This window comes from Anticarsia gemmatalis, chromosome 12 (assembly GCF_050436995.1).
Source record: "Anticarsia gemmatalis isolate Benzon Research Colony breed Stoneville strain chromosome 12, ilAntGemm2 primary, whole genome shotgun sequence".
Taxonomy (NCBI): domain Eukaryota; kingdom Metazoa; phylum Arthropoda; class Insecta; order Lepidoptera; family Erebidae; genus Anticarsia; species Anticarsia gemmatalis.
Window position 1 is genome coordinate 6,771,980 of NC_134756.1, and position 119,416 is coordinate 6,891,395.

Sequence of the window (119,416 nt, forward strand, 5' to 3'; positions counted from 1 at the left end):
AATGCTGTAATTATCAATCATAAAAAAAACTATAAAGGCTCTTCAAAGCCTTCTTCATCCTTATTTAGATTTATGAATAATGACTTCACGTAGGCATGGCTTACTGATACCCACAAAAAATATTAAGCGTTGGTATCATTATTATCCTTTGTATTATGTAATTAATACCTTCTATAACAGTAAGTTAAAACTAATAGCTATAAACGAGGTCTTAGCTATCAAACTTATTCATAAGTTAGGCTTTTATACTTGTATTAATAGACATTAATAAGTTTGCGATATAGCTATTGTACGTAGATTATAATAGTACAGCTAAAGGCAAATCAGTATTTTATATTAGCATCAAGTTTTATCTACCATGTGAAGAAAAATAGCCGACTTGCAGTACAGCATTCCTCGGCAGGCGACCGCCCGAAGTATCGGTCGAGCCACAGCGTTCAGTCTCAGTTCGAAAGTAGACTCACGGCAGTGTGGACGCCCTCGCGTTAAACAAACGCGCACACGCGCTCTCCGAATACGGTGGAAATTTAAAATCAGAATTGAAATTCAATTTTTTTATAAATATTTTTAATAAGTGGCCAGTGTTGTGGTTTCTCACTAATTGGATTTAAATCGGCCTGTTCACCTGACACCCGAATTGGATTCCGAATACCGAAACTCGGACCTATTGGATTGTTTTTTTGTGTGAGTACATCATTATTCATTCATTATAGGGATAATTGGTTTAACAGGGCTAGATTTAATGACCGGCGTTTCAGATTTCTAAAAGGATTGTAATTACATTTTTGTTGGAGGATATCTAGTTCGCACGCATCCGCAATTTTATCCATTTTAGAAACTTCATTCAGAATTTACATGATGATTGCCTGTATTCAGTAATATTTTTCTTCAATTTAATTCTATCAAGTATTTGAATGTGATAGTTCAATTTATAGTATTTTCAAGTGACAAATGTTTTTGCTAATGTATAAGTTTCTTATCAATTCGGCATAGTTTTAAAAGACCAGTAAACGAAACTTGTGAGAAGTAAGTAGTTATTTAACAAATTAACTTTAAATCAGTACAGACAGTCAAATAAAAACTAACATCGATGACAGTGACAAGAAAAAATATAAACAAACTAACAACAATACAAACTTTTTGCTTTAAACATTTTAATCATCTATCTTGACTTACTTATTTAATGATTTTTTGTTTTTTTCAATTACTTAGAACAATATTTTTCAGCTTCAGTTAGGTACTGAAAACGGATGCACACAATGTATGTAGGATATCAATTCTGCAATATTTCCGCCGCAGCGTTCCTAAAGTATATTAGCGTGTTTCCCTTTAGATCTTATAAATATACCGTCGGTCCGGCTGCCCTAGAATCTACATCATCTGACAAATTGACCAATTAAATCAAATGTTTCAAGCCATAAAATAAAAAGAAAACATTTCCACTGATAAAAATAAATTCCAGCAATAATCGTAACCATTTATTTTGCAGCATCGCTATCTTTGTTTATAGATTCTCGATGAAATCAAATGATTTCGCTCGTAATTTTAAACATCGTAAAGATTTATTCAAACATCGGAGCTAGACATTTTCACTCGCACACTCTTAGTTGATTTGCATCGGAATCGAATGTTTGCCGAGTCGATTTCACGCGGTGACTCCGGATGCCAATCGTCCTAGATGCGGTTTACATACACAAGTGCGAAAACACAAATGACATGAAACAATCTAATTTTACAGCGTATGTGGTGCCAAGTCTGAAGTTAGTACAGTTAGCTTCAAAAATATGTACAAACTGAATCATTTTCAAACGTCCTTTTTCAAAGAAAATATCAATTTAATTATTTCTATTGATCAACAAACAGTACACAATAATTGTCAAATTACTTCAAAATTAATATAACAGTAGTAATTTCTTTATTTTCAGTGTTAGAAATGCGACCTTTTATATATATTTCTGACGCCGACGATACACTGTGTGGCTCTATAAATCTCAAGTTAACATCTGTACATCTGCACCATTGGAGATTAAAGTCGGTGCGTCGTAATCCTGTTTCGCTACTTGTAACTTGTAACAGCACTTTGTTCTATTTTATTGCAAACTGGATACAGCTGGCTGTCCAATAAAGAAAGACTCCTTGTTAAGATTATTTTTTTTGGTTGCTCTACTATTATTGCAAATTCGCTACAGTAGTTACTGAGATTAGCGCGTTCAAACAAACAAACAAACAAACTCTTCAGCTTATAATATTAGTATAGGTTAATAAGTAACCAAAACTTATGTTTGTATCTTAAAGTAGATGCTATGAAACCTTTACTACTGAGTAATTGTTTAACTTTTACTCATTGCCTTTTAAGATAGAGTTCTAAATATCTGAATAGGCATTCAGGCCATTCATCGAATGAATAAGATATCTAGTACCTAATTGTTTTAGTCACGTCTGAAGAACTTGCTTTCACATCGAAATCATACACCTGGTTTAATACAAAGCATTTCAAATATCGTTGTCACACTTGGGTTCAAAATAATCGTCATTCTAAAGAGCTATAAATCTTTCCGAGTACCGTTACGGTACTGGCTCGTTTCGCGCGGCGCTATCAAATTCACATGCCATCCAGTGTACAAACATCCGCTGGTTATTCACGCTCTATTAGAATAGTATGTAAAGACGCATCTCGTCATACGACCCGTTATTCCGGAATTTGGGAGCAAACCTTTTTAGAACATATGACTTGTACATTGCTGGGTTGTAGGAAGACTGTTTTCATCCTGAATACTAATAGAGACGACCATAGCCAGTTGCGCTCACCGGTCGGTAAACGATCTGTGGGTTAGGCAACCATTGGCGCGGTCACTCTATAGATGGGTGACCGCATAGTTGTATTTGAACTGGGCGTCCTCGTGTGAACGTGCCTCGGAGGGCACGTTAAAAGTCGGTCCCGGTTGTTGTCTACTAAGATAACAGTAGTTAAGCCACGTCAAACGCCTATTGGTCGGCTTGAACAACTTTAACACTAGGTTGACCACTAACAATACGACAAACAAACAATATTGAATACTTTTCTTAGCTAATAAAATATGAACATTTAAGAAGTTCTTAGGAATCATAAATTAAGTTAAGTTTCTTTTGACACACATAGATAACTAAATTATGTCATTTCGATAAAAAAACAATTACTAGATTTACTGTAAATGACACTAATTATATATTACGTTACTATATTAGTAAGACTAAATATTGTTAAGTAATATGGTGTGTAATAGCGCGTGCGTAAGCCTATTAGTACGTCGAACAAACCTTACTATACCTGCCTTACTTACCTGCTTTAATTATTCATTATTGTTCCACGCGGTACATTTTTCGTACTAACTCCTAGGCTTAGTCACGAATTTGTGATCACGATTTGAATGTAATTTGTACTGAAGCAGAATAACAATGATGACCTGTATTTTGCGCGTTTCTATGAAAACTCCTGGAGGGAACATATATATTTATAATAGCCCCGATTTACGCCTGGATTAAACAGTAGGTACTGTTTTTATACACGTTTTAGTTTAAATTTTTTTTTTTATTCCTTTATTTCAGGCAACTGAGGTCCATAGTAATACCAAAATACCTTTGTCGTGCATTGTCTAACTGCCTTTACAGTAACAGTATACACTAGAACTCACCAAAAACTTTTGTATGTTCCACCAATCCGTGATGTAAAGTGACTATTGGCACCAAAACATTTGTCCCGCCATGGGACAGCGGAATAGAATCCTGTCCGTTGTTCCGTCACAGGATAACTCAATGGAACTAGTAGGACAGATCAACTATAGCCTGTTGGCTTCATGGATGTTTATTGGCAAATAAATCTGATGTACTCCCCAATAAACATCTCAAGCCTCATCTTAGTATAAAATTTCAATCTGCAACTTTCATACAACAACAGTATAAACTACATCTGTTCTGAAACTATATGTAAACATAATAAAAACTGTCGACATGGCTTGCTATTGTTTCTGTAATAATAACCCTTTAGTCAGAGCGTTATGTAATAACTATTTCAGATTATGATAGCATCTAAGACTCATGCGTTTTTTAGACGACCGGCCAGAAGAAAATCATCTTTGAGAACGAAATACTTATGTTGATGAAGACAATGGAATAGATTTCGGAAAAACCAAATAGTACCTGCGAAAAAAATTACCATTAATTCTTTGTCGGTTTGTATTATGGCTTAAAGTTTAGTAGGTAATAATGAAGTCGCTTAAAAACATGGGATTTGTTATGGATACCTAATATTCGTGTATTTTTTGGTATTTTAAATGTCACAAAACAAGACTTAGTAATAAAGACTACTCGATTCATATTCATGAGAGTAATATTCCGTACAAGATAAACGTCAATTTAAGGAGTGCCAAAATGTGGTAATCGTCGCTTATTTTTAATTTTAGTTTTTTTTTAACATTTAAGTACGACTCTAAAACGATTAGAGCCATATTACACACAACGCTTTTAAAACTCTACCTTAAATGCAATTTAAGCGTAACCGAACAAATCCTGTCTATATTTATTGGTAATAAATACCTAAAAACCGGTAAAATAGGGACATTTCCCTATTGAAAAGTGAAATTAATAAAAGCACCCTTTTTGTAAGATACACATCTTCCACATTTTATTTGCCGCATCCTTCCGCTCCATATCATTTACATGATATTAAAATGTGAGAGTTTAGATTCAAACATAATAAATTTTGTTGAAATTTTGCACACGGATAATTTACCACCTGGATTAACACGATGGAGAATACTTTTTACCCCGGATATCCTTCACGAGGACAAAGTCGCGTTGTTTTATCATATATACGTTATTCCCTTCTAATCGCTAAATTACAATTCAATAACATTATTATTCATTTATATTAAATCCATTGACAACCATTGATCTAACCACGATTTGTTATTAGCTACCGACTCGATTACATCATTACGGTTATAATCGATATTACAAGCGTAATTTAACGATTTTATGCAACATCGCGGTGGATCCGATGATGACGGTGAAATTGTTTATTAATAGATAAGGTTGAATGTTTAGTATTTATTTAGAAAAATATTATTTTGTTTCTTGTTTACTGTTGTTTTGGTTTTTACAATAACAAATGTGGTGTGTAGGTATGTGTAGGTTTTAAATAGTTAGTTAGAAGAGTTATACAACTAAAATTCAGATAACTTTTCTTCGCCATAAATCCGCTATATCTGTGTAGAATGTTATAAGAGAAAATTAAAAGTAGCTTGTATATAAAATCGGCAGCAAAGTTGTAAGTAAATCTTGTAGTATTCATGAGCATTGACCAGCATAAAAACGATTTACAACACTCCAGTACTTTCATAGAAACCTTTCACAAACCGGCACTAATCGCAAACACTTACGCCGGCTGTCATCACTCCGTCAAGTTAATGTTTAAGAATTTCAATCAAGTTTTCCCATTTCACTAGTAAGAAAGTTGTCATGCATACATACATACATATGTTGCGTGAGACAGATCGATTTATTACCGGATAAGCATGGAAACATATAAAATCATTTCCATAATCATCAATAAAAGATCAGTCATAGGGAAACTGTTGTATCTATGCATATTAATACATAAGTGCATAATATTTGCATTCTCTATTTATATATTCAAATTAAACGGTGATATGGCTCAGTATCAGTTTATATTACTATGCGTGCGGTAAATTTTCTGTCCTAACGATGTCTCGCCTACAAACGTGATTACTATTTGCATAACGCTAAAGCAATTTGTTATGTTGTACCTAGAACTGTGTTTTTATATCTGCAAGCCTGTTTGAATATCAGAAAATACCTTCTCTCTCCCAAATTATTGAAATATTCAACAGTGTTAGAGAAAGTGTATGGATGTCAATGAGGCAAGGAAAGTTTGTAAGGATAGTACCAACTGTACCAAGTGGAGTTCTTTGGTCTCCGCCTACCCCTATGGGAAAAAAGCGTGATATTATGTTTGTATGTTAGTGAAGATATATCCATGAATATAGTTTGATAAAAAAATCCCACATAAGTAGTGATTAATATTCTTAGAATTTCTTCAAGCATTTATTTTCAACTAGTTCACTTTCCAAGATTAGCTAGGCCAACATGTTTGGCGACTATTTGTACCATCGAAACGGTTTCACAGCCATATTCGCACAAACGATTACACAGTACGGTCATATGTGAATCCGTCTCGCAAATCACGATGTGGGCATAATACATGTCAGCTAATCTGCCGTCCTACATTCTAATACTGTTCAGTGAAGTACCGTTCCTCACCATAATCGTCTACATTTCTCGGCCTTTAACTTTTTTGTCTGTCTTGTCTAAGTAATCCTATAAAGAAAATGCGATGAGATAGCCGCTCAGATTGTACATTTTTGTCTCGATGAAAGTATCAAAGCTGTTTTTATAATAAGGAAATTGTTGATCATAATTTAATGGTGAATTCCAGTGTGACATTTTAATTTAGAAAATCATGGTCGTGTTCAAGAATTTAATAATGATAATCTTGTTAAAAATAATTAATATAAAAAAGTTTATTACATTTTTGAATAAATATCCGTTTTAATTACAGTATAGATAATTATCTCCGCAAAGTTTAGTTCGATATGCCTGTCCTGCACGTTTTCACATGAAGTTATGCGGAACGCTAAAAGCGTGAACGTATGCGATACATCATGAACACAGCAAGATTGTTTGACAATGCACACGAATGTCGTTTTCTTTACGTGTTAATAGATTAAGGCAGTTGCACGAAAATTTGTTTGCTTTCGAGGAATTTCACGGAAGCTTAATTCACCTTCACTGAAAATTCGTTGCTCATTTATTTCGTAGACTTGGACCGTTACACACTTAACTTTAATTAACATTGAATTACTAATAATAAGGTGAAAAGTGTCGCTAGTTTTGGACTCCTAGTTTAAAGTGGTGAAAGACTGGTTATAATACAGTAACCATACTATTACAACCGCTTGTGACAAATTGTTTTAGAAACTGTGTTGTGCTGGTTTGTATTTCATTTTCGTTTGTGACTTAGCGGAAAGAGGCATGTATGTTAAGATTTAGGCTGTAGATGATAATATTTCACACTGGTTTTCACGATTTTCAACGCTATTATCCAAACAATAAGATTCATAATAGGCTGTGTGCTCCATTTTCTACTTACATACAAATCGTGTCACAGTTTAGTTTATTGTAAAGGCTTTTTGTTGTAAGTACAAGTGTGTTACGCTAAGTGTGTTATGTTCACTATGTTCAGCGTTCATTAACTCCTTGCAACTGAAACTTTGTGATGTCATACTAAGTAATGCATCGAGGTTAACGTGAATTAGCGTAGGCTCGATTTAACCCCGTTTTGTAATAATATACGTGGGTACTGGGTACATGCCTCGGGTCACAATAATAAGCACTTAAACGTATACAGCATGTGCTTAGATTGTGACTTCCCACATACTCAATTCCAATGTGTAGTAAAATATCATAGAACTTTTCCCAATATTTCCTTATTTATTTTAATTTAATTTAATACTTTATACAAAATGGCATGTTAGCGTCGTCATTAAATCAATGTATTTAAAATCTAATTAATCCTTTTGCCACAGTAGGGACTTAACTATACAAGCGGCAGACTTTAAGCACGTCTTAAGCCGTTTAGTGATGAAATCACAGGAAATAACGTCTTATTCTGATTTTATAAGCATTAATGAAGGTGTAAAAGAGACAGGAAATCATGAACGACAATCGAGATGTAGATAAGATTGTTAATGTCGAAGAAGAAGATAAAAGATGTTGCTTTATGTAAATGAGTGGGCGATTAACAGTAAGTCTTGTAATTTGCAGTGGACAACGCTTTTAAGACACTTAGTTTCAAAACGTTTTGTAATTTTTCAGGAATCAAACAAAATCTTGAGCAACAAGGTTTTGTTTTTAATATTTGCTTGAGCTTTATTTTTTTTTAACTGAAACTAATACATATATATTTTTACTACGTACTTCAAACAAGTAATTAGTACTTACTTATGACATCATGCGCAGGAGTCCGAAAAACAGAATTCGCATCTTAATATAGTGTAGCTTCGAAAAAAAACAAAGGCTTTTGAGCAATACATCATTTACCGTATCACTGGAGCAAAGTCACTAAGATCGATAAAAAACTATGAACAATGACGTGAGTCAGATCTGCAGAAGTCATTGACCTCTAGTTATTACGTCTATTCACTTCAGTTACGAAACTTGTTGATAAAATCTTAAACCGTTTATTGTCACTTTATTTTTCGTAAGTTTATAAGGTGACTGAAAGTAGACGCTAAAAATCTGGGGGCACGGAAGTGCCCCCGCAAGTCGAGCAAAAAAAAAGCGGCACGGCCGTAACATCCTTTTCTCGAAGCAATTCGGGCTATTTTTGACACCCCTATAATTTCGTAGTGTATAAAACAAGAAGCCTGGATTTTCAGCAACTAATCAGTCATTGTATAATCACGGTATATTTAAAATTTCAGTCAATTTGAACCAGTAGTTTAAGAATGACAACTTGTTAAAATTTTGAATTTTGTCACTCACTGATTCACTGACTCACTGACTCACCGATCATCAAAAGTCTAAGGTACTTCTAGCAGACTTAGAAGCTTAAAATTTAGAATACAAATAGGGTTTAGTGTCTTAATCATGGGAAAAATTCAATATTTTCTAATTTCGGTCAAGTTTTCTAAATACATTAACTGCAACAATAACTTTGTAATCCCATATAAATGTATAAGATTACAAGGTTACATTTGCAGTTAATGAATTAAATTATTATTTCTGTAGAAAATAAAATAAATAGGTGTAAACATGTATCTACTATATGAGACATAACGGGAGGGGGTATAGGGTGGGTAAGGGTGTTTAGCCCATGAAACTGAACAACATTCCCATAGGAAAATATGTTGAATTATGAAAAAAATACGACTTTCCATACAAATTGGACTTATGTTTGCTCTATTCGCTCTACAAAAAGAAGTGAGATGCCATCAAAAACATTCTGTAAAAACCTCAAGTCTCGCCGTAAAAAGTTGTAAGATCTATATAATACCATGTCGATTAATCTATTTAGTCTCTACTTAAAGGACCTTCTGTCTTAAGTTATTACGTATGTTATTATCATGCCAATTTAAAAAAAAATACCTTTAAAACAAATAGATCGACTTGGTCATCGCAAGAAAACACAAATTCGCCATTAAAATTTCAGGAGCATTAACTTCTCGTCGTGCTGTGTAGTGTGAAACATACTAATAATCAAATCATGCGATGGCCAGGTCGGTATATTTGTTTTAGAGGTATTTTTTTTAAATTGGCATGATAATAACATACGTAATAACTTAAGACAGAAGGTCCTTTAAGTAGGGACTAAATAGATTAATCGACTTGGTATTATATAGATCTTACAACTTTTTACGGCGAGACTTGAGGTTTTTACAGAATGTTTTTGATGGCATTATATTGTTACCAACTATAATAATATGAAAAATTTAAATGAAATACATTTACTATAATGAAAATAGAAAATCAAAAATGAAATGAAAATCAAAAGTTTTATTAAAATACACAAACAAAAATGAAAACATTATTTATTACTTTTACCTTACAACAATTGAGATGTTGCTTATTACTATGGTAATACAATTAGTAACATTCTGTGGTCCCGTCACTAGGCAACATGTATCGTGGGGAAACAATACTTTCAGTCAGAACATGAAACTATACATTGCTAGAGATAAATATCATATGATTTACAAATACCTACTTCAAATTAGCTAATCTGAACACACGCATCAGATGTAGTCACGGCAGTTAAATTACCAGCAAATTTTGTAATACATACAAGATAACTGAATATTACACCTCAGTTAACACAGAATACATAAACTACATTTTGATTATTTTATTTTAAACTTTACTACTACACACTAGGCCTCAAAATTGCTTGAACGCGAAGACGTTAAAATCTATGGTTGAAAATGTTGAAATAACAAGCTTCTTGCGTTTTGCTTATAATACCAATAAATTACACAACGGGGAGTGTAGTGTGCAGAAAAAATATTTTCAATTCAACCCAGACCTACTTTAAAACGAATTTATTTTAAAGACTTCATAGAAAAGCAGGTTAACGTAATTCTAAACATAATATAGATTTCTAAAACATGTCTGCCTCAAGTCGATTAACATTCTGAAGACTGTGGGAGTTTATTACTTTCGGTTTAAAATTTGAGAACGTTTTAGAAAGGACTCATTACCAAAATATGAATTTCAACCTTCTTCGACTAAAAGATAAATCATTAAGAAACGTGTTGCCTTTTTTGAAACAGTTGCCTAAGGTTCTTTACGTAAAACAACCGTTAATACACCACACTGAAACGAATTTATCAACGTGCATAGATAATTCCGCGCTTTTACCCGAATATGGCGGACAAAACAACCAAAAGTGTTAAGAAATAATCATCTAGGGAAAGTAGAACTTAATGCATAATGTAAAAAATCACTTTCCGAACGATCTTTAACAAATTTCATTTATGCGATGTGAAATCTATAATTGGAAGATGTTTGACCTACAACACTCTTTCAAACCAGACATTCATATATTTTTCGGTTTGAAATATTTATTAGTTTGTTATCCAAATGATTTTTCCTTATCCTCCTAAATTCAGCATATTTTAATATAAAACTACTCGATTACTGATTCAAACCAAAAACTTGAGTAATGTAACTACACTCTCTAATTTCAAATTGGATCACAAACAGTCTAAAAAGTTGACAACTAGACAACTTATACTCTAAAAAAGAAATCAGGTAACCCAGCCAGTATTCTTAGTGCTTACTAGTGACTGGCACAAAGTTAGCACTTAAATGAAAAGTAGAAACAATTTACGCGACTAAGTTAAACTTAAAAGAATTGAAGAACTCTATTCACGTTCTTACTCTTCATTTCAGAATATTTTAAAAGTATGCACTTCGTAGATCGGCAACTTTACTAGTATTTGCAGACTTGCAATTCAGATACCTTCTTATTTGAATAAATAAAAGGTAATGTTGCATAATAGCAGATCTGAAACCTCAAACAGCAAATCTATATGCAATGTTCAAACTCACTTAGCAAGTGTAAACGTAAAACCGCAGGGCAACGTGGTTTGGCAATTTAATAGACATGCTACTGCCATCTCTTGTGACTTTACGATAGCTACGGCATAGTACGGGTACTCATAGGTACTTTGTCTTTGGACAGCTGTGACACCGTTTAAGTATTGTCAGGAAGTGATTGAAAGTTACAAGTGTTTAGCGATTGTATTTTACTTTTAATTCAGGTCGCACATATCTAAAGAATAAATTAGCAGTTTATTGTAGAATCTCTGGCCATCGTTACATTGTTATTATCGTAAAACCATGAATATTCAAATTAAATTTTATGTTACATCGTTAGAATGCAGAGGTATTTTGTCAATGATAAAGTCATTAAAAATAATGCCTAAGGACTAACAATACGGGTATTTTATTGTCTGTCATATAATTTCCTAAGAATAAAATTGTTTGTATCTTTGTATGATTGTTTCACCTTTAATCCTACCGACTCCGTGGCCTTAGGCTTTTTTGGTTCTACGATATCCATTATATCTTTTTTGTATCTTTAATCGAGTTATAATGAATATTTAATGGTATAGTATTTCTTCCATCGCAAAAAATATTAAGTCCAGTTGTTCTAAAGGTATTTTTTTCAAAGCAAATGTGTTATTATGCCTAACGAATAATTATACTGGTAGATTGTTTTTGACAATTTCTCTTTCCAAATAATATAATTAACTAGCTGACCCGCGCAACTTTACTTGCGTCACATAAGAGAGAATGGGTCAAAATTTTCCCCGTTTTTGTATCATTTTTTACTGGTACTCTGCTCCTACTCGTCGCAGCGTGATGATATATAGCCTATAGCCTTCCTCGGTAAATGGACTATCTAACACTGAAAGAATTTTTCAAATCGGACCAGTAGTTTCTGAGATTAGCGCGTTCAAACAAACAAACAAACAAACAAACAAACTCTTCAGCTTTATAATATTAGTATAGATTAGTATAGATGTCGACTTTACCTTACAGTAATTAACATTAAGTTGGATAGTAAATAACCACTCACTTTTACTTTACAAATCATTGTCATTGTATTGCAAAAAAGTTTTTAAATTATGTTTTAGATGATGTATTGGATTCATAAATCTGTCTTCATACGACAAGCTAATTGTTATTTCAGATTCTATTTATAAAACCAATATCAATCAAATTTTAAGTGACTAATTTAAATATATTAGAAAGCGATAGTAGCTAAGTAATATCTAGAACGTCTGAACAGTTCGACCGATTGAAATAAAACTTAGAAGTACAATTATAGATAATCAAAATCAAATCATTTGTTAGTTTAGGTCGCATGTTGATACTTACGAAAGTTGTAATAATTATTGAATCTACAACTGTAGTCCAACGACTCAGTAGAGAGCCTTGTATGCAAAGTTCGCGGCTGGCGGAGGTACACTAAATTGAGAATTTAGAACATCAGTAACACTAACATTTATGTATGTAGCTGACTGTGGTCTTTATGATACTTCTATTTTAAAGTTGTCTGTCTATAGCTAAGGGATTATGTATATTCCCGAGAACAACAGCAACAAAAAAAAACTTGTTTCCAAGTGAGAGTATTTTGACAGTGTTTTAATAATAGTTTCCCTCGCTTCGCTTTTAACTTGTACTGATCAAGTAAACCGCGTGTCAAATGTGTCTGTCCGGCTATTTGTCGTGCATCGGTTGACAATAAGCACACGTAAGTCGCTAAGTACTGCCTCTAGTAGCGGCACTTCGATTTCACCAAGTTGGCGTTCAAATCCCTTAATTGTATTGTCGTGTTTAACGCGGGTAGAGTCATTGACTTGCACGTGTTCGGAATATGAAACACGATTGGGTATTTGAATTGTACCAACAGCGGTTTGTGGTTTGTATCTGTTCCTTACATGTGAATCTTGTGTTGTTGATTTAATTGTTTGCGTCGTATTATCATACCTTCTGACATTCTAAGTACCTAATTAAAATATTATTGTGGTTTCCTCAAGGTGAGTCCAAGCCTCAGTATGAGTTTTTCTAAACAAAACAACGGTCGTAAAAATACTCTAAAATCCCGAGTTTTACTTTTACTACTTCGTGCGAGGTCAAAATCCCTCATTGCAGCATGCTCTACTAAAAAGATAATGATAATATGAAAATTATGACTTTAAACGGAAGTCGATTGTTATTAGTTATTATTAAGTTCGGCACAATCAGTTCTTAAGAAATCATTATTTAGCAACCACATTATTTACGTCGCAGACGATTGCGTGTTAAAAATTTGCTACTTCCACGCTAAGGTGAAAATGGTGTTACTTTTGTTACTGTAATTATACAATAATTATAATATATTTGAAATAATTATTTTGATGACTATGAGAACATTTTAACAATGGGTAGTAAACTAAATAGTAACATTTTAAATGTCAACGTAGGTCAAAAGTTCGTAACAAAAGCACGTTGATGAAAATGTGAATGAACTAAAGATGCTGAGCGGTGCGCGGGCGCAGGCGTGCGAAAGAGATCACTTGCGCGATAAGTGCCAAGGCCAGATTATCTTTTTGTTACAAACCACACCTGGATTAAGGGGTCTTTGAAGTGTAATAATATGTAAATTATATACTTAGGGTCATTTCTCAAGGTTGAACGCAAGTACACGATTAAAACTCTTTATAAGCGATGCGGTTCTAATTTTTTCTGAACATATTTTAAAGCTACCGGTTTGGTTAAAAAACAAAGAAATACGAAATAGTAAAAACAAACTGACTGTAGTCCAATTTAATACTAGGTTATCCGATGCAAAATAATAATACTCGGTACAAAACAGTAGAAGGCCAAAACAAAATGACAAATATTCACAAAATACGGTATTTTTTAAACAAGTGAGAGACAGAGCAGTGTCCAAAAAACTGAACAATGAAACAGATATAAGAAATTCATATCTATTTCAAAGCGAAATTTTATTACAAATGAAAAAGAATACAATTTCCTTGTAACGGACACTGTAACTTGAGACATCGGTGACTTTCCGTAAGAAACGCATGAGTGGCATCAGTACTTTCTTAAACCTTCTGAAAAACCAAAGTAAATATTAAATGGCTTATAAGTAGGGCTTTTGGATACGAACCGGTCTTGGGACCAAATACAGATGCGCGTGCAATTGCAGTGGTCCAATTCGCCGTATTTCTGCAGCTGCTTTTGGTAGTATACAATTTAAGGATAAGGAAAGGTTTGAGAAAATATATATGGAAGTTCTGGCTTACAAACTCGTTTAGTCAAAAACCTAACGTTCTCTTTCCACTTGGTCGTACACTGACACAGTAATAGATACCGTATGTGCAAATAACAAAAGGCGCTAACGATCCTAAACGGTCTCAGATACTTAATAGAATTTCGCTACCTCCCTTCTCCTTGGCAAAACCATTTGTTCAAATGATGAATTGAAAGATAGCATTAATAGTTTTATATCATTGAAATAACTGTTTCGCTTCTGTAGGCGGAATTGTTTAAAAATACAGTTGGAGACAATCGTTACCGGTTTGTTCACATAAATCAGGATCGTATACTGATATGGTTTTGTTTTACAACGTAACATAGACATTCGACTGCTGATGAGAAATCAAGAAGTGCCCTTTCTTCTTCCCACTTCTTGATTTTATGATTAAGTAAAAATTTTGCTAGGCAAACTTTGCTACCGAATACCGAACCATGTATTTTGCTAGTTAAGTGTATCAAACCACTAAACAACAAAAACACAGTTAACCAAATCCAACAAATAAAAACGGCTACTTATGAGGTGTAACCAATCCGTAATGCCGAAGAACTTCCTCGAAAAGGTGATTTATTAACCTACCACGACCGCAAAAAACTTTATCAAACAGAGCATTGGCAATTTCCTCGAGCGTTTTAACAGTTGATTTGTAAAGCGATCGAGTCAAGAAAGCGGAAAGGTCTTGCAAGTGGGTGTAAGTCGGTGTAGCGAACGTGAGGTTATTGCTATGTAAGACGTGACGGGCTGACGAGCCGACGACTTATGTCGGTACTCCCGAGAGTAACCGCTATTTAGGTAAGGAGGCCACTGTTTATTTACATTGTAGGTAGTTACATGATGAGTAGGGTTACTATTTTGTACAGATACATTCCAAATTTGACGTAATAGAGTCAAGTTCGGTCCCTCGAGAGTTCCTTTGCGGTAAATATTTATGTAATGAGCTGATACTTTATTCGAGTCTATGTGTTCTCTGTTTACAATTTCCTTTATTGAACACAAGTAACCATATTTGTCAGCAGAATTTTGTGCCGGTTCATTTAATATTTTTAGGTTGATAATATTTTTACGAGCCAATTCATTCAGAAAGTATAGCTATCGCTAGTATAGGAAAGAATGCTAATAAGTGCTCGTATGTCCATCAAAATCCAAACGTTTGGTGATAGTAAAAACGTTGACGTGTGAACGTCAGTTTTGATTTATTTTGCCGCTCTGTTGAAACATTCTCAGTTCAGCCAACATTTTTGTACATACGACGGCAGAATATGAATTTGTTATTCAGAATTTTGTTCAACATGAACATTACACCACGTAGTTGCGAAATTGAACAAGCAGTTACGAAATTACTTTCCTATTCTATTACTTAAACACTTACATGTATGCAAAGAACGTGCCTGAGATTTTCCTTTAAGGATTTCACAAAGCTAGCTACAAAGAAACAGCTAAGTAGACACTGAATGCAAGTAGATAAACACAAACGATTTGTATTGGAAAAGGTCTGGCGAGACGTCGGACTCCGTGTCTCGTCTTTCAAGTTTAGGTGTGAAAACAAATCTGTAAAAGGGTTTGTTGTAAACCGTTACCACATAAAATCAACCATAATTAACAGTTCCTAGAAGATCTCTTGGTCGCGCTATGGTCTTAAGTATTTTACAACTTTGTAATGGATCGCATTTTATTTTGAAAATTAGGTATGTAGGTACGTCTTTAAAAAAACCTCATTATTTTCGAGGAAAGCGCCATTATATTTTAAGAATTGGAATCCATTATTAAATACTCCGTAGTTCGGCATAAACTGTAATGATTACTTGGAAGTTATCATAACATTGCGGCAAACTTCAGTACAACATTCTTACATCATATTGTCAAAGTAGACACTGCTTCTCTAGAAGTCATCTTCCAACGTTTGTTTGTTCTGTAAAGTCTGTAGTCTGTACTCAATATAATTACTATTCCGAGTCAATAAAGTTCGTCGACCAGACCGAACGTGTCCGTATGACCAACACGAGTAACAATTATACTAATAACGAGCTTGTATAATAACACACCTGGATTCCGCACTCACGGGACGTTCTTGCTCAGATAAACATGGATTTATACACGCGACTTATTCATAAACCGCTCTATTTAGTCCATTTGCTTGCGGCTATGATTGCTTCTATAAAACGTATAAAAAGTTGAAACCATATTACATTTTTGACCGACTTCAAAAAAAGGAATAGGAGCTCAATTCGTTTGTAAATTGTATTTTGATTTTTTTTTAATTTATAAGTAATAATGGAGTTCAAAGATCTTATAAAAACGTATATGGCCAAGATTTACTATGTATGTTTTTTCCTTATTTAGTAAGGGGATTCTCCATTTTGAAGGATATGAGCCCAGAAAGCGCCTTAATTTTGGTCATATTCAGCTGTGAAAAGTTATTTGATCAGACAGGTTCCACCTAAAACTGGTTATTCTAAATCTGCGCAAAATACACCATATAAAGTCAAAAGACCTTGAAACTCAAAACAAATAAAAGAACCCTTACCAAAAAACGTTCCCATAAGCAAATAGAGGGGTCGTAGTACAATAAGGCGCACTTTCTCTCATAGAAGGGTGGAATTGTATAACCGTAGTTCTAAATGATTATGGGTAATCACTCGGCAAATGAAAGCCGGTGCCGTGCCGCGGTAAAAGCGCAAGATACCTAACTTTTGTCTTCCGCTAGTAATTACGTATAATGTCTACATTACCGCTGTAGTAAATTGGTAATAGTTTAATGATGTTTAATGTACCGTTGACAACACAAGTTACTGAACTGAAGATATAAACGTTTTGAATTTTCTTTCTTAATTTCCAAACTAGACCAACAGAGTATTCTCTTCGCCTTAAAAATGTACGTTGTGTAGTGCGGACAGCCACAAAAATAGCTAGGAATATGCAAACACTAAAAGAAAGTTGATTTCACTGAGTCAGTCAAAAAAATACTTAATGAATAACAACTTAATATTTTTCGAAAATCAACAAATAGTTTCACCAAACTTCCGTATTTGGTAAAAGAAATATTTAAGAATGTACAAACCTATTCAGTTCGTTTCGTTGTTGCCTGTACGTCGTAACTTAATTTGAACAACATCGTTAAGTTTGCGACTATCGAGTAAAGAGGAATTTTAACGAGTCAAATTACGTTGCAAATGTTGTAACAATTTGATTATACAGTTTGGGTGGTCAGAATTTATTCAAAGATAAAATACTTATTAAAACCATGTACTATGACGTCAGACTAGTTAATTGTGCCAATGTTTTTGTGTTTTTTTCATCACATTAAAAAGAGCGGGCTTTTTGACTCTACCGATCGTTCCCAATATTATTAGCTCAGATATGGAATGGGTAATGATAGTTTAGGCACTAAATTAAGCTATTTTTTTTGCCTTAGCATATTAAAAGCTAATTTAATCCGCAGATATTAAATTAGTGACATTAACTGATAATCTCAGCATATGCTAGGCGTTTTTAAACAACGGAACTCCATGTAAGCAAAATATTTAAATCACTACAAACTATGTGTCTAAAACCGTACATTCACTTTTAATTAACGAAAAGGCCGACCTCTATCAACGATGTAAAGGTTTTCCTACCACAAATAGTTACGAACATTCATTAAAATAGCTGCGTTGCGGAAACACTCGAGGAAATGCATTGAACTACGATTATTCAACACTAGTCCTATCGCGTGGTATTGCCCGTGTACTTGTCATGTATGGAATGAAGAAAAAAACAACTAGTACAAACGTATGTTAAATGTAAATACGAAAGGTACTCTATTTGTTACGCTTTCTCGACTAAACGGCTGAAACAATTTACATGAAATTTGGTGGAAGTGAAACACTATACCACGAGAAAGGACTTGCGTTAAAGTCTGTCTGACAAAAGTCTGGTAAAACAGGTTTATAAACAAAAATCAGCGCACCACAAAATCACAAAGAAACATTTAGTAACCTTATATTATACATAAATACCGCACTTGTATCCCATGGGGCAAACAAATTTTGAAGTTACCCTTCATAATTCTCTCAATTGACTAAAAAGCTGGTATTATGTGTATTCCCTTGCCTCTTTATTCATACCCGTTTAATAATAATGTGATAGCTATTGAAAAGTTAATCCCCTTTTTGTGTTCTAAATAAGGGAAAGAGTCAAAACACATAGCGACAACCGTGTATTTACATTAAAGAAGCGTATCAAAAATAAAGTATAAGTATTAAAAAAAATACACTAAAGATGACACGTGGCAGTAGGACGGCATATCAAAATTATTATTTGGCCTCTGCCTACTCGTATAGGAAAAAGGCGTAATTTTTTGTATGTATGTATGTATCGAATTTATTGAGAACGCAATACATAAAAAGGTTTTGCAGTGTCCTCCATTTAACGGTTCATACTCGTATGTAGCGGCAAATAAAAAACATATTCTAATGGCCTTATTTTATTCTTACACTTAACACATTTCATGTTAGTAGAAACATTAGAAGCTTTATAATGTCATATTACTAAAATACACGGGAGTTAACGCAAACAGGAATTTTACCGCCAAATGCCCAGCGCCGCTCAAGCTGACCATTAAACACTACAAAAAAGTAAATATTTTCCTCTCTTAATATGCCGATACATTTTTGTTACCGCTTGCAAATTGCATCTTTTCCATTCTTTACTCAATAGAGCACAAATCGTTTCATTAATTTCCACATGAATGAGTAACAAACACACTTCACAATTCGCGAGTGAGTATAAAATCAGCGCTTTTACATGCTCGTTAGCGTGTCACATTAATTTCCTTAGTAAATCGGTGTTGATTGAGTTTTTATTGCCAAGGCCTTACCCTTGTGTGTACAACTGTACATGGCTGTTTAAATTAAAGTGCAAATATTTAATAGAGTTATTGATATTAGAATGTAATTGACTGCCTCAATTACATTCTAATAATAGGTTTAATATCTAGGTTTTTTATTGAAGTTGGCGTTAAGTTTGTTCCGATTAATTTTAGCGAGTGAGATTTGACAAAAAATATAGTTTTCCGGCTATTTTTATCACAAAAATTCTAAGGCTTCCTTACTGAAGCGGCTGCAAAACATAAGAACAAAGTAAAAATAATCGTGAGATTGAGCGCAATGCTCTCCCACTATATCGACATCCAGCTACATATCGAGAAGGTTTGTATGAAAATCTTATCAGCATCGTATTCTTGCAGTTCATTTTAAATGTTATATCTGTCTCCCGCTACTCTTTCGCTATTGGTTTATTGAAACAATGTGAAAAAACGTCAGAAATAATAAATGTTTAGATTTCATTCCTTATTCGATTACCAATCTCAGTCTCACGGTAGGTGATCGATAGATGAAACCAGCTATAAACGATCTAAATGATAAAGATCTCGTATGTCTATAGCGGTAACTGACATGTAACACTTATAAAACAAGGTAAACCTGATTCGGTAATAAATAATTAAAAGATATCAATGCATGTATCGATGTACGATAGGAAAGCGATTACTTAATATAGCCATCGAATGGTTTCCTTTGACCATAAAGATAGGTTGAATAGTGTGGCTTACACTCCTACTTCTTATATGGGAAGTCTTACGCATACCAGCCAAACAAAGGAGGGCTATATTTCCGACATTCTACTAGGTAAATTAATATAGCAATGGAACATTCTGAGTGTATACGTTATTACTTTGAAATTGAGTGAACCGGCTTTGATTCATTGATGGCGCAATTTTTAAATCATTTAAATAATTCTTATCTTCTAGCGTAATGTATTAGCTCATTACTGATTTTCTGCTTAATGTCATTTAATAAGAATAATTCGAAGCTTATTTCCCGATCACGCCAACGATTCAAAGTAACCCATCTTTATACATTCAAGTTACCCGCTCAATGGTTTTCGAAAAGTGTTTACGGAAGTATGGTATCTATCAAAGGAATACTAAAACTAACAAAAATTATAACCAATGTAGTAATGCCGTAAGATTCAATTTGCACATCGAGCAAGTCTATTACTTTTTGCAGAACTTGGTGTAAATTGGATGACATAATATAATTTGGTAACAGAAGGTACAGTTGCAGTTGGCAACACTATATAATTATGCAACTGCTTCAGTTGAAAAAAAAGATAAAATCACTGGCTGATAAAAAATCGCGAACGTGCCTACTGTCGTAAGTCTGACATGAAAATTATTAGCCACTTTACACTGCTTCTGAAAATCTAAAGGAAAGTTTTCAGTAAGGCTTGCAACACACATATTCAGTATCACGATTTCACGATTCTCTACAATTGAAACTATCGAGTATCGAGAGTTCGACATTTAAAATGTACTGCCAGAATAGTTTCTACGATGCCCGCTAGAGGCACTGAACCGATTGTCATACAAAATTAATCGATAGCTAGCCGGTTGTCGGTAGTCGATAGTAGTAGAAAACCGAGGTACGGTTGGGCAATTTTTATCAAACAACAAACCCACTTGACTCACTTGTTCGGCTTGTGCCGATCAGATTTATCTACACATATTCTTTTTGCCACCCGGCTAGGCCGATTAATTTCGAACGGAATATGTGCGATGCAAGCCTAACATTAAATAATCGAATACCGATAGTGTCATTATTTATTGACTTACAAGCACGATGAAATCACGGATTAATTTAATCCATGTTTTGTCACCCTCGATTTGCTTTAGAACTATTTATCGATGAGAGTAAAAACACTGTATATTTGTGTATAACTAATCCGAGCTCATGCAACGACTATTAATGAGACCGTATATTCGCATCTTATGTAAATTACTTTGTTTTTGTAGTAAGTAATTATATTTTGACGAAGGCGCCTACATAGATGTACGATGAATCATATTTTGGGTGGATCTTGATTTAGTTAACGTGGGCTTAAAGTTGTGGTGTGTTGCTTAACAACGCTCATTATCTCCTATTTCAGTATGTAACACCTTTCACTAGCAGTATTTATGTGGGTAAATCCTAATGTTTATTATAAATAAATTGTAATTAGAAAAGTACTCTTAAATCTAATATTAGAACTACCTTATATATTTCTTTGTAATAACATTTTAATCTATTGTTATCAAAACAGAATGTAAATAGGAAATAAAAAAAACATTAATTAACATAACAAACCTTAATGAAACCGGCTAAAACCTACTTTATAAGTGAAAGAATATTAATAAAATCGGCAGTCGAATTAACATCAACCAGAAGTTAGTTGATTTCATACCAATACATTTTCCGGTATAACGGCTAAATATTATTAAAATAAAAGCTTTTAAAATTTGACCGCGATTATCACACTAAACGAGCCTATTAAATAACAATTCACAAGTATTAAGGTTATATAAAAAATCAACTAGTGTTCTCTGACATAGATTACGCAGTCATTACGTGAATTTAGCTATTTACTTTCTTAATACATAACAATTATAACCACATTATGTTTTTCAAAGTCATTGTCATGCACAACTACTATTTATCGGCAATTTTATCAGTGTTTTTGACTGTCTCTATGGCGCGTTGTGTCCGACTGCTAAACACGAGTTTAATTCCCGGGTCGGTCAAAGTACTATGTCTTATATCAGTATGTTTCTCAAAAGTAGCCCGGAGTTTGATAACGTTCCCGGTATGTGGCAATAGACTCGCTCCCTATTACATGTAACTTACACTGTTAATCACGAAATGCAGGTTTGTTATACCCCTGTCTACAACTTCATCTACGGGTACAAAAATCGTGATATTATGTAAAAATATTTTACGAGGAGTTCATAAATATGAGAGCTACACATAAACCACAATGATGTATGAAATGCTCGGTAAAGACCAGTGGCTAGTCGCGATACGTGACTGTAATGAATAGTGTAGCCGGGGTAAAGCCGAGGGAGCCTCGTTGAATAACTATGAAGTTATTTATATAGAGCTTCCTCTTTACCTTTACAGTCATGCTTACTTAATCACTTGATGCTATTATGTCAGTGTGTGATGGTCTGATGTTCGTAAGCCACGTAATAGAAATGTTTGTGTGATTTACTCGTAGCTGCTTTGATTGTACTATGTTTCTGTCCACTTTTGGGAAAATCTTTGCGACTCATTTTCACATATGATTTAAAATGTTATAATTAAAAGTGAGTTGGATTATCATACTTATGATTGCCTACAAATAGCTTTACTTAGTTAAAGACAGGAAGGAAGGCAACGAGGCCTTTGCCCTGCAGTGGGACAGAATGGACTAATACTATCAAAATCAGAGTAACAAAGGTCTCTCTCTCTTTACAATAGAGACAGGTTTATGGGTACTCAACTCACTTACAATAAAAGAGTAAAGTATTATAATGGCCGATTAATTCAATTTTAAACTTTATTTAAATCTAGTTATTAACATACAATGATATCTCAAGTGCAACCGTGACATTCAACGGGACGTTGCTTTGTATTCTAAAGACTCACAGACATCATAATAAAGTTGTTAAAGTTCCGGTATTAAAAGATAGTGGCTATTTATAAACTTGACTGTTATTTGGTTTTTGTTCTATACCTAATTGTGTTTCTTGTTTCCAAGATAATGGTATATGTATCCAATGAAAATATTCATATGGTAATTGCAAAGCTTGAGACGGAACGTATCTCGTTAAATATTGAATACTAGCTTCTACCCGCGACTTCGTCCGCGTAAATCCATTTCCTGGAGTAAAAAGTATACTATGTGTAAATCTAAGTTATAAACTAAATATGTGTACAAAACGTGAAAATCCGTTTAGTAGTTTTTACTTTTTAAGTGAAAGAGTAACAATCATACTTACATACAAATTTCCTCTTTACAATATTAGTATAGGAGTACGTTTTATTTACATTTGTCGATCTGTATTCCGAATCTGAGAATATACGCATGAAGAAACTCCCACACTGAGAATGACTCATATTTCATGAACTTTATAAACACACAATAACGATCACAAAATATAATAGACGGCAACAAATCCGAAACAACTATTTTCTAGATCTTGCAAATACGTATGCGAAGTGGCAAATACAAGATTTTTGATATAGCGGCCTTACTGTATACAAAAAGCGATGTGTATTTGATCCTATTCTTGTTTTGACTCCCTAAACTACGCCACAGACCGCTTGTGTTTGTGAAACCAATTTAGCACACCCGGTACTATGCTTATGCTACGTTTAATACGCTATATGTGCAAGTGAAGTTTTACACCCTCTAATCAAATTAATTGAGGAAAGTGTAGGCTTAAGTGTTCACGTTTATGATAGCTATTAATAATAATGTCTTGACTTAGTATCTTAGACTTCCTGGAGTCTAACAAGACTTGAGCAATTTTCTTTCGTTAAATACATTTGTAAATTTAGGATAACTACAAATTTCCGCTGTAACAGTTAAAGATTTGTTGAAGTTTCTTTATTTTTGTGTTATTATTTTTAATAAATAATTTTGTTTTTTTTTTTGCAGGTAAGTTGAGAATTGATATCTGTCGATATTTGAGCTATTTGTTACCGTAAGTACTATATCAATACCGATATATACCATTGATTTAAATAATTAAACGTAAAAGGTGAAGAGTTGGTTTCTATGTACACATGAAACGCAGACCTCATTATGGGAACGAAGTTAATCGAAGTTGTATTAAAGTTCACCAATTTGGAAATACTTTAGTTATTACTAGGTAAGAACTCGTGAACACTTCGTTTTCAATGACGCCTGTAGTGCGATGATGAGTTTTTTAATGCAAAAATGTGGGACGACAGCTTAATCTTACGATAAAAGTAGTTTAATTTTCATGTAAATTCATATTATGATTATGCATTGCTGAAATATTATCATGCTAACCGTCCATAGATCAGCTTGAAACACGAATAATCATAGCACGTGTGGAAGAAAAGCGACACTTTAATCGCTATTGGCGATACATCTATCAATTTCTTTATAAAAATTGCGATGAGATGCATGAAAGTGTGGTACTTTACACGTGATGTTATTATTTATCGCTTGATCTTATAATTTTCACGCTTAAGATTTACGACGGATTAAAAATCCTGTATGACAAGATGTATGGATGTAAATATAGCCAAGGAAGTTTGTAAGGATTGTACCAAGTAGTGTTTTCTGGTATCTGCCTACCTATATGGGAAGAATGCGTGATTTTTCATGTATGAATGTATGTAACACTCTATTATAAATCAGAAATCAGAAATTTTTATTTGTGATACATAATACAGACTTAACGAATGTCTCCTTAAATTTATCCTATTCCTTGTTTTCTTATATCTAAGTGATAAAGGAAAAGAAAAATGTAGACAGATCTCAAAGGAGATCCTCATCTTTTGCTTTCTATTGCAGGTGAAAGAATAAATATAAACGAATCGGTATTTAAGTACTTAGGTACTAAGTAAGTAGTAAGAAGTGAAAGAATTTATCTAAACAGTTTGGTAATTACGAAGTAAACCCAACAACTTGTTACTTCTTTATAATAGAAGATAGGTCTATAAACTACCTAGTGCCTGGATATCAATAAACAAACTGTGATACTATAATTCAGGTACTATTGGTTGTAACCGGAGTGTGCCGTGATCTCATCAGGTACGAGCGATGACCTTGACTGCACAGTTACGCTCGGAAGGTCACTCCAACGATTTAACTAGACATTCTTTAACATAATACCGTCAAGTGGTTTTCATTAAAGATTATTTGTTTGTCAATTGATCTACCTTCCTTATTACGACAGTTTTTACTCTCTGCAAATAAACAGTAATTTTCTTTGATAGCTACATCTAGTAATTGATAGTTTAATTATGTTGTACACAAAGCCACTACGAAAATCTGTAAAATTTCTATCTGTTTTAACTTAGATATTTATATAGAGATGATAAAAATTCCAAACACGCGATGGTTTCTTTTACAATTCACCTATATTCATAACAATTGTTATAGTTTTCTAATATATGATCACTTTTTGTACCTACAATAATAAGTTTTTCATCCTGTTTATTTAATCCTAACTTGTCTTTTCTGGATTATAGAAAAGGTGTTGTTTCACAGAAACAATTTCGATTTCAGTTCAATTTCGTACTAAAATAGACCTTTGCATACCAATTTACTTTAGTCCGACACTGACCGAATTGTACAAGTAAACACAACTCAGGAATGTTTTGAATAACTCGTTTACACAAACAAATCAAGTCGAACTAAACTACCTCTAAATCTGAGCCGACATTGAACGTGTCATGTTCATTAACAGCCGGCGACAATTACACTTCATCAAGTATTAATGTGAGTAGGTGCTGATAGTGGCTTGGGTGGGCTTGCTGGTCAACTATACTACTAATATAAGTAAATTATTTGTTATGAATTCCTCAGTGATTGCACGCAGTTAGAATGTTAAGATTGTAGTCCTCCGTGCCTCGCAAAGCACGTAAAAGCCGACGGTCTTGCTTCTGACCTCTCATTGATCGTGTCGGTTATCCGCCCTACAGGGGTATGAGTGATGAAATAGAGTGAAGCTGTGTATTTCGGATGATGTGTTATTCGGGAAATTTCACTTCACCCCAGGGATAATAGTTGAAAGATCACGGAAGTCTGACAGCGTGGGTGTAACCCACACGCAGATTTAGAAAATCTTAAATTGGATTGGCTGTAGGAAAGCATCACACTCTACAAGTCCACATTCTTCAAGTTCGAGCAGGTGATTACTGTAATTAGTTACCCAAACCAGAGAAATAACTGTCTGATTTGGTCTGGCCCTAAATTTAACACGAATTATCTTATAACACTGCCCCAATGCTCGGATTTTGCGATGTCATGCGCTTAAATATACTTAACATTCACAGAGTAAAATAAAACAATAACTAACTTCGAAACAAAATATTCTCGTATAATTAAGTAGGCAACAGATTGACGCCGAATTGTGTTGTAGTAATAATGTTTGCGTGTTTTGTATAGTTGCGAAACAGAACAAAGCCGACAAAGGTGTATTATTTCCTTCAATTATCTCACTGCTGTTGGTTTAAGCACATACATTTGGTAATAATTGGCATAACTAGCGACTAAGAACAATAGAATAGATTTATTCGGTATTCTGTTTATTGAATAACTTTAACTAAATGGCAAACGGACAATTTAAAGCCAAGTTAAGTACGAATTGTATTATATTCTTGTCATTTTCAATAATTAATTGAATTCGTATTGTTTACACATTCTTCATTAGTTACAACAGTTATTAGATAGGAATTTTGCCCTCTTTGAACTTGGTTTGAACATAACTAGCCATAAAATATAGTCACCAGCTACTTACTCCTAACAATATTAAACCTATTAATATGTACTATCGGGTATTTATATCTAACATTCACTCAGTTTAACTGTCATCAAATTATAATCATTGTGAAAAATATACGGAAACCAGAGTTTAATAATTAACCTGCATCATATTATTTAGTATCTCTGATTCAAAATCCAAAATGCACCTTGTAAGTAACACAATAATGAGCAATATTAATGTTATATACGCTAGGAAGGAATCCAAAGCCTTCAAAGGTCAATAGCACTAGAAAACAAACCAGTTCAATGACAAGGGAAACAACTTATTTCCCCTATAAATCTACCACTTTCAACAATTCTAGGTCCAAAGGAAACAATTACTTACGAACAACAATTGTATCTACATCGAGTTTTCTAAACGAGTTCTCTAGTCAATCATTCCAAGTATTTCCTTTGGCTAATTAGTGTTTGCCATAAATCAATATTATATGTACTTATATTGAACTCTTCCGTTATTGACTGATGGACACCGTACAGCCAAAACTACTGAGCGTAGAAAGTTGAAATTTGGTATGAAGATTCCTTAGGAAGTGTAGAGCAGGACGAAAGGCTCGTTCCCACTTTGTCGTGACGACAGATAATCGTGTAGTTTTAAGCGTCGTGGCTTATATGTTTAAACAGCGGTGTTCACATAAAGAACGACACGATTTCGATCGTAATGACGTAGTGGGAACGCACCCTAAGGTGTTTTTTACAGGGAGGAATTTTTATTCTGAATTCCACGCATGCGAATCCAAGAGCGGAAACCTAGTTATTTCTAGTAATAATCTCGTTAAACGAACGGATACGATTTGAATCTAATTGCTCATGCGATGAACGCGTTACGTAATGTGCGATACATACATTACATACATAATTTTAGTACATTTAAAAACATGAAATAAAAACATTTACACAAGATATAAACTTTATTTATGTATAAACGTTAAGATTAGGATCTACGTAATATGTTTTAGATCTTTTGCAACCTGTTTTGTTGATTATACAGATATATTTTTAATCATTATGTTTATTACTTTTAAATGCTAACCTGATATAGAGTAAACAAGTTTCGTTCGTTAACTTGGTTTTTCTTCTATGTAATTGGAACCAGACTTTACCATTACACATAGGGACTACAAGTTAGAATTATGATTTCCAGATGTTATAGTTTCTTGAAAAAAATAATTGATATTGATATGCCCCAACCGGGAATCCTACCTAGCACCTTCACTCACATCATATTAGACCCATTGCATTACTGGACCCGGACCTATGGAACAACTGAGGGTACGGCTGGTGGCAGTGTGGGTTTGTAATGACTCTCATCCCGTTACAGAGTGGACCACTCAAGCAATTGGTACTTTCCATATAAAAAAAATAACCCTACACTGCAACACTTTATTGTCTTGTTAACTACTTAAAACATCGCATCTTAAGTAATACATTTCATAACAAAAATCAACATGTTATTATCAGTAGTAACAGTAAAAACCAATTAGCAGGTGTTCGCCGTCGGTATTATTTCATTACCGCGCGAGATGGTACTTCCTGCCTCATAATTGCACATGTAACCTAGTTGTGGCACTGTTTGTGTGTCGTACGTGTGGTCGGCACACGAACACAACTGTCTGTGTAGCAGTTTATTTACTTACTATGTATTTGCGGATTGTTGGACAGATATTTCAAGTCGAAGGTTATATAGAATACGCATTGTTTTATGTATTTAGTTTTGTTGATTGAACTTTCTAACTATTTCATATAGTTTCCTTTTTTAAACTGATATACTCGTCTTTTTATCCGTGGCATAATTTCTGTCTAGAGGGTTAAAGTAACTATTACAATTGTCAAACCTCAGATATGAGGGTTTGGTCTAAGTAATACGAGATTCTGTTCTTTTGATTCACCTTAATTTGATTGGTGTCCTGTGTCATACACTGTTGATCTAAAACCTAACACGAAGTAACCTTCCAACCTATAACTGCAGTACAATATCAATTTTCAATTACAATTCAAGCAAGCAAATATCGATTGCCCTGGAATAGATTCAATAAGGCTGTATATTTTCATATCACTCAATCATTTTCCCCTTGCACTTATTGATAAGCAACGACCTTCTCAATGCGTTGGCATGAAGTCGGCCTCGAGGCACATCGAATAGTAATGTGCATGATACGTTTCCATTACAGTGTACGGCACGTCAATATCAACAGCTTTCTAGACTTTGCATTGGTAATTACATCTTTGTAATTTGAATTGCAAAAATGTTGAGATGCTGAGAGCTAAGCATGCTTGGGTAACAAAATGCGTGGTTTACGATTTGTTTATTCTTGTTTGCAAAGATTAGTGAAAACTTCCACGTTAGGTTAATGTGGTTAAACTTAAGCACTTACTAAATCCGCGGTAATATGGATACAACAATATAACTTCTTAATTAATGAATAGATTGGAGAGATAAGAAGATTAAAGAAATGAAGGTCCTCAAAAGTGCAATGTTAATGAGTTAACTGAAAAACTATGCGGTATTGGTATAATGGAGTTGCGTAAACGATTTGTTTGTAAACACTGAGCGTCCGACAAAGACAATTGACCCACTTCAATCGAACCTACTTGTTCAACTATTCATTTGCCAACGTCAAGGTGACAGGCAACTTTGAACTTTATGTCCGTACATTACGGAAGCTATTTGTAACACGGCTGGTTAGGAATGTGTTGCACTAAATTATTGAAGTGGAGAAAGTAACACTCTAATCTGGGTGTCAGGATTGTTTGATGAATTTTTTATCTGACAGGACAATCCACTTGGATTTTCTTGACAAATATGCCTTCATTTTATAGTAAAGGGTGGACAAGATAATCTTTAACATTTTACGTCTTAAAATGTGAACTTTCCAATTAATGTGTTATACAAAGATACTATGTGTGTATTTGCTTTACAACATATTTCCGTAACTTGAAAAGAGAAGTGTTATTCGGACAAAATATATTGAATAACCGCTGTAGTCAAGTATACTTAGTTTTTTCAAACAACTTGTGGTCATAGTAATCAATCAGAAGCAAGGACATCAACTTGTAGTCATAATTGAGCTTTGCATCTAGTATTGCTTCATTTAAATTACATGACACATATTTTGAGGAGATTTCAATTGGAAATAAAAAGTACCTACTATAGTTGGGCCATTTCAAACGTGCGAACTACTTCATGCCACAACATCGGGGCCTAAGCCACTTCAAAGGCCTTCGGGTGGCTTGAACAACTTTGACATATGGTGTCAAAGTTGTTCAAGCCGCCCGAAGGCCTTTAACCATACAATAAGAAGAAGATCGGGGTCTCCCGCTCGGACCTGCACACAGTCCTATTCCTGTCATTCTTTTAATTATGTCATAGTTCGCACGTTTGTAATCGCCCAACTATAGTACTTATTCCTTCGCAAAATTTCACATTCCCGTACTTACTAAAATGACAGGTTATACGAAACAGAAGCTGTCAGTCTCGGAGTGTACCAATATATGTTTTTTTCGTATTGGAAGCCAATTAGCTCGAGCTGAACCTTCGGCTGTGTTGTAACGATGGAATGTGATCATGATTTACGACTGTGTGTTGGCATTTTGCTTTACGACTGCTTACAGAACAACTGGTTTGGAAAATGTTTTAAACGGTCGGTTGTTGGGCCAATTTTACACGATGAATAGAGAAATAAAGATAAATATATATTTGTACAAACTTGTTTGGAATGAGAAAACTTAAACTTAACGAAGTAATGCAAGGAAGAAGGGAAAACGCAGTGATATTGGAGCTTAAAACTCATGACTTGTAGTATTTTAGTGCGCACTCAAAGTTTATAAGAGTCTTCCTTTGAAGAGGGGTCATCTTTCGTTTATGTAAGAGCTGAAGTTCGAGCACAGTATGGTATAGAAAAGACTATATTATTATTCATCAAAGATCATGACGAACCACGCCTTTAAAATGGTCCATTTCCTTTAAAATCTTACTAAATAAACAAAATAACTTTAAAGCTATGATTGTTTCACATTCCTCTACAAAATATCACGTACACTGCACGCTACTGACATTACCCGACAGTTTAACCATAGGCCTCCAATAATAAACAAGATACACTATCATTTGCAAGACTTAGCGCACAAGCTTGCGATGCGAAATCAGTCTTTATTGCTAAGGAAAATAGGAAGTTTTGATAAGCAATATTGCTTGGCAGTCATTTTTTTAATGGTGACGGGGACGGTTGCGTGACGAGGTTGTTACAATGTTGACAGCCGACTTGTTCGACAACACTTTTCTATTAGGGGGACTTAGAAGCGCATTGTACACAAATTAAATTATATTTAATGAACTACAATTGAAATATAATGGTAGCTAAAGAGGTGAGAAAGTTATAAATAAGGTTCTTTAGTATACATTAATGTATTCTTCCTATAGGCGTAGGCAGAGACTAGAGAACACCACTTGATACGATTCTTTCAATCTTCCTTTACTTTATTCCCATAAAAACATATTGTCATACAGGACCGCCAAGTACTACGAACGTTTTTTAATATAATATTATTAAAAAAAAATGTGAACCGGTTTTTAACTAAAGGTTGTTTAGCGTGCATGCAATACGACCTGTTACAAACTACGTGATAATTAGATGCCGAAATAACAAAGTAAAAAAGTAATAACTTCACCTGACAGCTCTAATAAGGTGTTCCATTTCGTTTGTAATACATAATTGTGGGTAATCACGATTGTACTTAAAAACTAGATTAAAGACGTGAAATAAAAACTTTACACTAGTCAATAAGTTTGAAGAATGTTCTCACCTGCACAAATGACAATACTACAACATCTAAGTAATTATCTGTAAAAAAAAAAGTGTTTGTAATGAAACAATACGTTGTTCGAAAAACTTTGAAGTATTGTACACAATCGAAGCCTGTTTGAAAAGCTGTGTACATATGAGAACTTGAAGGCGGACATAACTTATGGAAGATGGTCAACTTTTAAACGGTACTTTCGTTCATATATTCAGATGTCCTTGTTTTTACTTACCAGCGAAAACTTTAAGTCAGTAACCGTAGAATGGGGTTACTTTAGGAAAATTTGGGGTGAATTTGATTATAGAAATAAGTAAATTGTTCGCATAAATAGCTAGCGACGAGATCGGTTTTCTGGTTCTTGGTACTAAATATCGTTATGAATATAATTATAGCATTTCAAATAGAGTGCTGACCTTTAACATGCCTATTTTTTTCCATTTTAAAGTAACCCCTGTATTCAAAAGTAACCCCGTTCTACCGAATCAGGAAATACATCCTTTAAAATAAATTTGATTTTTTTTTGTTCTAATTGCATATGTTTATGTTATTTAACCGTGTACTGTGAAAAATCTGAAAAGTAATTATCAATTAATCATCTTGTCATAAAAGTAAACTCACTCGCATGTTACAATTATTTTTTAACTTATATTGGACTTAAAATAACCTTCCACATCATACTAAAGCAAGAACACCTAATAAAGATAAACTACTAACAAGAGTTCATACGGGTCACTTGGCTCTTTATCAAACCGCACGACGTGTACCCTTGCTATTAAACCCCGGAATGTAATAACACTACAATATCCCTTAAGTGGGTAGCGTAGATATAAACTGTATACAGTGCCGCGATTCTCTACCACTATTGACTACTGTCAACCAGCTACCTGTCAAAAAAAATTGCATGACAATCGGCTCAGCGCCTCTAGCGGGCGTCGCAGAAACTATATTGGAAGTACATTTTAAATGTCAAACTCTCGATGCTCGATGGTTCCAATTGTAGAGAATCGTGCTACAGAATAAGCGTCTTTTTTTCGTAATATAAGCATCACCACAGTTTTACCAGGTCGAACATCATGTGTGTAGCTTAAATCTGCTTACAATATCACCTGCGGCATGCTTGTTCGCGTGATAGGCGCTTTAAAAGGTGTGATACAAGACAAACACAAGGGACCTTGGCTCCATATTTATAATTGCACGTTACATTGTCTCACGAACTATTTCATGGTACGCCGATAGAATCTTTGATCAACTGACAAGGCACACCCATAACTGTAACAAGTTTTATACTGTTCCGTGATTTACATTTAAAATTCCTTCGCTGATTACATCGTTTATGTACATCACGATAAGAAACAGTTTCAAAATATTTATAGTTTTATTCAAGAAGTTTATACTGGACATGATTAACAAATGAAGTAGCGTATTACGGGTTTTTGATGTATCGTATCTTATGTTACATTTGGACCAATTCTGTTTTACCTGAAGCTATATCTCGCCAAATCAGTGCGTCATGAACTCTATATTCTAGAGTCATACGTAAGTTACACATTTATGTTGCAACTCGTTCTTAATAATATTCCCTTTCATAAATGGTATTCTGTATCCATATTGGCGAGACTTATATAAATCCTATTTCCTTATTATTTGTCGCCGTAACTATATTGGTACGGCCAAAAGGTCGTAAGAACCCAACGGTATTTTCTACATGTTCCGTTATTATTTCCTTCGCAATAACAGCTTATTATATATCTTTTGATTGCTCTCTCGTGAGCTGTTTCATCTCCGCCCCGGGCATATTTTTTGTATCAATATTGTATCCGCTAGTATATGTAGGAAAATGTCTATACTTGCCGTGAGAACGTATGTTTCTCTTTATGTAATAACATTTGTAATATTTACATGAAGTCTAAGCCGATTGGTAGGAATCGATGCCGTGTAATCGGATTCGTGGTACAAAAGGTCTTGTAGTCGAAAGCCGATTTGTCGCGTACCAATATGTTCATGGAAAGCATGTTTCTAAGCCCTGCTTCCAATAAAGAAACTGTTGAAAAGGTCAATTATAATAACAGTTATTGAACATTTATTTCGACAATGATTTTATGGCCGCGGCAATAACGTTTTTAATCGCTGACGGTATTATTTAATTACCCAGTAGTGGCATTAAGGTGTTTCGATTTGAAGCTACGAATTACCATAAATGTTTTAATAATAGGTACCCTTGGTAAGTAATAATTGATAAGACACCTTTTGATTGTATGAGGGGGTTTATATTTTTATAGAACTAAATATTTTCATGTGAAAAATACACACATTAGCATTTACACTCGAAATGATTAAATTAAAATGAAGTAATTATAACCTATGATATATTATCTATCGTTTAAACAGATGAAATGACAGAAGAATGAAAAGGATACGCTGATGGAGCGATTCGGACTTAAGATAGGTTAATAATGATTAAGATAAAGCGAATATTCTTGATTTTATAAATTCTCAGAAACTTAAAGATTGTGTTTGTTCCAAAGATAGTAATGTCGTAATGACTGTACGTAACTTGATAGTATAAATATTTATTACGTAAAGCTGACCTGTAGAACCGGCCTTAGGTTAATTAATTAGCTTTTTATTCTCAATGTGACACTGTGACTTCATTCCCCTAGACACACCTTGTTAGCGTCAAAGTGGCTTTGTGCATAATGTTTTATAGTTTCTTTGATTTTTCATGTCTTGCTTAATATCTGTTTTGGTTTGATCTCATTGGAAACTGTTTCACTTTTTTAAGGGTAAACAAAATTGTAATAGGTACGTATCTATATCTATGGGCACCTACAACCTAGCAGCCCAAAATATCTAGTGTTAATTGCTATCATCTATTTTTTTTTTTTAAATTAAATGCTGCAATTATACTCTCAAAAAGTTCAAATCAAAGGCACACCTTAAACTTTAATATCATTAAAATACCTTGCAGAGTCGATTAATACTGCTTGTATCATAAGATTGACAGCGTATTTTTCCATATAAAGTTCAAGTACGTAATCAGCCGTATGTGAATTAAATCTCACATTTTTGACCTACATACTGTCAAATAAAATCTACTATGTACGGGCGTACTTTTAGCTCTAAACGTAGTCGTTACAGCGATTTTTCATTTAGATTTGAGTCACAATGGGTGGACATTCTTCCCATATTTCCATTAAGTAACTATGTGTGTGTCGGAATGTATGGGAGTGGCGTGTACGAGTTGTACAAACAAGTTGAAGTGTTGGTACATGGACGCCATACATTCATACATTAGCCACGATTTGCACGCGAAATAATACGTGTTGGGAGCAACGGGAAAAAATAATCGTAGCAATATGTTGTAAGGTGTGTAATTTTCGCTGATAGTTCTAGATAATGAGGCATGCGTTTTATATTTCTGGTGTCAGGAAAATTAGCTATGAAGTAAGCTACGCGTTCTATATTCTCCCAATTGCCGTGTTGGCCAATAGAGTTCCATAAAGAGTCGATAAGATATGAAGATAAATATATAGAAGCATTTTCTATGAAGTATTAGTTTTTAGTTACGTGTTATGTTCGTTGAATAACGGTACTCATAGGAAGGTACAACATTTTTGACATACTAACGGTAAGCTATATAACATATAGCTGACCGTCGCAACTTCGCTTGCGTCACATAAGAGAGAATGGGTCAAAATTTTACCCGTTTTCGTAACATTTTTTATTGCTACTCTGCTCCTATTGGTCGTAGCGTGATGATATATAGCCTATAGCCTTCCTCGATAAATGGACTATCAAACACTGAAAGAATTTTTCAAATTGGACCAGTAGTTCCTGAGATTAGCGCGTTTAAACAAACAAACAAACATACAAACAAACTCTTCAGCTTTATAATATTAATATTAAGTATAGATAAAGCTGAGTGTAAGAAATTCTTGATTTTCATTAAATATTGTTTTATCTCTTTGTCATAACATTGTAAGTTGCAACAAACTTATCGTTATCATACAAAAACTGCGAACATTGCTAAAAACTATCTGTTAAAATAGTCACGATAAACATGTTTTTAAAACGTGATGTATCATTAGGATTCATCGATAAAGGTATATTAGGTATCGACACTAGTACCATAATTTTATACATTTGCCTCACCTCCAGCAGTCACGCATCCTAGATAAATTCCATACATTTAAATGTCAAATTGATTGCGAAGATTCCATATACCTTGGAGACCTTATAAAGTTACAAAACCTGTTTGCACAGGTCACAGTGATACGACAAAATATACATTAAGAATTCCTTTAGCAGATCGTTATTTGGATATTCTTAAAGATTCAAGTCTTGTTATTATGCCCGTAGATATGTTTTTGGCAAAATAAATAGCGAAAACTTGATAATATTTCCGTTAGAGGAATGTTTTGTCCACTATAAGTAGTAAATTAGTAACTAATTATTGAAAAGTTGTTTTTAATTACTTTAGTATCTGTTTTAGCAAATGTTAAATTATGTAAACATTGATTTTATCCCTGCTTTCAATAGATTAATTTGTATTACGAACAAACTTTAATTTCTTTACTAACTCTGGTCACGACGCCCGCCGTCCTCATTTTCCGATTTTTCAGCTTCATTTTTAATATCGCTCAGAAAGTTATTTACTCAAATAATTATGTATGTTTAATTTGTACATAATTTCAGCATTTTGTAATTAATATAGATCGTTAACATTGTTTTAATCATAAAAAATAAATTTTAATTGATTAGAAGATGTTGGGGATGGGTTTTGTGGTATCAATTGCATATTTAATATAATCAACAAGGTTTCCGTATTGCAATTATCAAGACTCAGACTTCACAGGCTTTATTGAAATCAACACTAGCGCATTTCTCTGTCGATACTGTTCAGTAGGTATCGAGAGTTTGACATTTAAAATGTACTGCCAAAAAGTTCTTATAAAGCTCGGTAGAGGCGCTAAACAGATTCTAGGATAAAATTTCTCGACAGCTAGCCAGTGGTCGGTAGTCGATAGCAGTATAGAATAAAGCTACAGTACCGCGATTCTGTACAACTATCGAGTATCGACTACCGACTCGCTATCGAAAAATTTTGTATGAAAAATTGATCAGCGCCCCTTGCGGATTTTCGCAACAACTATGTTCTTCAATGGCGCCATTTTCCACCAAACATTAAAATAAAATAAAATATTTTTTTTTGCTGGAGTGCACTTAGGGGCAATTCGAAATTCGAATTTCGAAATAAAATATTTTTTCCATTTTTAATTTTAATAATTATTTAAATATTCTATATTAGATAATTTTAGGACGACGAGGCCAACGAGGCTGAAAAGATATTGTCTCCTTTGCCTGCTTCAACGTAGAAAAAAAAAGACGCTGATTCTTTTTTTGTGTTGATAATGTTTCGTTGAACAACATTAATTATGATATTTTTATGTTATTGATTTATTTTTACTAATACCGTTTAAAGGAGACTATAATTATTATTTATGAAAATAATACCTTTGATGATTATTTTTATCCACTGTATAATATATTTAAAATTAGTTTATACACAATTATTACCAATAAAATTTTATTTAAAGAACAAATTTTCAGAACGAAACTTTTTTTCACTTTAAATGTCAAGTTTTCGATACTCGATAGGTCGCGATTCTCTGCCGGATTGCTGCCGGTTTCCTAACGAGTAGCTCGATAGCAATGTATGGTATTCGATAGCGTGACGTTAGTATCGAATGTACAGAATCGAGGTACAGTACCTCGATTCTGTACAACTATCGAGTACCGACAACCGGCTAGCTATCGAAATTTTGACATTTAGAATGTACTGCCAGAATGTTTCCTACGACACCCGCCAGAGGCGCTGATCAGATTTTCATACAAAATTTCTCGATGACAGTTCGATTGTTCTGTTCATTTTCACTTAGCTCTTATACGTCACAAGGTACGTAAGTTTTTAACAGTGAAGCAATAAAACCGTCACTGTTAGTTTATGAGATCGTTATATTGTTCACGCTTTCAGCCCGTAGTTGATCCTCATCAGCAAGTAGCACGAGAATGCGTATCAAATAACTATTAGTTTTACACTCGTAATTCACATGTACACTGTAACTACGGTAGCCATACGTTTACAATTACGAGGATATTTAGATTTTGTCGAGAGATTTATCAAAGGGAAACAAATAGATTGGTGAAAGTAAGTACTGTCTTAGTTCATTAAATTATGAAGATGTTAAATAGTAATATGTTAGGTAAGTATTCTGTGTTATATGTGAACTTAGAAATGTACATCCAGATTTCTTGATCGGAAAGGTCTGTTTTTTTTCCGCGTTTCCGTTATATTATATAATTATACTCAGCGCTAGACTCACCACAAATATAAACGGCAAATGAGAGGTCTTTTTCAGGGGATGAAATTAAGTATTTATAATAATTTACTCCTGAATTCTGTGCTTATGGTCTAGATACCCTACTTGAAAGCCACTTAACGGTTCAGCAGCACGCTACAATTATATAAACCTATTTTATTTTGTATCTTCGTGCGTGTGAAATTAACTATCATTTGATTTGAACTTGTAACAGTTAGTCTTAAGGCTATATGAAAAAAAATAAAAAATTATTTGACAATTAAATAACGCCTTCGTATTTAGTTGAACATAAAGTTATATATAATTATTATCACGCCCTGTTCTCAGAAAGTAAATTCAAAAGGAGGAAGAATAAACTAGAACTCTGACTAGAAGAAGAACTAAGTAGAACTTTGTTTATTTACAGTTCCAAAATAAAAATACCGCACGAAAATGAATCGTGAATCTTTGGAAAAAAATTACCTACGCAAAGTTAACGCAGATCCATTTTATCAGTCTACCACAAAACACGTCAAACAAAACCACGTCTAAAAAACAATTCACGTCGTTTACTTACATTTTTGAGCTGAACTTAAGCTCTAAGTATACAATTAAATACAAAGTATAATCACCTACAATCACTTTTACTCCATTATCTTCTATTAAACATACTCTTTCCACCAATTACACTAGTTACCGACCCTTGTTGAGCAAAAAAGCCGCATAAATCGTAGTTCACATTAGAAATAGTGTAGAACATACTTAGTAGTAAATGTGCGGTCAGTTGTCGGGATAATGCGTGCCCACACACCTGACGATTACACGGTGCTTGAGGCTCATAACGACGCTTTTCTTTTACACACAACTCTTTCTGTAGCAGAACGTCTTATGCGACTTGTTATTTGGACCATTTTATGCCCTTTTTCTGGTAAACGTTCAACTTTTTCCTTAAGGTGCGTTAAACTTTCAGTTGAAGAAGGGCTTAAGTGAAGGCGCAATTATTTCGTCTTAGACCTTCTGTGATGAATAAAGGAAGTAAAGGATCAAATTTTGAACATAGTAATGAGCAAAAAAATTATGGAGTCTTTGTATAACGAAGAAAGCGATTAGCAGCTCACTCCGTGAATTTTTCTGAAAAAAATTACTGGAGAACTATATTTTCGTATTTTTATCTAAACATTTGCACACTTTTACCAATACTTTGAGGAAAAGAGGCGAAAGTGTGACGTTATACCTGCTCTTTCGCTCCACAAGAAAGTAAAACAACAAATTGATTTCGACTGTAATTACAGTTGTTAAGTGTTATACAACATCTGTTAAGATAAAAACAAAATAAAAACAACTAGGTCATGTAAACGAACAGGTGTTTGCGTACAAATTTTGCATTTCCAGCTACAAAATTACTTATACAAAGATATAGAATAAATAAAATTGGAATACGAAATCGTAACTATTATGTCATTCGGAGAACGCAAGATGTTCCGCTCAGTTACCAATAATAATTACTACCCATTTTATACTAAGTATCCATTGTATTAAAACACGCCTAAAGAAGTCTTTGAACTCAGTAAATGAGGCCTGATACATTACTCGTGTTTATAATAGCTACTTGGTTACTCTATTGATCTTAAAAAAGTTAGCAATAAAAGATCCTAATGGTTACATCAAAGAGGATGCTTTAACTATTAAAACATGAATACTTTTGAAGTTTCGAAATTGTATTACGGTAGCTTCACTTTTCGGCTTCCTTTATCGTTTTATGAAAATAATATCACAGATTTTAATACTTAATTATGATACGTATTTAGGTTAATTGACTTTTACACTTCTTCCATATTGTATGTACTTGGTCAATAGAGTTTGCGATAGAACTTGTTAAGAGATCTGTGATTGATAACTTAAAAGCGCGTTTTATGTTCTTAATAGAACAACTAACGATATTTTATATGATTAAGTACTTCAAACTATCAATTTAAAAAGATTTGTTTAGAGAACTATAATATAAACGTGTTTTCGAAGCCACACCGTTCATAAACTGCTATTTTTCAATATAGAGGAATTTCACAGCTTACAAAAAGTCTCGTCGTCACCACACCTTCAGAATAGCATTACAGATTCCATACCATTAAATCGTATCATAATTGCAACATTCAGAGTAATTTTAGAGCAAAAGTATTATAATATGAGGAACAAAACACATTCTGTTGAAGATATTAGCAGTGCAGTCTGGTATTACAGTAATGTGTTAAACATATTTACATGCTCACGATGTTGATGAAATTACCATCTTTATTCTAAATGTCACATACCAAGACATGTTGTCACAAGGCTCTATTAGGAGTATACAAACACTACCTACTTTTCTATGAACAATAATGAACATACATAGAAATTTTGGCGAAAATATTTACCACTAACGGCTTGCTCCGGCTTTCCTGGGTTAAAAAGTTATTTGTCATATTTTTTTGGTTTATCTTATGTCGTCATTTCAAATACCTATCATAAATATGAAAAAATAAATGTTCTTTTATTTTTTGCCGTTGTCATTTCGGCATATTTAAATACACAGCTGCACTTGACTTCTTTTGATCTGCATAAAAACCAGGCTTTGAGACACTATAAATATATTTTAATCTTTTAATAAAATGCGACGATTAAAGATTTCACTCAGCTGTCGAAGTAATTTTCTCCAAAACTGGTTTATCTAGATCACTTTCATTGGATTAATTCAATTCAAATGCATTCAATAATGAATCAAAGACTTAATAGAGTCATTCATTGTGCTGAGATTGGAATAAATCAAATTGAATTACTTTATTCATAGTTAATTTGATCTTGAAATCATTCTAGAGCTGATTTATTTAAGTATTGTTTCAATTTATGATCATGTTTTAGTATTTAGTTTAGAGCAAAGATAGAGTTTCAGTCATTTCGTAAACAATGGTTTAAATTAATTTAACTAAACTTACAGCTATTTACTTTTGAGGCTACTTTTGTTCTGAAATGTTCTGATTTTGTTAGAACCGTAAGTAAATATTTAACATCCGACTGACTAACACCCCGGTTTCTGAGGTTAGCGATAGTTTATCTATTCAATAGTGTCAAAACTCATATAAATAAACGCTATTGAATAGATAAACTACTGCTAAGTGTACTCAGAAACCGGGGGTTAGTATTTCAATCAAACAATCTTCAAGTATTGTGGGCTTCTTAAGGCGCGGCTTCAATTTGGTTCACTAATCATCTGATTGTGTGTAATTGAATCACCGCAGTGTATTATGTGGTCCACTTCCTTCGATTCTTCGGAGGCTCGCCCACTGTGGACCGGAGCCCGAGGCCGCGGGGAGGACGTCCACCTCAGGGTCGATGATCTTCACTCTCGACGAGGAAGGACGGATACGACTGTTTAGTTACGGTGCTGCACGTGACGCTATTTCATTATATTTGCTACTTTTTACTATAACACTTTTGGAGACGGTGTAAAATTAGAATTTATGTACAGATTTAAACTGTTATACTGTAGTATTTTGTTTAAATGGTTCGATGTTGCACGGATTTAAATAGCGTACTACAGAAACAATATTTTTTACGGATAGCAACTTAACTTACATATTTGTACTTATTCAAAAGTAGATGCACAAAATTATTTTAAGCTAAAACTTGATAAAGTACTCATAAAAGGTGATACATACACCAGTTATATTATTCGTAAAACCTACCCTATTGCTTTTCTAAATAACATCGAAACTCAGCTTGTTTTGGTTTTACATGTAGAGTAAAGCAAAATAAATGCCTTGTTAAAATTCGCGCATTTATTATATTAGGTGTTGTTACGTTGGTCCTCTACGCGTTTTGGTATAACTTTCTAACGAATGTGTCATCTATTCCATTCGAGTGTTTGGTGAAAGCAGTCGTTACGTCACTCGATATAACGTATTGGTTAACTGTTTTGTTTGTTTTTATGCCTACAACATTATAAACAAGAGCAAGTGCTCTTTCTTTAGGCATTTGATTGTCGTACTTAATGGTAGAATATTAAACTAATAGCTGAGTGCGTAACTTGATAAATCTTAGGAAATACCTGTTACATAAGGAGTGACGAAATTACGTATAATATATGTGTTACTTTTACTTTTGGAACTTATCACTTGTATTTGTGTTACTTGAACAATTTAATGTTGCCAGCTTATAATTTTCGTAGGTACCAGGTTGACAGAATGTAGTTGCTTCTAAATTTTTACGAGATAAAATATAGTTTTTTTTAATGTTATCATTATACAGAGTATAGTTGCTTTTTGAATTGAATCGTGATTTATTTCATTGTGTTTATAAACTAAGTAGAAGAATGTGCCTAATTTGAAATGCGCCTCTCGCGATATACCGCAAAGGCCGGGCTTATCACAATAAACTTCTCTCTAACACGCCTCACACATAAGTTAAGCTTTGAATAGTACCCCTATAAGCATGTAATTGAAAACTCAACGCGTCATTACGACAGTGTCCAGTAGGAAAGCCGCGGATCCTTCACTTTCGACTTTCACTGATGCGTCGCGGCTCGCGGCCTATCGACCTACAACGGACACGAACAATAGCCTCACGTTGTCTCCGCTTATTAAATCACTGGCTTTGTTAGTCTAAGACATATTGGCAGTTGTAAAGGGCACTTTCTTAGACACATTAAGACTGGTTGAAATAAATGTTAATTGCCGAGGCGTCGACTAAAGGAGAGCAAAAAATAGATATGAGAGACAGCTAAGCTTCTAACTGTATTAAATTGTAAGTAAGTAGTTGACTGTTGTTGTCATTTAACTCCACTTAGAATTTGAATGATCCAACCCTTCCGCTGAACTGTTCCTTGGTGAGCAACTGACACTATTTTGTCTAACTATAACCTAACATTCACTAAACTTAAACCTTTTAAATTGAACTTCGTTATTAATATTTTCAATCGCACCATGTTCGTTTATAATTATTATGAAGTAGCACATATCGTGTTGAAAAACCACCAATCATTTCTCTCAGCTTTAAAATTAATAACACGAACACCTGGACACGTTATTATAACACAACTTACATATCAGGTGCTTCTACTAGTATTACCGATTACCGTACCTACCTGTAGCACGATTCTCTACAGTAGCGTGATTCTCTACAATTGAAACCATCGAGTATCGAGAGTTTGACATTTAAAATGTACTGTCAAAATAGTTTCTACGACGTCCGCTAGAGGCGCTGATCAGATTTTCATGCATTTTTTTCGATAGCTAGCCGGTATTCTTTACTCAATAGTAGTTAAGAATCGAGCCACAGTCGTTATTATCGAGTGCAGAATGTACTGCTTAAATAGTTACTACGACGCCCGCATTAGATTTTCATACAAAAAGTTATCTATAGCTAGCCGATTGTCGATAGTTGATAGTAGTAGAGAATTGAGTTACTGATGATCTGTTTTATTACTTAACCATCATAGTGGACTTAGTGTGTTACTACACCATCCCATCGTTCATTGATGATAGACGACGTTAATCGATTTATCTACCAAGATCTTATAATAGTTGATCGGTTGCCAATCGACCGATGCTTTCGATCATACTCAATCGATATGTTTGGTTAACCTTCTTATCCCCGGTTTCTGAGATACATTGAACGGTAGTTTATCTATTTAATAGCGATTTTTTAATTGAGTTTAAACGCTATTATACTCAGAAACCGGGTGTTAGAGATTTTACCAATTTAATCTTGGCAATTCGTAGTTTTTATATGCACCATAGTTTAAGATTTCCTTCATTCGCAAAAACTTTTTAGTTGAGTTCTTTTTTAGGCACTAATTACCATAATAACATGTTGTTAGAAATATTTTTACAGACATAAGAATCCAAAAAAACATTGTCTAATATCTGATGTGGAATTAAGATTTTCATGTCTTACTAACAATCCTAGAACATGTAGCAGTTATATAATTAAAAAGTAATTTATAGATGGACCAAACAATGTTGAGATATTATCACATCGCATGATTACGAAAACAATGGATTTCAGAAATTGTTTGTAATTGAAATAACTTGTGAGATATCCATCTAACATTTTTCTATTTTATACGTACTGTGCAATTTATTGCAGAACCGAGGATGTACTTACATGATTAAAACCAAGGTCTGAATTAAATGAACATAACATTTCTTCAAGATCTGAAGTAGAAATCTTGATTTAATTAAATCCGGAAAATCGCTTCGATTGTATAACATAAATCGTGTCTAAAATATATTTCCACTTCAATAATTATTTGGAGTGAGTAATGAACTCATTTATAACAGTCAACTACTGGAATTAATTGAAGCTAATATATTATCAAGGAGAAATCTTACAACTATACGCCACACGCGAACAAATATAACAAATTGTTTTAAAAAGCTACTCTTAACAAGCGCACTTAATTAAAACAATTAGAAGCAGTCTTCCAGATTAACAGGGCGTAGTTTATCTGATATTTCTAGACCGTACCGTATCTTGAATATCTTAAAACTTTCATAATACCTCAGCCTCAATTCGCAAACCTAAAATTAATTCTACATATAGTTACCTAAGTTATGTGCCAACGGCTGTACGTAAGCAATTATCGCTATAATGAGCCTAGCAACACTCACTCATATACCACTTATGCCACTTACACTGATTTTCATGCTTTCGCCTTAATTTCACTTTTACTATTTACATTTTTGAATGCAATTTGAGGTAATAGCAATTTATTATTGTTTGGTTTACACACGGTCACGGTAAGTAACCGTATGTGTTTACTCACACATTAGGTAATTGAATAATTGCGAGGTAAATCCGTTAAAATGACGCTTGTAATTTATAATTTCCTCTTCACTTTGTTCCGTAATAAAACTTAACATATCTAATAATATACAACGTAATAAATATAAAGTTATAATGCTAGAGAATTATAATATTATACATTACTTAGCATAATATTTTATTTTCATTTGTGTGATAATTATCTTCATTCTGGGCTTCACCCCTTCTTCCCATCCTTGACTTAATTATTCTTTGATCACTTTTTTGCTTTAAAACAGTTTAATATAGCAATTTATTATAAGCACTATGAAGTATATAGATCCCATTAAAAACCATGTTTCTAATACCGCGATGAGCAACATTCTTAATGATATGACATCTATATCGTAATCTAGGCTTCAAATGGTTCTAAAAAGTGTTCGACATTTGCACTAACATGACAGTAAAATATAGGTAAGTTATGCAATGTACTGAGTATGAAATGAATCTGCAATACTGAATTTTCTTTGCATATGGCGCACTATAGCTCGATTTTCTTCAGTCGATACACGATCAACTAATTCTCTGCTTGTTTTTAAGACACGAGACATAATTTTACGATTATTTTCGGCTTCTTCGGTTTTCTTTGGTGAAATCAACTTGATAGGTATCTTAAAACTCAGCGGACTGGCCTGACTCCGTACGGGTATAGTGCAATATCATCCCGTTGAATCCATTCCCGTGGGAGTTCTAATCCCATCCTCTAATCGATCAAACCTTGTTAGGTAGAAACATATAAAAAAAAATATCAAATTTAGCTTAGTTTTATAAAATTTATACGCGTACAGAAATTTCAGTAATTCAGTGATTCATTTATATTTATAAAGGTAGATTAGCAGTATACATAAACAAAACAGCGGCATTTTAACTACCTAGTTACCCAACTGAGCTCGGATGCGCTTGGACTCTCATTTTTTTGTGTGTTTTGTAGCCAAAAGTGAAACTAAACAATCAAGAGTCGTCAGTTACGCATGCGACCAGCCGCATTTTGTTTGACTTATTAGGTAACTTGTAAGCTGCCGAATGAGTTTTTAAGAACGTATTTGTTTATAAGAAATGCTTTGACATATTAGTGGCAGAGAGAGTGAAAAACGAACGGTGTATTGACCTCTACGTGGCCTGGAGTTAGGTAAAAAATAAAAAACGTAAAGTGATAAATTCTTAAATTTAAACTGTGTGTATGTATTAAACAATACGAATAATGTTCGCAATGCAACAGACGTAACAAACAATAATGTGCAAATAGCTCACGAGAATAAAGTTCCTGTAGCAATTTTACTGATATTTATTCGAAGCATAATAATATGGATTTAAACTATACATTGGTAATTTTTTTTCAAACTCCGTCCGTAGTTGTGAAAAACACCGCTGTTTATTAAAAATCTAGGTACGATGATAATAAGTAACTTTATTTAATTATAGACGAAAAGACCGTAGTGTTCTAAAACCATCTAGATAGACTCATAAATCGGCCATAAATCAGGCAGCTAAATATTTATGTCATTCCAAAAATTAAGCCAACCGTACTATAACCAGGTGCAAATAACGCATAAATCATATAATCATATATCAATGTTGACATAATGATATCTATTAAAATCAATTATAGCCAATAAACTATACTAAAGACTCATTGCATGCCCACTTCATATTCCAGTTATCCTACGAGCAATCGTGCGTAGGATAAAATATGTACGTTATAACATGCATTTAGAAAATTAGTTCCTGCATTTCTTATTTGCATGTAAAACGAACAAGACAAGTTTCTAGAGACTCGCATTCAACTATTTTAAGAACACCTTTCCTGATATAATCTAATTTATTCAACTACTCCTTAATGCAGTTAAGTTACTAGTACTAGTATTCTGCTTATTTTCACACGCTGTATTAATAAGGTACTTAATAAAGGAGGTCGATGGTCGAAGAAGTTATGCCAATATAAGAGATCCTCACAAAATTGGTCCGATGTCTATAGTGATTCCATACATTCCCTTAAAATAGGACGTCGAAATCCCAATTAGTTTTGCTCTCTTAACAAAACAATACTTCAAATTTTTAAGTACTTTTCGAAACTCACCTCCATTCAATCTACAATTCAATAAATTGCTTGCATAATTTAACCGGCAATATAGGGCCCAATTAATAACTTTTGAACATTTCGTAATTAGACCAACATTTTCGACACGATCGACCTTTATTACCAGTACTTTACAAGGTGTACTGCCAAAAAGAAATGTTTAGAGGCATTCAACATTCGGCGGCAGTTGCGAAACAAGACATTTCAATAATGCATGGTATCATACACTAATGTGTGGGCGCGGGAGTTACACTGACTGAATATTAATAACTGTCAAGGGTGCTCAATACGGGTGACTGATTGTGGTGCAAGTGCATAGAATAAATATATTCTACGTTTTAGTCTTTGACATCTCCAGAAAAGGATCGGACCTAAAATTGTCTATATTTTCCATTTCATGCAACATTTTGTTTAGCAGCTTAAACATGAGAAATCTTACTTATTATAGTATCAATTTGGAACAATTCTAAACTATAGGTATATACTAAACTATCCAGAGGATACATCTGCACCAAATGCCACAATACGGCAGAACAATGTGCGGATAAAATGCAATTTTGCAGCAAAACCGAAAGACACTACATAATATACAATAAGCAGGCAAGGTTTACCGTAACAAGATCTCTATCTTTACCAAATAGATGAAAACTAGCTGACATTCAGACATAGATTTTGTCTACAGATTTAAACATACGTCTAGATTTTTCATCAAATCGCGTTACGTTTTGTCTTGTACCAAACTGTTGGAGTTAGGCAACGGTAACGTGTCTATCGAAACGGGCCGCAACGCTTGGCCAGCGCTTACACGTACCGCGGACGTGTAACATCTAATTGAATGCACTTCACTGTGATTTACATCCCCAGTTAATGCCACTTTTATTTGTTCATACTTACCGTAGTTACTTGGGAAATGCTCTTTTAAAAATTGACCTCATGGCTTAGTGTTGAAGTTTATTGTAGAAGTAGATGGATCTGAACTTTATAAAATAAAAATTAACTAAAATTCTACTCCGAATCTTCTAATCTCCGAATCCGAATAATAACATATTGAGAAAATCTTTCATGTCTGAACAGAAATTACTAATTAAAAATTATCGTCATTAGATATCTTAACTAACTAACTTATGTATACCAATACTTTTGCTTTTGCTATTGATTTAGAGCACGGATAAATACCTAATACCTTTAATTTTGCAGTTTCCAATGAACCATTCCACTAAGCTCAATTGAATGAAATGTATGTTATAGGAACAAACTATTTACTATAACAATACAATCGATTGTCTGTATAATGATCACAATACGTCATTCAAAATTACACAAAGACAGGCATTGTTTTATTCCCTCTATATCTTAAGAACACGACTAAAGTAGTACATACTTTCTGATAAAAATCATTTGATATATAAAAATAAAAAATCAATTATTAAAAAATAAAATTTATTTATATAACTTTTTTTAAGCTCTTGTGGGGACGGGGACTTTTACAAACATACAAACAACGGACACAAAGTACAACCAGACCCGAAAGAACTATCTGATACTTATGTATTTGTTCTGTGTGGGAATCGATCCCCCGACGTCTCGACACACTGGAGATGTCTTAATTGGTTATAGAAATAGTTATTTTCCTACAGTAAAACCAATTGAAAAGCTACGTAGAAATATTAACTTAAACTAAAATACAAACTGAAAATTAGCTGTATAAACAGGACATGCTTCCTGGCAAGTATGACTCAAATCTTGCCGGGACATTAGCACAAATTATATCACATCCGGACTTAGTACTTCAAGATGAGATCATACGACAATCTTAACACACTGTGACTATTTCCTGGCACGTTTATCGATTGTCAAATGGGTACCTTTTTTTTTAAATATCGAACTTAAAGAGGCCAGTAAGAAATTATGCGTTTGGTTGAACTTTGTGTCCGTGGTTCGTATGATGTAAAAGCCTTTGCAAGAGTTATCTTTAAAAGATAAGTTTAAAAAACGAATCTGTAGGACATTTTCTACTATTGCCGTCGTCTATCAACCGACTAGCTCCAGAAATATATTTTGTGAATATCTGATCAGTGCCTCTAGCGGGTTCCGTAGGTACTACTGTTGCAATTCCTTTTAATGTCAAACTGTCGATACTCGATATTACCGACTGAAGAGAGATTCGCTACAATAATCTGCAATAATCCTGTCGATTACAAAAGTTCATTATTTGATCCGTAAATTGCTTTCGGCTGAATCATCTTTAAGTATATTTTAGCAATAAGTAAGCATAATAATATTGCACATCTGTTCCTAATATAATCTCCGACTTCAAGTCTGCAACCGCTTGTGCTATATTTAACTTCAATACTACAAGTAATGCAGGATCAATTTTAGTATGAAAGTACACTTACACAGAAAATAAATATAAATTATTATTTCTATGAAATTCGTTTAAAATAGAGTTTCTAATTCCCGGTTTCTGAGTACAATTAGCGGTAGTTTATCTATTCATAGCGTTTTTTCATATGAGTTTTAGCGTTATTGAATAGATAAACTACCGTTTATTTATCGTACTCAGAAACCGGGAATAAGTCATCCATGTTTTAAAATATATAAATAAATTATTCTAAAAAACAGCGAAAGTTAACTTCCATACCAGAAGTATAAAGTAGCGTAAGTTATATAATAAGTAACGACCTTTAAAGCGCTAAGTTTTTTAAGGTTAAATGTACGTGACTTCGAAAAAAAACATCGAAATATTTATAGCATGTTGTAAATATTTACTAGAAAACCTTTACAAATAACTATGGCATTGATAAGTTGATATTTCAACATTTCTTCCGAAATACACATACTTAGTATTAATACAATCGACCCATTTCCTTTACATACTTCTTTCATTTACTTGTGACGGAAAAATAAAAAAAAACACTAGTTATTTTCAAAACGCGGTTAATTCTAAACACCTTAGAAATCCCTCGCAAATATCGGTATATTTTCAATTTTCTTTTCATCCTAAACATTCAAAACACGTGCGTAATGCACGAACTATATTAAATTTTATGTTAACAATTTCAATCACTCAAAATTAATCCAATTCTCGATTCCGAGAACGTATAAACGTTTTAGTGATGTTGCAAAACGAACAAGTTAAGATTAAATGGGATGCATACATCGCGACAGACTCGCAGGATATGCTAATTTTAGCTGAGAATTCATTATGACGTCTCGCACTCGCTTTACACTCGGTTAAAGCCGGTCTTAAACAGTAAAATATAATCCTGTTCCATCCTCAGACTTTATTACCGACTTTACAACCTAAAGGGACAGTAGTTTTATGTGTTTCAATGCAAACTTCTCTAAATAATGATAATATTCACTGATTTAAGTGGCCGTTAAAACTTGATCTCGATTACCATTTACGATTGGTTGGCGTTTTATTTTTAATGAGGAAAGAGTTCATTAATCATTTAACTAATTAGTTCAACCATTAGTGGTGATGGACAAACTGTCTTTGTGCATTTTTTACGATTAATTTAATGTGTTTTGTTTAATGGCAATTGCAATAAAGATTTGATAGCAGTGACAGGTTACTGATTCATTACCTTTCGAGAACTATCACGATGTCCAAAAGATCTTAATAACCGCTGAGGTGATCTTCGAAATGGTTTTTGAACAATACTAAGAGGAGAAGACATTTTATGTTTTTTCTGTTTCTGTTCTAATCGTTGATACAAATACATTTCGCACTGTTTTTCACCTTTTACTATTTCTATTTTCTACACAAGAAATAATAAATCCAATAAAAATACACTTAAACCACTTGCTCAACGCTGTAGGTCTGCAACGCCCTTTCCGATTCTTGGAAGCCCGTGCTCAGCTGTGAGACAATTTATAAACACAGCTGATGTAAATACTCGGTAATCAATCACAAACATGGAGAAAAAGCCGAGATAAATGATGACATAGTGCCCGAGTGACAGACATATCCAGTCGTTATAGTTAGCTATAAGTCATACTCACGAGATATATTAATTTTGGAAACTCTCCGCAAAATAGAACAAAATTACATACCTATATTAAATCACGTCTTCTTCTCATAGGGTAGGAAGAGACCAGAGAACGTCACTTAGTACGATTCTCTCAGACTTCCTTTGCTTCATTCATATCGATACATTTTGTCATATAGGACCGCCGGTTACGAGTACTACGCACCTAAACTTTTTACAACACTTTATTCCTTATTATTACAACAAACATTAGGAAGAAGACGATATATCATATTGAGCAACATTTATAAAAAGAGACGTGCTCTTGCTCTCAATTTACCCTCGATGAACAGACATGCCCTTAAATTGAATCTTAAATTAAATTTATGGCGATCATCGTGTGCCGTTCTCTCCTTATTTTGAACTTGCTGGTACGTGGTAATGCAATCGTAATACTCGATGCAAATGACCACGTATTTTACGCAACAGTCGTAAGGATATCAAAGGGACAGATATAGAAGTTTATCCGGTTGTTGAACTCAAATGTTATAATTTTACTGCGAGTTGTTAGCAAGTTCGTTCGCTTGCGTAAAAGATTTTATGACCAATTTATTTCTAATACTTTAAGAATATAATGGCAGTCGCTCCATAAAAAAATCAGGTATCCAGCAGCATCCAGGTAAGACTGGAAACCGACTCCAACATATTAGGAAGAAAAGCCAGGCTGAAGACTTATTAAAACTTAAGAGAATAATTTAAAGCTTGAACATTTTGAAAAAATTCTACTTTGCAATCTTAAGAATCAGCTCTAATATTACACTTTTTTATCATTTTTTTTACTGGTACTCCGCTCCTATAGGTCGTAGCGTGATGATATATAGCATATAGCCTTCCTTGGTAAAGCTAAGTAACAATCAAATAATTTTTCAAATCGGTCCAGTAATTCCTGAGATTAGCGCGTTCAAACAAACAAACAAACGCTTCAGCTAGGCATCCGGGACATCCATTTTCGGGCCTCCCAAATATTTCCTCCATACATGGAACTAACTTGTTTTCCAACTGGTCCATGGTTTAATTTGTCATTCAAGGGTCACTTAACACCTTTAAAAGTGATGCTAAACAATAAACCATGTCACGTAACATCCGACCCTGATCTTGTACAAAAACAATACACAATGTTTCTCACACGTTTTTGTTCTTGTCATACTTAGTACGTTGTATCATGTCACGTAATGATAACGATCTTCAACCATTACACTCATGGCTTTTTGTTAGCTTGTTACTATGCAAGATGAAGATATAATTTGCAGGGAGATTTTGTGTATTTACCAACGTGAGGAATTACCGGTAACTTAGCTATGTACTTTCGGTATCGTTGTCTTAGTTGAATCAAAACTAATGTTATAAATGTTAAAGTCTGACAGGTTGGATGTATATCTGTTACTTTCTCACGAAAAAACTACCAAATGTATTATTATCATAAAAAATTATACACAGATAGCTTTTAACCTAGTCATAGAATACTTTTGACCAGGAGAAATCGTTTAACACGGAAGATGTCGCGGGCAGAAGCTATTCATATACTTAGAAGAGTTATTTATTAAGATTTTTCGGAAAGAACATTTTTGTTTTCATTGGTGCAGTTGTTGATTAGACATTCATATGTCGTGATAGAACTATATAATGTACTCGGAAATCGTAAGTTCGTGATAGCACCGTATGTTACTGTCATACTTAACATGTACAGGAACTTTTCCTTTACCACTGTTGCCGCATACATATATCAGTAAATTAAATTTTGCACATGTCACCTTCCTATAACACCAATTTTCATTTTGTTTTCAAAATTCGGGTCGATTTGGTCAAAACTTCTTAAATATTTATTTATATTTAAGAGAAATTATATGCTAAGAATCTTTTGACTGATGAAATTTTTATTTTTAAGATTCTGAGCATATAATTTTGGAAAAAAATTGTGTATTTTAGACTACATTTTTCCTCAAACCCGATTCAAATCAACCTGTTTTGAACACTAATTCAAGATTACTTAATCACAAACACCCCAGTTATAAGTCAGAACGTTTTATTGTATCTGTTCACTCATGCGGAACAGGACGGTCGAGTAGAAAAGGACTTTCATCTCACTACAGTCTCCATTACGAGAGAAACTGCGCAAGATAATCAATTGTAATAGCAGGTGGATAGTAGTATTGATGTTTATCATTTATTTTATACTGGCTCATGCTCGCCACTCCGTCCGTATGGACTGTAGTTATATGACTTATGTTGTTACAACTAAACCACGGCCAAAAACTAGTATTTTTTTGCTAATTAATTATTTCGGTTCGTAAGGTATAATGCCTAGTACTTAATAGTCGAATTATATCGCGAAATGTTACACATTTTTGCAATCAATGAAACAAGCGCCATTATTTGGGATCCTGTTCCCAAATAATGGCGTATAAAGGGGAGAGCTTAATAGTGGGTAGAAGTGGGCTAAATAGATAGATAGACGGTACAAATACTGTCAAGTGTCTTAAAAGTCAGTAGTTTTTGTATGAAAGAGTATCTAACAAACAAACACACATACATACCTACATACAACTTTCGCGTTTATAATAATACTAGCTGATCCGCGCAACTTCGCTTGCGTCACATAAGAGAATCATAATTTTCCCCGTTTTTGTAACATTTTTCACTGGTACTCTGCTCCTATTGGTCGTAGCGTGATGATATATAGTCTATAACCTTCTTCGATAAATAGGCTATCTAACACTGAAAGAATTTATAAATCGGACCAGTAGTTCCCGAGATTAGCGAGTTCAAACAAACAAACAAACAAACAAACTCTTCAGCTTTATAATATTAGTATAGATTAGTATAGATGATGTGGTATAATAAATTTCTCTACTCGTTTAAAACAGTGTAGATAAAAATTACATGTGGTGGTTGCGTATTATAGCACTTAAGTACTAAGATTATGTATGCGCTGTTTTGTACGCTTACTTTCTCTTAGTATTTATATGTTTCCTAGTCTAGGAAAGGTTTTAAATAAACCGATTGTTTACGCAAGAATTTTATTCTTGTTCTATCTTTAATACTACAAAAACTTAAGCTGAGTTTCAAATTTAATAGAGAATTAAATGTTGTTTTTTTATTTACGTTTTCAGAAATTCGTATTCAGAAGATAAATCACTGTAGAAACCACAATTTAGTTAAATTAATTGTAAATTTCAAAACAATTCTCACGTAAAATTTTCAGTTTATTTAGAAAATCAATTGTTTTGTCACAAAACCTAGTAGCCAAATGGTAACCTTCTCTGGATTGGTTTTCCTTTAAAAGATAATGGTTGGTAATGTCATTTACTGCGACTGTTCTAATAACACAATGTCGATTGTGGTCTCGGATCAAATCAGTGCGAAATGTTCCGCCGTTGTTATCGCAACTCCTCTGGGACGTCGAAACACTGTAGCGGCTGAAGATCTGTGGTTTGTTTACTTATAACATTCTGACAATATGAATAAATAGAGATAAACAGTTTTGAGAGAAATACATTCCATAAGATATTTATTATTTGTATATTTTACAGTCCAAGTGTGTTCAAAGTAAATAAATTTCATTCTTAGCCACTGACCACGTTAATTTCCTACGTAGTAGATTTTCAGAAGAATCGGGACCAGGAGAAACAATTTCATAATCAAAATCACTCGTTCGGCTGCAATAATTTCGTATTATTTTAAGTAAATCTTAATTTATGTCGAAAAATTTTTTTAGGTAGGTACTAAAGTGAGAATATATGAGGCAATATTAAACACCGGGGCCGCTACCGTATGCGCATAAATTAATTACGTACACGTGTAAAAATACTGAACATAAAAATTTAATTTTATTGATACTTATCGCCCCAATTCCATTTAAATTATATTGGCCAGAACTTGCGCTTTTCTTGTAAGTGAATGTAATTGTGGCGTTAATTTACATAAACCGGAATAGGGAAGGATTAGATTGAAAAAATGTATCGATTTTAATTTACTAGGAAGATATTCTATGATTCGCGACCACTCTTTGTGCTTGTCGCGAGCCCGTCTCTTGTGCAATGAAGTAACTCGAATATAAAGAAGCACCCAATTATTTAGGCTGCCAGCGACAGATCCTGCAATTTCTAGGTAGTCTGCATGCTATTGGGACCATAGGTCCAGTTAATTGAAGTCCCAGTCACTGGAAGGCTATTTACGTCACGTGGCACAACTTACCCCCGGTTTCTGAGTACATTTAGCGGTAGTTTATCAGTTCTATAGCGTTTTTTTATATGAGTTTGAACGCTATTGAATAGATAAACTACCGTTATGTATACCTTTGAAACCGGGGGTTAATTTTCTAATCACAAGTTTATCAATCCACTGCCAAATAGTCTACAGTTCCTTTCAGGCTTTATTACGTACGTTGCGTAACAATACATAATAGCAATAAAGGCAATAATGTTTAGTGAATATGCTAACATGTGATTGTGTTCAGTAATAGCACTATTATGTGTCCGAAACAATGATGGAACCTTCCTACTTGCAGTGTTTTTCATAGAAGTAGGGGTCTCCTTTGTATGGGAGATGTAAGTGATAGGACGCCAAGGTTCTTTGTGTGATCAATGAAGCTGTTGTTTGAAACTGTTGTTTTATTGTTTGTAGGTTCGATAGGTACCTAATGATCAGCTATTCATGGTCTTAGTACTTACCTAGCAGATAAAACCTTGTCGTTGTTAATATCACAGCTTCAGGTAGTGTTAAAGAAATTATAACAATCCTATTCCGATCACTACCAATGAATACGTTGTCAATGAATGATAATGATTTGTTTTTTCATCATAATATACATTATTTATAAGGTATAAAAATAATGAAGAGTAATTTCCTTGAAACGTTCTTTTTAAACCTTTACTTCCTACTTATTTTTTCTTCATTTTCAAACATAAATACGGATATTTTATAGCTTAATAAAGATACTAATGCAATAACAACAACAAATGTCATTACTCCAAACAATCCTAAACACTTTTTAGTCCACCAACAGTAGCTGTAGGAATGCGTTAGTCTTCAAAGTATGGGAAGCAATATTGTCTATCAAACAAACAAACAAGCATTGTCTTATTATACATGTTTACAAAACACCATCCGAGGGATTTCTTACTAACTATAAATAAAAATGTATTGAATGGACAATAGATTCACCTCTTTGATTTATGTTCAATATTATTATAAACAGTTGACAGTGTTGTACGCGCTGTGCTCTCGGCTTAACGGAGATTATTTGAGACGGAAATGATATTGTGCATATCTTTTATTTTAAGTGTATTTTATAAGATATTGACCAGAAATCGTGCGCCTAAACAGTAAGTTTATAAAGGAATAAGATACGCCGCGTAAATATGTTGTTAAAATACAGCCCTGTCTATAAATCTGCCTTCAAACTAATTATAAGAGTCTTTTAAAGTTATATTCACCACTAATTGAGAGTTGATAAAGCAAAATCATCTTACCTCTATCCCTATGATGTTTGAATACATTCCTAACATGACAATGCTCGCTTCGTATCGCTTTTCTAAAGACCTTTTAGGCTATCAGAGATTGGAGAACGCTCTCTTAACATAATTTTAAGTCCTCACAATCAACTTTTCTATAAATCTCTAGTACACTTGTTGTGGGAAAAAAGAGCCTGTTATAAAATTCCAGAATGTTTGGTGTTCGTTCTTGATTAGGTTTGGTCAGAGTACCTAAAATCAGGTCAAATTCTCAACCTTATACTTTGTTGCGTGGTTCTAAGATTTATTTATTGTGATGGAATTCCTCGCTTTAATCAATTATTCATAACCCAGATTCCTTAATTCAATAAGTTGCCATCGTGTGGTCAATCGGCCACGCGTTTTATGTAATGGTCCGTAACCAGTGTTGGTCAAGTATTTCAGAAAAAAATTGACGCTTTTGAAAAAAATATCGTGGATTATTTTACTTGTATAAGTTGGCAAATAAATGGAAATAAAACTTGATACTTAACTCGTATAATTATGAAGATCTCCGCCTACCGACTGGTGAAAAATTAATTTTAACAAAAAATCTGACAGCCTTAATTGGATTACGTGCAGCGTTTGGCCCGCGGCTCTGCTCACGTGATCTTTTTGTAAAAAAACTAGCAGTCGTTCCTCAGAATAATACTATATATGATCAGAATATTTCCTTCATTAAACTTTTACCATAGTGCACCGGTTCTTACAAACTTAGTTCGTAAAATTATGTTTTCGTATTTCTGCAAATTACTAATTGTAATTACATTGCTTGTTACAGATCACGTCTTGTATAATGTTCGACTGCTAAACCAGCAATGGACGCACTCACGTGGTTGTCCCTCGGGCTGCAGTTCGCGGCGCTGTGCTCCATAGTGGGGGCGCTGCTGCTGTACCTGCTGCGTAAAGTCAGGGTCGCAGAGGTCCTGCCTGTGGACAGTGCTAAGACTGTGCTTGTTACTTCGGTTGACACGGCGCTTGGGTTACAAGTAAGTAATTTCTAAGTAATATTCTATTTTATTGTCTTTATCCCATGTTCGGCGGGATCGACGCAACAAATTTTCTCTGAAAATTAACCCTCTCTACGAATTTATATATTATTCTTTAGAAATATAAACAGACTGTAGATAACTACACAGACAAAGGCAGACACCAAAGAACGCCATTTGCTACGATCCTTACCAACTTCCCTCATAAAACTTACAAATTATAAAGCTGTTTAAAACTATAAAATTATTTCATGCGGCCAATATAAATTCTGCTGTCAGTAGCTTCAATGCTATAGTAAAGTTGCAAAGTAGCTGGAATACATTTTTCATTCTAATAGCAAGTCGACGACGAAGATACATACATCAAAACAAAATCTATAAAATCTTCACCTACTTTTCTTAATGCTCGTGAATTAAATCATTTCATAGGCTATTAATTCGGTAACTGGAACACTAACAAGATTTCAAACGAGGTAGCCTCTCGTTAAACCGTTGCGTATGTACCGCTTAATCAATTTGAAAGGCGTTGCACATCAATCACCGGGATGATGTTTAACGCAATGAGTGGAAAAACATATTGTAGACTCCTACTGAGCCTAAAAAACTTTAGTAACTAGTTAGTTAAGTCTACGGAGCAGTCACGAAATGCTTGCGTTTATCCTAGTTAAAGAAAATTTTGATGCGGAAAATCGATTACCGTCTCTTAATTGTGCGAGACGGACACATTGTTAAGTGTGTAAGTAAAAACTGTTAAGATTCGGATAGCATTAATAACTGAGAATGTGCTAATGCTTACGTAAGGGTCCAATTTAAATGAACTAATTTCGAACTTTTTCTTGTTATTTTCTTAATACAACCTCTTTAGAACACTTAGAAGTTTGCCAAAGGTTTCCCTTTACAGACATTCAATCATTACCTAGGCACTAGGCACTGACTTGGACTTGTCGCTCCACGTGACTATTTCTTCTACCAACTAACTCATAACAGGTAACTACCAAAGGGCAACCTTCTAAAGTTATTTTTTCATCTTGGACTCCAAGGTTGCTTATGTAAGGGCACTGCGTATTAAAATAATGTAACTCATAAACAGAACTTTCAATGTATTACCGCATTAACTACTGGACGCAGTCAACCACAAGATTCTTATTTCCTTACGTTGCCTCACCTAAATTAATGTTTTTAGTCATAAGAGAATAGAATTCAGAATTGTAGAATATTAGAACCCCACTAATACCGGTCACCAATACTCGAGTTGTTATAATATTATACTATTTCTGTTGCCCTCATTTCAATGGTAAGGTCCAATATAGGTACGTAACCTCTTTTACGCAAAACCAGCAACGAAAACAAACATCTCTCGGTCTTAAAGTTTGTATTCACAATGCGTCATATTGTAAACATCTTTTTCTTGCAGATAGCAACATACCTAAGCAGTCGTGGATGGCGTGTCATCGCCGGTTGCCGGTCGGGCGGCTTAGGTGCTCGGCTAGCAGACTCCTGGCTGCAAGCGCACATCGCCAGCACGCCCGAAGACCAGCCGAAGCCAAGGCTGGTCACCCTTGAACTCGATGTGGCCAGAGAAGACCTTTTAGATGAAGCTGCTAGAGCCACCGCGCAACATCTGCCGGCTGGAGAACATGGTATGAATATGAAACAAATACTTTATCGATAGTTAGAAACGGCTCAGAGGGTATGATGTTTAAGGACTGTTATTTAAAGCACTGTTATAACAATTTCTATAAGCAATAGATAGTTTTCCAACACTAATAATCAGAGATACAAAATTACATCAAATTATTGTGCTAGTTACTGTTCTAACTTGGAAAATTAAAGCAAAGTGGAGGAAAATGGTTAATTGGGAAATAAATCATAGGTCATTTCTTTACCGATATATTTATAATCTGTGATTTTAAAGCGCAGCTATGTTATACCGTTTAAGGCAGATATATCCCTAAAATAAGCAACAATAATATTTTGTGTTTTATTCGTAAAGCAAGGCTAGCAAGGATTTAAAGTAAAGCACCGCTACCTAGTAGAAAGTGTACTTAGTCAAAAATGCTTTGTGTTGTATTCAGCCAACATCGTTGGTATTTAAAAAATATAGAAAAAAGTTAGTTTTCCCCTTGAAAATGTATGCTCAAAAAGGGTGTGCACTGCCCGGGAATCGAACCCGGGTCGCAAGAATGGGAATCTTGCATGATACCACTACACCAGCAGTGCTTGTCATATTGTGGTGAAATAGTGCTTCACTATGCCTTACGTTAACGTTAACAACCATAATAACAGCTTTATTACTACAAAAATAATATGAAAAATGAATTTATTAGCACGTTTTTCTAAAATGAATAATTAATAATAAAGAAACAATGAATAAGTAGCATCAACGCCATCTATCGAAGTGGAGGATAGCTACTTACGATTCAAGTTCCCGCGCGAAACATGATACGGGGCGTACGTAGTGTCGCATCGGACGAGGTAATTACGCATACAGACGTAGGTGGCGCTGAAGTAGGATCCTTATCAGACAGTAGTCATCTGCGGTGCCGGTTATAAGAGCCAAGATAACTAAAACCCTCGTAAATATAGATGGAGTGCTTTCTATATTTAGCAGTGGCGTAACTATAGGGTGGCAAGTCGGCAAAATGCCACGGGCCCCCAGCCGGAAAGGGCCCCCGATCAGAGGAAAATCCCAACTCATTTTTTTTATTTATCGTACATTTCAGCATTCTATATTGGGAGAGGGGGGCCATCTGATGAATTTGCCACGGGCCTTGAACGGTATAGTTACGCCACTGATATTTAGGTATGTTTATAAATGAAAATCAGTAAGATTGCCTCAAATAATAGTTCATGATACTCCAGAATGATAATATAGAAGTTGTTTTGCACTTAAGGTAAAGAACTACTAGACCACTCAATTCGAGATTCTGGGTTTGACTCGGGAATGGTATCAGCGTTTTCCGTTAGGAAATTGTCGTAATCTACATGGAGTTTGTTTAAGTTCCCGGTTAAGTTTGCTCTTATTACGTGGAGACTAGAAGTCCGTTTATGAAGTCCCGAAAAACGAACTGACAGAATTTTTCACTAAACTAACAGTCGTGATGATTAAAACTAACACATTATCATGAAAATGATTAGGTTACTTTTCTGTTTTTATAGGAATCTGGGCAGTAATCAATACAGCCGGTAGCAGCGGACGCGGTGGCGCGTCATGTTGGGAGGGAGCCCTGCGAGGGAACGTGCTCGGAGCATTGAGGGTGGCCCGCACATTCGCGCCTCTGCTCGCCGCCGCCGCCGCCGACCATCCTAATGCTGGCAGGCTGTTTTATATTGGTAAGCACACCATCTTTTTCTAATCAATGATGTCGTATTAGACAGTACACAGACCTAAGTACATGTTGCAGGAAAAAAGTATCGTCTCTGCCTACTTATTCCAAAGCTGGTTCTTTTTTTTCTCGTTTTTAAAAAAGTTTTATCATGCACTAAAAAGCAGCAGTTTTATAATTAAGATACCAAGCTGACCTAAGTTCCTGAATTATTCCCTCGCGACATGTACGACCTATTTTGTACAGCAATTCCTTGAAATTATATTTTCGTTCCAGGTTTGACATCAGATACAGCCTGCGAGAGCCTATCTCGGTTGGAGGCGGGTGACACGGGCGAATTGAGCGCGGGTGCAGCTGCAGCCCGCTGGGGAGTATGGGGAGCCGCCAGGGCTCTGCGCGCCGGACTGAAAGCCAAGCGACTGCACGTAGTGCTGCTACACGCTCCAGACCTCGCCGCCAATGAAATCTACTCACCACCCTCGCTGCTGCAGCCGCCGAGTCAGCCCGCCAGGTTCATATACACTCTCTAAACTATAGCTCACTCAGATTGCATTACATAGCCAGCATAATATGGTATTTGACCTATCATATGAGTAAGTACTATAGTTATTTATATCTAATGCTATTACCCTGTCGTTTCAGTCGCCCCGAGACCCCAAGTTCGGAAGTAAGCGCGGCGACGGCGAGCTGCGCAGTCACGATGCCAGGCGAAGCAGCAGAATACAGCGCAAAAGTACTCCCCACCAGCGCACTCAAGGTGCTAGAAGACGCCCTCACCACCCCGTCCCCGAGAGACGCATACTACTTGAAGGTGAAACACGACTCCTGGTTCACCCGGATGCCTTCGTTGAGAGTCGCGCATTGAGCGCAAAAGTTACACTCTAACATGTACACTGCCAATACAGGTCACATTGTCACAACCAATACAGGGTCTTCTCATAATAGCTGGTAATATTTTGGGAGGTGATACTGCCCATGAATCTGATCACGAATCCGAAAAAAAAAATTTTTTTGGACAAACTTATTTTTTTGCTTTTCTGTAGTGTGAGTGAGCGCTCATACACGAACACATAGAAGCGCTCGTCGTTACACGGCCGCCGCTTCGATGTGTGCGACCGCGACCGAGCGCTGTCAGCTGACCCCGCGAGGGGCGGGGACCGCACGCGGGACGTTCTGTCTTAGTAACAATAATAAATACAAACTGATACTGATTTCCCATAATACTTTCAGTCTTGGATTGGCTAGCAACTACGTGATTAACGTAACTATGCCATTTAAGTTTTTGTTAAATTACTAACCTACAGAACGTAGCGTATCGCGAGAGTTTGAATACAGTTGCATCGAACATAGGATTACCATCCCACATTACATACACATAAATTGACGAAATCATAACTACGAATCTCAATTACCTACTGTTAACGGCTGATTACCGAACGACAATACACAAATGATTGATGAATGATGAAATCAAACAAATCAAAAAGGTTACATTACTTACCTAAATAGCGTACGGCGTATCGCCAGAGATTCGTTACAGATGCGTCAAACAAACAACCATGCGACACTACGCACAAACTCACAGAATAAAAAAAAAGTACGAAAATCGTCTAGCTAACTGATAACAGCTGACTCAATTTACTGACTGACACTCACGTATCGGGATTAAGCACTTGGTTTTACGACACCACCAACACGCACAATAAATTCTTACCAACTGGTTAATTTAAATAATACTACCTATTTTTTAAAATAAAAACATGGCATATTAAATCATGCCGACAAAGGGCGAAATTCAACAGCATAAACACCGACAAAGAGAGCCGATCGTTTGGCGGCGTCGCGCGGTGCGCTTTGTAGTTGTCTTGTCGTGCCGCGCTAGTGATGTTTGTTTCTATTGCTTACATTCAAATGTGGAAATATCGGTAAAAATGCATTACTTTATTATCAAAACAGTAGAAACCAACTGAATGTATTATTTGTACCTACCTAAGATTATCTTTAACATTTACACGCTGCACGCAGGCCAAGAGGACACAGATTTATTGTTGTAATAATACTAGGTATGAATCATAATCGAAAAAAAAAACTTAAAAAATATTCGAGGATATCGATACTGAACCAACGTTTGCTATTTGTTATCTTTATTAAAATAGAAATAATATCTTCTCATTCAATGTTAGTCTCCAGATAGTTTGATTTGAAGTTATTAAGGAAAAATAAATATCAATATTAAATGTAATTAAGTTTTTGGGTCCATCCCTAACTGCCTATTTATTTTATTTTGCTTCATACGTATGTCACAACTTAGTACCTATTAAGGATCGCTTTCGTTCGGACGTCCGCGCGTCCGGTGGAACTTTGTCAATGCGTGAGCTTGTTATTACTGTTATTTCCAAAACCTTTCTGAACTGTGATTTGTTATTGTCGCGCGTGATCATGAGCGTGCGCGGTGTGATACGGTAATTGGTGAATGAACCATGTTTTTGTTTATTTTTGTTAATAATTCGTGTGTTCGTGAAAGTGAATCAGAACGAGGAAGCAAAAAGTGTCGTAAAACGTTAGAAAGATAAAATTAGGTATGTAGTGTCTGATGCCCGTGCGTAATTAATTGTTATCAGTGCGTAAATAAGATTCGCAGTTATGCTTTCTGTAATTTAGATTTAAGTGTTACACGTTGTGTAGGTAAGTAATTTAACAATTACTTTAATTAGACAGTTACGTTAATCACGTAGTTGCTAGCCAATCCAAGACTGAAAGTTTTATGGGAAATCAGTATCAGTTTGTATTTATTATTGTTACTAAGACAGAACGTCCCGCGCGCGGTCCCCGCCCCTCGCGGCGTCAGCTGACAGCGCTCGGTCGCGGTCGCACACATCGAAGCGGCGGCCGTGTAACGACGAGCGCTTCTATGTGTTCGTGTATGAGCGCTCACTCACACTACAGAAAAGCAAAAAAATAAGTTGTCCAAAAAAATTTTTTTTTCGGATTCGTGATCAGATTCATGGGCAGTATCACCTCCCAAAATATTACCAGCTATTATGAGAAGACCCTATATATTTGATAATGTCCTCAGAATCAGTGTGAACGTATGCTTAACTTGTGAATACACCGTTTAACAGCAACTATAAGTTCTGTCGTTAACGATCACGTTTTGGAGGAGTTATAATCCTCTAATTGATTGTTAAGCCTATGTTTAATATTAAGGATTCAATCCATTTAGGATTTTACTTATCTTATCACACTATACCACCACTGAGGTGAAGGGTCCAAATCTTTATCATCGAAACTAATGACTAATCATTATTGTTATCTTGTACTTAGATCGAGTCAGTTTTTAATATTATATTTTTATTTTATTGTATTTTTCGAGCTGATTTTGCAATTTTTATTCATTTATCTGTACCTAAGTAGCTATACAATATAATCGTATGTTAAGTTATAACGACCCGCTTGTCCCAGATGTATCGAAGTATGGGAGGTCGGACGGAGAGCGCATGTTGGTGCTTTAAAACGATTTATCTAAGAGTAATATTCCATAAGTCTGTTGGGATAGTGCCTTATCTAACACGGTGATTAAAAATCTTTGCTTTAGGAAGCAGCTGAACATTCTAATGTCGTAAGATGTTTATATTTAATGGGAATTGTACATAAATATTTCCAAGCTCATATGGTGCCAATTAGGAAACTTTTGTGTGTCAATTGAATGCTGAACTGTATGTAACACGCTGTAATCGTAGATCCAGTGAAGCCAGTATGTATAACGGTTTCATATAACTGTAGTGTTTGTACAACTTTCTGAGTTGTTTGTTTTTATGTCGTCACTTGTGTGTTTAAGCGATATGAATCATAATCATGTAAATAATGTTTGTGTTGTATAATAAACATTTGTCTATAAATATAAAGAGTGCTTTATTTAGCAGAGTGGTTCCTTGACTTTGAGATTGCCGAATGTGATCCATATGTTGTAATGTTTGACGCAAGCCATGAGTCCTCCTTTATTATCCCTGTAGTCGACGTTTCCAAAGCAAGTCCAGTACTGCGTGGTACCGGTGCCTCGTCTCTGCCAGACCGCTGCGGTGCTCACGCCAAAAGTCGTCATATCCGTCACATTGTCTATGTAATACACTTTTTGCTCCGGAAACTTCAACGATATTGAATCGATGTAGCGCATACTAAAACAAATATGAACTGACTTTACTTCTTACTACATAACAAATACCAATTCATGTTAGCATATTATTATCATCGTTTCGTTCTTAAAATAAGGGCTATATAAAGAAACTGTATCCAATAAACCATTCTATAAGTTTGAGAAATCATTATCTTCACGACATAAATTTCGATAAGATTTTTTACAAACTGTTTACAGTGACACATATTAGATGAAGCCCAATCGAAATACTTATGAAATGAAGACTGCACTATAATGTATTATATTTACCCATAAGTCTCATGACAAAATGGTCGTGGTTTGGATCGAGCATTAGTGTACACATCCACGACCATCTTCTGCAACCTGGCGAAGATCTTGTAGAGGTCGCTAGCATCACCAGGACTTTTAGCCAATATTACTCCTTGTAAAGTCTTGTATCTTGTCTCGAAACCCATCACTTTTTTCTTTGTTCTGGAAACAAGAAAAGTGTATCTAGGTATAATTGAAAGGCGATTAGTTTGATACGTAAATTGTTGATCATGCAAGGTGCTATCAGATGCCGTAAAGGGACAATTATTCTATATTCAGGTATTTTATGCGACGACTAACTCAAGCGGATATGGAAGTGAATCAGTTCTGAGGTGTGTAAAACCTAAACAAACCACTTACCACTAAGAACAAAAAATTATGTTCATAGATACGAGCCTGCCATTGCCAAAGAGTCAGTTGGCTTAGTTAAAAAGTTTATATCTTACTTACCCTTGAGTAAGGTCACGTTTAAAAGCCAATTTCCACCTTGGCAACAAGGAAACTAAATGGCTTGGTACAGTCAACTTCACAATATTAGCCCCTGCATGTTGTACGACCGCAGCGAGAGTATTTATAGCCTTTAGATCTAAATTCACGCACATCAACATGTGACCATTGGCCAATTCTTCTTCTGGAAAACTTGAATAAACCTCTACAAAAAGTATAAAATGACGAGATAAAATTGTAAACGTTGGGTATTTTACATTTACACGTATTTAAATAATAGTAATATCGATAGAAAAGTCGAAATAACGTTCAAGCAGATGATTCATCCATTTATCTTTTCTATGGCTAGCACAAGAAATAACTAAATGTTTTATAAGTTTGTTCTTATGTTTTAGCAAAGTAAGTAGGTATCACCGTCACCTAAGGTTGGTACAGAATACCTATCTCATTCGCCTTATAGAGACTTACAACTATCAAGAATCATCAGATGTCTAGCATAATATGTCTTAATAAAGAAAGTAGGCACTTACTGTTGAGATCTGGAAAATTAGGCACAGTATGACTTATCCAGATTCCGCCTTTGTCATTAGCAAACAGAATGCCATATGCAGTTGATTGTTGAGCTTTATGTCCAGGTTTTGCTCCATATTGCATTATGGCTAGTTGTTTCCTTTGGGAATTCTAAGGCAAACAAAGGAATAAATTAGGCGGTTGACAGTCATCAGAATAGCCTTTCTTCCAACTATGTTGGAGACGGCTTCCAGTCTCACCGGTCGCAGCTGGATACCAGTATTTTACATGGAGCGACTGTCTATCGAAACTCCACAACCCAATTACCTGGATTATAACACGATATCCCCTTAGTAAGACTGGTTGTCAGACTTTCAAGCTTCTGTAACGACTGTCAGAGACTTTATAATTAGAGCTGGAGCCAATTGACAGTACAAAAAGTATATACGGAAAAATAATAATATACTTAACTTGTATTTTTATTAATAGTAATTGTCCATACTGTTTTATTTGAATAATTATGGAGATGTTTTCATAAAAAACAGCTATGAGTAAGGAGTAGGCCTGGAGTTCACACACCGACACAGTTGGGGACTATATTAACTATAGTTAGGTATGTCTTGGCAAAATAAACTCATCTCTTACCCTGTACAGAGGTGCCAAAGTATTCTGTAACATAGAATTATCGTCGATGAACGTCTGAGAGGGGTACCACCGTCCCTCCGCGCCTGACATTGTGTATGTGAAGTTGTAGCCGGACTCGAAATACTCGCCCGTGTCCGCTGGCGGCTTGTAAATGTACCACCTTGATCGTGTAATTATAGTTTAGGATTATAAACGAAATGTTTTGTTAAAGAAGATAAGAACAGCTGAGTAAAATATAGCAACATTTTTTTTACATTATTAAACTTCCAATTCACACCTATCTTCATAACTACATTGAGTATTATTTCGTGAGTATTCATTACCATACGGTTTTTGTTTCACGGTATGATATCAATACCGGCTAAGAAATAGATGCGTACAAGTGCGTGCACGTATACGCTGAGACCTCAAACTAAAAATACTTAGTAAAAAATACTAAATAAGAATTAAGTTATAATACCAATCCATAATCAAATCACTGTTGTCTCGACAATTAAGATCCATTTGTTTAGATCTAGCACAAAAACACTGATCTTGTAAAATTACAATGAATATACACAGTGCATAAAAATGCCACATTATTTCACAAGTGTGTGAGTGTTACTGAATTTGTTCAATATTATTCTGAATTGAATTTTATTTATTGTATGTCGTTAATTTTATGTTCATGTTACGCAACGAAATGTAAATTTTAAGTCGCGTACAAATCGCAAACACATCCTGATGTTTTCTGCACGGATTGGCTCGGCTTTATTACCAGCCTGTGTATTGGACCTTAGGATAAAATCCAGCCTTGTTTCCTCAATAATAGTATAAGGTTCAAAATAAAAATCCTTAATTTGAAAAGACGGTATTTAATTAAAAAGCATTAACATATTATTATTTCAGAACACCGTTTTAGCAAATGTATCGTCTAAAGTTAACTTACAACTAATAATATTACTACGATCACTTTGTACTAAAACTATACTTTCTTATTATATTTTTACAATATTACACAGGTATCAAACGGTTTTGCTTCGGCGAAAATTTATCTTACTCAAAAGGCTTACTCGCTCACGGCCGAATGCACAAACATCCCTCAATGATAGGCAAATCTTAGTGTAATGCTGTCTTTATCACTTCGACGTGTATCGTAGAGACAAAAATATTTTTTGCATCGCAAATTTTTTTTTGATGTTACTGCATTCGGACGGAAGAGTATCTCATTTTCTTATTCTAAAAGCATACCTATGGATCTATTGCAACAGTTCAAATTCTAGTTTGTCATAAAATGCTTTCGTTGAGTATCCTTTAGATGTAAAATACAAGTAACCGGCCTAGAATGAATTTTCGGGGGAAATACAAAGACAAAATGAATTACTTTGAATTTAACGGTGTTTTCAGATTTTGAAAACTCAAGTTTACACGTAGAAGATTTATTCCAACGTTAGGTATAAAAACTAACTGTAAATTAGTAAATATATAATAATAAGTAAGAAATTTCAAGGTGGTGATCAAGGCAATGGAATGTTTGCGAACTGTTTAAATATTACCTAGTACTATTATTAAATTTCCTAAATGTTGTATTAACTTCAGGGTTATTTAAGTCAGCAGTCGATTTAACGTTCAAAAAACGGATTGAAGAATATTGCAATATAAAAATGGAGAACCCTGAACTCTCTGAACCCTGAAGATAAATGAATGTTTAAAGCATGTTCCAAGAAACAATAAAAGAAAATTGAAAATAAATTTATACTAAACTCTGACAATCGTTAAAAAAGATTGCCTTCTTCTTCCTTGAAAACAAAAAACGTAACTCGATTTTTAAACTGGGGCAGTTAGGAAAATCGATTTACAGTCTTAGTTTGTCATTTTGTTATCGTTAGTTATTTGCTAATCATTTTTTAATCCATAAAAATGGCTAACCTACACAAACACCAATGCCACCAAACGTATACAACATAAACATTTTAAAAAGCCACCATTAAAAAAATCGACATTAATTTCCGAAATTGTAATCGGAGTGACTCTACGCACTAGTAACGCCATCTACCGAAAGCTTTGTCAAACAAATGACAATTTTCGGTGGATTTTCTCTCGTTGCACACGTTGGCAGCAAACATTACGGCGAGTATTGTGTAGGCGATAATACAGGCACATAACAGTTACCCGTAGTGATTAATTACACGTTTGTACAGATTCTATGAGGTGAGCGAAGTTACCCCATAGAATAGGCCCTGAAGTGCACACTGTACCGCCGCCGCGAGACTCTTGCGGTAACTGGAACAAATGAGAAAAATATGTTAGTTTTATTGGCAATTATAAATGGACCAAACCTGGCTATGGAGGCATTGAGGTAGATCCTAGCAAAAATCTCAAAAATTTAGCAAATAAACTTGCTTGTCACTACCTGTGCAAAACAATTGTATTTATCCTAAACATTCATGACTAGTAATGGTAATGGTATGTTCGTTAACGAGAATAAGTCTTGGAATTTTTCCATGCAGTTGACACTTATATGTTGAATTTTAGATAGCTGAGTAATAGTGAGTAACTAGTCAACCAGTCAGCCTAGCTATCTCAGTATAGTAAATCAGTCAATCAGTCAGCCTGCGACCAAGACCAGTGGTAACTGAGCCAAAACATCAGGCATTTTAAAGTAAAATGCGAGTTCGCGTCAATTCCCGTATTCTACTAAGTATATAAAAAACATGCAACGCGAAAGTTTAACTGTTATCATAATTAGTCAATCTTTCAAACAATATTGTCTTTAGTAGTATCGCTTACCGCTCTATTGATATCTCCGACGCAGACCCAATAGTCGGCCACCTTGGTGTCCTGACTGTTGTGCATTTTATGAGCGACTGCCACCGCCCATTTCGAATGGTCGTTGTGTGACGTGAACGACATCTTTGCTATGGGGAATTTTAGACGCTCGATGTTCCGCACTCTGGAAATACAGAAAAAAGATACTTAGATTACCAAGTTTTTTCCCAACGGTAATATTATTTTTTAAGTGAGACAAGTGGCTGAGATCATAACTTATCAAAGGAAAAAAAGAAGCCGTATTTCTTTCTAAACAAATGGGATTCGTCATAGCTTATACTCTTATTTCTTTGCTCTTATTCATTAAAATAATATTTTTACGTGAAATAAAAGGGATGGTAACCATTATTGTAGAAAACGATTTAAAAAATAATTTAATACGCATTAACTTCCGATGACTTCTACAACATGAATGGATGTGACACATTATTTTTATAATCTGAGAGATTTACGTTACGTTTGATGCTAATCATCACTTCCTTCGCGAAGACCCAATGGCAATACAAATAGGCTATCAACGCCAAAAAGTCTATTTTTTTTTAATAAAATTATACTTACTGGAAGTTTCTACTGCATTCAGAGTCCAGTGTTCCCGGGCCATTAGTCCAAGACTCCACTAGTAGATCAGACTGTAAGACTTCAGCTACAAGCCCGCTATACAGGTCATCGTTGAACATAGCACTCTTAGCAAACGACAGGAACTTGCGGCCAACTAGCGTCTCGAAACTCTCAATGTGATACCTGAAAACAATATCATTTGTTTGTTTATAAATTTCATTTCGTAGTACTTAAGCTTAGTCAATAATGGGCCGAATTCTCTATAATTTATTTATCGTTTGGTTAGTGGTCAACCTTATATCAAAGAGGTTCACTAGCCGCCACAACCGCCCGAAGGTCCTTGACATGCCTTTACTACTGTTATATTATTTGATAACAACCGGGACCGACTTTTATCACCTTTAACTTTAACACCCCAGTTCCGAAGCACGGATATGCTCAGCTCAAACGTCACGAAGACACCACCCATTTATAAAATGACAGCACCAGTGGTTGCTTAACCCACGAATCGTCTACCGGTTATTAACAATATGCGCCTCATATACGCTGAATTCGATAAACGAGCATTAGCGATACTAATACTGTGTGTTACCTCATTACACGAAAAATTCAACATGGATGTTTTTAAACTACTAAGAGTTGTGGAACCAAAACCGACGTCTATTGAAGGAAATAATCAATCAAATCGGATATCAACTGTTATGTCTGCTATTTCCCACCACATTTTCCGAATTCATTCACACTAAAACGACTCCGGAAAACTCGCATCCTGTCGCAATGATTTGATTTAACATTACAACAACAAGTCTTGTTATGTTTTATTGTTACTATTTTATAAACAAACCAAATGGGTATCAAACATGCAGCGCTATTGACAATATGATTGTGACATCATAGTTTATTATCACAGTTAAATTTAAGAACTACAATGACTCAATGTTGAGATAAATAACAATAACATATTACATTGTTTATAGAGCGTGTCTGATCTCAAGTATCAAAAACCCTTATGGCTCCCATGATCTACTTTATTGTTTACAATAGCTGTAACCTAAATACGATACTCCAAACATTAACTTTCGCAGCGTCTTGATACTTAGTAATACTTAGTATCCAACATTTTCGATTGCTTGAAGAATTTGTTTTTTAGACAGGCAACTAAAATATTCATAGCAAAATAAGTTAGTCAGCGACTCAATAACAAAGTTACGAGAAGTTTCAAATTACTTACTACCAACTACTTACTTTAATTTATCGCTTTAAACACCTAATTATATAATAAAGTGATATATATGATACCTATTTAGAAAAGAAGATTTTTTTGTGCCAAGCCGTAGAAGTTTGATTGAGACATCACTTAACACTCTCACTAGGATTTTCTACGAAATATAGTCGCGTTAGTTAGTCAGTCATACGTATTTACTTACCAAGGAGAAGCATCAATAGTCCTATTCCTAATAACATCGATCAAGTTGGGCAATTCGTTCTCGAACTCCTGAGGTATGTGCTGGTACACCAACAGTGGTTCATTGTACCTCAGCTGCGTGGCGATCTGGTTCAACGTAGACGTCTGAACGGACACGCACAGGAACGATTGTCCGTATTTCATGCCGGTTGATGGGTAGTCGTAGTTTGTTATGTTTATGCCGGATGCCACTGGAAATGAGATTGCATTTTTAGGATATTTGAAGATTACGATTAGAAGAAAGTAGAGTATGTGACGCAGACTGATTGAGTTTTGAAGCAAAATAACTTTATAGTGAACATAGTAAGTAGTGATTTTAAGTCTCTGCTTGTCTTAATGGGAATTACACATGATTTTTCTTGGTAGAGGATTGAATTAAGTATTTATCACGGTCAAACATACATCAAATGTTATTTCAGCCAGTGATTTATAGAATGCATAAGCTACCATTGCGGTTAAACTAAGTACCTAGTTAGTGTTCGTGACTGTACATTACAGTGACTAGAGTATTGACTAGAATATTTTTGTTTCTTTTAGAGGATTCTAGTATCTGGGAACCATCTAGAATTTGTAAATTTATAACTTCTACAAAGAGAAGTAAATAATAATAGATATAATAAAAAAAATGTATACATACTGTCAGGTAGCGGCGGGAACCTTGGCACGGAATGCACGAGCCACAGCGAAGTGAACTTGTCTCCCAGTATCACGCCCTTCGTGTGTCCGCTCTCGACCCTGGTCTTCATGAACTTGGAGTGCATTTTACACATCTCTGCCAAGTCGTAGTCGTCGTAGTACTTGTCACCCAGTTTGAACTTTTTGAATTTCTTTACACCGGCTTGTTTTGTTTGGCCTGTAGGTTTAATATGGATGATTTATTGTAATAAAGCATTGTTAAACTTAAAATTTTAGGTTGTAATGTATTACAATATATCAATAACATAAGCAGTACGTATTTATTTGTCATCTAACAAAAGATTTTATCAGGCTCATACTGTAGGTACATCATCGGGGATTTTTCAGAGTTATTCATTTAATACGTTCTGTATCACCTACGAGAGGAATTTTTCGTATGGATCATTGAACATCGAACTGATTCAACTATGCGTTTGAGTTTGCGTGCTAAGATCAGTGTTATTGTCGATTTTTGGAAATGTCCTTAATTTTATACATAATCCAACTTTACCTCTTTTACTCTTGGAGTACATATCAGCTACAGACTGTAGAATGTCTGGTTGATGTTCTCCCGCTGGCGGTTGATCATTGTACACCAATGATATTATATTTTTGTCCTAAAAATAACACGTGTACATTAATATCAAAGCCCTTTTTGCGTGCAGGCATCGTAGACTAATCATTAGGTATAGTTTACAAACAGCAACAAGAATTGGGAATGCAACAAATTACAGTTAGATATTTTACTATAGGCTGTTTCAGTTACCTACAGAGTTTGAATAAATAGAAGCTCTGAGACGATAACAGCCTAACCACACCTAATCTTACTTGGACCGGCCATACACACCACGATGAGTAACAAGCAAACGATAATACATAATTATATCTATAATATTATAATGCAACGGGTCTTAAACGCGATTGAAAATTAAAGGTTAGGATCGGATTGGATAGGAACTACTATTTAAACTATAGATCTATAAGTGATATAAGTATGAATTATCGTTTACTTGTACTAAAAATCGATTTTTAGTAATATTTACCTGATACAAAGGCGCCAGCGTCTTCCCTACCATGGACCGTTGGTCGCTGATGGCCAGGTCTGACATGATCCAACCTCCCCTCAGTTTGGAAGGCGTAAGGTGCATATACGCCACCCCTCTACGAACTAGGGGGTTCAAATGATTTTTCTCTCTAGGCAACTTGTAAACGTAGAACCTAGGAAAGACAAAGCTTCTGTTTTAAAACTAGCGTAAATAGTTTAAAAAAAAAATTATATTCGGAAAATACATCGTCAAGCCTAACTTTTAAGTTAGACTTGATGATATCTCTTGAATAATGACTTTGCATACATATGCTTCAGTTATCTAAGGTTGTTGTTTTTAACTTAAATGTTATGTTAAAAACAGCTAAGATTTCAAACTGTACGTAGAGTGCGCCTTATGGAGTTTTCGTTTCAATGATTCGCAAAAAGTAACTTTTAAGATCACAAGTGAATCAAAGTGAAGTACCTATTACTCAATCTGTATAATTAAGTGAGTAATAGGTAGATAACAGAAAGAAACGCTAAACATCATAAAAGTTCATAAAACTCTAGTTTCAATGTTTATTATTTCTAAAATTCGGAATATGCAAAAGCTCCCGCAATGTAATATTACGCGCAAAACTTCTCGATGCGTTGGTTATTAAAATAAATAAATTTTCGATCTCCTACTGTGATTTTATTATACGAAGACTGATTTGTAAAATTATAAGTTTTACTGCAAAAGTTTTATTTTGGTAACTCTATATTAGGGTAAGCAAATGACTAAATCAAGTGTAATAATAATTTATTTCTATGCTACCTCTACCTAAACAATTACATTTGCCTACATAAAACCAATCAACTACTAAATGCGCAACAGTTTACCGGAAAACAAGAAACCACAATATTGCGGCTTGCAGATAAAACTTAATAAATGTAAACAAAGGACTATTCCTACCTATTGGAGCTAAACTAAAAATGTTTTAAAAGTCACTCACCAGTCGACCGGTTCTCCCCTTTCATTCCGGCATTGCGGCGTCAACCCCGTACAGTCATTCACATAAACGCATAACACCAAAATTAAAACAAAGTATCGAAACATCGCGACGCGTGCATATACCACGAACACCTTCAAAGAAGTAACAAGAGACTCAGGAAGTTTGTGTTGCTCCGCGCCGTGACGTCACAGTACACGCTCGCGTCACTGCCGCCCAACTATCAAACAATAGATATATTTACACAACATTACCAATTATTATTTCCCTTCAATATTACGTGCACATCGACTGCAACAGCGCGAATGATTTCATTCACCACATGTTTGTTGGACAAAGGAATACACACATAACATTGTAATGCAATAGAAATGTAGATTAGCGCCTTTATTTCTATAACGCTACGAGCGATAATCGAATAAATTAACAGCATAAGTATTAGCCAATGAGATGATCTCACTGACGTTGGACCATAAGGGTCCTAAACGCGTAGCAACATGATTCATTGCGCGGTTTATTTAAAATATGTAACGATAACAAACAAATATCAACATATGGGTCTTAGTAATAAAAAACAGATATTTAAAAAATATAATTTATTTGATTTTATACTTTTGTATAGTTTTTGATTATAAATATTTTTAGGACAATATAAAATAACTGATTACATAATATGGAAGACTTTTGGATAATATGGCTTGGTTACAAAAATAAATGCGTTTACTTTACACTTACACCTATTTAAAAATAAATATTTTTATTAATTATTTTACTGTTGAGTGGGCATGGAAACTGCGGCTTTTGTGTGGGACACATCGCTTTGCCTCCAGAATGAGACTACGGTTTTCAATTCTGTGAAGAAGTCTACTCCTTGTTTGCCGCAGAAGTGGTTGGTGCCGAGGAAACTGCCTCGGGAACCAGAGAACGAGAACATGGAAAGTGGGACTGGGATGGGTACATTGACTCCGACTTGTCCAACATCGATTTCATTGGCGAACTTTCTAGCTGTAGCGCCGTTGGTAGTGAAGATAGCTGTTCCGTTTCCGTAGGGGTTCGAGTTGATCATTTGGATAGCTTGGTCGAGGGTGTCTACGAACAGGCATACGAGGACGGGGCCGAAGATTTCTTCCTTGTAGCACTCCATGTTGGTCTGGACGTCAGTGAGGATGGTCGGGCCGACGAAGTTGCCCTTCTCGAAACCGGGGACTTTGATGGCACGGCCGTCAAGGGCCAGCTTAGCGCCTTCCTTGACACCTGTAGAAAACGAATGCGTTAGATTTTTTTCACAATTATTTTACATGCATTAAACTGTCAAATTCTTCTTATTTTCGTAATTGGAGATTTTATTTTAGAATTTGAATAACTACAGTCGGGGTATAATATATTTTAAGTGATTTTTCACTTGCTTGACTTCACAATTAAAAGTCAAGTTGTGTTTAACAGCCAGTTTCTTTATACATATCTCAAATAACAGCTAAAGCTTCTATTGGAAATTTATTTATTTAATTTATACTTCATATATAAAGGTGTATATAGGCGGACTTAATGTCAAAGGCATTTTCTACCAGTCTACCTTAGGGTTATGCAGAGATTGAAAGAAGTAGGTGTTTCAAAAAAATAAAGGACGTTAAGAACAATTCGTGAAGAAACAAATTTTATTGTCAATTTTAATAACGCTATACTTTGGATGTTACTTCTGATAAAGAAACGTTAGACGAGCATTAACAAATAGATCAGTTATTTATTTCAAGTAATACTTTCAAAACGGTATAATTAATATGCAAGTAAAAATATTAATTAATTTTAATATCTTACCAGATTCAACAAGCCTGAGGATCCTGTTCTTAGCGTTGACAGAGATGACGGGTCCAACATCAGTAGCGGGCACATGACCAGCGTTCACTTTGAGGGCCTGAGCACGAGCAACCAGGTCGGGGATCCATTCCTTGGCTTCACCTATATTCATAAAATAAAAATAAATTAGACATACGTCATTTTCCCGGAGTAAAAAGTAGCCTATGTCCTTTCTCGGGTATCAAAATATCTCCCTACCAAATTTCATGCAAATTGGTTCAGTAGTTTAGGCGTGATTGAGTAGCAGACAGACAGACAGACAGACAGAGTTACTTTCACATTTATAATATTAGTATGGAAGTATGGATGGGACAATACATATAAACAAAAATAATATTCTAGATAAATTTATTTTGGGTGACTAATATATCATGCAATAGGAGTCAATCATGTCAGGTCTATTCCTATCAATTCAATATTCGATTCAGACATTAAATTCCTTTATGTCAACATTTTACCTAAAATACAAACCAAAAATTTCTATTACAGAAACGCTGACGTAATACGAATAGTCTTTTCGTAGGGATCAAATGATATTTTCAATTTAAAATTAAAATAAAAAAAATTGAACATAGTTTTAGTTATTAGGGTGTACATTACACAAAACAAATTTTTGATTTATTCGTTAACTTAGTAAAATACCCTATTATTGGGAGAAAATCTATACTAATATTATAAAGCTGGAGAGTTTGTTTGTTTGTTTATTTGTTTGAACGGGCTAATCTCAGGAACTACTGGTCCGATTTAAAAAAATATTTCAGTGTTAGATAGCCCATTTATCGAGGAAGGCCATAGGCTATATATCATCAAGCTAAGACCAATAGGAGCAGAGTAGCAGTAAAAAATGTTACAAAAACGGGGAAAAATTTGGCCCACTCTCTCTAATGTGACGCAAGCGAAGTTGCGCGGGTCAGCTAGTTTAAATATAAAAAAAAACGATTTAGCTTTGACAATGCACATTGTATTAATATAACAAAATAGTATATTATAGCGAGTACATACCAACAAAAACAGCAGTGCTGAGCGCCATGCATCTCTGTCCAGCGGCGCCGAAGGCAGCTCCCGCCAGCTGGTTGAGTGTGTGCTCCTTGTTCGCGTCCGGCATTATCACACCGTGGTTCTTAGCACCCATGTTGCTTTGAACACGCTTGCCTGATGGACAACAAATATATCAAAATGATTATATTGATATAATAAATAATGAACCTGAAAATAAAAACTAATAACAATGTGACAATAGTATCTGCATGTCTTTATGTCTTCAAAGAGTTTCTAAAAAGCCTTGTTTGCCATGCAAATTGGCAAGTTTAAGTTCATGTTTGAAAGATACTGATCATTTGCGAATAAAAAACCAAATTATAAAATTCAGTTTACAAAATATAGTCGCATAGCAATATATCTATTAGAAGTCCCTTGCAATAAAGTAAGAGCATGAATCATATCAATTTCTATCGATCAGACTTTACTGTTTAAAAAATTATTAAATGTGTTTAGTGATACACAATCCCTTAATTTTATAAAGAAAAGATTTAAAGTCAAATACCGTTAGCAGAAGCTCTGGAGTAGATGTGCTTGCCGGCGCCATCACCACCGACGAAGGAGACAGCCTTGATGTCCGGATGATCACAGATGAAGTTCACAGGGTCGTGGGTGCCGTGGACAACCTGTACAATAGAATTACATTCATTATTTATCAAGTGGCTATCAAAGCAAATGAAGTCTTACCCTCATATTCATAAACACACTATAAACCTACTTTAGTTAAAATGCTACTATAATATGTTTTCTCTATCTCATTTCGCTAAGGAGTGAAAGAAACAAAACTCTTTATAACCTTTTCATAACTTAATATATATTTTTATGAATAAGGGGGTTAACCTTTGCTACAGTTGCGTGTAGCAACTGTAGCATATACATATTCAGTACATATTCAGTTCGGCAATATTACGGATCAAAAAAACCAATTCGACTCACAAGATTTGGCTTGTCTCGATCGGGTTTATCTACACATCTACATTCGGTTTTGCCGTCCGACTAGGCTGATTGATGCCGAACCGAATATGTATGTAACAAGCCTTGGCAGTCAGCATAATACATATTATTATGTTTACTACATAATCTTATAATAATAATTTTCCTAGAACAGTGTTGATGAAAGTGAAACTGTATATTACGATATTTATTTACAATTATTATGATGTTTATACATACATATTATACGTAGTAGTAATAACTTGTTTATGTTTAGATATCAGTATTACGCAAAGCACGTAATTTATTGCTCTAATCTAAGTATATTTATTCCACAATTAGAAAACTTAGTAAACAAACAATATTATATTACTAAAAGGCGTAAGACGCTATTCCTAACATCGACTATAATGTCCTCCTAGCCGATATACGGCTACGGCGGTCATTTTCATTGAAACTGGCCATCTGTGCAGGACTTTGTTTATAGTGTCCAAGTGTGTGCACAATACACAGGTACACTCTCTATTCCATCACTCTCATAGTTTGGTGGGACGGATAACCGACACGACCAGAGAGAGGTCAGGCGCAGGACCGACGGCTTTACGTGCTCTCCGAGGCACGGAGGTCTTCGACCTCAACTTCCTAACTCCGGGCAATCTCTAAGAAATTCTTAACAGAAAATCTCAGAAAAGACTTTTTGGCCCGACCCAGGATTCGAACCCGAGACCTCTTATAACACACACACTATAAGACTAAACGAAATCCGTTACAACGGAGTCTCTTTTCGTTCTTGCATGCTTTGAAAATAATTTTTGTATAAGAATATCAGTCAATATATTCAGAATCTAAAAAACTTTTACCTTTGCTTTGCCTAAATTTTTAAAATATAATATATAATACTAGAGGCCACCCACGACTACGTTCGCGTGTAAATCCCTATCCCTCAGGAACTCCGGGATAAAAAGTAGCCTATGTGTTATTCTTCAGCTACCTCTTTACCAATACCATTTCATCGTAATCGGTTCAGTATTGTTCGTATTTGCGTGAAAGAATAACAAACATCCACACATCACAAACTTTCGCATTTATAATATTAGTAGGATTCATAGAGACTTCAAAGCAAGTACTACATCTTCAGCAGCAACATTTGATATACTAACGTTAACAAGTCCAGGGGGAGCGCCAGCTTCAGCCAGCAGGTCCAGGGTGAGGAGTGTCGCACCAGGGTCCTGTTCCGAAGGCTTGATGATGCAAGTGTTACCGGTCGCGATCGCAGGAGGGAACATCCATAGGGGAATCATCACTGGGAAGTTGAACGCCGCAACGCCTGGGAAACAAATAACAGTAATATTAGAACATTAAAATATATAAGTAGGTATATTAGTTCTTTTGATGTGTATGTTTTTAACAAACAACACAGAATAAATCAAAATTTTAATCACGAATTATTATTATAACAATTTCAGTAGTAAAATTTTAGTTGATAAAGTGATAGCTAAACTTGAATGAGATTGATCCCTGTTCATGATTTTAGAACACGGTAATCCTATCTGCTTTATAAAGTGACAGGGAATGTATGAAAACAAGGGTCAAAATTCCTAACGTAGTCCTTTAATATCGGAAATGGTGAAGTGGGGTATAAAACTAAATTGACACTCAAATCGGAGTAGTATTGTATGTTCGACGAAGGTTGTACTTTATTTTCTACAATAACTGACCGGTTTTTCAAGTACTTATTTTAAAATGAATGTTATTTATAACAGACGGGGAAAGAACAACAACTAACTTGTTGACCTTTAACTGCATTTTAATGATCATTTACATACAAGCTTCTGAATATAACAACGCTACTTGACTATGTAAGAATGAATACAAAACTGATTGAGTAATCATGAGGCCCAACTATGCACTTTTTAACCTGAATAAAAATTTACTAAACTTTTCGAACATATAAAATTATTATTTAATGTATTAATTTAATGTATAGTTTTAATTATTATTGTTTAAAATTTATATAATAAAAACTGTTTATAATAAATAAAGAAAAACTAAACTTTTCTGATTCACACGATTTTTTTTACTCTGTACATCTTGTCTTTTTATAATAATACCATGTCTGAAAGTGTTATGGGATTTGTGTTGCTGCATTGTTATTTCCATATGACAAAGGGAGAGTATATTGCTTAATACTGTAACGTAAACGGACTGCGGTATAGACGACTTATGGACAAAATACTAACAGAATTGGAGATTCTAAGTACCTATTCTTTATCTGACTCAGGAATCGAACCCAAGGCTTCATTCGCTGCATAGCTATATACTACCCTCCAGACCACGGAGCGACTCATAAAACACAAATTCTCTTGAGATACTTTTATTAAGTCTGAACTACATAATGACTTAGCGTATTATTTATCAGGCTCACGCGAAGCGTCGAACATAATATTATAAAGTGTATATTTTTCACACGACACAATGTTTATCTGCATGTAGCTCCGCTCATTATGTAGATATCTTGTTATCACTAACGCGTGACTACATCAACTTCAAATTATTTATCACAGGACGGGCTATCTATACTAATATAATAAAGCTGAAGAGTTTGTTTGTTTGTTTGATTGTTTGTTTGTTTGTTTGTTTGTTTGAACGCGCTAATCTCAGGAACTACTGTTCCGATTTGAAAAATTCTTTCAGTGTTAGATAGCCCATTTATCGAGGAAGGCTATAGGCTATATAACATCACGCTACGGTCATTAGGAGCGGAGTAGCAACGAAAAATGTTACAAAAACGGGGAAAATTTTGACCCATTCTCTTAGGTGACGCAAGCGAAGTTGCGCGGGTCAGCTAGTATTTAATAAACGTGAATTAGAGCTTGTTGTTTCGAGTATTTGACACACCTTCCATATCTTAGTTTAAAAATATTTACCTATCATACATCAAGAAGTTAATAGAAAATAAAAGTAGTATGTCGCCTTGATACATATTAGGTTTTATATACTTGTTTATATCATCTAACGGCCGAATACCTAAAACTCAATTTCAAGTGATGCTTAAAGTTTGGGTATTAAACCATAATCTTGGTCCCGTAATGTTTTTGACCACTGAAAAAAAATGGGGGCAACATTGTGCCTGACAAATTATTGTATTTTGCAATGCATAGGAATCGAACGAGAAGATAAGAAGCATAAGGATTTGCTTACCGCCCACCACGCCAAGAGGCACTTTGTAGCTGTGTGTGTCCATGTCTTTAGCGATGTTCTGGATGCTGTCGCCCAACTGCAGGGTTGTGATGCTGCAGCAGTGCTCCACTGACTCTGTGTATTGAGATAAAACATCAAATTATTGACAGGTTATTTTTATTTTGTAGTAAAGAAACTTCATAAGAGCTAAACATCCTGATCTCAGCAGCTCCTGGACGCCTGCGTCATTTTAGGAATATATTATTTGTTATGAACATTATACACAACCTATGTACATTTTTGTATCCTACGACCATCAAAATGTGCTCAATAGAAGAAAATTATCCTAATAAATACATAGAAAAGTGTCTTTTGTTTTGGCCCCACTGCAAACGAACAAAAATATCATCAAGTACTTACACATAGCAACAGGATAGAGGTCACTTTCGTATACATATTAATCCATTAGTTTCACCTTTCAATTATGATAACATTATATCATAGCAGCTGAAGATCTAAATAAGATTATCCTATTATGTACCTATTTTTTGCCGGCTTATCTCTGATAAGCGCACGTTGAATGATAAACAATAACACTGAGTGATTTTGACACATTGTTGTTACAACACATAATGTCCTTTTCATATTATATTCGCTAAAAGAAGTAGCTACGCTTTGCTTTATTCTTACTTCACGAAAATGACATATCCATTCCATACAGGCATTACTTTCAAAGTCACATCACAATTTGTCATGGTTTATACTCAGAGGACTTTATTTGGTCACTGTTATCGTTTTACTGCTAGATTACTACAGCAATAATTATTTTTATACTAAGTTCTTAAGAAAAGTAAAGAGGTATACTTACGGATACCGCGGAGGACATCGCCCTCAGCATCAGCGATAGTCTTGCCCTGCTCTTCCGTGATCTTGGCAGCGATCTTGCTGCTGTTTTCTCTCAACAGGCGGGCGAATCTGTGCAAGTTGATAATGTCTAAGTTACTCTATTGTTATTACAACTACTATTACTCCATTGCTAAGTGCATTTCTGCCGTATTGTTAATTTAAATTGACGAGTCGAATATTGACTGATTTATTCATTTGCCGTCGCTACATCTATCAGCTACTAGACACTTAACCGTAAGTCATAAAGTTGTCATTTACTGTTGTATCACCTGCAATCATTTGCTAGGAAACATTTATCACAATCGTTCGACTTTATCAGTTTGGTCGATTCAGAGATTACCCCCGGTGAAGTAACAGGAAATATGATATACTCACTTGAACAGAAGTTGTTGCCTGGTCATAATAGTGCTCTGGCTCCATGATTTGTATGCCTTCTTTGATGATTCCAAAGCTGCGTTCAATTCTTCTTGCGTGGCCTCTGGTACCCTATAACAATCAATTATAAAATAAGCATTTTTTTTAACCAAGTGATATCCTGCAACAAATGCATAGTATTCGTGACCTGCTGTCCTGTATAACAAGACGTGTGGATGTGAATTAAACAAGGGAATTTTGTAAGGATCATAGGTAGTAATAGGTACCATGTGGCGTTTTCTGGTCTCAGTCTCCACGACGGAAAAAAGTCGTATTTTTAATGTACCTATGTATTCCATCATAGAGTGAGCAATTTCGACTATAGATAGGTAGGTGTGTATTGTGTATATTTACATGCGACCTTGAAAACATGTGCGAAATATTCACGAATTATCTTCTTGTGTTTACTTAGTTAACGGCGGAGGAGGTGTGTGACAGCAAATAGGTACATACACCTACACTGGAAATGTAACTTAACTTACGCTACAAATGAGGGACATGATAATTTTGGGCTGTATCTGGCTATAATTGAATAATGAAATAAAAATGGGTGGGTTAAACCATAGTTATAAGTAGAAAGTGTTCTTACTTTGGCACCTTTAATAAGGTTTAACATCAAAATCAGTTAGATTAAAGTATTAAGTAATAAAGTAGGAGCATATTTTTACAGTAAGCAAATCTTTATCAGTCAAATGGTAACGCCGATAACACTTTTCTTATAAGATTCATGTAGGTAGGTATAATTATGTACAGAGATTTTTCGTGTTACCAACTCAGAACGTTTAAAAAATATTTCCGTCATGTTTTTATTACTATTATAATATCAACAAATTATTATTTGTTGTTTTATATTAAATGACGTATTATATCATTCTTAGATAACAAGTTTGCCAGTGGAGGCAAATAAAGGCAAGATAATAGCGAAATATTATGTTATCAGTAATCAACGTGTTTTAAGGCCAGATTTAATACTGTGATAATGACTGAGAAACACTGATTAAGGTGTGTCATTATGTCACTTTTTAATTTTATAATTTTATGATGTAATTTATGTTGAAATTTTAAAACTTTAAATGGGGAATTTCAAAAAAATGGCACATCGATAATTTAGGCATGTCCCTGGACTTGCAAAATTTTTTCTCGAAGTTGTATAATATGATTAATTTTTATTTTATTTTTAACGGAAAATGCATTTCTTATACTTCTTTTCTATGTTTCAATTATTTGAATAAAGTAAAAACTGATTTTTTTACACTAGATTTTATCACACCAGACCCCTCAATTTCGACCTGTCCCCAGTGCAATCTGCAACTTAAAAATTAAATTTTGAAGTAAAATTTCCTCGACTACCTCAAAATATTTAGGTGAATTCGGTTAAAATTAACTTGTTTTTCATTCCAATGAAGTACAATTGTAATAAAATGTTATATTTATTGAATAAAAAAATATTTATTGTTGTCCCCGAAATTCGATCTTTCCGGACATGTCGGGTTTGTTACCACGATTTCTTGCGGAAATTCCTTACTAAAACGTACTTTGTTTTATTTTTCTAATATTTCGACTCATGTGCAAAGGATCGGCAATTTTTAAAACTAGAATTTCGGTGTTATTTGTCGCCAGTGGAAGTGAGTTGTGTGCGCAGCCGCAGTGAACCAAAATTTACTGTCAGGTTTGTAACTAATTCATTTGTAACTGTACCATACATGTTTTATATGGTTGCATTCATGTGAAAGAACTAGTTTTAATAAACAATTTGGTGCTGATAATTTAACCATAAGATAAATAGAATAACTAATATATTTTTTTGAAAGTGCGACGGGCTGATTATGTTACTTCGGTTTTGTTACTATACGTAAGGTAACATATAGTCGGACAGCAAAAGTAACAAAACCGACGTCAAAAAGCTAGTCTTACATGCTGATGTTTCGATATTGATATTTTACTTGTTAACTACAAAATACGTTAAAATTACATTAGAGATTAGAATTATTTGTATGTTTATAATTGATTAATCATTATTTATTTGAGATATGTGTATATTTATAATTAATAATTCTTTTTTTTATTTACAGCTAAACTATTCTTCAACTTCTGAAGCAATCTGTGATAAAAAAATATATATAAAATAAATAATTGTGATATAAAAACAATAAAAATACATAATGTTGAATAATTTGTGAGTATTAAGAAGTAAATAATGCCTGTATGTTTAATTCGTAGAAACATACAATTAGCTGCGCTTTAATATAATGCCATAGGTCCATGTAAACTAAACCTTACGATTTTGTTACTTTCGGTTTTGCTACTGTCCCTCAAATATTTCTAAGGTTTTTATCGATTTTACGAAAAACTTCTTCAACCTATGAAAAAATATGGGCTCTGGATCCAAAGTTATTGATATTTAACGTTTTTTTAACAAGTTTCTGATGGGATCTGAAGCATTTCATGGTAAAAGCATAAAAAATAATTGTCGATTTGGAACCCATGGTAACAAAACCGAGATAAAATTGATTACATTTAATTTAAATATCATTATTTTCGCCTTGATAATTCACCAGTAATTAAAAGATATTTTTGCTATACAGAAAAAAATATTAAATTGCTGGAATTCAGTGTTGTTTCATTTATATTCAATTTTAAGTTTAGTATCAAAACGGACACTTCCTACTTGCCTACCTCCAATTTTAAGCATTTTTCTCCTTTAATCCTAATGAACATGAAAAAAAACTATTTTTTTTACAAACTAGATACTATGATTATTTTAATTTCATCCAAAATAATATCCTAGAGCAGCATTAAAATTTTGAATAAGAAATTCAAGTAGTGTGCCATTTTTTTGAAATTCCCCAAATAGCTTTAGAATAAAATTTGGTAGGTTCTGAGCAGTAAATTGCTTTGCTATATCTTCATTAGGTAACTAACCAGGTTATCAAAATCATTTAAAATATGCTAGGTAATAGAAATGGTTTTAATTTTTAATATTCCAAAAGAATTTATACTTGTGTCGTATAACTTAACTGGACAGGAAAAGCAGTCTCTTATAAAGACTTGTTAAGTTTGGAATATAATGTTCTAAGCAACACAATATCGGAACATACGATATGAACTTTGAACCTCATTAATTCTATTTAACAACAATACTTTTACTTCTATTCATTAGTATAATAGTTAAGTATTTACCTGCCAATGACTTCATTAGTGGCTGGGTTAGTGAGTTCAATCCAGTTGCTGGTCTTAGACTCTACATGTTGTCCATCTATGTAGAGCTTTGTGGTGGGAGCAGCACTGCTGTAACCCCTCCTTAGTATGTGCTGAGACTAGAATACGCAGGTTTAGGTATTAGAAATGTACCTATAATGAATGCTAAGCTTAGAAGCACAATTTCCAGAACCAGTTAGATTTACTAAAAGTGGTGGGTAAATTCATTTTTCTAAGTTGATAAAAATAATCTATTTACACTTGCCTAAAAGTACACTACATAGAATTTAATATTACATGGATACTAGTGACAAATGTCAGTGCAAACTGGCTGTAATTTCCAGTGATACTAAATAAATCATTAATAATGAAACTAACTTCACATTTTCTATTTGAAGGAGAAAGGAACAGTACTAACTTTAAAATTGATTTCTTTTCATCACTTCTTCAACTTAAGACATTTATTTTAAAAAATTTGAACCTGTTAAACAAATGGTTTATATGATTAGGTTTAATTAATTACTATTTAAACATAAATGTAAGTTTCATAGTAAATTATTTAATAGGTATGGGTATGGATTGAATTAATTTTATACCCTTGCCAGACTTCAGTAATTACATTCACTAAAAGATTAACTTTTACCTTTGTACTTTATGAATATGAAACACAAAAAGCATTACAGAACCAGCAAAACAATATCACAATAATAACACAGTTGGCCTTCTTCCAAAATGGCAAAAACAAGATTCAGGATTAAAATCTGAATGAAATCAACATACACACAGATTGAGAAACTAGCACAACTCATGACTGCAAATGAATAGTTGATGTAATGTACATTTTGATATAAGGTGTGTTGTGTAAACTCAATGAATTTCTATCATGAATAAATGAAACATTTGATGGAACAACATCAACATTCAACTGCGCCACAGCTTATCGGTATAATTTGTGAATAATGTGGCCCGTTTAAATACCAAATTACTTGAATGAATAAAACCTCTTTGCTATAGAATGGCCAATTGCTGTCACCAATAAGAAAGGAAAGAGTAGTTCAACAAATAGGAAATGAGTTATTTTAAGATAAGTTAAATCACATGAGTTTGAATAATTACTTATTCTTATAAACTTTTGATAATAAGAAATTATGTAACAATTAAATATTTTTTTAAACTATTAGTACAGTTTATGGCCACATTTCATGCATATATGTATATCAGACTAAATATGCACACACATAATGCATTTATAAAAATAAAACTGTTTCTTAGAACTTCTTCAATGACTTTTTTAAAACTTTTTTTTTTTATTAATGACAATATCCACACAGGTTTTAATAAAAATTATGTTGACTTATGTGGACCTCTATTGTATGTCGTGACTTTAAGGTGGTGCATGCCGGCTCTGAGGAAACTATAATTTATTTGATATTATTAATATATTACACTGACCGAAGTGGTCTTTCTAATAAATATTTATACGCCGCTAACGTGATTGCGCACAACGTGCAGCGCGAATACATACGTTAATAAGAAGTACTATACAATAATTCCAAAAAACAAGAGAAACATATAGGTATGAGAGTTTACTTACTTCATTTTTTAATAACTTCAGCATTGCAGAGGCCATGGTGAATATTTTTATTGCAGTAAAGACAAAAAATCAGTCAATTTGGTGAGCGGCCGTCGAGCGTAGGGGACTAAGCCGACTGATTAAAATAGAATAGAAATATCCTGACCTTGAGTTGATAAACTTGAATTTTATTTGTCGTCACACGAACAACATTTTTGATTTTCGTTCAAATTAATCTGACATTTCTGACAACTTTGACGTGTGCGTTTCGATTTACTTTTGCGTTTAATGATTTACGTACAACTCTTATAATCGCTTTTTGTTATTTAAATCTACAAAATACGTTCACTAAGAAATTTTTAAATACGAATTATTTCTCAATTATTAATTTCTACGTAAACTACGCATTAAATTTCTATTTTTGTGACGTGGTAGCCCTATAATGAAAACAGTAATAATTTATAGAGAAGCCAATAGATGGCGTTAGTAGTATCGATTTTTTATAAAATGTTCGTGTGGATTTAGTTAAATAAATATAAAAATGAATATTCGAAAAAGATGAGTTAAGAAAGAAAACTTTAATATCTTGTTCTGTAGAGTAATTAAAAGGTACTAAATGTCATCTAAATGTTTTAACACATTTTGAACTGTGTCTGTCATACTTAGCTGCATTTTCAAAAAGAAGACAGTGTTGATAATATGATAGGAATAAATCAAATAAGGGCTTGATGACATGTTAAGACATGCACACTGTTTTTGTTATTTTAGACGCGAGTTTTGCATCCGGTGGGGTTGTCAGGGTGGGTCACAAAGACCCCGTTGATTGGAACACAGCAGACCACTGTGTTGATAAGCCAACACTTGATCAAACAGCTACATAGTAGCTCCTCTGTAAGGGTTACCTATATAAAATAAGTATTCATTCTTCATAAACTGATGTGTCTACCTACCGTATACTTACTTACCTTACAATAAGTATGATAGATTACTTCAATCGAATAGAAAAATAGTGAACATGTTTTAAAACTGTCTGTGCGTATCTATTCTAAAATGTCTAGATAGTCACTGATTGATATAAGTATTGTCACTAAATCGAAATCCAAACGTACTTCCGAAATAATAACAATACATTGGGATTATATTCTTGCTACTCAATTGAAATATTACATGATTTCTAGGTAGGTGGGTACTCCGATTCTGAGTAAATAAACAATAATAAAAATAATACAGTGTTTCCAAAAACCGAATTCCTAAGTTACTGCGTACTATTTTCCTGCAACGCTTCTTCGAAATAATGACAGAATAGAGAATACAATCTTACGGAAGTGATTTACACGTGGTAAATAAATCTTTCTAAATCTTCCTACATTTTCTTGTATTGTTTTGAGAAACAATTGATGATAAATGACTCCTTCTCTGCAACGAAGTTGTTTCAATTGTTAGTTGCATACATACCGACTACCGAAACTTTTTATTATGTCATAGTTCAGCATTTTTTCGGCTTTCTTCACCGTTGAAGACATTAAAAGAGTGTTATAAGATGTGGTGAGTTTTACTTCAAAACCCTAATGCTACATAGGTGCATAGAAGTACTTATTTCAAAATCTAGGTACAGTTCACTAAAATAGATCTAGATCATATTTATTAAAATATAAATATATGCACCTATATAGGTTTAATACATCTGTCATCCATGCATATTATGTTCTCATTTTGTCGACTGCCTCTGCGTCGCGGTCGGAAGTGTATCCGATTGCTAAACACGAGGTCCTGGTTTCAATTCCCAGGTCAGACAAAGTGCTATCGGTCTTTTTATTATTTAGGTAGGTATATTACATTATTCTCAATGGTAGTCCGGAGTTTGGTGACGTGTTCGGTATATGGCAATAGGCTCGCCCTCTACTACATGAGACTAACATTGTAAATGGCGAAACGTGGGTGTATTTCATTTAGGTACCTCTGCCTGCACCCTCGGGTAATAAAAGGCGTGATATAATATATGTAGGATCTGCTTTTTTTACTGAAATACTCATAGGTCAGCCACTAATAAACTCAGGTGGTGTAAAATATGACCGAAAAAACCACACGTGTCAGTATAATCTATCAAAATATTCTGCAATCAAATGATAAAAAAGTTATTTAAAAAGATAACATTTTGGTTGATTACATTTACAACACTTATCACGTGTAACATCACGCTTTTAAAAGTCATGTGTTTAACAGTTTTATGGTCATCAGCTGTTGTTTTTCCGAGAAAAATGATGAAGTACCTATCTATCTACCTACTTCTAATTTTCTTAGAGATTGCACAGCTGCAATTAAAATGAGTATCTAAAAGTGCAACATGGTTTTCTAATCATAATTCTTTTCAAATGTAGAGGTCAAATGTCGTCAGAATACATATCCATACCTGAGTGATAATAAAAATATTTATTTAGATATTTTTTTTACCCGTGGGGGCAGGCACATACGAGAAGAGTTCGTTAAACTTAGCAACTTCTTTAAATATCGTAACGATATTATCTATATAATAGGCAAACAAAACAGAGTCTATTACCCTGCCTGCGACAACACAAGCATATTAACATTTCGACCTATGGCAACACGCTCAGTGCGTCACAGAGGAAAATAACTCAGTTTACTTAAGTAAGTCATCGATCTAGTCGGCAACGGTGAAAATAACTAGATCTTCAACAAGAGCTGGTGTTGAAATGATCAAATGTGCAACTTGGAGCCGCACGTAGGTACGCTGATAAGAGGGTCAACGACCGGCCTATCGGTCATGCACACTACGCCTCACCGTAGCGAATGAGTCTATACACACACATACACACTCCGTACATGAAATGACTGATTGAAATGCAGATGAAAATTTTATACCTATCGTAAAACAGTTTCCATTCCCTGCATATGGTTCTGATAACAAAATCACTGTGGTGTATTTTAGCTTCTAAATAAAAACTTGCTAGATACTTGAGGAACTGCGTCGTATGACTCATTTCATGAAACAAAACTGTAAAGTATTGGCCTTTGTCTGCGCAAAAGTGACAAAGAAATATACTTTTAGCACAAAGTGTAACGTTCATTGAATCCAAGGAAAATGTAATATTTAAACAAAAACATTTTTAAATGTTTACCATTTGGTCGAAGGAGAACATGTATGAACAAAAACATCTATTTTTAAATCAATAAAGCAATATCTCATCACAGAAAATCAAAGCATGCCCCAAAAACCATATAAATAAACGAATGCGGCTACCGCTTTCTTCTTTACCGTCAGCGTCGATATTTCAAACAAGGGAATTGAAATAGTACTGAGCAGTATACAACTGAAATAGTCGTAGCTATTTGATTGTATTCATAGAAGCCATTTTCTTGCAGTGAAGTCTCAAGTAACGCAACATACAGCGACACAGCCTACGACTTCACACATTCTAACAATCAGCAATTACGTTGCGCTTGCACTATATTCGCTACGCTACTCGAACTCAACATAAACAAATTTTATCATATTTTATTATTTCATGGTTGTAAACTATTTACATTGGAAACCAATTAAAACGTGAACAATCTGTAAATTCATGTTTACGTCGATAGGAAAACTTTAAAAATGAAAATTTATGTGACGAGGAAGGGACAATTTAATCAATGTAAACCTTTAGCTGGTGTTAATTAGGCCTAGTTTGATTAAATCCTTTAATGTGAACATAATTTACTTACGCGGAGATTACAATTATGTGCATAAAACTTCTCGATAAGGGAATCAATGCTTTAATTACAATACTCTGTGCTTGTGTTGCGCAAGTAATAATCACGATAAACTACTTACAATCTATACTAATATTATAAAGCTGAAGAGTTTGTTTGTTTGTTTGTTTGTTTGAACGCGCTAATCTCAGGAACTACTGGTCCGATTTGAAAAATTCTTTCAGTTTTAGATAGCCTATTTATCGAGGAAGGTTATAGGCTATATATCATCACGCTACGACCAATAGGAGCAGAGTACCAGTAAAAAATGTTACAAAAACGGGGAAAATGTTGACTCATTCTTTCTTATGTGACGCAAGCGAAGTTGCGCGGGTCAGCTAGTACGTAATAAACACGACAAAGTTTATAAACATAATGTAGTAAACTTAACTCATAATATATAATTAAGTATGGAAATGCTAGAGAAAATTATGTTCTTGAAGTTTTCTTAAAAGTAAGCAAGTAATGTCTGTTTGCAAAATGAAAAACATCAACACAATTGCAAATTGCAAGTGAAATAATTCGTTAAGACTCAGTGTTGACAATGGTTATTAGTCAGCACGGAAATTAATTTTTATATTCATCAATATTATTGCGTGTTCTAAATAGTTGGGTATAATCCTTAACAATAAAACATAAAATAAATAAAAATATTTATTAAATAAAACTAATTTTACTGTGCGGTTAGCGTCATAATTAAAAACAAAACTTTGTTAATTAAAAGTTTTTATAGCATTTTCCTTGTTTTATATAATTTCCTCAACATCCATTTTAATCTCGGCCACGTCAATCTAAGATGGTGTGCAATAATTACTTCATTATAATAACGATCTAGTCGACAACAATGTTGAATAATACATAGGTATAGAGTCCTGGTGAAGCAGGCAAAGTTAGGTCACGAAGATAACCTTTCGTCTGGTCGGGAAGGCACAGTACGTTCATAATGTACTCGTGTATGCAGAGTACCGATTGATCGCGATTATCATGCAAATATTTCACGGCAATACACAATGTTGTAAATAAGATAGCGCATCGAATGTCTGAATCAACATACTTGTTTTGATGTTCGCTCGCTTATTTTTAAGTATAACGTCACCTCAAATACGTTCTGTGTTTGTAATGCTGAGTTTTTCAGGAAAGTTGTAAGAAGACGTGACGCGGATATTGCGTGAAGTCATTGATCTTATTCATCGTTTCCTTCTAGAAGTGTTCCGCAATCAATCATGCCGAGATACTCTAAATTGTTGCGAGAAATTAACAATTATATTTGAAGAAAAATTGTAAGTAGCTTCCTAACTATTTGTTTATTTAAATGAGCTATTATTATAGAAATAAAATGTGGGAAAGGTGAAATGCCAGATATTATTAGTTGTAGAGATAAATTTCGCACTAAGTGCTCATTGTTACTGACATTTACAATAAATAAACATCTCGTTACTCTACTACGCGCTACGTTATAGGAAATACTTATCTTGTCCATAATTTAAGTCAGTAGGTATCATTATTTATCCTGCGGTAAATACTCGTTTTAAATTTCAAACCATATTGATCAAGTGTTTAAAGAACTTAGACTTTAACTTTGTAGTCTATTACTGTGACGTAAAAAGACCGTACCATTAGAAAAGTATTAGATATTATTAGAAAATGTCTGTGGAAAATTGCAAAACGCAAAGATTAATGACCCCTGACCCCTTAGCATTGGCGGTCGACCTCTCCATTACTAATGGTATTATGTTCAACAAGCGTCATAACAACGGATTATTTTCTATAATTTAGTTAGTGTCATTATTTATCATTTGAGAACGCCGTAGGACAGTGGAATAAGGGAAAATAAGTCAGAAATGCTTTGTACTTACTCAGCTAGTTAGTTGCGGTATTTATTGCGGTTTCGATTCCTGTAAACATCAGCCAGGTCTAATTCATTTACCCCCGGTTTCTAAAGTACATTTAGCGGTAGTTTATCTATTCAATAGCGTTTTTTTATATGAGTTTTTACGCTATTAAATAGATAAACTACCGCTAAATGTACTCGGAAACCGGGGGTTATAAATGTATTTATCATATTTAGCTTATGTCCCTGACTCGACCTGCATGGTTATTTTTTGGTGAAATAAGAAGCTGATTCTTATCCTGGATATTTAATTATTCTATGTTTAGTTTCATGAAAAGTACAATAGTTCAGCCATGACGTCTTAACAGACAGACAGACAAGACTTTCACTTGTATAACGCTAACTTGTAGATCTTCTAATTTACTTTAAGACCCGTAAATTAGGCTTTTCACGCTAATGAACATCTCAATATATTTACTAACAACTTAATAATGAACTTAAATTATCTTAACCTAGTCTGTATAATTTCAGGAGCTCCAAATGTACAGGCAGGTGTTAAAAATCTACAGCCTAAATACCTGAAATAAACATAACAATGAAAATAATCTTAAGATATTTATATCCGTAAAAGGACAATGTGCTTACGAATAGTATGTTTTAGAGATAAGGTGGTATCATCTCATTACTTGTGACTGATAACGCGTTGCGTGTGTTCTAAACTGATAATACTATACACACATTATTATGTTTTACGAAGAAATGTACTTGTATTCGTTACCTTTGATCTCGTGTATTCTTCAGACTTTTGTATGATTTGGCTACTGATTGGATTTACTAAAAATAACTACAAAGATTAGCAGATTAGATGTGTTATTCCTACGTCAGAAATGCTTACTATAACGGTGAAGGAAAACATGAGACATCGTAAGAAAACACGAAAGAACTTCGTTGTAGATTGTCAACTCGTACATATTTAGGAGGTTCAATACTCATTGTTTTTACGTTTTGTATCTTTTTTGTCCCAATGACTATCCAAGGGATAGCTAGACGTTGATGCACTTTCGAATTCTGTAGTTGAGAATGAATAAGTCTATTTGATGGGAACAGCTACCTAATTATGCGTGTAAGAATAGCGTTTAAAGATGCGAAACATTGAAAAAAGTTTTTTTAAAAGAGCGTACCTCGGTTTACAAAGACTAAAGACACGCCTTAAAAACACAACTCAACTTGTGCCATTTCATTATTGCATACATAAATGCAATACACACGTATTCTGATTTCAGTCGCCTATCTACGAAAATCAAACAAAACGGCTTATCACGTTTCATTAAGATTACATTTAATGTTAAGCAAGCCCAATCTGTTTACAAGCAGCTAGATCGTTCCGTCACTAGATAATAGTTTATCTTAAGATTCAATGAACTTAGATAACGTAGTTGTACATGTGTTGCATCGTAAATGTATTTTATAGGTAGGAGTTGGACGTCAGTGGACAGTTGGTTGAAACATGCGGTTACTACGTGTATGATGCATGCTTTTGATTTGAACATTTAGGTTTAAATATCCTTTTAGATATTATGAAATTATTGTTCTGTATAAGCATCAAATAGTAACACAGTTTTACCAAAAAATAAATAGGTATATTAACTAACATCGATTTCAGTAGTGCGATTCTTTACAGTCGTTACTACGGAGGATCTAGAGTTTGACATTTAACAATTAATGCACTGAGAACAATTCCTTAAGCTCTCCAAAATGCCCGCCAAAATGCTAGCTAAAACTAGCAGGTTGTTGACCGTTGATAGTGGTAGAGAATCGCGCTACAGCCCACGCGTGTCAAAATTAAATTAAATCCATACAGAGCAAAATAAACAATTGAATTCAATGCAAAATTTAACAAGGGTTTTTCTTTGTTCCCAAGTTTTATAAACGTAAATTCATTTGTCATCAACTAATTATTTATTTTTGCATTAAGGTTTCATTGTTTTTTCATCAGTGGTATCGTAGCGTGTAATTTTATATCGGATCGGAAAAATCTCTGTTCAAATTACCTACAGTAAATTGCTTCATTGTACTTGCACAATCTAATGTTAACCCTTGCTCGGTTTTCCTAGAACGCATGGTGATTCATGCAGTACAAATTAAGTATGTAGCTCACAAGTTTTCCAGTTATTCCTTGCTAAACCAACTGTGAAGTAAACGAGAGTGTATTTTAGGATATAAATAATCAAGAATTGTCGTGACAAATATGAATTCATCTAAATACGTTCGTCTCATGCCAACCTAGCCATGATAAGTCTTATTTCTACAGAATTTATTCCATTCTTATAATAGACTTTTACATTTACGAGTCACCAATATCCACAATCGAACAATCATTATTATTGTCTAACAAGAATAAGGAAAAGAAACTGTCTGTGCAAATAAAAGTAATTTTCATACAACTGTGTAATCTGGATTAATCAAACAGCAATAAAACATTACGGATATCTTGTAAACTCATCCGATTGTTCTTCCCGTAGTCCGTACGGTGGTTGCGTAAAAATGTACATACAAACGTCACAGCATGCGCTTATCCCACAATGCGATCTCATAATTGGTGCGCGTACGCATATCAGCGCACAATCTAAACGCAATAACGTTCTCTATTTCAGAGCTGGGTCAACGCACTCAGTATCGCTCATTTAGCTATAAACAAAGTTTATCGAACGCACACGCACTATAATACAATAGCCAGAGAACGACATTAAATTCACCTACAATAACCGCATAAAGTATTTTTCAGACAGAAATTAGATCGCCCTCACACTATCAAGCGGATTTAATTTCGAATTTACACGAATTGTAAATTAATTTCCAGTAAATACACTTTTATAATGGATAATCATATGTCCTTATTTTGTATACATACGTAAATACGTTTTCCTTTGGTTAAGATTTATCAAATATTAAAATATGTATGACCAAGCTTAACCACTAGTTACGTCAATTGCTAAGCATACAAATAATAATTAATAACAAATAAAAATTATTTTTGCGGCTTTCATTAAGAATATTTCACTTCATAAACTAATATTATAGCGTTGTAATTAGTTAGTTGAAATGTTACATTTTTTAGGCCCCAGCTTGCATTTTTCAGAGGACGTAATTTTATTTTTTAAGTTTAAGCAGGGTCAGAAAAACGCTAACCCAAGCTAACCTAATAAAATTAAAATATACAACAAACCACAACTCATCATAGTACTCTAAATAAACGTAGATGTGGTTTTCTGCCTTTAAAAAGCATTCACGCTCTCCCAAATAATCTTTACGAATGGATATGGTGTAGCATAGCAACAGACAATCAAAATTATAAATTTTCCAGTTGTCCTTGACTTTACACTACAATATGTTATATTTATATCGTCTAGACCAACGCGTAGCGAGATAAGCAGCAAAGTCCATCAGTTGACAAGCCGATCCGATGAAGCAACGTCACCCGTTATCTCATAATCGGACCAGTTTCAAAATATTAATCATTTAATGTACTTTATAAATAAGTGTGATATCATCATTTAAGTATTAATTAGAAAAAAACAACGATTACCACTAAAGACAACGTCATCGACCGATTGCATTGTCCTTTGAGGAATGGCTAGAAAGAAATACCGCACACTGCGAGCGTCGTGTACCAGGGCTTTTATATTATTGTGGCACATAATTCATTACTAAGTCAATACACAAGTGTTAAAACAAATGTCGAGCACTTGAGTAAATATCCGTATTGTCCTCATTTCGTTACATGCCTACCTGAACACTACCACTGCATTTATTAGACTGATGAAGCGTTTCGAAAAATAAAAAAATAAAGTTGGAATTCGATACGGAGTGGAAGTTCGTTTTTCGAAATACCTACAGCAAACGTTTGCAATGTTTTTTAGCGCCATCAAATACCCAAAAACCGGTAAAATGGCGCCATTTAGTTAAATTTAGAATGGTTTGGAGACCCGTTGAACGTGTATAACCAGCGCAATTTGTACTCATCGAACAAGCTTTTATACATGGAAACATCAGCAAAGACATTGTTTAAATGATCAAGCCTACTAAGAATATTTGTGGTAAGATGGTAATCTTACCACAAATATTCTCTTCATGACGTCTTTTGTTAAATTCAGCTGTTATAAAGTAACGCTTTAGAAAACATGGCGGACCACCATAGACTACAAATGACTACTATTTGGTTTAATCAAAGGGTTTGTCCGTTTGCTTAAAGAAATGAAGTGACACAAGTGCTCCCTCTGTTTAACCACTGCATACCATTTCCTAATGTCGCGATGTTTGTTTGGTGCTAACATTCACATTTTATTATGTCATCCCGGTATTTGGTGTTGCTTGTACGGAGACCGCCATGATGTCAATATTGCATTTAATTGCTCCCGCTGACTTTCCTCGTCCTAGAATAAACATTGTGACTCAGAGTTTCCTAGCCATTTAATTATGCATGCATACTAGAATAATTATTTTTATAGCATAATTTGAATAGACTTTTATAACACTTGTAGTACCTACCGTATGCAAATATTCAGTCATCGTGTAAACTTATAAACTTAACATCACTTTTTTTTCTTGAACATAAAATACCTAAAAAGAAAACTTTCATAATAATATGGAGAGTCGTGTTAAATTTTGACACTTGACATTATAATTGGGAAGATTCCTAGGTTTTCTTCTGTTTTTAAACCTGCTTTAGCATCGAAGACGAGTTAGGATGTGGCTAGCGAAGTATTAGCGCCATTAAACGATTACTTATTTAACTTACTGTACATAATATTACCTTGAACTCAAAGATTCTAGAAAATTAAAAAGTAAATAAACTTATTTCTTTTTCACGGTTGACCTCGCGTAATCGTCTAAATCATATGTCACTGGTATCGCAATCGCAAATACTTGAATAACAAAACAATCGGTTGCAAAGGAAATTCTGAAAATACGTTTTGATATCTTATCTTCGCTGTACAAACGGAATCAAGAATTCTTCCGCTTCTATTTCCTTGTGAGATACATTGAGTCATTGCTCTTAAATTCATGATCATCATCTGCTAGAACAAAAACAGTTACATAATATGATATCTTACCTTTCTTAGATACAGTATAAAGTTTGAGGTTTATTATTGTATGAATTAAAGTTCCGAAAAGTTAAGGCAAAAAACAGATACAGGCTTCCCCTCTTAAATAAATATAGAACCCAATACTGCCCTACTGCTGAGCACAGGTCACCTTCTAGTAGGAGAGAGGAATCAGACCTCGACAATGCATTTAATGATCGAGGAAAATTTTGAGGATGTCTAGAACCTAAGTATTTTTATCCTATTAACAACACTTCAATATTAGCGTTAATTTTTCCTTCCTCGTCAATTATAAATCATAGGATGCAATTATAAATAGTAATAGTAATACTTAATATCTATAGTCTTAAGGCATGGCATTGGGAAGGAGTGCTTAATAATTTGTGACCAATATTTGAGTCAGCAATGACAACCGCAAAACGAGTACCCACTCAACGTACGGAAACGCATCTTTGCCGCAAGGCCAGCAACTAAACCAGATGTCATCGTAGTCATTATACGTTGCATACGTCACGTACGTGACTAGATCACACACTATGTCACAATAATAACAAATTCTAGACAATCTACACGTTTACTAGCGATTATATATGACCCAACAATAATGCAACGGATCAAGCGATACTGAAATTGTTATATTTCATAATATTGTGTAAACACCGATTATTATTGCAATACTAATACTTGTGTATCATTACACGGTTGTGTGGTTGTAATTATTGCGTGACTGATATAAAGTAAGTGATAGATCTTGCGTGTAGGAACATGTGCGAGCGGAACCGGTGCAAAAAATACTAGGTATTAATACATCGATTAAATTTATGTGTAAATGACTCTTATCGGTTCATTCAGTTGATAAATTCTTTATAATCATAGTGTAAGTTTTAAAATAACGATAGCGTTATAACACGTCAGTGCAATTTAAAGGTTTTGGAAGCTTGAAATATATTTAAAGGTATAAATAAAATCAATTAGACTTTATACATACCTATATTGTAAAGTGCAAAGTCTTATGACACGAATATTATTCGTAGAGCGAAAAAGAAGCAAGAGTTTTCTTGGATTGTTGCATGAGTAATTTCTCAATCGTAAGCTGAGTTATTAGGTTTTAAGATCATTTATTTTAAATAAGTACTGACTGCATTTCCCGGAAATAAGTTTTGTGTTATAAGAAATAAGTCAGTTTTGATGAACAAAGCAAATGTGAAACACGTCATACTCTACATATTTGCATTTCTTGTTGTTCTTGTGAAACCTTCGTCCCAGACCTTGGAAGAAGACCCTGAAAAAGTGTGACTGGCTTAAATACTGTCTGGTGACAACAATAAAAATACATTTTTATGAGAATATTGATGTAAATGAGGCAAGGGAAGGCTGTAAGGACCGTGCCAAGTGGTATTCTTTGTTCTGTATACCCCTTTAAGAAAAGGGCGTGATATTATGTGCATATGTTTTTTTTATAAAAGCTGCTCTGAAGTTTCGTTGTCAAAGTCAAGTCAAAGTCAAAGTCAAAGTCAAAGTCAAATATTCTTTATTTCATAAACTTTAACAAGTATTTGAAATCGTCAAAATATTTTTTATCTACCACCGTTTCGGAAAAGCTGTTGCTCGTGAGAAGAAACGGCAAGAAACTCACGGCTTGCTCTTTTTAAATGTCAATATTTCCAAATTAATTACAATGTCATAATAATGAAATATAACAAATTAATAACAATGTCATGATATCAAATTGTAATACATTATTTTGAAATAGACTTGGTAGAAGCAGCACAGTCCCAAGCTTTGTTATCATCTAAATAATCTTTAATAGTATAATATCCCTTACGACATAAATTACTTTTAACTAATAACTTAAATTTATTGAGACTTAAATTTTGAATTTCACTGAGAGCAGTGGTTCCCAACCGCATGTCAAAATATGGTCCGTGAATGATTTTAAAATTATAAATTTTCAGGATGATTACTAATATACTTACACAGTGATCCCTGATAACAAGAATACTATAAAAGTGCTCCCGGACTAAGAGAAGGTTGGGAGCCCCAGGTTTAGAGCTGCAAAAATTTGCTAAAAAGCTTTTACCCTATTGCCCAATATCGCCAACTATCTTAGGGCTGATTCTAATAATTCTATGAAAGTTTAAAATCAAAAATATTTGCACGTATATTCTACAGGCAAAGATCTAATAACAAAAAGACGGCAGCCCCGTCAGAATAAAACGATGGATTTAATTTCAACAAAACTGATACGAAAATACATGCTCGTTGCAAAAACTATCTATCGGACATAATGGTATAACGTCCTTCATAGGATTTCTTAATCCCTTAATATTGGGCACTGAGTATCTTATTCAAGATTATCCCTATCAGTTAAAACTGTTCTTTATCATTAAGTAGTGTTACTACCGAACGAATCCTGGGCGTGACTATCTGTCTAACGTATCAATATTGTATTATCTTAATGGGGGGCCTACTGACCTTCTTAATCGATATTCCAGTTCGCCTAACCTATGTGATTAGATTCCGTATTTCGAAATTATTTTACTTATAGTTGATAGCGGGAACAAAATAAAATATAATACAAATTTTATCAATCAGTACAAACAAAGTATATCGCTACTTTGTAGAAACTCTGTGGTCGTAGTATGAGGCTTTATAAAAAATCTACCTACCCTTATAAAAATAAAGCGCAATTAGATGCATTTAGCTGTAAAATATACCTACATACTAACGATTATAATAAATCCTCCTAATATTATATTCACGAAAGTTCGTAAGTATGGATAGAAATTCTAGTAGATGGATTTCAATGACATTAAGTACTCTGATAGCTCATAACCTAAATTAACACAAAGGGTATTTACCCCGAGAAATCATCCGTCCGATCAATAAATCAAAAAATAATTTCAAACTAAAAATAGTTTCGCTACAAAAGGCAAGGCAAGTACATAAGCAAAGAATTTTCTGTGCAAATACGCACGTAAGCAAAACAATATCAATATTTCAATGTATGAGTTCTATATCTCAATTCATATACTACATTATGTCATTAAATGAATGAGATATAATGTTAATAGCAAATAACGCTTGTACATTGTTTTAACGAATATATCTGATAACATCCTATGTGGGTTACTGCTGTTATTGATAAACGGACAGACTACTGATAGTGTGTTTCATTGGACCGGCTTAGTTACTATATTATTTTATACAATAGTTTAATAATATATAATAATAGTAAGAACACGGTAATAATAGAGTTACGAGTTGTATACCAGCCACACCTCCAATAAATGCATTTAATGTTCTATGTTACTTCGATAGTAAAGTTTACGTAAGTAGTTAGAAACTGTAATGAAAAAAAAGCTAAACTGTAGTTCGATTCTGTATTACTATCGACTACCGTCAACCGTCTGTCATCGAGAAATTTTGTATGAAAATCTGATCAGCGCCTTTTGGCAGTACATTCTAAATGTTAAAACTTCGATAGCTAGCCGGTTTTCGGTAGTCGATAGTGGTAGAGAATCGAGGTACTGATTTATACAATCTTAATTCGACAATATTTTCTAGAAGAAAACCGCCCGTTTTTTCAGTTTTGAAGCTCTGCCTAGACCACTACACAATTGTCAACTTGGAATATATTAATAAACAATAGGAAAAGTGCAGTCCAATTTTTTGACAATCTTGGGGGTGCCCCAATGTTATCGTTGACCTAGTATCGTGCATTCTAATTTTCTTTATCTGAAGCATAATATGTCACTAAACGTACCTATATTTTAATATACATATATTTAGTATAGGAGAAGATAAGTAGCTTTACATTCCTTTAAGCTTTGGAAACCTATGTCTCCTTTATTTGACGTGAAACAATCGCACGGTAAAAAGTTTCTCGGTGCTAATGTCCTTAAAACAAAGAGTCAACATGACACAGATCCCTATAATTAGCACATATGTAGTCTCACGGAATAATATATTATTATTATTGTGTCATAGTTTAGTAATAATTATATATGGTTGTATATTATATTATAACGCAATATATATTACATGAATCATCCTAAATGAGGTCTGTTACTACTATCAGGAAAGGTCATTAGTATCAGACATTATTATTATCGAATCACTAACTAAAAGCAAAATTGATGTTTGCACCATTTTTCGAAAAAATTGCAATTTTGCAGTTTGAAGGTTTGGACGTAAATTAATTTAAGACAGGTCAGAAATCTACATATTCTATAGATGAAACAAACTTTTGTTCGAAGGAATATATACGTAAATACGTTACAACATATACGTTACTAGTTTACAGCTTCAGCTATAAATGTATCTTATATTACATTTGATGTGTCATTTTCACTATTAAGGAAATGATTTGCAAAAATAATGCTAGGTTGTATTCCTAAGCAATTTCTTTAGCAAAGCGTGTGCAGATAGAAAATCGACGAATCACTTGCAACTATCAGTTAGTGATAATATCTGACCAATTAATATGATTGTATCTATTTTCGGTACTACAACTTATTTATAGAAGATTGATCAAAGTTCTAAACATATTTAAAATTATTTTTGTCAAATAATTCCAAAATCAAACGTTTGACACGCGACATGATTTTATGATGTCTTCATAATCGCGCAACGGTATAACAATTTTTATTAACATTCTAGTAGTATTCCATTATTTTTATTTCATGGCAAAAATAACGACAATTTTAAAATTCAGCTCATCCCCCCACAAAACTAGCACTGTGATACATAAATTAACGGTTAACAATAAGGCTATAATTCCGAGTAACGTGGTACGTTATAATAACTCATACTGTCACTAAGCTCACGATGTTATTATAAAATAACATGTATTGTGAATATTAATAGCAGGACAGGTTGCTAAACTCATTGTCTTATTCTTTTCTATACGTGATCGTTGGACTGCGTATGAAGGATGACCTCAAATGATTCAATGAACTTGTTTATTTTTAAACAATTATGGAGATTTTATCCTTCCTTCATGTGTCCTATTTTCCTGGTGGAAATGTGTTATATCAAAAATGTTAAATACATCTACAGACTTAATTCGCGTTTAACCATATCCCATAGTTCGCTAACAATGTCCCGGACTGAACTCTGACTTATGTTTATGATGCTTTCTGTTTCATATTTTACGTTTTTAACGCTAGACCAGTGGTTAAAGGTCCAGGTCTTTTATTAGTTTAGATGAGTTGAAGGCGGTCCTGTCTGACAAGTTGATAAGATGAATGCATGGTAATGAGGCAAGGGAGTTTTGTAAGGCTCGTACCAAGTAGTATTAGTTAGTCTATACCTACCGCTTTAGGAAAAAGTGTGTTATTATGTATGTAAGAGTTAAAGTTACTAAATTGGGAGTCCTTGTAGGTTAGTCATCTAAGCGTTTTAGAGTAAGTACACGTTAATATTTTAGTTCCATTAGAACTCTTGAGAGTCGTTGTAAGTTGTTTAGAGGAGTTCGAGGTTCCCTAAAAGGCTTTTAATTTATAGCGTAAAGTTTGTCTCTGTCATTATAAACAAGTATCTTGGAGTAGAAATTACTTTTTCTTTTAAAACAACAGGTGAAATGCCCTATTTTTATTATTAAAGTGTAACTTCACATTTAGACTACCTTTGGACTTCACTATTATTAAAATGTCCTTTCAATTTATTTAATTTTATAAAGAAAGATAATAAACGTAATATTAATTCTTGTAATTCTGAATATTCATAAGTTTATATGTACGTCTTTATAAAAAGTATATTATAATGTGTACCTAGTGTAGACATGCCGGCGGTCATGTACACAGCGTTCTCATTGATTATTTTATAAAAATATTATGACTAATAACTTAATGACTGAAGATAGCCTATTTGACCGCCAGGTCGAGTAGTCGTTACGTTTAAATGTCGACGTATGCAGAGTAAAATATTTTTTACATTATATATTTGTAATTAACCAGGGAAAATTGGAAAAACGCTTTGTACTTGTAAAGTTTGTTAACAATGATTAAATCATTTTAAATGTTTTTGATATTTAAAACCTTATTTTTCTTTTACGTATTTACAGCTAACTAGAATTATTTGTACAATAGAAAAATACTAAAATATAATAGAAAAATATATAAATAAATCATCATAATATATATTATCTCTGTCCCACGATTGCGTGCCCAAAAGACTGGCAGTATTGCCACGTTAAATAACTAATTAATTAAATATTGCACATTTATTGCATATCATTATGGCATATCTTGATATAAGATTTTCATTTTATGTGTATACATATAAAATTTTTACTTGGAAAAGGGCTTCTTGTGTAATGTACATTTTCCGGGTCACGTAAAACCGTTTCCTCGAACATATTTTATTATGGCGTATTGCCCCGTGTATATTTACAATTAACAATGTATGTGTGTCAATAGATAGTATACGATTACTTTGTTACCTTAGGGGATTTCCTTATACTAGATTTTATCACAATAGAGGATCAAATGTTTTCCGTACTTCGTGCACAAGCGACGTATAATATAATTTTTATTATTTATTACGCAAAACGAATATAAATGGTGTAACTTGTTAAATCCATATAAAACAATAACAAGTGTTTTCCAAAGATAAAGTTTATTTTGAGAAATGTTACTCATTTTCACCTTTACTTCATGTCGTCAGCTTTATTATTGAAATGTGAGCACAAACTAAAACGTAATTAGATAACAATCTTAAGTACATGCTTATTTATTGCAACGGCTTGATTCAATGCTTGTTTTTTTCCTCCACATATAATATTTTTATCTATCTTTGACCTGAGATAGCATGGCTATTTTCGAATAAAAATATTCGGCCTACAACCAAAACAATATTTGAAACGATAACTTTAGAAACAGTAATGTAATGGTTACAGCGATTAAATATAATTAAGTGTTTAAGCTTGACAGTAGAATATAGATCATATTAAGGGCGGACGTAAATGAGTTATAATTCTCATGAAAAATTTACGACGGGAATAAAAGTGAAGGAATAAAGAGAGGTCATTCTACTGTAGTTGTGGTTGAAACGTGTAATAAAGTGTGTGACTAAGAGATAAAGGAGTATCGCCATACAGGCTGGCCGGTCGACTCGATGCACCCGCAGAACTGGTCCAATCCATTAATTTTTATTTTTAGTAATGAGCCTGCCTCGGGACCTCGTCGAGTAGGGAGGAAAAAACACTATTTTTTAATACGCAGTAAGCAATAAATGTATTGTTTATTAGTTGACTTTCATTCGCCGAGAGACAGATATAGTAAGTAATATTACTAATACTGAAGATTTAATTGCTTTTAATGAGTTGTAATGGCTTCCAATTCCCCTTAATAGACGGGATATAAGGTAAATTAAACTTTTGTCTGCGGTTCCGATGGGCAAATAACCTTTTATTTTCATTACTAGAGCAGATAGTTTGACCACAGTTCTGTTTTTCAACAGTAAGGGTAACTGGTTAATTAACTTTTATATGTTTTTATAAAGTAAATAAGATATAGCAAGCCTTTCGCAAAATTTGTATTAAAATACAAAGCACGTTTAAATAACTTTTATTGTAGTTGTGTACTACTGAAGTCAAGGAACTGTGTTTCGTATTCTGCAGTTATCTTATAAACGAAAGCGCAGTGGTCACATCTGTGGTTTTAATAAAATTGCTCACTTTACGTTCGTTAGCCCACAATTTCTGGTGCACATGCAATAAAGGACCCGACGTGAACCGGTCTCTCAACTTTATCATGATTAATATCATTCAGATAACTCATAAATTATAACACAATTTTAATTTAGCTAACACGATGATTCATGCAGATAATTACGAGTAAAACGTGTACAAAAGACCAAAATAAAATTACCATTTAATTATGACGTATATTGCGAATAAATTATATGATGTCGGGAAAATTGTAAACGTTTTTCGATGAGATGGTTTTCTTAGAAGTACTGAGTCACTAACATTTTAAGATGGAAGTGTGTGTATAATCTAGTGCGATAATGGTTAGACAAATTACTATGATTAGTCTGTCTAGTCGTAAGCTAGCGCTTGGCAAATAATTAGAGCTATAAACATAGTGTGCACTTTACGTATAGTGTAAATAAAAAACCAATAACTTGCATAAACACGTCTTGTTAAGTTATGACTAGCAAGTGAAGCAGTAAGGAAAAACTAGTCTTAGACCCGTATCCGCAAGCATATGAATAACTGCAATAACCATACAAATCGTGATACCTCTATAATAATTGTGTTCTTCGTACATTCATTACTGCGATCGTAAACAGGAAAATAATAAAGTGACTACATTTAATGTTAATTTTCATTCGTATGGCAGCTGTGATCAATTTGCAAAACACGGGCTCAGGGACAACTTGTGTTCAAGCCGTTCAAGGCCCTGAGGACCGACAGAAAAAAAACCGTAGTTTAACATAAATAGGTATTATAAAATGATTTGTGTGCGACTCTGTATGTCAAGGACTCTCGTAAATTATCTACTTATTTGAATAGTATATTTACCTTCTTTAGAATAATATTAAATTCGTTGTACAAGTTTAGTACGAGTTCCTAACTATATACATATGTATATAAACGACCATTTGTGTATTGTACTTATACATATCTTTAACAAAAAATATCGATCAGGGATTTGATTCAAATGGAAGAGGTTCTATTTTGTCTAATTATAAAAATCTTGGTATATGTAATAATTCTTATACAAAAGGTTTTTTTAGTATTATTACATACAACAATTTTCTCTTTATCTGCACTTGCAATCACATTGTTAGCTAGTCAACTCTACATTGCAGGTGTTAAAGGAACAAGACACCACGTCGATAATTAAAAAAATGAAGTCCAATAGCAATGAATTCATTAAAAAAGAGGTTAAAATACATTAATCTTCCGTGACGATACATAAATATAGGTCAATAAATAAAAATAATATCAAGTAATAAATAAAGATAAAGTATTGGATCCACTTTAATAATTTGATAGAGAAAATACAGTTATTTTGTAGTTTATAATAACACATAAAGATAAACGGACGTTATCTGAAACTAGTATTATTAATAAACATGACCTAATTTGAGGCCGAAATCGGAGAATGAATACCTACAACATACGTATATTATCAATGCTATGCTAATTTATAGATAAGCTTACATAATGTTTGACAATAGAGCTAATATCTACACGTTTTCTCGACTAGAGCTAAGAATAATCCTTTTATAATATTACATACATAATTTACGACTGATATATTCCAAGGTGTAGATAGAGTTGTATGAAATACACAAAAATTTCACTCATAACAATATTATTCCCATCGTTATGAGGGTGAACCTTTTGCCATTTACCGGGCACATTACCAAACTCTGGGCTACTTTTGAGAAATATTCTAATGTAAATTAGAAAAGACCATACTTTGCACGACCCGGGATCGAATCCTCATGATCAGCAGTCAGATACATTACCGACCGCGCCACAGAAGCAGTAATATTTCTGTTACACAAAGTCCTGAACATAATTTTAGACGATCCATAACTTTAATTACGTAGGTCCAAATCTGTAAGCAATGCAATCGCGAGTATTCATGCTTGCTCTATACAGGGATCGGACCCACGATGGCGGAGGTAGTTAATGACCTAATCTATATATCAGCATTATAGAACCAGAGTATATGAACATTTACTCTCGCAAAGATTTTTCTTGAAGTACAGGTGGTACATTTGATTAATGATCACTCTAATAGCGGAGCAGGTTCAAGTTGTTTTAAAGGATCTATTTTCAGCTAAGATAAAAAAGGAAACGATTTCTAATGACGAAAAAAGGCAGAAACTTAAACCAATTAAACCCGTGATATATCTGACTGATAGTAAAATAAAATATGTAGATAAAGGAAAACTTAAGTATATTTTATTCTGTCAACTGTACTGTTTTAAAATATGAAGTGCGAAATAATTTCAATTGACGGGCGTCGGTTCGATCCCTAAGACACCTGTTAGTTTAGCATGCTCTTGTGGTTAAGCCATCGAAAAGAAAGTTTCCGGTGAACCCACCCTTCTAACAATACTTATTTCAATTATTGATCTTTTAGCCAATAACTTTAGTTAAACACATTCGTGACTAAAATAAAATGAGTCAGAGGAAACTAATAAAACGAAAGCTCTGCTGTCATCATGATGTTTGTAAAACAAGATAATATTTATCCATTTACTATAGCCCTGTAAGCCCTTATATAAAAATATAAAAATACACGTCATAATAGATATAGCCGGATCTAGTTTTAACATAGAGACTGAATATGCGAAGGTTTTTCTTAAATGGAGTCAAAAGGTAATAATGATTTAATCTAGCGAGGTCAAGAATCACATGTAATAAAATACCAGTTTGGATTATGCTTCTATTTTTCTAGCAAAAATGATATAAGATCTCTTTCAAATATACTGGTGTGATGCGCCGCGGCGCCGGTTTATTTCAAAATTTGTGATTTAAACGTTAACTTATGTTAAGCCCTCATAATTATAACATGATGGATACCTTTTGTATTTACTGCCTTGCTTTCTGACTTTAAAATATTCCACAGAACAGTCACAGACAAGTTTAATTAATGGGTAATACACAACAAATAGTTAAGTGGATATAAAATTCTCATCGTGAGTAACAAAAAATATATAAAGTACTATCTAATTACTTTGACTTACCTACGCGGTGGTGTGAATGTGTCGTTTTTTACTAAAAGACTTGTAGTCAAAGTTCATTCTACTCTGACTACAAAGTTTAAATTAGCTTGAATTTTTTGTAGCATCACCTCTGAAAGAGCCGTCTATGTAAGAAACATCGTCATGCGATTAGGCTACTTAGTACCTCTGACTTTTTTCTCGTGCATTCACTCGTTATGTTAACGTCGATTTGAACAGACGTATTAATGTGTTTTCCACTTATCGCATGTAATCTACGTAAACGATCATGCAACGGCGGAGTGCCTTGTGTTGCTTAACTGCAATGATCTAACACGATGACGCTCACCAATACTAAACTTTAACCTGTCTGTAATTGAAGCACTTCGAGCGCAGTACTCGATGCTCCGTGATACAGTGCAGTGTTCAATGGGTGTCAAGTATTTACAAAGATAACTTAGCACTCGAATAGACGCTTTATAAATGGACACATAGGGTGCAAGCAACTTGAAAACGACGATTGTTTTACTTAGGTACAAGATTATAATAGATATCGTTGTAGTTGGTATGCTTATGATCCACCCTTTACAAAAACAAGCAGTACAAGTGGGCCGACAATATGCAGTTAGAAAGGATGGTTCAAGTAAATCAGGTAAAAGGAAATTTTCTTAGCTTGAAGTGAGACACCGTACTGTGTCCAAAGATTATAATAATATTGCATCGATCGATTTAGTCCTGTAGATTACCTTTACTGATCATACTCTTCTTTGTGAGGTGTCACGTCTCCTTACGTAATAGTACGAATGCTGGCTTTACCATCAAACATATATCAAATAATAGATACATATTGTATATTATGTATAAACATGTTATACAATAGCTTTAATATACCACACGGCAAAAAACATCGTACAAGACATGAAGACTCCAAGTGTAAATATTACTCAACTTCTAAGTATCTTCATGAATAATTCTGTTTAACTCCGCCTCGCCGACCTCTTTTATCAGCGAATAAAATATGTTTATCGGTTACTTACTATCGTACTTTAAACGCTTTTTTATCTTATTTATCGCTCGGTACCAATATATTAAGGCGGCATTAATGGATCGGAAAAACGATTACATGAATACAAACGTAAATGTGTAAACAAAGTAAATTGTCGTAAAGTGTAGGAAAATTGCGTGTCTACGATGTGCCTACAGGTCGATAGAATAAATAATATAAAATTAACCTTTTAGCTTCCAATTTTCTGATAGATATTCAAATTTGTCGATATCATTTAATGACAGAGTAACAATAATTATTTTGCGTGACTTCCAAGATATAACAACAAAAATATCTTACAGATATTGGAAAAATCTATATTTAGCTTTGTTCAGAACAGTGTCACATATTTAATCCCTTTAAACTTTACCTTTTGTTACGATAGTATAATGTCTGTCTTGTAAATAGCTAATAACATAATTAAGTCTTAAGTTGGCTCGGGAAACCGCACACCAGTTGTTACTAATCCAATAAATATGTAATGGTAAATGCACTTATGCAAACAGACTAAAGGTAAACAAGTTGATTTCCGCCGGTTTTTCTTATTAAACATTTATGATTCTAAAAATAAAACATCTTCAAAGAAGTTTTTGTGATGTCCTTGAAAAGGTAACTTGTGACGTTATTAATTATATTTTTGGAGGTTATTAAACTCGATTGCATCGGTATGAAAATTGTCATTTACTAAAACCGTCAGGTCGAGGGAAACGGGGTGACATCATCACAATGTTGGTGTTGTAAAGTCACTGGTTATCGCTAAGTAACACTGCCCACACAATGATTTATATACAAGTTAGCAATGGCTTGTGCTTATATTCTTCACGAAGTCATGACCTTTGACAATTAGTACGTCGACGTACCTCTCCCTTTTATGTAATCATATACAAATCTCGGAACGTTAATATTCAACTCATATAGTTGTTGCAATGGTCAAGTTATTTTAGATAAATAACAAAACACAATAACGTTAAAAGTTTTTATCATATTTGAATGGATCATTCCTACTAGTAGTCCGGAGTATCGTAACGTGCCCGATGTATGACAATAGGCTCGCCCCCTGTAACATGGTACTAATATTCTAAATAGCTAAACGTATTTCGTACAACTCTTTGCTACAACTTCGGATATAACAGGGGTGATATTATATATGAACATAAGTATGTAGAATAAAATTTGTATTTAAAGAACTAGTGTCTTGAACAGGAAAAGTTATGCATTTTGCATGCATTTATGCAATATGCCTTTCAATAACTTAGAGAAGAAATTGCATAAAAGTCTAAGAAATATGTAAGTTTTCTATGACACATTTATTTATTTACCGTAGTTCAGAATTAATTTGCACCTTTTGCGCTTCTATATGGAATAAATTGTTTATTATGTGACCCACTTACATTCTGATCATAAGAGACTAGAATAATAATAAATACATAAATATTATGATATTTTTTATGCATTCATGTATTTCAGATTTGAATATCATACACTGTCATAAAGCCTAGAATACACTATAGGTTTCTTTGATTATTTAGTAACTAGTAATGTTCTACAACTGAATATACGCAAAACATATATTTGCCTATCAATATTCGCCTGGGAATCAATATCAAATGAAGAAATAATAGCAAAAAAGTAGTGGTATTTTAATTTTAACACACTGTACTGTGTGTATACTAGTATAACTACAATTTTATGTGGCGACTAGTAAAAATAGCAATAAATCCATTCAGCAATTTGTATTCACCGTGATTGTATTTGCATCCTGTTTAGGATTGTTGTTGAATACATTTTTAGTTAAACTCGACGATGACATTATAACACACACAAAAGTGTATAAAAAATCCTTTTTCTAACATTGTACTATTCAATTTTAATCGTTGTGATTCTGTTTTAAACTGATTTCTTTTTAATTCAATGTAATTTTCATAATTCTAATGGATTTAAATAGCTTTCCAACAGATTTAATATAATTATTTTGTTTTAATTATTACGTATAACATGTTAAGTGCATACTGTATTCACATGTAATTGGTTAAACAATTAGATAAGTTCCCTAGACTAAGTTCATATTGTTTGTATTATTGTTAACCAGCTGACCCAAGCAATGTCGCTTGCGTCACATAAGAGAAAATGTGTCATATTTTCCCCATTTTTGAAACATTTTTTATTGGTACTCTGCTCCTGTTGGTCGTAGCGCGATGTTATATAGCCTATAGTCTTCCTCAATAAGTAGGCTATCTAACAGTAAAATAATTTTTCAATTCGCAACAGTAGTTCCTGAGATTAGCGAGTTCAAACAAACAAACAAGCTCTTCAGTTTTATAATATTAGTATAGATAACCGTTGGTGAATCTAATAAATAATTTTAAAAAAAGTTACAAAGAATTCCACGGTTACTGCAAGTTGGTATATTTGGAATGGTCAAGATTCCAAATACAGGGTGCGGTTGGAATTCCAATTTGGAGGATACGACTGGCAAACTTCTCGCTACAGTTAAACGAATGTAATTAATGCATCGAGAATTCATGGCTTCAACGTACACCATAAATAAATTAAAAGTTAAAGGACATTAAACAGTAGAATGTAATATTTGTGCAGTGTAAGTGTGAGTGGTAGCTGGTAATAGCAGGGCTGTCTTTGTTACTTTTGTAGATAGTATCTTTATTGAAATATAGAGCGCATTTCTTATTGATCCTTAACACTTTTAGTGCTAGGTACTAGGTACAAATATTTTTCTTGGTTGCTTTTTATGTTACCTAATATTACGTAAACTGTTCCTTATTTTCTGAGATATTTTAATCTTATAAAGCCAAATGGTATGGTAATTCAGTGCTGCAGAAACAACAATGCAATGTATGTAAAACCTCGGCAACCTTAAAACTAGCGAAGTCGATAAAAAACGGAAAGGCTTTATGAGCTCCAGGTTCTAGCATAAGACAACAAGAAAACGACGGAAACGTACCGGAATACTTCAGTTAATTAATTCATTAATTCATGGTTGTTAATGTTCCACCTAGTGTGGAAGTTGCCGCCCGAAAGGCCTATGACATATCTTAACAATTGTACATTGTACTATCGTTTATTTAATACTAACCGGCACTACCTTTTTACGTCCTCTCTGAATCACGAAGACGCTCAGTTCAAATGCCACCTAGCGGACCCCAAATTATGGAAAGACGACCAGTTACGAGAACGACACTAACACTATTCCTATTGATGCTGATTTGAATTGACCAAATCAGGTACAAGTACTTTCTTTTAGCAAATAACCCTAGGAAGACATCCGGGTTCCACAGACCGCTGGCAACCCTAACCTCGAGGTGAGTGCCTGAGTTACGTAAAGCGAGCGATACGTCGCGTATCTTTACGAGCCTTTGTCTCGATTGCTGCCAACCGTACTGCTCGAGTACACTCAACAACTAAATACTTTAACAAATACGTCAATTAAATTAAAATTTCGCAAATATTTTTAATTAATAATAATAATTTTGTAGTTTTATTTATATAAGTCAATAAATTATAGAGAGTAGTGTACTATTCATTTTCAATTATATACTACATTACTACATCCTTAGTTTAATCTTAGGTAAGATAAAACTACGTGTAGGTGGAAAGACATTAGCTATGGGCGTTAATTTTCAATATAAAGTGTTAAACACTATTCCGTAAAGAAATACCATAATAACATTAATGGAAAGCGATTATGAAAGCTGTTTTAATATGGTCTGTTTATATCTTCTGCTTTATTTCCATTCAAGGATATATATATATATATCCTTCGTACATTATCTTGGTGAAACGGTACTTTGGCGCACTTGTCCATTACAAATACAATTTTCATAATCAAATTTCATCAAGGAAATTTCCATCCAAAATATTATTTAAAGGACAGACATATCGTTGTATTAGTTACTAGGTCAGTACCGGAAATAATGGCATGAATTCGTAAAAAATATGTTATAATTTGGCGAAGATAATGATAATAATATGACGTCTCTACGAATCTCGCATCCGGTCAAATTTTACAGATATATGATGACACTATTAGCCTTCGGTCAAAAGGCCACTGATAATAGCAATGCTAAATTAATTAATTAAAAATATTCGTAAAATTAACTATCAGTTATTTTTCAAAACAGATACAAAATCTAGGCCATATTTAAAAATGTATCAAAACACAGTGACTCGCATTTTTTATTCGAAAGATTGACGATCTATTTATTCAAAAGGAAAGCCGTCCCATATTTTTTACCATCCAGGAAGTCACAACCCAATAGCATAAAGGCTTCTCCAATCTCTCAAACTATTTTTGAATACAAAAAAAATATGAAATAAACTAACTTATTCCAAATCTGCAATACCTGTAGCGCGATTCTCTACTACTATAGGCCTAGCAATCGAAAAAAAAATGTATGAAAATTTAAAAAAAATATGAAAATCTGATCAGCGGCTCTACCTGACGTCGTAGGAACCATTTCTGCAGTACATTCCAAAAGTCAAATTATCAATACTCGATGGTAATGATAGTAGAGAATCGCGCTACTGCAACTTGTTTAAATAACTTAACTCTTACGTACTCGAGAGTACAGGCATCGAGCAGTAAAATTTATATTGCGTTCCCCCGGTAGCAGGTCACTTGTCGACGTGCCTAACAGTTGATACAGCATTCTCTAGCTGCAACATTTATTGTTATACAATTTGCTGTGTAACTTACGCTTTAGGGCAAACACAAGGCTTTTCCAAATATATCTTACGTTTGTTTAAGGTCATATTAGGCTTATATAAGGTTAGTTCCGTACTAACGTTAAAGTACAGTGAACATAAACACTCCCTCTTAGTAAAAATATTTTATCTAAAAAAAATATTACTAGATTTAAATTACTTGAAATAATTATGAAGCGGTATCCTTAATTAGATATCTTGAGTTAAGTAGACAGTACTTCAACCTGTGGCATCATCATCATTGCACTTGGTCAATTTATTGGAAATGATTCATGCGCTTTTCAGTTACATTAATTTAAAAGCCGGCATTCGATATATGTATATGTTACTGTAAAAGCCCGAACTGTGGCAAATCCTAAGATTTTCCGGTAAAACCTAAGATTTACCAACTCTCAATGGTAAAAGTCCGAACAAGCCAGAGTTTAAAAACTAAGTATGTTACGATATATAAAAAAATCCTCCTTCATAACTATGTTTATAACTATTTCACGGTATAATTATATACTGTGACATAGTTATAAAGCAGGAGTTTTGGGCGTAGCGACATGGGTAGGTTAGGTTAGAAGGCTAAGGTGGGAGCGAGCGAAGCGAAGCTCCCACCTTAGCCTTCGTGGTTATTTTTTTTTAACCACCCAGAAGGAGGAGCCCCGCGAAGCGGGGCTCCGGCGACATCTCGATATCATCAAGTGAATATAGGTAAAAGTTCGAAATAAAATAATTATTCGGACTTTTACCATTGCGAGTTGGTAAATCTTAGGTTATACCGGAAAATCTTAGGATTTACCACCGTTCGGGCTTTTACAGTAACATATATAAAAAAGATATTCGAAAAGATAAGAAAGTACTGAATGTAGGAAATCGCGCGATGGTTCTGACTAGAGATATAGAGCTTTCTTACCCGGAATAGCGAAGAAGAAAAGCGTAATTGCAAAGCAAGTTAGTTATCCAACGCACTAGAGTCTATTCCTATTAATTAATCAAAACGTTTTCCGCTATCCAAGTCCAACGTTATCATGATTTTCATAACCGTTTGTCTAGTTTCACTTCGTCTAAAGTAAATGTTGTTGAGAGACAACTGGTGTTACGTAATTTAGGGATAAGTCAGTAAACTTGTCAAGACGATTATGAAACACACGCCAAAGTACCATTAAATAATAGTGTCGTTTATGTAAATCGTAGTGAGCTGAGCGATCTAAACGTCAAAGTAATTTTATGTTTAATGTAGATGTTACTAAATGTATTGAGTAACAAATACGGTAAAAGGAGTATAAAAAGGGTGCCTACTTTGAAAAATAAAGAAAGCTCTATCTCACCTAAATAAATATAAATGCATACTCCGAGATTCTTATACTTACTTATATCTAATGATCTATACTGTTATATTTCATATCATAATTTAACCTAAGCCATGGTAAACTTGTACTGACACTCCACGTCAGTAAATCCAAGTAAATAAGAGTACCTAGGTATATCTTACTCTATTTAAATAAGGCAATCTTTATTTTCCTTAAAGTGAAAAGCATATAAGTAAGAATGTTAGGCGTATAGTAGGTATAACGTTGTCAGTAAATCGAAGCGATACATAAAGATATCACAGTTCTGTACAATTTACTTAGGTTATCAGTTGCCTTCGCTCTACCCAAACTTGAGGACACAACAGAACGCTCAAAATCTCTTATCATGTCCGTTTGCCCTTCTGTTAATCCCATAAATAAACACGGAACGGCCACACTACGATACAAAACGCAAATTTTGTGATTTTTTACAACTACCCTTGAAAACGTGACTTTCCAAATATTTCGAGTTATTGTGACAGGAAGCGGACGTGAGCCGGCCATCATTCAGTTTCACCTCTATCTGCTTAATGTCAATATACATAACTTTCAGTTAAATCCATTCGCATATAACATTATCGTTTTATGCCTTAATATTGTAAAGGATTTTTTACGGCATAATATTTTTTACTGTCATGACTTATATTATTAGTGAAAAGACTCTTATCCTTAAGTATTACTTACCCCAATGATGGTTGTTTTACAAACTGATACACCTTATCTATGAAAGAAGTTATACTATTTATAATTATATGTCAATTACATTGTACCTACTATCATAATTAATATATCACTATTATGTATCTACTTGGGAATACCCCGGACGCAAGATTAAAGTGAAACTGCATTGTGTAATTAGTAATTATATAGTCAGAAAACACCTACTTCAGAATGTTAATAACAGCAATATCTCATTTTGTGTTTTCATTCATTATTTCGTATAAATATTTACCTAACCAAACTAAGTCTGTTTCACAGATTGTTCGCGATGTCAACATACTGGCTATCATCTCAATATGACAGTCAAATTGAATTGGTTTAGTAACTCTAACTATTTATACATCTTTTTAGTTATCTTATCAGTTTTCTGTACAAATATTAGATAATGCTTGCCCTCACACATCCACCAGTAATTATTATTATCGCTAAACCAACATCGAGTTAAGTATTTACTTTCTTAGACGTGATAATGTCGTTTGATAAACGAATTGTCGAGACTTACGTTCACCGGGTTTTAATGGCCACCGGCAACTAAAATAGATACGAGGCTAGATTTATTACTAAGCTAATATTAAAGTTAGCTAGCTCGATATTTCGTTAGTTAAATAATGCTGAAAACTTGAAATAGTATACACAACACAATACGCGTTATCGCGTAAAAACGTAAACGTCACGTTTTTCAATTAAACCGTGTATGATTCGACTAGGTTTAACGACTATTGTGTTGCGTAATGCTTCTAAGTCCATAACTGACCTATCCCATTATTTCTATTTAAAGAGAATAGGACGGGAGTAGTAGTATAGTAGTAAGTTACTCAAAGTTTAAGTGTAGTAAAGTAATTGTAATTTAGATTTGGATCATAACTAGGTATCTTTAAGTAGGTAGGTATATATCATTATTTTAAAACGTTATAAATAATTGCTTTATCAAGTTCACATGTACTTACCTATCACTAGCCAATTTAAAAGTGTAACAAAATTCAGCACTATAATATATTGTCATCAATAACATAGATGAACGCATTAAAATTACTGTTCCTATCTGCTGTAAAAATAGTAGATCCCCTCATGTAGGTACTAGTTACCTACTTAGGAAGAAATTGGAATTTCTAAATTCTTTTATTCGTTTTTGTCCTTTTTACCTGTGTATTACGAAATATATTAAATAATTCCAAGTAATTAAAACTCAGTCATCATTTCAGTTATTCATTTTAATCCTATTAAAAAATATTTTTGCCTTAAAATAACGCCATATTTTTGTCTTTTAAAATTCAAGTATTTAACTGGTTTTCCTGGTATAAATGATACCTACTAGGTATATTATTTATATAATAGTTTCAGATAATATAAAACTCTGTTGTTTTTAAACATTTGTCCTAAATGAACTTGCTTTCAACAAGGCGATGTTGTTGAGCTTTATTTTAGCATTAGCTTATTATTGAACTAGCTACCTAATTAAGACTGATCTTACGACCTCTGCACAAGCTCGTTCATTATTTTGTTCGGCGAGCACCAGATTATAACATCCGTTATACATTAATAACAACTTCATCGCTGCGGTTATTTCAAAAAAGTAATGGGAAAATGGACCTTATATCCATTGAAATAAGTAGTTTACGATAAATTGTAGAATTACAATCGGCCGCCGTTACTACATACTGTTTTGTCAAGGCCAGTCCTTATCTTCGTATTGGGTTACCAGAGCCGCCGACTCAGCTCGAGAACACGACGCCCGGCCGGGTCCGTTTTAAACAAGGATCAATTTACTTACTACGAAATCGGCTACTGTTGAAGTTCTTGAGAATGTATAAGTAGGTATAGCTAGTGATACTTTTTGTAAAAAACAAACATATAAAATAGAGACTTACCACACCTTTACTTACTACAAAGTTATAGCGTCTACCCAATGGCGAAACTCCCACCTTACCCCCATTACTAGAATTTCCGATATCCTCGAAAATATCAACTCATATCGAGAACTAACTGAAATATAATACCTACCTAATTTCTTAGTATTATCGGAGGTCCTTATCCCCCTTGCCGCTAACTATTAGGTATATAAATTTAACACATAAGTCCATTTTCCTCTTTTACTTTAGCGATAAGAAATTACTCTTATTCTAGGTACCTATGTAGATACTGTAGATAGGTAAGGCACCATGCACATGCATTTAAGTCTGCTTACTTCATTGTCTCAAAATACCTATTAATTTCAGTTACTCATTACTCATCGAATAAACAAAAACGCATACCATGAATTGTATTAATTTTGGCTTTTCAGTCTGCAACTTGTTTTTGTAGTATCAGAATAATAATGTTTTGGCAATTTTTTTACATACCTACGTACTTAAATACTTAACTATATATTTTCGAAATGGAAATTGTATACATTCCTATTATATTATACAATACATTAAGGTAGGTACTTGCACCTAATGGCCTGACTTGGGGTTCTCCATAATGAGTAAGGAACCACTTTAATAAGGTGCGTTTTGTGTCTAACTTTGTTGTACATTCTGAATGTGTATATCCTTGTTACATATACTAAATAACTCCTTTAAAGCATAGTATAAACTTTGAAGAAACTACTTTACTTTTTTGTTTGTCTATCATATGCTAGGTAACAATTTATTGAAGCCATGAATGTAGCTATCAAAATACCTATTTCTGAATTGTCTCACCAAAACTACTTTAACTAGTGCTTCGGTTAATGTTGACTTAATCATATAAAAAGTGTGCATTGGAACAGTACATTGAATTAAAGTATGCTGACTCATGCTCTGTTGCTCGTGCTCTACCCATTCGGAGGAAAACTTATGATGGTAAATATATTTTGAAT

At 33.9% G+C, this 119,416-nt stretch overlaps 5 protein-coding genes and 1 non-coding gene across 6 annotated transcripts; 1 reads left to right on the forward strand and 5 right to left on the reverse strand.

Moving 5' to 3' along the window:
- Positions 1-424: 424 nt before the first annotated feature.
- LOC142976898 (uncharacterized) lies at positions 425-64,601 on the forward strand. Its single transcript, XM_076120477.1, has 7 exons — positions 425-684; positions 57,163-57,370; positions 58,785-59,010; positions 60,530-60,703; positions 60,973-61,207; positions 61,339-61,619; positions 63,751-64,601. The coding sequence occupies exons 2-6, from the start codon at positions 57,200-57,202 to the stop codon at positions 61,559-61,561; spliced, it is 1,029 nt and encodes a 342-aa protein (XP_075976592.1). The 5' UTR covers positions 425-684; positions 57,163-57,199; the 3' UTR covers positions 61,562-61,619; positions 63,751-64,601.
- On the reverse strand, positions 59,520-59,590 carry TRNAG-CCC (transfer RNA glycine (anticodon CCC)). The gene has a single exon. It is a non-coding gene; the product is annotated as a tRNA-Gly (tRNA).
- An 11-nt stretch (positions 64,602-64,612) lies between the features above and the next one.
- On the reverse strand, positions 64,613-65,316 carry LOC142976900 (uncharacterized). Its single transcript, XM_076120479.1, has 2 exons — positions 65,141-65,316; positions 64,613-64,871 (listed from the first exon to the last, which is right to left on the reverse strand). The coding sequence occupies exons 1-2, from the start codon at positions 65,305-65,307 to the stop codon at positions 64,613-64,615; spliced, it is 426 nt and encodes a 141-aa protein (XP_075976594.1). The 5' UTR covers positions 65,308-65,316.
- A 233-nt stretch (positions 65,317-65,549) lies between these two features.
- On the reverse strand, positions 65,550-67,300 carry LOC142976899 (deoxyribonuclease-2-alpha-like). Its single transcript, XM_076120478.1, has 4 exons — positions 67,224-67,300; positions 66,764-66,923; positions 66,139-66,289; positions 65,550-65,813 (listed from the first exon to the last, which is right to left on the reverse strand). The coding sequence occupies exons 1-4, from the start codon at positions 67,265-67,267 to the stop codon at positions 65,608-65,610; spliced, it is 561 nt and encodes a 186-aa protein (XP_075976593.1). The 5' UTR covers positions 67,268-67,300; the 3' UTR covers positions 65,550-65,607.
- A 301-nt stretch (positions 67,301-67,601) lies between these two features.
- LOC142976897 (deoxyribonuclease-2-alpha-like) lies at positions 67,602-74,590 on the reverse strand. The gene is made up of 8 exons (XM_076120476.1): positions 74,292-74,590; positions 73,313-73,487; positions 72,781-72,886; positions 72,232-72,447; positions 71,557-71,785; positions 70,130-70,312; positions 69,533-69,695; positions 67,602-69,025 (listed from the first exon to the last, which is right to left on the reverse strand). The coding sequence occupies exons 1-8, from the start codon at positions 74,393-74,395 to the stop codon at positions 68,924-68,926; spliced, it is 1,278 nt and encodes a 425-aa protein (XP_075976591.1). The 5' UTR covers positions 74,396-74,590; the 3' UTR covers positions 67,602-68,923.
- A 279-nt stretch (positions 74,591-74,869) lies between these two features.
- LOC142977063 (putative methylmalonate-semialdehyde/malonate-semialdehyde dehydrogenase [acylating], mitochondrial) lies at positions 74,870-87,607 on the reverse strand. Its single transcript, XM_076120751.1, has 10 exons — positions 87,406-87,607; positions 85,794-85,930; positions 82,575-82,685; positions 82,162-82,268; positions 81,315-81,428; positions 79,274-79,440; positions 77,686-77,806; positions 77,145-77,294; positions 76,104-76,244; positions 74,870-75,542 (listed from the first exon to the last, which is right to left on the reverse strand). Exons 1-10 carry the CDS (start codon positions 87,439-87,441, stop codon positions 75,058-75,060), a joined length of 1,569 nt encoding a protein of 522 aa, XP_075976866.1. The 5' UTR covers positions 87,442-87,607; the 3' UTR covers positions 74,870-75,057.
- Positions 87,608-119,416: the final 31,809 nt, after the last annotated feature.

Bases quoted from the DNA above. Each gene is read 5' to 3' on its own strand.
- LOC142977063 (XM_076120751.1), bottom strand. From the start codon at position 87,441: ATGGCCTCTGCAATGCTGAAGTTATTAAAAAATGAA. The intron at 81,429-82,161 runs GTAAGTATACCT...CTCAATACACAG, and splicing joins CGATGTCCTCCGCGGTATCC to AGTCAGTGGAGCACTGCTGC. The intron at 77,295-77,685 runs GTATTTGACTTT...GTTGTCCATCAG, and splicing joins CTCCAGAGCTTCTGCTAACG to GCAAGCGTGTTCAAAGCAAC.
- LOC142976899 (XM_076120478.1), bottom strand. From the start codon at position 67,267: ATGGATCTTAATTGTCGAGACAACAGTGATTTGATTATGGATTG. The intron at 66,924-67,223 runs GTATTATAACTT...TACACGATCAAG, and splicing joins AGTGATTTGATTATGGATTG to GTGGTACATTTACAAGCCGC. The intron at 66,290-66,763 runs GTAAGAGATGAG...TGTTTGCCTTAG, and splicing joins CTTTGGCACCTCTGTACAGG to AATTCCCAAAGGAAACAACT.
- LOC142976900 (XM_076120479.1), bottom strand. From the start codon at position 65,307: ATGGGTTTCGAGACAAGATACAAGACTTTACAAGGAGTAATATTGGCT. The intron at 64,872-65,140 runs GTAAATATAATA...TATTTGTTTTAG, and splicing joins TTTTGTCATGAGACTTATGG to TATGCGCTACATCGATTCAA.
- LOC142976898 (XM_076120477.1), top strand. From the start codon at position 57,200: ATGGACGCACTCACGTGGTTGTCCCTCGGGCTGCAGTTCGCGGCGCTG. The intron at 59,011-60,529 runs GTATGAATATGA...CTGTTTTTATAG, and splicing joins TCTGCCGGCTGGAGAACATG to GAATCTGGGCAGTAATCAAT. The intron at 60,704-60,972 runs GTAAGCACACCA...TTTTCGTTCCAG, and splicing joins TGGCAGGCTGTTTTATATTG to GTTTGACATCAGATACAGCC.
- LOC142976897 (XM_076120476.1), bottom strand. From the start codon at position 74,395: ATGTTTCGATACTTTGTTTTAATTTTGGTGTTATGCGTTTATGTGAAT. The intron at 73,488-74,291 runs GTGAGTGACTTT...TGTCTTTCCTAG, and splicing joins AGGGGAGAACCGGTCGACTG to GTTCTACGTTTACAAGTTGC. The intron at 69,696-70,129 runs GTAAGTATAATT...CTGTATTTCCAG, and splicing joins GAATGCAGTAGAAACTTCCA to AGTGCGGAACATCGAGCGTC.